The sequence below is a fragment of the Bos indicus x Bos taurus genome, chromosome 11, assembly GCF_003369695.1.
Source record: "Bos indicus x Bos taurus breed Angus x Brahman F1 hybrid chromosome 11, Bos_hybrid_MaternalHap_v2.0, whole genome shotgun sequence".
Taxonomy (NCBI): domain Eukaryota; kingdom Metazoa; phylum Chordata; class Mammalia; order Artiodactyla; family Bovidae; genus Bos; species Bos indicus x Bos taurus.
This window is the reverse complement of record NC_040086.1, coordinates 3,611,283-3,744,318: the sequence shown is the minus strand read 5'-3', so window position 1 is coordinate 3,744,318 and position 133,036 is coordinate 3,611,283. Positions and strand designations below refer to the sequence as shown.

The 133,036-nt window shown below is 51.4% G+C and overlaps 1 protein-coding gene across 16 annotated transcripts; it reads right to left on the bottom strand.

Moving 5' to 3' along the window:
* Positions 1 to 13,541: 13,541 nt before the first annotated feature.
* INPP4A (inositol polyphosphate-4-phosphatase type I A) lies at positions 13,542 to 132,674 on the bottom strand. Of its 16 annotated transcripts, none has more exons than XM_027554651.1 (26): positions 132,398 to 132,630; positions 67,390 to 67,460; positions 66,064 to 66,270; positions 65,479 to 65,523; positions 57,674 to 57,792; positions 55,462 to 55,578; positions 55,094 to 55,173; positions 53,412 to 53,523; positions 52,574 to 52,664; positions 51,971 to 52,118; positions 50,275 to 50,405; positions 47,949 to 48,053; positions 47,365 to 47,473; positions 45,415 to 45,432; positions 42,723 to 42,906; positions 42,128 to 42,346; positions 41,341 to 41,479; positions 37,780 to 37,812; positions 33,618 to 33,790; positions 32,632 to 32,755; positions 31,304 to 31,430; positions 30,909 to 31,049; positions 28,976 to 29,073; positions 28,772 to 28,884; positions 24,542 to 24,696; positions 13,542 to 16,039 (listed from the first exon to the last, which is right to left on the bottom strand). In XM_027554651.1, exons 3-26 carry the CDS (start codon positions 66,167 to 66,169, stop codon positions 15,907 to 15,909), a joined length of 2,820 nt encoding a protein of 939 aa, XP_027410452.1. In that variant the 5' UTR covers positions 66,170 to 66,270; positions 67,390 to 67,460; positions 132,398 to 132,630; the 3' UTR covers positions 13,542 to 15,906. The 16 variants fall into 16 exon arrangements, with proteins under 16 accessions (XP_027410452.1, XP_027410445.1, XP_027410447.1 ...); XM_027554644.1 differs by having other exon boundaries at positions 41,230 to 41,479; positions 132,398 to 132,627; XM_027554646.1 differs by having other exon boundaries at positions 41,230 to 41,479; positions 45,415 to 45,429; positions 132,398 to 132,627.
* Positions 132,675 to 133,036: the final 362 nt, after the last annotated feature.

Sequence of the window (133,036 nt, the reverse complement as noted above, 5' to 3'; positions counted from 1 at the left end):
AAAAGAAAGCTGGAGTAGCAGTACTCACATGAGACAAAATAGACTTTAAAATAAAGACTGTTACAAGAGCTAGGGGTTTCCCTGGTGGCTCAGACTCTGGTAAGGAGTTTGCCTGCAATGAGGAGACCTGGGTTCCATCCCTGGGACAAGAAGATTCCCTGGAGAAGGGCATGGCAGTCCACTCTAGTATTCTTGCCTGGAGAATTCCATAAACAGAGGAGCCTGGTGGGCTGCAGTCCATGGGGTCACAGAGTTGGACACAGCTGAGTGACTAACACACGAGAGATAACATTACGTAATGATCAGGGGATCAATCCAGCAAGAAGAAATAACAATTGTAAATATATACGTGCACTCAACATAGGAGCACCTCACTGTACTTTTCACCCTTTCGATTGTGGTCGTTCTACTAGATATGAAGTGGTATCTAACTGGGATTCTGACCACCATTTCCCAAATGGTTAATGATATTCACATGTTTTTGTGTGCTTATTGGCCATTTGTATGTCTTTGGGAAAATGTCTGTTCAAATCCTTTGCCCATTTTTCAAGTGAGTCTTTTTATTGTTGAGTTGTAAGAGGTTATTTTATACATTATGTATACAAGTTACTTAAAGACAAATGACTGGCCTTTGAAAAACACATGTTTTCTCCCAGTTTGTGGTTTATCTTGTTTAATGCTGTCTTTTGGAGCACAGTTGTTAATTTTGATGAATTCCAGTTTTTCTTTTTGGTGTATCTAAAGGAAGCCTCTGCCTATTCCAGGCTTGTGAAAATTTATTCCTGTTTTCATCTGAGTGCTTCATGGTTTTGGCTTACATATGGGTCTATGATGCATTTAAATAATACCTAGTACCTATATTTTAAATTTCTAGGTGTGGTAAAATGTACATGATGGAAAATTTACCATCTTAATCTTTTTAACAATTTTGTTTCTTTTTGGCTGTCCAGGGTCTTCGTTGCTGCTGGGCTTTTCTCTGGTGGCAAACACAGTCTGCTGTCTAGCCGTGGTACATGGCTTCTTGTTGCAGTGGTTTTTCTTGTGGAGCGCAGGCTTTAGGGTGCGTGGGCTTCGGTTGTTGCGGCTCCCAGGCTCTAGAGCACAGGGTCAGTAAGTGTGGCGCACTGGCTTAGGTTCCCGAGGCACGTGGGGTCTTCCCTGACCAGGGATCAAACTCAAGTCTTCTGCATTGGCACTCGGATTCCCCACCACTGAGCCACTAGGGAAGCCCTCAGGCATGTTTTAGATTGTAGTTTTTTACACACGTATCCAGTGAGAGAGGCCAGGATCAAGAGGCCTGGGAGCTGGGAGCCCTCAGCCACAGTTCTGGCTCTGCCGTCAAAAGCTCTGGGGCTCTAGCAAGTGCCTCCTGCTGCCTCAGTGGTGTCCAACTCTTGTGACTCCATGGACTGTAGCCCACCAGGCTCTTCTGTCCATGGGATTTCCCAGGCAAGAATACTGGAGTGGACTGCCATTTCCTTCTCCAAACCGTTTTTAAGGAAACAGTTCAGTAGTGTTAAGTAATTCACCTTGTTATGCAACCAGTCACCAGAACTCTTCTCATCTTGGAAAACAGAAACTCTTTACCAATTAAACAGTTCCCCATTTCCCTGTCCTCCAAGTCTGCTGATGTTGAGCACTGTTTTGTCATTTCAAGTGTTTGTTAGCTGTCTGTAGATCTTCTCTGGAGGAATGTCTATTAAGGTCTTTGCCTTTTATATAAAAAGTGTTGCTTGATTTTTTTTTTAAATTCTAGTTCTTTTCATTTTCTAGATATTAACTCCTTATCACATATATGATTTGAATATATTTTTCCCACTTGGTTTCACTCTGTTGGTTGTGTTCTTTTGATGTGTAGTTTTTTGATATAGACCAGTTTATCTGTTTAATACTTTTGTTGCCTGTGCCGAGAAATAATTCCAGTCCAAGAAAGCTCTTCCCCTAAGTTTTCTCCTAGGAGTTGTATCATCTTATGTTTAGGTCTCTGTTCCAGTTGAGCTGATATGTGTAAGGTCAGGGTCCAGTCTCAGCCTTTTGCACGTGGACGTCCAGTTTTCCAAACACCGTTGACAAGACTGTTGTTTCCTCTTTGAATGGTCTTCCTCCTTGTGGAAAGTTATTTGCCCATCAGCGCTAGGGTTTATTTCTGGGCTCTTTATTCCTTTGCACTATGTGTCTGTCCTTATGCCATTGCCACACTGATTTGATTATTGTAGTTTTCTGTTAAGTTGAAATCAGGAAGTACAAGGCCTCCAACTTTGTTATTTGTCAAGACTGTTTTGGCTGTTCAGAGTCCCTTGAGATTCCATGTGTATTTTAGAATGGACTTTTCTATTTCTTAATGAATTCCAATGGGATTTTGATGGGGAATATTTTGAATCTCTACACTTTGAATAGTATTGGTGTCTTAACAATACAGAGTTTTCCAATCCATTCATATAGGATGTCGTCTCATTTATTTCTGTCTTTAATTTCAGCAACATTTTGTAGTTTTTGAGTATACGACTTTTATGTCCTTGATTAGGTTTATTCCTAATTATTTTACTCTTTTTGATGCTATTGTAAGTGGAATTTAAAAAATTTTTCAGTTTTCATTAAACGATGGATTAACAGGTAATTTTTACTGTTAAATATATCAGAAAAGTCAATAAGATGTTGATTTCTTCACTAAGGTGTAGTTGATTCACAATGTTTTATAAGTTTCAAGTGTACAACACAGGGATCACAATTTTTATAGATTATAACCCATTAAAGTTTTTATAAAATATTGGCTCTGTTCTCGGTGCTGGACAGCATATCCTGTAGTGTATTTATTTTATGCATAGTAGTTTGTACTTTTTAATCCACTACCCGTCTTGCTCCTCCTCCTCCTGTCGCCCCAGGGATAACCACTCGTTTGTTCTCTATTATATCTGTAAGTCTGGTTGCTGTATTAATTCCTTTTATTTTTTAGATTCCACATATAAATTATACAGTATTTGTCTTTGTCTTATGTCATTAAGATTAATACCCTCCTGGTTCATCTACCTTGTTACAGATAGCAAAGTTTCATTGTTTTTTTATGGCTGAGTAGTATCATGTATATATCATGTCTTTATCTATCTGTTGATGAACACTTAGGTTGCTTCCATAGTTTGGCTATTGTAAATAATGCTGCTAAGAACATGTATCTTTTCAGATTAGTGTTTTCATTTTCTTTGGATATATACTCAGGAGTGGAATTGCTGAGTTATATGGTAGTTCTGCTTTTAGTCTTTAAAGCAGTCTCCATACTATTTTCCATTGTGACTGCACCAATTTACATTCCCACCAGCAGTGCACAGGAGCTCCCTTTTTTCACATCCTCACCAACATGTTACTTGTGTTCTTTCTGTAGATGCCAGTTCTATCTTAAGGTTTTGATTTGCCTTTCTCTGATGATTACTGATACTGAGCATACTTTTATGTGCCTGTTAGCCACCTGTATGTTGTCTTTGGAAAAACATCTATTCAGGTTTTCTGCCCATTTTTAAAGCAGGTTATTTGTTTGTTTGATGCTGAGTTGTAGGAGCTGTTTATATATTTTGGATATCAACCCCTGCTTGGTCATATCATTGTCAAGTATTTTCTCTTGTTCAGAAAGTTGTCTTTTCATTTTGTCGATACTTTCCTTTGCTCTGCAAAAGTTTAATTGGGTCCCATTTGTTTATTCTTGTATTTGTTTCCTTTGCTTTAAAAGGCAGATCTAGAAAAGTATTGCTAGTTTGTCAAAGAGTGTTCTATGTTCTAGGATTTCTTTTTTCTGTGGTTTCCGGTCTTACACTTAGGTCTTTAATCCATTTTGATTTTATTTTCGTATGCAGTGAGAGGAAGTGTGCCGATTTCGTTCTGTTGCATGAAGCTGTCTGGTGTTGCCTTGGCCCATTGTGGATCTTGCCTCCTCTGTCGTGGGCTGCGTGACCACGCGTGTGGGGTATTTCTGGCCTCTGCAGCTGCACTGTGCTGTGTATGTTTTGTGCCATCATGTTTCAATGACTGAATCTTTGTAGTATAGTGTGAAGTCAGGGAGTGTAACTCCAGCTCTGCTACTCTTTCTCAAGATTGGTTTGGCTATTTGGGGTTTTTTGTTTCCCTACGAAGTTTAGCATTAATTGTCCTGGTTCGTGAAAAATGTCATTGGTACTTGGATAAGGCATGCCCTGAGTGCGCGACTGCCTTGGGTAGTGTGGTCACTTGTGCAGTATTCTTCCAGTCCGTGAGCAGAGTGTACTGTTCCATCTGTTCGTGTCTTCAGGTCTTTCCTCACTGTCTCTCAGTTTTCTGAGTAATGGCCTCTTATCTCCTCAGTTGGATTTATTGCTAGGTATCTTACTCTTTTTGATGCAGTGGTAAATGGAATTCTTAAGTTCTCATTCTGAAAGTTCATTGTTAGTGTAGAGAAATATAGTTCTGTATGTTTTTGTCTTGCAGCTTTACTGAATTCATTGGTAAGCTCGAGTAGTTTTTTGGTGGTGTCTTTAGAATTTTCTATATATAGTGTCATGTCATCTGCAAACAGGGATAGTTTTACTTCTTCCTTTCCAATTTAATCTCTTTTTATTTTCTGTTTCTTGTCTGGTTGCTGTGGGTAAGACTTTGAATACTATTTTGAATAATAGTTGTGCATTTTTCTATTCCTGATCTTAGAGGAAATACTTTTAGCTTTTCACTGTCAAGTGTGATGTTAGCTATAAGCTTATGATATATGGCCTTTATTACACTGAGGTTATTCCCTCTGTAGCTACTTTGCAGAGAGTATGATGAATGGTGTTGAATTTTGTTAAAAGCTTTTTCTGCGTGCATTGAGATGATCATGCTTTTTTTGGTCTTTGGTCACGTAATTTTTATTTTTCAGTGCGTTAATGGCATATGCTACAGTGAATGATTTGCAGACAGTGGACCATCCTTGCCTCCCAGAGAGAAACTCCATATGATCATGGTGTGTGATCTTTTTAATGTGTTGTTGAATTCAGTTTGCTGTTTTGTTGAGGATTTTTACATCTGTTTTCATCAGTGATTTTGACCTATAATTTTCATTTTTGTGATATCTTTGTCTACCTTTGGTATCAGGGTGATGCTGCTGGCTAGAATGATTCTGGAAGCATTCATTCCTCTGCAATTTTTTGGAACAGTTTGAGAAAGATGGATGTTAACTCTCTTCTAAATGTGTAGTAGAATTCACCTGTGAAGCTTTTCTAAATGTTTAGTAGAATTCACCTGTGAAGCCATTTGGTCCTGAACTTTTGTTTTTGGGAGTTTTTATTACTGATTCAACTTAATTACTGGTAATTGGTCTATTCATACTTTTTATTTCTTCCTGGTTCAGTCTTGGGAGATTGTATATTTCTAGGAAATTTTCCATTTCTTTTAGGTTGTCCATTTTATCGGGGTATACTTGGTGGTATAGTCCTATGACCCTGTGTATTTCAGTGGTAAGTTGTAATGTCTTTTTTCTCTTATAATTTTATTGATTTGGGTCTTCTGTCTAGATGAATCTGGCTAAAGGCTTATCAATTTTGTCTTCAAAGAACCAGATCTTAATTTTATTGATAATTTTTTTTTTCTTAGTCTCAGTTTCATTTATTTCTTCTCTGATCTTTATGATTTCTTTCTATCAACTTTGGGTTTTGTTTTTTCTCTGGTTCCTTTAGGTGTAAGGATAGATTGCTTATTTCAGATTTGTCTTATTTCCTGAGATAAGCTGTTGCTATAAACTTGCCTCTTTAGAGCTCCTTTTGCAGTAGCCCGTAGATTTTGGATCACTGTGCATTTTGTTTGTTTTCCATTTATGTTTTGCTTTCCTCTCTGATTTCTTTAGTGAGCCATTGCTTATAGCAGCATATAGTTTTGCCTCTACGTGTCTGTGTTTTTTTGCAGTCTTCTTCTTGTAGTTGATTTCTAGTCTCATAGAATTGTGGTCAGAAAAGATGTTTAGGGGTTTTAATTTTCTTAAATTTGCCAAGGCTTGCTTTATTGCCTAGCATGTCATCTGTCCTGAAAAATGTTCCATGTTCTCTTGAAAAGAATGCATTCTCCTTCTCTTGGCTAGAATGTTCTAAATATATTAAGTCCATCTGGTTTAATGTCATTTAAGGCCAGTGTTTCCTTATTGATTTTCTTTCTGGATGATCTGTTGATGGAGTTGAGATATAAAAGTCCCGACTGTTACGTTACTGATGATGATTTGTACCTTTTTGTTAGATACTATCTTGGGTGAAAAGTGAAAACGTTAGTCATTCAGTTGTGTCCAACTCTTTGGGATTCCGTGGACTGTAGACCACTAGACTCCTGTCCATGAGATTCTCCAGGCAAGAATACTGGAGTAGTGGGTTGCCATTCCCTTCTCCAGGGGATCTTCCCAACCCAGGGATCGAACCTGGGTCTCCCGCATTGCAAGCAGATTCTTTACCATCCGAGCCACCAGGGAAGCCCCTCTTATCTTGGGTGCATATATAACAGTTGTTATATCTTCTTGGTCTCTTTGTCATTATAAATGTCCTTCTTTGTCTCTTGTTAGTCTTCATTTTAAAGGTTTGTGGGGGCCTGGCGTAAGTACTGCTACCCCATCTTTGTTTTGATTACCATTTGCATGAAATACCTTTTCCCATTTCCTTTCTGTCTGTGTGTGTCTATAGTCAGAAGTGTGTGTCTTATAGGCAATGTATATATATTAAGTCTTGTTTTTCTATTACTCAGCCACTCTTGTCCTTTGAAATTGGAGGATAATTGCTTTACCATGTTGGTTTCTCCTAGAGCAGTTAAGAATCAGCCGTAAGTATACATGTGTCCCCTCCTGTGAAACCGCCCTCCCACCCTCCACCCTACCTCACCGCTCCTGGTTGTCACAGAGCACCAGGTTGAGCTCCCTGTAGTATACAGCAACACCCCTTAGCTGTCTGTCTTACATACAGTCATAGGTTTCAGTGCTCCTCGGCCTGTCCCACCCTCTCCTTCCCCTGCTGTGTCCACAGGTCTGTGTCTGTCTCAATGTTCCTGTTCTGCAAATAGGCATGTCAGTACCATTCTTGTAGATTTCCATATATGTGTGTGTGTGTGTGTACAATAATGTGTTTCTTTCTTTCTTTCTTTACTTCACTCTGTATAGCAGGCTCTAGGGTTATACACCTCACTAGGACTGACTCAAATGTATTCATATTTATGGCTGAGTATTCCATTGTATATGTACACATCTTTATTCATATGTTGACAGACATCTAGGTTGCTCCCAGGTCCTGTTGTAAACAGCCCTGCAGTGCACATTGGGGTACATTTATCTTTTTGAATTATGATTTTCTCAGGGCATATGCCCAGTAGTGGGATTGCTGGGTCATATGGCAGTTTTAGTTCTAGTTTTTTTAAAAAAATAAAATTTATTGGAGGTTAATTACTTTACAATATTGTATTGGTTTTGCCATACATCAACATGAATTAGTTCTAGTTTTTAAAGAAATATCCATCACTGTCTTTTAATTGGAGCATTTAGCTCATTAGTTGTTTGGGGATTGTTTTCGTAGTTCTTTTTTGTTCCTCTTCCTTCTTTTGTTTTCTTCCCTTGTGATTTGACGACTGTCTTTAGAGTTATAATTCCTCTTTTTTTGTGTGTATGTACATTATTTTATATATGTTTCTAATCTCATAAATTCAAATGCATTGTAACTAACCCTACATTTTGTTCCTCTCCTCAACAACTACCAGTTTTCATATTTTAAATATTTATATAACCAGTAACTACTTATTGAGGACACAGATGGTTTTACTACTTTAACCTCCTACTAGCTTTGTACATGGTTAACACATTATTGACTAGAAACACATTAATATATCTTTTGTTACCCAAAGGTTACGGACTGACCAGAGACATTTCAACATTTACTTACATAACCAATCACCAGCCACAGGCATTAGTTTCTGCAGAATTTCCCTGGTCAGTAAGGTGTTAATTTACTGACTTTAGCAGCGAGCTTTTTCCTTTTGTGACTCTCATTTTTCTCCTCCTAGCCTTTTCTTTTTCACTTAGAGAAGTTCTTTTAACATTTCTTATAAAGCTGGTTTTGTGGTGCTTGAACTCTTTAAATAGCTTTTGCTTGTCTGTAAAACATTTGATCTCTCCATCAACCCAGAATGAAAGCTTTGCTGGGTGGATTATTATTAGTTTGTAGGCTTTTCCCTTCTATCACTTTAAATATATTGTGCCACTGCCTTTTGTCTTGCAGAATTTGGGGCCTGTCCACTGGGTGTGTGAGGCTGGTCCCAATAAGAGTATTTTTATAATTTATCGATTAACTATACAGTAGGTCACGTATAAGCAGCATCCAGATCAGTGGGATACTGTCTGACCCCTCAGTAATGCCTGACATTCTTCAGAGACCCTCTTGCTCACCCCCAGAGAAAACCACTGTCCTGGTGTTTGTCATGTATGCTGTTAAGCTTGCCTTCTCCCTTGAGCCTGTTGAATTTGATTCCTTATATTTAGCTATTATATAGAGAAAAGCAATAGTCTAGTAATGAAACAGGTAAGATTTCAATTGATCAAAAACATCTTTCCCTTCAGTAAACTTTTTTGAGTAGCTCCTGTGTGAGGCATTATACTTGCTGTTGAAACTCAAAGTAACATGCTGGACAAAGTAAAAGGTAAGTAACATGATGAACGTGACATGATGAATGAGATATGCATCATATAATAGGTATATATTCAAGACTGACTAGAGGAACTTTTTTTTTTTTAAGGGTCAGCTCATTTTGTGGATAGAAATTACCGTAAAAGAGGGCAATCTGTCTGAAATGGGCCTTGAAAAGAGGAATAAGAAAGCTGAGGGGAAGTGGTCTAGATCAGAATGAACTCAAGACGGGGACCAGGGCTGTGACTATGTGGATGGAAATTATGGGATGGGTTGAAGAGACAGGCTCTTAGTGGCTGATGGGAAGGGGAGGTCATTTATCCTAGGAGAGCTCAGCTAGTCTGGAGGACAGAATGTGAGTTTGGTGTTGACATGCTGTGTTTGGGACACCAACGAGACACTCAGGTGGAATGGCTGGCATGTGGTTGATATTCAGATGAGTCTGGGCAGAGTCTAGGATAGATCTGGAAATGTAAGGGTCATTAGCAAATTATTCGGTAACTGCTTACCAAATAATTGGTAATTTATTCTATATGAAAAACTAACAAGATTTTTCAGGAGGAGCATATGAAGTGTGACAGAAGAAACCGAGGGACCACCACAGTGCTGGTGACAGGTGGAGGACAACAGCCGATGGGAGTGAAGAGGGCTGGGCAGAGTAGAGAGGAGCAGGAGCGGGAACCACAGAGGCCCAGAGCGAGGGGAGCATTAGGGAGGTGGGGCGAAGTGCCACACCCTGCCTTCCTCTCTGACACAGGCAGGCTCCTCCTCACTGAGAGCGAGCACATTTCCTGTTCTCCTCAGCCTGGCTGGTGTGTGTGAAAGGGTGCAAGAGAGAGTGATGAAATGCAGACCTGCCTGGACTGGCCAAAAAGGCCCACTGGAAGCCCGGTGCAGGAAGCGGTCAGTGCCAAGTAATGCAGAAGCCCAGAGGGTGTCCGAGGTGGGCGCTTGGGAGTGTGGAATCTGTGTCAGAGCCTAGGTAGTGAGAGCGGTAATAAAAAGAAGACAAAGTTGTTACCCATTTGCCCAACCTCAGACTGGGGAGAGGATTCTCCCCTGAGTGGCACAGGCTAAGCTGTGGGCGCAGGAGGCACCCTGTGTGGCTCCCCTCACAGCGCCCTGCTGCAGTTCAGGACACAGCAAGGCCCCCACCTGCGCTCTCCACGGGACGTCACCATCTGACGCCCAGACACACTGTGGGCTGATTCTTGGGCCGACCCGTGGCTGTCAGCACCCGCAGTCGGTATAAGCCAAGCACTGGATGCTCTATTCTGGCCGGGGCTCTTTTGCTTCCAGGATCCTGTTGGGAGCATGGCGTGTGCTAAATACAAGTTTCCATCTCTCCAATCACTCCCCCCTCTAGTGCCTGTGCTGCTGGGTGCTCGGGGGAATTAAAGGCAAATCTTACCTCAAGGCAGATCTTACCTCTGAAGGACTGAATTTTCATTTTTGTTTTCCTTACTCAAATACTCAATTTGATCCACTGTAAATGTACTTACTTCCTGCTTTTGGAAAGGGCCTCTGAGAGGAGGTACATTTAAAAGTATATAGAGTCATCACCAGCTGTAGGGCAGCCCTGCCCTCCCTCTGGGCAGCCCCCGTGAGCAGTATGGGGCACGTCAAGCACCCTGAGCTGTGCTGTCTCCCGGAACTTTATGCTTCTGGACTAGGGTTCATATACTGCAGAGCAGTAACTGCATTAAAAAAACTTGAGGCTTGTAAGGGAAGACGTTTGGAGGAAGGAAGCATTGGTTCCCCTCCACATGGAGAGTTTCACGAGGGCTTCTTGCCAGAAGGTGCTGCCCCCAGAGGATGTCCAGACGTGAGGCCCGGCCCTTCCACTGGCGCAGCTGCTGGCGCTCGCCAGCCCAGAACAGAAGGCAGCGCTGGGAACTCTGCCGCCTGACAGGGGGGTCACCCTGTGCAGGAAGCGAGACCTCACGACTACAGCACAGGAGTGTGAGGCTGGGGGTGGACACTGCAGGGAGCTGTCAAAGATGGTTCCAACTCGCTGGTTGATGTTTCAGCAAAGCACATAGCATGTAAATTGGTGCAGCCACTACGGAAAGCAGTGCGGAGGTTCCTTAAACTGAAAATGGAGTTACCATATGAGGCAGCAATCCCACTCCTGGGCATGTATCTGGAGAAAACAAATTCAAAAAGATACACGCATCTCAGTGTTCACTGCAGCACTGTTTACAATAGGTTGCATGGAAGCAACCTAAATGTCCATCAGCAGATGAATGGATAAAGATGTGTGGGGGCGGTGCGTGTGTGTGTATATATACACACACACACAATGGAACACTACTCAGAATAGAAAAGAATGAAAGAATGCCATTTGCAGCAACACGGGTGGACCTAGAGAGGATCAAAGTCAGACAGGAACGTATGTCACCTATATATGGGCTCTAAGATACGGTACAAGTGAACTTAGAAATAGGAACTTCCCTGATGGTCCAGGGCTTCAGGCTCCATGCTCCCAAAGCAGGCGGCCCGGGGTTTGATCCCTGGTCAAGGAACTAGATTCTACATGCTGCAGTGCAGCCATAATTTTAAAAGCGTGCACAGAGAAACACTCTCTCAGACATATAAAACAGACCTGTGGCTACTGTAGGAGAGGTGGGGCGAGGGACAGAAGTTTGGGATTAACATATACACATTACTATATATAGTACAGTGAACTATATTCAGTAACTTGTGAAAACCTCTAGTGGAAAATATGAAAGAATAGATATACACAGATACAGGACTGAGTCACTGTGCTGTATACCAGAAAATAACGCAACATCGTAAATCAACTGTGTCAAAAAAGTTTTTTAAAAAAGGAGACAGGTTGGAACAGCCTTCAAGAAAGTAACAAAAGGGCGGGCCCTTTCAAAAGCACTGTTTCAACAGGACTGTTTATGTCCTCAGCAAAGTTACAAATGGGAACTCCCATCAGCCAGTTCCTCTTAGCTTCCTCAGATCAGAACCTCCATGGTCACTGCCCCTAGAACCAAGCAGCCCGGCTGAACCAAGTCACCCACTACAGGCTGGAATGGAAGCCTGGGGTGGCATTGAAGAGGGGCAGCAGGAAGTGCCTGGTGACTGTGGCCAGTGGCTTACAACTTCTACCTTCTCTTTAAAGAAGCAACGTTCGGGCTGGCTTAGAGGGAGTCATGCTGACTACAGCAGATGGAACTCACGCCTTGTGCCAGAAATCATCCCAGATGAACCGCTCTAAATGTAAAGCAAACCATCAAAGTTCTAGAAGTAAGAACAGGCGAATATTTTTTACATAACCTCAGTATCAGAGCAAAGGCAGGAACCATAAGTGGATTTCAACCGTGGGTGTGCAAGGAGACGAGCACACTGGCCTCCCGCAGTGAGAACACAGCATGGCAGCCTCTTCGTGGACGAGGATGGGGCCAGTGGTCACTTCACTGGGGAAGCCAGGACTCATTTCAGAATAAGCAGCAAAATGAAAAGACAGGTATGTACATCATCACACAGTATGTTTTCACTTCTCTAGATCCCTACCTGGACTTCCCCAGTACCTCAGCAGTGCAGGAGACGTAAGAGCTGGGGGTTCGATCCCCGGGTCAGGAAGATCCCCTGGAGGAGGGCACGGCAACCCATCCCATTATTGCCTGGAGAATCCTGTGGACAGAGGAGCCTGGCGGGGAATGGTTCATAGGGTCACAGAGTGTCAGACACAGCTGAAGCAACTTAGCACGCAGGCCCCTTACCATCAATGAAACCAAAAGACAATTGACAAATAGGTTTTTAAAAAAACTGCAAAATACGACAAGAATATAGTATTAAAAACAGTCACATGAAAAAGACCAACAGTCGAAGTTACAAAAGTAGAAGCATGAATATAGTATGAAAGCTGTTCAGTTTCAGAGTAATCAAAGAAATAGAAGTGGAACAAGGTGCCATCTCCAGCTCCGACGAGAAAGGGAAAGGCTGGTGTTCCAGGTGGTAGGTTAATTAATGTTCTGTGAGTACTGTGGTAATACTAAAAGTCCAAAAATTTCAGAACGGTTAAATTATTCTTTAGCTGTACATTTCTACTGCTAGGAATCTGTCCGAGGGAGATCCCAGGCAGGTGTGCCAAGCACAGGGTGCAACAGTGAGCAGCGAGACCACGGGGCAGCACTTTAGCGAGTCACAGACGGACTGCCAGCCGCCCACACTCGTGGACATGGGAGGATACGTGCAGAGCTAGCTGGCGCTCAGAAAGGCGTGGTGCCAGGCCCTTGCCTCTGCCCGCTGTGTCCACGCTGAGCACAGATCTCAGGAGACCTCCTGTCTCCTGCTGGAGGTGTAAAGGGTTTTGTGTCTCATACTTACTGTGCACACGTCCATCTTGTGGAGGGCACGGTGGCCTTGGCTTACATGGCCTCGGTTTCTGGGACAGGAGGGCAGAATAGCAGGGCCTTGAGCCCACGTCCTCTCATGAGCACACCCAGGCCACAACTGCCTGCCGAATAGCCATCAGTAAAAAGACCAGAACCTAAAACAGATGCTCCACAACCAAAGTCAAAGGAGGAGCCTCAACAAGGCAGGCAGAGAGGTACACTAGCAATACAATTAAACCATATCCCTGGTGGTCAGGCCACAGCTTACACACTGCAGAGGTTCCCCCGCCAAGTGAGCGCTGAGCCCCAGGTCAGGCTCCCCAGCCTGGGGCTCCAGCTTTGGGAAGAGGAGCCCCCAGAGCATCTGGCTTTGAAAGCCAGCAGGGCTTAGCTGGAACTCCACTCTCACAGGGTGCACACAAAATCTGACATGCAAACAGGGCTATAAACGAGAATTTTCATGTTTATAGACACTCAATGCAGTGCCCATCGGTGATGGTCCAGCCAGGTGCTGGCCCCAGAACCATCCTCAGGTAACAGAATGACTCAGGCCGGGTTTCATGTTGTCAGTTGTTTATTATTTGTCATTCTAAAGACTCGCACATTTATAGCATACATGGCTTTGAATGAGCTAAGAATATATAAAACAGTAACTATATGTTTATTAATACTGTCCAAAACAAATAAATAAAAGTACCTTAAAGCACTAAGGTTGGCAAATACAATTGTGTAGGGACAAAACTGTATTGTATAATGTTTGTACATGTTTTAAAGGAAACCAGAGGCAGCTGAGCTGCAGACGCTTTGACAGAACCCATCTGAGTTTTCAGTACGTCACAACATTTCTAAGTGGGGGCCTTATAGGGAACACTGGCTGGAACCCCTATTTTACAGAGACCTGGACCACTGCCTGTCTTCTGCCGCGGGAAACTCAAAGCTCCCGTGTGACCTGAGGAGCCGCGGCTATCGCGGTGAGCAGCATGGCCCCCCTCGGCGAGCATGCCCAGTGCCGCTGGGAGACCCACGGTCACACAGGAGCCAGGGAGTCACACTCAGGTGGAATACTGCAATCAGAGTATCTTCTATGTGATTAGCCAAGTCTTAGACTCTTCTGGTGATCGATAATATGTAGACAAAATTAGGAGAATATTCACAAAAAGGTGCCACATGCAAAACTGCAAACAGATGACACAGCATTTGCTCTATTCCCTTTTGATAAATGCAGGTAATGCTCTTCAGACCAAAAAAAAAAAAATCTGAAAGTTATATGAATAACATTAAAAATTCAAGGGAATTTTTTTAAAACGTAGTGATGTTAAAGTGAGTAAAGATGGAAATGTAGAGCTAACCAGACAATGAAATGGTGAAAGTGAAAGACTAAATCTGCCATCACAAAGTCGTCTTTGGACGGGGATGGACACGGCGGGAGAAGCTGACACCAGCGGTACAGTGGGCTTGCTGGGCAAGTTTCCCTGCCTCTGTGTGCCTCACTGACCCGCCCTCCACACCAGTTCACACTCACCAGTGGGCGTCGGCAGACAGCAGGCTCCGTGTGTGAACTGACCTGAGGAGGAGGGGGTCCGGGAGGTCACCTGGTTTCACCCGTACCTGATGCCCACCCTGCATCCCTGCACAGGGTGGTCTTGCCTGTGCTCTCCAGGCCCGAGTCTGTTACCTGTTGCCTGGTGGCATTTCTAAGGGAGCCCAAAGAATAACATTTAGAATTTCAGACACAGGAACTTCCTAAGGGTTCACAAATCTTTAGGATCAACATCATGAATATGTGCCACATGTATTTCTTTTACAGCCTTTTAAATAACATGTAAACATAATGATAAAAAAACAATTGATAAAACATAAACTAAGAAAAAAACTCTGCTCTGTGCAGATGACTCATCATCTTAGAATAGATGACCAAACATAATTTTCTATGAAATTCCTAAGTCTTATGGCCCATTAATCCCTTTCAAAATCTCATTTCAGGAGACAGTTCAACGTTCTCAACAGCCATCTTACATAATAGACGAGTAGAGGGTAGTAACAATTATTGCAAACCTAAAGACACTTTCATCAGACATTCAAACATGATTGCATTATCTTCTCGAAGGCCAAAAAAATTGAGAAACCCACCAGAGACCTACTTGTAAAATATTTAGGTGTCCACTGTCTCTATGCAAAATTCCCCATTGTTGACTGACAGGCATCAGACATACCACATGAGCGGTCCTGCGCTCTGGGGCCAGGGCTAGAGACAGCTGGCCTCACCACCTCCCCAGACACCTTGTTCCCTAAGGGACAGTGGTGACCCCACCGTGGGTGGCTTTGCAGATGCTGTCTTCTGACACATCTTACAGCCTTTCCTTCAACTGCTGGTTCCACCTGTGTAGGCACTGGCAGGCTGATGCATAGATGCACTTGCCCTGCCCACGTGAGACAGCAAGCTGCTTTTCCCAAAACTTCCCTTGAACAGTTCACATTTAGAGGTCTGCCCAGGATCCAATCATTTAAACTACTGTTTACTATTTTCCATGGGGATTTTTAAAAAGTAGGTTGTAAATCAATGTTCAAGTTGGAATTACTCAGTAGAAAAATAAGGTGAGCAGCTGCCTAAGTGTGCATTTTAAAAAGTTTCAGCATTTCAGATGCACCTGGCTTGGTTCATACAGGTAACTACGGATATCCGTGTGGTGACGGCTGAAGGCTACTTGAAGGGGCAGTTGTTACTATCCACGGCAGTGAGCCCGACAATACCTGCTATGGATTCCAACGCAAAAAAACACATGCTCCATAGACTCTTGAGTGAAATATTTTAAAAACACAAAAGTAAAAACCAATCCTTCAGGTCTTCTTGAAGAATTCATGTATAGACTAGAGGGCACCCACGTTTATTACGGAACAGCTAATGAGAGGAGACCGTGTGTTCATGTTTCAACTTTTCCGTAAGTCCCTTCAGGAGGCCTGTAATGCTTGGGGAAAGCCTTCAGCTGCAGGGAATTAAACGCATATTTGCGACTTCCAACATTCTTCATTGTATTTTCTCTTCGACAACCCTCACTAGGGAAAAAAACAAGCACAAGAAATGATAGCAGTAAAAAAGGAAAAAAGAAAAGACTTAAACTCAGATGAAATGATTATTTTCATAGCATTAAAAAAAAGTTGATTAGTTTAAATGGGTGCCGGACTCATTTACAACAGTACACGCAAGATGGCGGGTTTCTGAACAAGGTAGTTAAGAAGCAGAGAGATGGACATGGCCTGTCTGGGATGCAAGGTTGCCCTTCTGAAAGCATCACGTATCCAAGTGGAGGATGGCTTTTTTTTTTTAAGGTAATGGTTTCATGTATTTCACATCAGGTTTATCTGAGAAGTCGATCCTAACTAGTTCAAAGGGTCTGTCAGAAAATTCAGTGGGAACAGTGCTACTCTTGCTGAGAGACTTTATAAATAGCTGCATTTTCTCTGTGGGCAAAGACTGTTAACAGTCTCAAATTCAAATGCTGATTTTCCTTCCTTTAACGTGTAGCAAAACCATCTGGCTCAGAAGGTGGCTCTCACATGCTGCCACCACCTAGGAGGTGCATCCTGGGCACACAGCCATGCTGTGGGCCTGGGCAGTGGCTGTACAGCTCCCGGTGCTGGAGTGTCCTGAAGAAGTGACCCCACCAAGGTCACCTCTTTGAAGAGCTCCACTGAGCCCCTGCGGGGGCCCTTCCCTAGAGAATCTGCCACCAGTCTTTCCTGCTGCACTGATCACAGGTTGTCATGGCAACCCAGTGGGCAAAGCAGATGCTTCGACAGGCCTCATGTCCCCATTGGGACCTCAGGGGAGCTCTCGGGGGGATGTTCTGGTCAACAGCAGACCCAAAGGCAAAGGTGAGTCCAAACAGGAATGACTTCCTGTAGCACAGGAGGAGGAGTTGATAGTTTTATATTATCCTAAGACTAACAGTTAAATCAACTAGTTATCAAATTTAGTACAAAATCCCCTTATGAGATGCAAAATTTGCAGTTACCAAGAAACTGATTTTTTAAAAAAGTATTTCAAGTTGTATGAAGACCATTATGTCATGCATTTAAAAAAATATCAGTGGCGATTGCTCAAGCCTTTTAAGGTGAAAATGACAATCTCATTATCAAGAACATGTAAAATAATTTTGGTAAGACAGCAATTTTATTCAAAAGATAAATGCAGGTAGTTTAGAAAAATATCCACCTGTTTGTTACAAAGTAATTTAGTAGCTCAGATAAGCTTTGTCACAGAGCCTCCAAGCCTTCAGCCAGGTGTGTCTCATCTGTGCTGAGTGCCAGGGCCGTATGAGCAGGGAGCCCCCAGAGGAAGCAAAGATTATGTTGGTTTAACATCCAGTAATCAGATAAAAATATTCTATTGGAAGCAGAAGCTACAGAGGTGGTTCTTTAATCTTTGGAAACTCATCCGACTATTTCAGATATGGCTTCTCCATTTACAAAGAAATGTACACACTTTTTGGAAACCACCTATCACTGATAAACGTCAGACTGCTTTGAGGAACAAAGAATAATTTGTGAACTTCAACATTACCTTTTATTTACATGTTAAAGAGGCTAATTACTGGTTTAGCTGGCTGAATACACTTGAAATTACAGGCAAGATACACTTTAATTTGTAAGTCGTGTTTACTTTCCTGTTTGAATTTTGTGTGAATTTACAAAATCTGACTGATGAGGCTTATGCACACCAGCTCTATCACCCAGTATGCAGACAAGCTCGGCCAGGCGCCTGGCACTCAGGTGTGGAGGGGTGGCTCTGTGCAGTGGGAGCTGGCACTTCCGGCCCACCTCATCCTAAGGTAGAACCACTTAAAACCCATCACAATGGCTGCATAATTTTTAGGAATCCATAGTGCACGCTGAGAAGGTCTTGGATGGACTTTTAGAAAGACGGCTTTAATTATTTCAAAGCTTCATGATTTTTTAAGTATATTGACAAATTATTTTAAGAACATCTACTTTTCAAATAAAAAATTAGTATTGAAACCTCACATGGCAACTCATTTTAATGATGGCTCTGGTTTTTCTTTTCTGGAGGGCATCTTCCCCATTAGAATTGAGAATGTATCTGGACACGTGAGTGTCCTGGCGATCCTCAACACCTAGAGTCGCCTATGCTGAAGCCGTCTTGGAGCCAGAGTTAAGCTTAGAGTCAACCCAAACCATCAACAAGCGGGCCAGTGACCCCTTTCCTGAGCATATCTCCCCATCTTATATTATCCTGCCTGTTCCTCACTAAAGCAGAGATTTCACATATATATTTAGCCTAATGTCACAAAGCCTTCGTGACATTAAAAAACTCAGCCCCAAGGCACACTGGGCTTCCATCCTGACGTTCTAAACCACCACCACCACCCAGAGCCTCTGCTGATCTTGTGGTTCCTCTCTCCATCCAGCCTCATGACTGCAGAGTGAGAATGGACTGCCTTCTGACTGGCCCCTGAAGAGAAAGACCACGAATCTTAGCCTCTGGCCTTCCCTCTGTTTCTCTCTTATCTTAGCAGCCAAGTCTACAGCGGGCAGGAAAGCCTGGCAGGCAACACTCCATCCAGGGGCAGGCCATGGTGTCCATGAGGATCCTATGGGGGCCTTTAGGCCCCTGGCCGCAGCCCCCTTGGATAGGCAGTGGGCCCCACCTGGGAGGAGGAAGGCAGGCCACGTGTGGTCAGAAGGGCCCCCCTCATCCACACACGGCCTCTGCTGGCCTGGAGGTGAGCAGAGTGTCACTCCAGGGGCAGGGCTGGGAGCCAGGCACGTGACTGCAGGCGCCGCCTGCCCTCTTCCCAGTAAAGCAACAAAGTGGTCTCAGAGCGCGCCCCCTCCATGTGGAGGGGACAAGCGGTGGACACAGCTCTCTCCCGGGGTCACAGGCTGGCAGGACCTCGGCTGTGCCCAGGGCCATGCTGCTACAGTTCACCAGAGTGACCCTGTCCTGAAGGAGGGTGGGAGCTGTCGCGGGGCCGCTGCCGCATTCACTCTGGGACAGGCAGGGTGGAAGAGGGGCCTCTCGCCCCCGCGTGCGAGGAGGGCACCCTGTCACCCTAGAATGTAAAGCCTGTGTCTGCCGTCTGTTGTCCACTGCTTCTCCAATCACACCTGCCTCTGCTGTTCCCAGAACCCAGACTCAGATCTGAGGCCAAACCAGAGAAACCTCAGAGTAAGTCCTAGAAGTCTGGGGGAGGCAATGGAGAGGCCAGATTTTCTGGTGGACGGGTTATGTGTATGCCTATGGAAAGCTTCTGGAAAAGCCAGCTTCTCTGAATTCCCTCCAGTGTTTCTAGGGTGGTGAAGAGAAACCCACTTCCATAGAATGCAGTGTAGGGGGAAGCTGGCTGGAGGCCGAAACAGAAGCACAACATAACCTGAGCTGGAAAGCTGAGAAGCCACAGCCTATTTCTCACACGGGCTCGGTGGGGTTTCCCTCTCAGCCCCCTACTGCCTTCAGAGGTGTCTGGCCACCTTTTTCCACATGGGAAAGTTAAGGTTACACATTCTAGACACCACCATGTTAAAGAGTGATGAAGTCCTAACCAGGCCAGTGGTTAGGACTCAGCACTTTCACTCATGAGGCCCAGGTGTGATCCCTGTTCAGGGAACTAAGGTTCTGCAAGCCTCATGGTGCATCCCCCGTGCAAAATTTAAGAGTAATAAGAACAGAAACCAAAGTAGCCTTTTCTCTCACACCTCTATCTGGCACAACTGCCCAAAAGTTAGGTCTCATGTTTTGGTAAATTTTGATGTTGTTGTTATTAACCATGTTTGATTTGTAAGAGAGAAAAGATATCAGGACTTGAAACTGAAATTAAAAATACTAAAAATGAAGTTTTTTTTTTAATGAAAATAGCTACTTTAGGAAAAATAAATATAGCCAACTTTTAAATGAAAACTGCTACTTCAGGAAAAATAAATATATCTAACTTTAAAAGCCTTTTGTTACGATATGCATTAATTCCCAGAACAGTTCAGTGACCATTAAAGATGTAAAAGAGTAATTCTAAAGCCACGTGCAACATGTTATCTTTATGTGCCTGTATGTGCCTGATTTGATACAGTGAGCTACTGTTCTCACAGCTTTGGGTCATCCCAACTTGAAAGGAAGAGCATAAAAAGGAATGTGATGATTCTGCAAACTGTTTGCTACTGAAATTCTAGGGACCACGCTTTGAAATGAAAGCAGAAAGTACATGTCCTATTGAATAGGTATATCTAGATGAGCCAGTGAGAAAGCATCGATCCTTTTCATTTCTCTTCAGAAGGAACGGAAAGGTTAGCAGTACATTTAAAGAATAGTATCAAATATACAAATTCTCTTTTGACAGAATGCCTCTCTCTAGGAAACAGGGCACACGAGATATACAGGTAAAAGAGTTTTACATCAGAAGGTAAGAGGTTTGATACAAGTAATTTCACGCCAGCTAAACAAAGCAGTAACAGGGCTCTGCAAGAACATGTTACAAGCGCTGAAAACTACAGAATTGAAACGGACACGTCCTCCTGGTGAAATAATCTGGCAGGTGTTTACAGTTCAGAACAACAGAATGTCCAACTGTAAGGCATGAAATACTTCTTGGCGGGCCATGCTCTGACACATCCCTCCCGTCCTGTTAGGTACACGGTGGCTGGACAAGTACTGGCACTTTTGTTTTCTTGTGACTTACTAATTTTTCATCAAGATGCTCATTTGCAACGCAATTTGGCCACCAGGTACGCTATGCTCAGAAAGAGCCACACAATCAGTAAATTGGGGCTCAGAGCAAGTAAAGGGATGGAACAGAGGAGGCTGGGGTCTAGTCTTAAGTCTCGGACGGGCACCAGGCCGCTCAAGTTCTTCTGCGTGACTACCTCCCGAGTTCCAATGCTGTGAAAAGGAAGAGGGTTGGGAGAAAGGAAAAAGGGAAAATAAAGGAAAAAGAGACACATGCAATGGATTTTTTTTTTTCCCCAAAAGTATGGGGAAATAAAAAGAGGAGAACCGAAAAATAAGATTAAAAAAAAATGGAATGAAGCCACAATAAAAAGAAAAGATGATATGCAGAAACGGGTGTGAAAGGGATACCAAAACAAAACGAGCACAGTTACAAGAAAAAAGAGAGAAAGAGAAGTGAAAATAAGAAAAAAATACCATAATCTACTGAAAACACACACGTGTAGGCTGACTAGATGGTTTTCCATGTTCGCTCCCGGGGCTGCCAAGCACACGCCATGCTGCCCGGCCATGCTTGCACATGCGGCTGGACATGGACTCCAGAAAGCAGGCTGAACATGAAGAACCATTGGGGTGTTTGACCTTCTCACAGATGCCTGAATGGCAGGATGCAACTGATTCCGCCACGGCTGCCTCCTGATGAAGCACCCAGATGACACCCACTTCCCTCAGGTTGCCCTGGAGGCAGAGCCCACAAGGGACCCGCTGTGGCTTTCAGGCTGAGCAGCGGCAGAGCGCCTTGTTCTACCAGACACCATCTACCAAGAGCCCAGCTCACTGGAAACTTGGTGGGTCCCCCTTTGGAGCTACAGAAGCAGAGCTCGGAGGGGAGGTTCCTGAAGGAGCCCGGATGCCACGTGACTGTGGACACTTCAGGCTGTGAGCACTGGTGGTCACGTCCCCAGCCAGGGCAGTCTCAGGGGTCACTGGGCTACCTAGAAAGGCCGATTCTGGACTCCAGCCCCTGCGCTGGGGACAGCGGGGCACCACTAGTGAGCTGGAATTGGCTCCACCGGCAACAGCCAAGCAGGCACATCTCTTCCGAGCTCCCCAGGGTCGCTCGGCAGCCTGAAACAGGCCCCAGTGAGAGTGTTTACGCTGTAGAAATGGGAAGACCACACAGGTCACTTTAGGGGTAGTTGGTTTTGTTTTGGGAGAGAGCCGGTTATCGAACACTTAGCACAGCACTGGCCACTGCTCACCCTGGGCCTCCAGGACACGGACAGCCTGGGTGTCCTCTAGCCCAGCTCCACCCACCGCCCCCCCCACCCCCCGCTGCATGCTCTGCTCTTCCATCACGTAAGACGCAAGCGGGAAAGCACGGGGACCACCGAGGGGCACAGACACAGCTCCTGCCGCCTCCTTAGGGTGCCGGGCTGACCCCAGGTCCTGGCCATGCCACAGCCAGAAACACCAGCTATGGGCCCGCCACCTTGGACCTGCAGCCTGTGAAGAGACATGTCTCCCGACATGGGTAACCCAGAAAACAGGAGGAGGGGTCACCGTGACATGGAAACAGAGGCACGTGGCCTAAGCCTACAGGTCAGGCAGACGGGGTGGTGGCGAGCACGGCACCTGGGCCAGAGCCGTGAGGACCCCAGGGGCGGCAGAGGTGAGCTGTCTTCACCAACTTCTTAAACAAGTGTTAAGGTAACACACGCTGACCATGAAGATTTTATAAAATTTAGAAAAGCACAAAGAAGAAACAGGATGTTCATAACTGGAGGCAGGCGGGGGTTTCCAAGAAGCAGAGGCAGGCCACGCAGTGAGGCCTGCCCCTGGGAGGAGGACCCTCCCCTCGGAGCCTCAGGGTCCCTACCCTAACGCAGGGGGACGGCCGGCACCCCAGGCCCGGGCGATCAGACAGGGCCAGGGGTGACAGCGCGGAGGGCGGGCGGCTGCCTGGTCTGGGAGCGCTGTGAGTCTGCGAACGGCCCTACAGAGGTGTCAGCAGGGCAGACGTGAGTAGGGCAACCAGGGTGTTCGCTGCACCCCTGTCCAGAGTGCTGACACTGCACGTTATCAACAGTTCAACGACAGCAAGGTGGATAAATGACAGTGTGCTGCAAATGTAAGACTTCCAGTGAAAGTCAACGTCGCTCACTCGTGTCCAACTCTTTGTGACCCCATGGACAATACAGTCCAGGGAATTCTCCAGGCCGGCACACTGGAGTGGGTAGCCTGTCCCTTCTCCAGCGGATCTTCCTGACCCAGGAATCGAACCCGGGTCTCCTGCATTGCAAGCGGATTCTTTACAGACTGAGATATGAGGGAAGCCCCGGTAAGACCTCCATTTATTAACCCTCCAACATGCTCACAAGACAGTCAAGTGAGAAGGGCAGGCTTCTCCGCCAGGGCGGAATCACACCTGCAGCTGCACGTGTGTATGCGTGCATTCTCCGTGCTACGCAGGGACTGGCGAGGTAGCCAGTGTGCGGATCAACCTCGCTCACAGCCATGTGTATGTACGTAACTGGCTCTAGGCTATGTGTCAAGACGTTATTAGCACTGTTCCTCGTAACAGCAAGCACGCGGAGAGCTGCTCTGTAGGGTGCGGGGCGGGTATGAAACCACGGGAGTAGGGGCTCGTTTGTATTCTCCAGTTTTCCCTCAAGGACTACCACTCGCCCACGTGATGGAAGCTGTGAGAGTGCTCAGCGTGTCAGAAGCTGCCCCAGGCCATCTGTGCTGGGCGGGCAGTGCCACACAGCCCCTCGGCGGGCTGCCCACGTGCCCCCTGGCCTCCTGAGGCCCCTGTGCTCAGAGGCTGTCAGGATCAACTACTGTTTCCTCAAACATGTTCAAGAAACCAGCCTGCGTGGAGGCCTGGATGGAGTGGCATCAACTGTACTCCCGCCTCAGGCCTGGTCTCTGATGGACCAGACGCTCCGACAGTGACAGCTGAGCCCCTCCGTCTTTCTCGCTTCCTTGCTGCATCTCGGGGGCCTGCGTCTCACCGGAGTCATCCTTCCGACCAGCTCGCAGCTGACGGCACTGGGGACACCAAGGCAGGGGGCAAGAACTTCCTAAACGCGCGTCGGTAAGCGGCCCTGAGGTCACGGGGTGTGGGGGGCTCGGAAAGACCGAACAGGACAAAATGGTTGCCTTTTTACTAAATGCTCCTGTCAGGAGGCAGGCGCTCAGACCTCGCTCTTGCACATGACTGTGAGAAGGTCAAACGGCAGAGACACAGAAAGGATAAGAGAGTCGAACGCTCTGAAGAGTCTGGTGAGAGGACAAATGGGACGGAACACTCAGCAGAAGTGACTGGGAAACGAGCCTGGAACAGCATTGGCGGCTGCATGGAAGAAGACCGGAAAGCAGGTTTCTTATCCTTTCTTTAGGCATGTGAGGCGAGGGGCTCCCAGCAGGGCTGGGAACAAGGCATCGCTGACAGCGGACAGTCTTATCTTAGTCCCTGGGGTTCCCTCTGCAAATGAGCCTGCGGCCTCGGAGGCAGAACACAATTAAGGCTGGGGACGGCGGGCGGCTGCCAGGAAAGGCTCACTGGACGCTGGCTCAGGAAAGCAAACCCAGCCCCCGGCCGGGAGAAGAGGGGCCCTGCAGTCTGCAGACACCGCATCCTGTGACGGGGACAGCAGGGGCCTGGGGGACGCTCAGGACAGGGGGTGGCTGGGGACACTGGGCACCAGGCGGTGGCCACGCGGCCGCCTCGGAACATCCGCTTCCCTCCCGGAGTTCCGCTCCCTGACTGGAAGAACACTGTCCAGGTGGGACCGTGCCAGGGGTTTGACTTTGCAGACCTGGGGCAGTTTTCCAAAGTCAAGCCAGAGCACGGCGGCGGCGCGGCTGGGACTCACCTGCGCATGCACTCCAGGGCCTGCGTGAACACCTGCGGGGCCATGCCGTGCTCGTGCTGCAGGATCAGGCACTGCTCCAGCGTCACCGACATCGCCGTGCGGTCCTTGGCACTCTTGCAGCTGGTGAACCGGACCCCGTTGAGGCGGCGGCAGACCTGCCGACAGGAGAGCAGGGGCAGCTTGGAGCAAAACGAGGGCGCCCCTCACCTGGGGAGGCGGTGTGTGGCGACCTCTCCACACCCAGGCCCAGCCTCGGCTCCAAGGAGCTGGTCTCAAGACAGGCCACGGCCCGGGTGGCCCTGGGCTGGGGGTCTCCCCATAGAAGGCAGCTTCCTCCCAGAAGCCCTGCCGTCCATGCAGCCACCTGACCAGCTGCCCCCTTCCCAACTCTGCTGGGACTGGCCCTTTGCTGCTGACCCCTGACTCTCAGCGGTCAGCACAGCTCCCAGGATACCCAGCCCCACCAGGTTTCCAGGCCTTTCTGGAAGTCAGAGCACAGACCGCTAGTCTCTACGCGCCTCCTCATCCGCACAGGTGGGGACAGCACAGCAGACCCGCTTCCCTGCGGCCACCTTCTGCCCACAGACTCCCCCAGCAAGATGGAGGGCCTGCGCAGGCTGAGGCTGCAGCCCCTCCGGAGCAGGGGGCACCTCTGCTCCCTGTGGGAAGAGTGCCTAGAAGCACAAGCTCTGCCACCAGGCACAACCCCAGACACACAGCTCCAGGTCCAGAAAGCCCTAGAACAAAAGACTGTCGGGTAAGTTTGTGGCGGCCATACTTGGCAACATGCCCAGATCTGAGAGCATGTCAAACTACTTATAATTTTTATTTATCCCATTTTGTATAAATATTCATAGTTTGCTAAGTCACTTCAGTCTTGTCCAACTCTTTTCAACCCCATGGTCTGTAGCCCACCAGGCTCCTCTGTCCATGGGGTTTTCCACGCAAGAATACTGGAGTGGGCTGCCATGACCTCCTCAGGGGGATCTTCCCGACCCAGAGATCAAACCCACATCTCTTACAGCTCCTGCATTGGCAGGCAGGTTCTCACTAGTGCCGGCTGGAAAACTCCCTAATTCATACTTTGCAATAAGGCAACGTTTGTTCAGCAGGTTGATTCCAGACCCCAGACTGCTAATGAATGTGAAACCATCCACGTGCACATCACACCCAGATGACCCTGTCACACGCCTGTGCACACACTGTACACTATACACCCATCACCTTTCTGAAGCACGGAGCCCGATGAATTCTAAAATATCTGGCCACAGGAGCCTCAGATAAACACCTCCAGGCCTGTACAAGAGGCTGCACTGTGAGAACAAGATGAGCGTCTCGTGAGAGGCCACTCCTCTACCAGAAGCCACGTGCAGCGGGACCCAGGGTGTGCTGCTCTCAGAAAGACACCAGCGGTGCTGCGGGGACACGGCACCACGGCAGATGGCACCACGCCTGCTTCTCAGGCCAGGAGGCCTCAGGCGAGACCATGCAGCTACTAGCAGAGGTGCCACTGGCAGAGGGCAGAGTGCAGGCCCACAACACGCCTCAGTCCAGTCCAGTCCAGTCGCTCAGTCGTGTCCAACTCTGCGACCCCATGAACCGCAGCACACCAGGCCTCCCTGTCCATCACCGACTCCCGGAGTTCACCCAAACTCACGTCCATCGAGTCAGTGATGCCATCCAGCCATCTCATCCTCTGTCGTCCCCTTCTCCTCCTGCCCCCAATCCCTCCCAGCATCAGAGTCTTTTCAAATGAGTCAGCTCTTCACATCAGGTGGCCAAAGTACTGGAGTTTCAGCTTCAACATCAGTCCTTCCAATGAACACCCAGGACTGATCTCCTTTAGGATGGACTGGTTGGATCTCCTTGCAGTCCAAGGGACTCTCAAGAGTCTTCTCCAACACCACAGTTCAAAAACATCAATTCTTATGTACTCTGCTTTCTTTATATTCCAAACTCTCACATCCATACATGACCACTGGAAAAACCATAGCCTTGACTAGATAGATCTTTGTTGGCAAAGTAATGTCTCTGCTTTTTAATATGCTGTCTAGGTTGGTCATAACTTTCCTTCCAAGGAGTAAGCATCTTTTAATTTCATGGCTGCAATCACCATCTGCAGTGATTTTGGAGCCCCAAAAAATAATGTCAGCCACTGTTTCCACTGTTTCCCCATCTATTTGCCATGAAGTGATGGGACTGGATGCTATGATCTTAGTTTTCTGTGTAGAGAAGGACAAAACAGAAAAGACCCAAGCAAGTTTGGCCAAAACCATCAGGAGGAAGATGGCTGTCTTATGAGAGCAGACAAAAAATTAAAAAAAAAAAAAAAGACTCTAAGACTGAGCAGCCCCTGAGTTATGGAAACAGTGAATTAACCCAAATTCATAAAAATCGTAACTAATGAAGCGAGGTTGAACATGGACAAGATCACTGAATCCCACAGGCTGGAGAGCTCACGACTGAAACGTGGGGCACAAGCCAGAACTACAGACAGGTCAAACAGGATTACATCCCCAGGTGGGGGCTGAGCACCACAGGTCCTGGAGGGCGGCCAGAGTGGCCAGAGGCGCAGGTGCATCCTTGCCTGCGTCTGGCTGCAGGCTCCAGTCCTGGCTAGGCTAACAGCCAGTGTGGGGTGCTGGAGGGTCTCCCCATGCATGAAATGAGGGGGTTCAGTTCAGTTGCGTCCGACTCTGCGACCCCATTGGACTACAGCATGTCAGGCTCCCCTGTCCATCACCAACTCCAAAAGCATACTCAAACTCACATCTATAGAGTCAGTGATGCCATCCAACCATCTCATCCTCCGTCATCCCCTTCTCCTGTCTTCAATCAGGGTCTTTTAAAATGAGTCAGTTCTTCGTATCAGGTGGCCAAAGTACTGGAGTTTCAGCTTCAGCATCAGTCCTTCCAGTGAATATTCAGGACTGGTTTCCTTTAGGATGGACTGGTTGGATCTCCTTGCAGTCCAGGAACTCTCAAGAGTCTTCTCCAACACCACAGTTCAAAAGCATCAATTCTTTGGCGCTCAGCTTTCTTTATAGTCCAACTCTCACATCCATACATGACCACTGGAAAAACCATAGCCTTGACTAGACAGATCTTTGTTGGCAAAGTAATGTCTCTGCTTTTTAATATGCTGTCTAGGTTGGTCATAGCTTTTCTTCCAAGGAGCAAGCATCTTTTAATTTCATGGCTGCAGTTACCATCTGCAGTGATTTTGGAGCCCCCAAAAATAAAGTCTCTCACTGTTTCCATTGTTTCCCCATTTATCTGCCATGAAGTGATGGGACCAGATGCCATGACGTTAGTTTTCTGAATGTTGAGCTTTAAGCCAACTTTTTCACTCTCCTCTTTCACCTTCATCAAGAGGCTTTTTAGTTCCTCTTCACTTTCTGCCATAAAGGTGGTGTCATGTGCATATCTGAGGTTATTGATATTTCTCCTGGCAATCTTGATTCCAGCTTGTGCTTCTTCCAACCCAGCGTTTCTTATGATGTACTCTGCATAGAAGTTAAATAAGCAGGGTGACAATATACAGCCTTGATGTACTTCTTTCCTGATTTGGAAACAGCCTGTTGTTCCATGTCCAGTTCTAACTGTTGCTTCTTGACCTGCATACAGATTTCTCATGAGGGGGTTAGGCCTAATAATGTTTCCACTCTGTGCATGAGAACCAGTGTGGCCGCCCCAGGGGACACATCCCCTTGTCAAGGGTGAGTGAATGATGAGCTCTGAAATGGCCCTGGTACCCAGGGCTCAGACAGGGACTTGGAGCTCCACAAACAAATTCCTGAGAAAACATCTGACATATAAGGACTTCCCTTCAGGAGAAATGAGGAGATTGGAGCGGCAGTGTACCGGAAACACTGTTGAAAGAGAGGACACGGGTCCAGGCGGCCTCGCTGTGAACCTGTTTAAAGCCGCAGTGAGCCATGAAGTTAAGCACGTAGGGACTGTGCAGGCTATTGCCGGGGACGACCTGCTCATAAGCCTGGTTACCACACGCCCGGGGGAAGACTCTGAGTCATGCTCATCAGCCCTCAGGCAGCCCCAACGTAAGCAGTTCACGGCAACTCTCAGCATCTCCTGGGGCCGGGGCACACGTCCAGGGATTCTCCCGTGTTCTTGGGGAGAAATCTGTCCTCACTCCTGGTTGAGACTTTAATTTGTTGCTGCTGTTTTATTATTACTATTGTGAACACCTCCCCCCACCACAGCGTGTACCTCGGCGGCTTGCCACAGAATGTCGACGTTCTTGTTCTTCCTGGCGTGCACGTTCTGACCCAGGAACCGCAGCAGCTCTGGCAGGCATGTCTGGCTCCGGGATCGAGGTAGACCTGGAAGAGGGAAGGGGTCGTGGAGCTGGGCCGCCCCAGGGGACAAAAGACAGCGGGTGAAATCTGCTGTGAGTGAAAAAAAAAAACTTACAGTCCTCAGGCAGAACTTCCTTAAACTGCTCGAAGTAGGAATTTAACCGCACCAAGCTCTCCACGTTGATAACTTCTTGTAAAGATGTGTCGCCGAACCTTTGGAGTCACAAGGGGACACCATGAGTTTGCCAGCGTGACTTGCTTCTAGGACCAGGTGACCACATCACAGGCAACAGCGCCGATTCTCTCGGTCCTTACGTGTCTAAGCTTACGGTCATCTGTCCATGTTGGTGACAAGTCCAACATGTTTTGTCAGCACGAGGGATAACCTGGGACAGACATGCCTCAGAGGCAGCCAGGCCCTCAGGCAGCCCTGCCCTGGCCCCTGCTCCGCGAGGTGCTCCCATCCCCGAGGTGCCCAGAGCAGGACAGCAGCGGGGCTGTGGCTGGGGAGTCACGACAGTCCTGTCCTCGAGTCTGCCACTGAGGGACCATTCCCGACCGGCTGTTTCTGCTGGACAGTCCACCCTTCTCCACGCAGGCACCAGGCCCGCAGGGAGTGGGGAGGAAAGCCACCCATGAGGGAGCCGTGGGTGCTGTCAGACACGCAGCTCTGCAGTCCCAGGCCTGGACGCCCATCCCCTCCAGTACTTCCTGCCCAGGGACCTCCGTGCACATCTGCCTTGTCCCAGTCCTGGGTCATCTCATCCCGTGGGTCCACCACGGCCCGCCCACCCAGATGCCCACGATGGCCTTTCCTCCAGGCCCCGGCTCCCTTGGGGTCACCCTGGGACACGAGGGGGCTGTGCTGGTTTAGACCCTGCTCCCACCTCCCCCTGTGCATGCTATGTCCTCCCACCTGGCTTGGCCTCAACCCTTTGCAGAAACACCTCTTCTAGAAACAACTATCACTTCAGGAACAGTAACTGCAGACGCCAGCACGTTATCTCCTCCCTGCCAGGGGCCCCAACGCTGCCCACTCTTCCTGAGGTGGACGCCTCAGCGCTGCCCACACCTGCCAGGTCTCTGCTTCCTGGGCCGGTGTGCCCTCTGCCCCCAGCAGACCCTCCTTCTGGCTCCGGAATACCAGCCACTTGCCACCCACAGGGAGGCCTGGCTCTCGTACCCACCCTGCTGTGGACCACGTCTCAGCTCCCTTCGGGTCCTCCTGTCTGCACTGTCCTGGCCTGACCCAGCCTCTGGCCCGGACTCTTCTGAACAACCTCGTCACATCGGACCTCATGTCTTTCCAGCACATGGCCAGCAGGTAATCTCCTTCAAATGTGATCTGGCTCCTGACCTGTCCCACTAAAAGGTGTCTGACCGTGGAGGGAGGACCCCTTACCTGGGGGTCAGTGGACACTGACCACTGGGCTCAAGAGGCCCAAGAGGAATTATCGTCCTGGAGACCAGGCGTTCTTATCAGTAGGTGCTTTATGATAGCTCTTAATTCTAAACCATACCTATCGCAGGCATGTAATGATGGAACAGGAAGGTGTTCATGGATCAGTAGGTCAGCAGCAGCTACACACACAACCTCCCCCGCCATCACAGACGCACACGTGCCTGCACGCACGGGCACGCGCAACGCCTCCCCGCCAGGTGACCCTGAAGGAATTTTCAAGGCACAGGATTTAGGATCAAGGCGTGGCTCTCACCCCACCTGCCTTTGCTCAGGCTTCTTGGCCTGGGACTCCAGGTCTCTCCTCCACCTCCTTATATGAACAACTCCTACTTACTCTCCAACACCCACAAGTGCCTGGAAGCACTTCCAGGACGCGCTCTCATACCTCACAAGCGCCACCACTCCCTGCTACCAGCCCACCTCTAGCGGTCACAGACCACGTCTGGTTCATCTTTGTGTCCCAGCACCACCAAAGACAGGCCCAGGGTGAACGTGAAGACAGGGTGACAGGTCCACAGAGCCCTGAAGAGGACTGAGTACACGCTCTCTGCCAGCTCGAGCGCCCACGCCTGCACCCGGCCCGCACCTCTCGGCCAGCGTCTGCTGCTCGTTGATGCCCACGTTGAAGAGCACGGGCTGCACCCGCAGCAGCATCCCGCTCTGGATCTCCCGGGGCAGCGCATCAAACAGGGGGCCCGGCAGCGGGATCCGCACATTAAAGCCGTCCCTGCAACAGAGAGGAAGAGGGGCTGGGCCTGTGGCCGGGAGGCAGGAGGCGGGTGAGCAAGGAGAGGAAGGGCGGGCCAGGCTCGGTGACCTCCGAGCGGCTGGGCACCAGCCAGCCCGGGGCTGTGAAATGAGTGTCGCAGGCTGTGAGCAGCTGAGTGATACAGAAGAAAGCAAAAATGAAGAGCGTGTCACGTGTGATGAACACAAATGAAAATACTGCGCTGGTTCTGAGAATCAGAAAACTCTGCCTACCGATTTCCTGTGATGACGGGCAGCATGTCAGTGGACGCGTTAGAAGTGGCCTGAGTGACTTTGAAGGTCACGTTCCTCAAGTCCATGATCCCAAGGCTCATGTCCTCCAGCATGGCCAGCTCCTCCCCTGGAGGCCAGAAAGGGAGGGGGCTGTCAGGCAGAGGGGCCCTGCACTCAGGCCAGCCACGCAAGGCAGGCGACGGGCTCAGGGCGCTGAGACGCGGCGGGAGGGTAGGGGAGCTGGAGGAGGTTTCCTGAGTGCCTTCCAACTTCTCCGTGAGCACACCCCACTATGCGAGTCCCATGGCCACATTACGAAGGGCAGCTGGCACAACTCTGTATTCTTGGCCCTCTCCTGGTGAAGGAAGCAGGGACAGGGACGCCTATGTGGGGAACTTCAGGAACAAAAGCCATCTCTTTGGATGTTTTAATCTTTCCACATTCTTTAGATTTTCTATCTAAAGGATTTCTTTAGGTATTTCTTCAATGTCTTACAACTCCAAAGATAAACAGATACATTAATAAAAAAATTTACCTACTTTTACCACCTAAGAAGAAATAAACAGAAAATGAAGGTAAGGAGAAGAAATGCCTTTATAAGACAATTTGGAAATATCAGAATTTTTAAAGTGTTCCTATCTGTTGACCCACCAACTTTCCTTCCAAATGATTTAGTGGGTGCAAAAATGGGCCAAAAGTACACAAAAATATGCAAAGATGTTTTAACAGGAACAATTCTCAAACAGCCCAAGTGTTCCACAGGAAGCTATTCTTTAAAAATTGTCATCTATCCTCAACTAGAAAAACCTTCAAGATGTGTAACAAAGGCACCACAGGGGGCTGTGTGTGTGTGTGTGTGTGTGTGTGTGTGTGTGTGGTGTGTGTGTGTGGGGGGTGTGTGTGTGGGGGGGGTGTGTGTGTGTGTGTGGGGGGGGGGGGGGGGGGGCTGTGTGTGTGTGTGTGTGTGTGTGTGTGGTGTGTGTGTGTGGGGGGGTGTGTGTGTGTGTGTGTGTGTGTGTGTGTGTGTGTGTGTGTGGTGTGTGTGTGTGTGGTGTGTGTGTGTGGGGGGTGTGTGTGTGGGGGGGGTGTGTGTGTGTGTGTGTGGTGTGTGTGTGTGGGGGGGGGGCTGTGTGTGTGTGTGTGTGTGTGGTGTGTGTGTGTGGGGGGGGTGTGTGTGTGTGTGTACAACTATACAGGGCTGTTTTTAGTTCTCTGTTATACACTTGGGAGCTTTTTGGATACACTTTACTCAGCACGCACTACCCGCGCTTCAGAAAGCCACTGAGGGGCCAGGAGGGGCCCCACAGCAGGCCCCCGCCCCGGCTCACCGTAGGTGCTAAGCAGGCTCTCGAACTGCGCCAGCAGCCCGATGGTGTAGAGCTGCCGCAGGAAGCCGTCGTCGTGCAGGCAGTTCCTCAGCTTGATGATGAAGCCGCAGATGAGCGCCGTCAGCTGCGGGGACAAGACACCGCCTCGCCTCGCTCCTGGCCCAGCCGCGTCCTGCGCCCGCACCGCTCTGCCCGCAGCAGCCCCACGCCCTTGGGGCCTGGGGCCAGGAACGCGGAGGCCATGGGGGACAAAGGCTGCAGTGAAGGCGCTCCAGGCTTGCTGCTTCTAGAGGTCAGTCTAGTTTTGATTCAGCTCCTGACCCGACCTTGGGGTTACTCCTGGGCCAGAACCTTCTGGAAGCCCAGAACAATTTCCCCTAGATGCGGGAAAAGCCCTCTATGCCCACAGATCCAGTCCAGTGCTGAATGGAAACTGGGGTGCTCATGACGAGGCGCACAAGCAGAGAACAGGGCCCTCAAGAGTTTCCTGGGCAAGGGCTCTGGTCACACCCTGCCCTCGCAGGCATCCCAGGCCCCAAGGGGGACAGGAAGCACACAAACCCGCCCAGCTGCTGCCACTGTTCCCGCTACTGACTACATCACTGGCATCTGTAAACTAGGGTGCTCATTTAAGCTCTGCCTCCTCTGCAGGGAAATCACCAGAACAGAGTGGTGCCTGAGCAGGTGTAACACCTGCTGTTTTACAAACAGGTTGTGCGTCTTCTTTGCAGGGAGAAACAAAGGTGACCCCATGCCTGTGCGACCCCAGGCCCCTTGGGGCAGGTTTGGGGGAGCAGGGGCGGCGGCCCCTGAGCACCCATGAGCCTCCAGCTCCCCCTCCCCCGCCCTCCACACCCACATCCGGGCCGCAGGCCGCACGGGCAAAGCCACACGCAGGAGAGCACGGCCCTGCTGGCTTCCTCCAGGGTGCAAGAGGGCCAGGCCGGCAGGCCAGGCCCAGGTCTGGGCTCGCTCGTGGCACGTACCGTCTGGCAGAAGACCACGTCGCGGCGGTACTGCAGGCTCAGGAAGCTGGCGATGGTGGGCGCGCTGTCCTGCATGAGCAGGAAGACCATCGCTTTCTTGGCCTTGTCGCTCATCATGGCCACGCAGTCGGTGAGGGTCGTCAGCAGCGGGTACAGGGCCTCGCTCCACTCACCTGGCACGAGGGAGGGGCGCCTGAGAAGGCAGCGTGCGGGAGGCCCCAGCCCAGCCCTGCCGCCCTGTCCAGTCCGCCCCACTCCAGGAGGCCCGCAGCTGGCGCCCAGTGCAGCCTGTCTCTGCCCTTCTAGCCTGAGGCGTCTCCAGGGGGCCTGCCCGCCCACTCTCCCGACCCGCTGGGGACTCTGCACCAAACACTCCTGACTGTCCCCTCCCTGGACGATGGCAGAAAGGCTCCAAGAGCGCGTGGCGTCTGCTGAGGCCGGTCCCTCTCAGGGCCCCCGGGAGACCTGTCACCTGGCTTCTCTTGACCCAGGCAGCAGGGCAGGGAGCCCTGTGCTTCTGGAGCAAGGGCAGCCACCCGCACTGAGCCTCTGCTCAGCGGGCTCAGGCCCTCGGCCCGTGTCTGGGGACAGAGCCTTCCCCAAGGCAGCCCACATTCTCAGCCCCTGTGTCCCTGCCCCGATCCTCACCTTCCTGTCATCTATTCCTAGCGTACTGGGGTTTTTTTTCTTTTTCTTTTTTTGGAATATCAGGAAACTTTGACCCTGTACCAAAACAATTTTTAAAAAATAGATGCTCGGGGAAAATGAACAGAGTGAAAGGTATTTTTGGCCTTGGCTCTTTTTGTCTTTTCTATCTAGAAGACGTTCAACAGATAGGTGCTGGCTCATTACTGCTGGGGAAGCCCCCCCAGCATCCAGCGTGCGGCCCAGGCAGGGCGCCCTCCTGGGAAGGGGTGTGGGTCACTGGGTGCCCATGGCCATCATCCTACTCGGGACAGGCCTCATGAGCAGGGCAGCTACCAGGATGGTCAACTTTGTCTCAGATAAACAGCATCTAAACAAGAGAAAAGGGGGCACAGCTCTGCCCTGTGTGTGCATCACACTCTGTTGAGAAACAAATTTAGAGAAACGCCTAAAACCTACAAAAGGACTTCCCTGTATGGTCGACACAGATTTGCAAGTCTACACAGCAACTCAGAATTTGGAAACGATCTAAGTGTGCACGAGTCTACACAGCAGTTCAGAATTTGGAAACGATCTAAGTGTGCACGCAAGGCACACTGCACATGCGTGAGGATTTCCATCTGTCACGGAAACAGGCGGCTGAAATGCAGCAAGTCTACAGCAGGAAGGCCTCAGGAAGGAGACCACAGTGACGAGGAGCCCTGGATGGAGGAGTGGGAAGCGTGAGTCCCGGGCCCGGCTGCTGCCGAGCGGTGGTGGGGACGCTGGGGCAGGCCCCCACCACTGAGCCACGGGGCCTTCGCACCAAAATGGGACGGCTGCAGTAAATGACACCCACGTCTCTTCCTTCCTCTAAAATTCTCCAAGGCCATGCTTTTGTTTCTTTGAATAACTCTGTTGAATCCAGGTCAAGTATACTCAACCACTATCAAAAAAGGCCAATTTTAGCATTAAGTTTTAACAGTCAAGTCCTGTGGGGAGAGGCAGGTAGGCATTCAGACCATCCTTCACCTAAGAAGTAAATGCTCTGAGAGCAAATGCTGCCAACTTTGCTTGACTTTTCCACTTAATGTGAATATATATGTGTAATATGCAAATTTACGATCATTTTAACCTGAAAATGAGCAGAATATATAAGTGGTCTTATTTGACTGAACAAGCTGTCTGCATATAATTTTTTTACTTTGCCTTACTTATGTTTAAACAAAATTCATATAAGAATGGCTCAGTTTTGCTACATTAGAGGGGAAAAAACACTGGAAAAAACTGTAGTGTTGGAAGAATGGTTTAAAAAAAATAGAAAGCACTCAGAATTTGTCAAAGAGAAGAGGCGTAGCCCTGAACAGGAGACGAGCCTGACATCGCCCAGAGACAGGCTCAGCGTGTCTGGGTGGCTCCAGGGCTCGTGCAGAGTGTCGACCAGCCCTTAGTGAATACTTGTGAGACCTCACTTTTACCTGTTTTCTCATCTAATCCACAAAGAAGGGGTGACTAATACGGGTAAGGAAACAGCCTCACAGAGGCTGAGTCTTTTCCCAGACACACAGAAAAGAACTGCCGTCTGTCTACACGTCTGACTGTGTAAGTGCGCAGCGGCTGGGGACAAGACTGTGGGTCAACATGAAGACAGAGCAAAATTTAAAACTTCTAAACAAAATGAACTTCAGGGGCAATAATGAGATTTCCTCTGGAATTAACCAGATTTAAGGAATTAACCTGAATTAAGTATCTGGGATGTTAGGGCTGGTGAAGGGGTTTACTCGGCCTCCTTCATCGAGAAAGCCTGGCCATGAAAAAAAACCAGCAGTGACGAAGCAGCACCCTCTGTGGGACAAGCTCCTGTCTCCCTGCTCACCCGCAACACCCACTGAGGGGCCAGCCCAGGACCACGCGGCTTCAGACAGCTGTGCTTTTGTGTGTTCTCATTAACAGGGGCCGGAAGGGAGGAAGTAGGGAGATACGAGGATGTGCGTGTTCTAACTCGGACTCAACACAGCTCTGTGAGGAAAGCTGAGGGAACTCTTGGCAGGGAACCATCTGCGTTCATCTGACGTCAACTGTGGGCAGGCCACCTGAGTGTCAGGGAGGTGGTGGAGCTGACAGGAGACGAGGAGAGCGTACAAGCCAGGCTGTTTGCTGCCTGGGAAGCACAGGACCGCCCGTCAGCTCCGCAAACTGCAGGATGTGCAGAGCTGAGGGAGCCCGAGCTGCTCCAGGGCCACCACCACCTCCCCTGGTCTTAATTTCTGGGGACCGTCACTGCCACAGAGCCTGGGGAGACAGCGCAGTGTGAGGCACCAACCTGCCATGCAGGTGAGCTCAGCGGGGCTGCGAGTCTGGGGACCGGCTGGGGAGGGGGCGCCGAGGTAACTGCCCAAGCAGCTGCCAGGCCTTGGAGAGCCCAGGGGACTGGTGCTGAGACCTGCTCATGGCCAGACTAAACTTGGGGCAGGGCAGGGGGAGAGAAACAGGGGCTGAAGCAGGCTGGTGGGCCTGTTACAAGGTGCCCGATCGGACTGCCCGCTGAGGCACCAACAGCACCCGGGGCGCTGGGGGAACGGCCGTGAGCAGAGCTGAGTACCCGGTGCCCTGGGAGTGAGAGGGTGCTCTGAGCGCACGGGAACAGGGTGGTGAAGCTCATGGTCCTGGCTAGCTGCGCTTGGGTAGGCAGCATGTGTCTCGCCCTGTGCGCCTGCGCAGTCAGGGGCAGGGAAGCAAAACAAAACAAACATCGTATCTGGGGGTCTCATGCTCGCTCTGGGAGAACCACAAGCCACGTTCAGGAAACGCAATATGAACTAGAGCAGGGGTCGGCACGTTTTCTCTCTAAAGCACTACACTCCGTGTTTCAGGCTCTAAAGGCCCTGGGGTCTCTGTTGCCACTGCTGAATTCTGGAATTGCCCCCGGGCAGCCACGGAACTGTGTGAACGAACAGGTGTGACTCACTTCAGGACAATGGTATCTAGGTGAACGGGATTCCCTCAGAGCTGTGGCTGGCCGACCCCTGAACTAGAGTCATAAACACCGATTCCTCCATGCAGATGAAGCAGAAAGGACTCCATTTCTAGCACTAACTCCACCTGAGGCCCCAGCAGGGTCTGACGGGAAGTCTGAGGCCGCAGCCAGACTCAGAACAGAGGATGCTGCGAGATGCGAGGTCACAGCACCTGGGCAGCTACGCCTCATCTGCCTCCCTGCCTTCATGGGATGCTTGCAGAATCGGGTGGAATCACAGGAAGAATCATTTATAAACATGAACTTGTCTTAACCAGGCCCCCGACTCCAGGACCCCCAGAGACGGAGACACAAGCCGTCTGAACGGCTGCAGGATGCCACAGTGCCCAGCCCGCCTGGCCCCTCGGCATACCCAAGGGCAGCTGCTAGATCCCGCACAAGGAAGAAACCCCTCGAGGATCCTCCCAACTCTGGGAGCACACGGTAATCTGACAGTGGAGCTACACACACGACCTGGATATTAAAAAGAGGTCTGCGGAGCCTTGAACGGAAACCACGTACCTGGGCTGGACTCTTCAGGAGGGGGGCTGCAATCTGCACAGAAATGGAGGTGACATGGATGATTAAGGCACGCACACAGTTCAAACACCAACAACTCAACGCTTAGAGCAACTGCGGCAGCAGCTGGCAGTAAGCTGGCTCAACTGAGCGGAGAAGAGGCTAGGGGCCTGCCCGCCTCTTCCCGAGGGGTCCCATGGAGGTGGTGGGGCCGCTGGGAGCGCACCGCCCAACACACCAGCGTCAGCACTCATGTTGCTGACACTTCAACATGACACGCTCTTCCGGAAGAGCAGGTTAACGTGTCACAGTGCGATAACGCCCCCACGTCCATCGCATGGCATGTGCCGGAGCCCATGCTGACCCACGACATCTGGAAGCAGACGTGCAGTGAGAGACACTGACCAGTAAATAAGCGTCCAGTTCAGAGCCCACTGCCCTGATGGGCCGCGGAGCCTGGGCTAGAGGTCAACTGCTGAGATCCAAAAGGTTGGGGTCCGGTCAGAAAACCCATATACCAAACACGTCCACGCCAATCTTTACCACGTAAGCCAAATACAAAACCTTTATGATTGAGGGAGGGCTACTACTGGAACGCCCCCTTGGGTCCCTTAAAGATACCGTTTAACTTGATTTCACCCTCACTGAGTAGCATCGGGAAGTACTCACTTGAATTTCACTTTTCCCTTAAAAACTCTAAAATTTTCCTGGTTAACTGTGTGTGCCACTTATTAAGAAACAAGTTTGAAAGGGATTGTTTGGGGGTAAAAGCTTATTTTACGTCTGAACTTTTGGTTTCCAACAATGTTTTCAGATCCTTAAATAGGCAGTTTCAGATCCCCAAGAACAGACAGAGCCAGCTGGATGGAGACTTGACACCCTGGACTTTGCAGGAGGGCGGTGGCCAGGATCTTCCCTCTAATTGTATTTGGCCATGACTTCTTAAACTGGCCAGCAGGACAGAAAACAGACCAACGTTCAAGACCTGTGTGTGGTGAAGACTTCAGTGTCATCACCAGAGCTCAAACCTCCCGAGGCCATCTGCTTCCTAAGGAGGAAAGCCACCATGGGGTCTGTGACACAGAACATCTATCTGGTTAAAACCTGAAGTGCCTCAGACCTGGGAAGAATACCAACTCCTGCCTCCCCAGAACCTCTGAGATCCCGAATCTCCATGAGGAGAAGGGTCTAGAGGCCTGCTTCCATGATCCGCACTGATCCCAAGCAGCTGGGCTGGGACTACGCCTAAGAAGAGGTCAGGGGCTAAACCTGCTGGGCAAATTCATCTTCAGTAACAGGGAGAGGGAGGGATCTCCTCTGGTGGCCTTAGGGCACTGAGTCCCTTGAGATTTGTTGACCACAGTGGACTGCTCCACACACAGGCAGCATGTAATCTCAAGGGCACACGACCTGGGGTGTGACCCGTGGACCTCAGGTTAACAGAAAGCAGGTCCGAGGTTGGAATAACTCTCTGGGGACGAGGAGAGCAGGAGTGTGTGTGCATGGAATGTCGTGGAAGTCAGCAGATCCTGGCAGGTTGGGGGGCAGGGGTGAAGATGGGTCACTTGGGGAGACAACCAGGAGGAACAGGCCCATGAGCCCCTGTGGCTCCTGCCAGTGGGGACTGGCCAGTGGGTCCTGCTGAGCCCTGGCCCCAGGGGAACCCCGCCCACCAGGCAAGGTCGAGGCAGGGCAACTTCCTGATGAAAGATGAAAACCAAGGACCCAGCACGGGGTGGAGAACTGAATGAAAAGGGATAATAAAGTCTTTCCAAGAAGCAGGAGTTGTTGTTCACAGGTAATAAATAAACGTGTGAACCCAACCTGCTCGTTAGGCCGAAAGGACCACCCTGGGAACTTGGAAGGGCATCAGGAAGCATGACAGAGCCCAGCTCTGGCCCCTGAGGACAAGAGACAGAGTAAGACAAACGTCTCAGTCTGGTTCCCCTGATCCGCCGCTGCACACGGGGGTCTGAATGGCTTCCTGGCTATGCTTAGGATCACGGGCGGGTACTTTGGAGGCACATGGTTTCATATGTTTCTCTGAATGCTGATCAGCAGAGTCAGACTCTCAGACACTTCCTACTCCTGTGAGCACAACAGAGCTGATCTGTCGGGCACACACAGGTACCAGCCACGCCCTAGATATCATAAATAAATGCTCATTTAAATCACTTCAAAACTGCACTAAAATGTGTGTTTGAACATTACGAGATGTGCCTAGAAAAAGAGGACATTTAATAAGTTATGAGCATAACAGTATACCTCATTAAACAAACTACCTCCTGCATTTTTTTAAAACTCCTATCAATAACTTTTATCTCCAGAAATATGTTTAAATTGCAAGCAGGACAATATTAAAGAGACATGAGCAATGAACTTTCAAAAGATTGTTAAAAGCAACACAATTTACGGTAAAAAATGAGAACACGAACGACGACAAAACAGCTCCATGAACTAAACACAGGTCTGGGGAACTGAAAGTCAAACCCTCAGAGATGGAGTGTGGAGGACGCAGACACTGTGGAGACACACGCTCGTGAGAGGAGCGGCCTGGGGACAGACTGCAGGAGGGCTGGTGCGGAGGGCATCTGACACACCAAGCCACTCCAACAGGAGCCTGACTGTCTTGAAGGAACGCTGCCCAGTGTGGAAACAAGTCCTGCTGCAGGAGGCCCGTCAGCGCCTCGCCTCTACCGCGTGATGCTCCCAAAGGGGAGCGAGCAGGCGGCAGCGGCCGGTCTCAGCTGCCTGGCCCACGGCCCCACCAGCTCTTAGGAAAGGCCGGAGCTTTAGGGACCAAGCACCTCCGTATTCAGAAAGCACGGTACCCCCAGCTTTAGGAGCCAGCAGAATGGAGTGCCTGGTTAGGCTCCGTCTCCACAGACGGTGGGCTCTTTATGCAGCAGGCTGCTCCAGGCCACTGTCCTGCCATCCACGGAGAGACCCACCTGGAGGTGGCGCTGAACAGATAAACCCCGCTGGGCCCCCAGGTGTGGCAGAGGGGCGCACCCCGAGTTACCAGCACCGGCCAGGGCAGCAGGCTGCAGCTGTAAAAGGGCTCCCAGCCCACGACCACCAGCCTCTACAGACAAGTGCTGGCCTGCCAACAGCTTGCTCTTCCCTGCATGCTACGCCTGCTCCTTCACCCCTGATGCAACAGGCAATCTCACCAGAAAGGTGTCTACCATTCCGCCTCCTTCAGGTTCCCAGGTGGGTGGACAAACCACAGATGCTTAGGAACCCGACCCTCCAGACACAGCAGGGGGACCTGGGAGGGCTGAGGGCCAACAAGCCATGAAGACGCGGAGAGCCCCCGGCCCCCACCTGCTGCTCCGGGCACTGTGACACCCCCTTCTACTGAGAGGCCTCCCTGCAGTCTGCGTGGGGTCATGGAGTTAGAGACACATGGACAGACAGACAGTATGCGTGGGACCCGGGCTGCATACGCACGTGTGGGTGTGGTCGGGTGAGGGCAGCATGCAGCGGAGGGGCATGGCGAGGAGGGGGCATCGCAGAGGACGTCCTCCGGTCGGATCCAGTAGGCCTGGCTGCCCTGGTTACCTTTCCGGCTGGAGCCGCTGCCGGCGCCCAGGAGGCCATCTTCGCAGCCCTCGCCCTGCAGGCGCTCGCGCTGCAGCAGCTTGTCCACCCGCTGGATGATGCACTCCAGGCTCTTGTCCACATTCAGCCACACCTTCTCCTTCCAGAGCAAGGGCACGGGGTCAGTGCCTCGGGTGGGACAGAACACAAGCCAGACACCCCCCGACTTGGACCCCCACCTGGGCCCCATGCTCCCTAAAGCCCTCAATTTAGAAACAGCGAGATAATTCACAGCTCCTTATCACAGGTGCATTTGCTTTTCCAAAGACAAATCAATGTCCTGTTTTGTGAAGAGTCTGCCGGTTACTATCCCAGAGGCCAGGGCAGGCAGAAGAGACAGTCTCATCCCCTCCTCCGTCCACTGCAGACCTCACATGACCGTCACAGGAGACCAAGGTCTTCTGAGGGGGAGCTGCTGATGACTTGGGTTGGGGAGGGGGTGGCTCCAGAAACACAGGCAGAATTCAGGACACTGGGGTGGGGCTGCAGGAGCCCAGTGCCTCTGAAGAGCACACCCAACAAGCGACAGAGTTGGCTTTGTGATGTGTCACTACGAGAGGGACAGACCTGATCTTGGAGCCCACCTTTCGGGAAAGCATGATATGTCAGAGCACAGCTCCCAAGTCCTCAGTCTCTCAGTTCCAGGAAGATGCAGCCTGGCAGGGCCGATGGCCAGAGAGAGAGCAAGGCCTTGCGTTTTCAAGGCCAGCTCAGCTCGGGGGGTGGGGTGGGGGGAGTGCGGACTCACCCACTCCTCCTCGTGCCAATCCACCTGCAGAGAAGACCGGCTGTTCCTGCCCGACCACCGAGCCATGAGGGTATCCTGGTCGTTCCGCAGCATCACCTGCTCCTCCTCGGTCGAGGTGGGCGAGGCCTTGGAGGCGATGTAGTCAGGCCGGGCGGCATTCAGCCCGTGGATGGAGGTGGCCAGCAGCTTGCAGTCACACACAGTGACCAGCTGCCGGGTCTGCAGGGACACATGCACGCCCAGCCTCTGAGCACCCAACCCGTGCTGAGCAGGCCTTACCAAGGGGCGGAGGAAGCGTCCCAGCTTCAACAAGCCCCCCGGCACTCGCTGCAAAGTCAAGGGCATGGAGCCGTCACCGAGGATCCTGAGCCCCGGGCTCTGTCACTATCTTGCCCCCGCTCCAGCGCTATGGCCACAGGCCAGTCCCAGACCTCCGTTCCAGGCCATGTGGGAAACAGACCTGAAGGCAGACAGACCTTCGAGGTCATCCCAACGTCCCCACTCGTGTGGACAGCTCCCGGCACATGTGAGGTGTCCAGGGGTTTTCAGACACCCGAGGGACCCACCCCACCTGCAGCAGGGGAGTCCCTCCTACCTTGTCTGCCAAGATGGCAAGTGTTCTTTCCAGGCCAGTGGCAGACCTGTCCTTGGCCGCCCTCGAGAGCCGCTCGGCGTAGTAACTCACTTGGGTTTTGAGGGTGTTGATCTGGGCGATGATCTCCTTAGCCCTGATGATGTCCTGTGGTATGTAGATGATAGACTGGCAGCTGGATGACGTGCTAGGAAGGATTGGAACAGATTCAAAAGGGTTCTCCCAAGTTGACAAGGCTGGAGACACCCTCCCAACCCCAGCCCGCACCCAACGCAAGGTGAAGCGTCCTGTTCCTCAGGGGTGTTTTCCTAGGCTAGTCTAGTTGTTGACGGGCAAGAGTAAATTTCAGGAGATCCATCCTGTCTATATGGTAGAGGCTTGAAATGTTAAAATACAATTAAGTCTTTTATCTACATTCCCACGTATCTGTATCTCTACTGTGTTTATACACATGTGTACAGATACTGAGCCTGGTAGTCATCTGAACATCCACCCTCTTTCACCTAAGAACCTCTTCGTTCAGTTTCTAAGTGTTACCTAAATGGAGACTTGGGGTCTGCTGATACTGGAAGAGGTCACGTCACAGTACAAGGAGACTTCAGTGGGGGCTGGACTTTGCCAAAAGATTCCTGGTTTCTCATTTGGCCAATGAGGACTTCAAACTTCCTATGCATAGACGTACATCCTCCTTCGTGTGTTTACCTCAGCAAGTCCCCAGAAAACTGGGCTTCTGTCCTTTCTCTCCTGCTCTGGGACTCCCTTACTTAAAAAATCCTGTCCCAAGGGGTGAAAGGGGTGTGGAGAACGCGCCGAACCGGAGGCAAGGCCCTCAGTGACTTAGGAAACCGGTCCTCCCATCTCTTGCCAGGCGATGTGTGTGCCTCTTGGGATGCAACGCCAGAGACACAGCTCAGCCACTGCCCGGCACAAACACCAGCCTCTGGGGAACCAGCTCCATCTGGGGACCTTCTAGATGGGGACATAAACTGAATGTCTCTTCGCTAAAATGCCAAATCAACCCTATATTACAAACTTATTTTTCAGACCACCTGAGGAAGCGAGGGAAGCAGGGGGAAAACATACAAGGCACCCATCTTTCACAGAATGAGGGGCCTTGACTGACACCCTCAAAGAACTGCCCTTTGACTCTGGGGGAGGAGAGAGAAGGTGGAGGACCACACCCTCCTTCGTTGCCCCAGGAGAAGAGGGTCATGTGATCAGGGATGAGCCCTTTCCTTACTGGGCTCTTTCCAGGCTAACCCAAAGCCGGGTCACCAAGAAACGGCCCTGCCCTGCCCCCTGACAGACTACGGGGTCAGCATGCACACACGAAAACCACAGCACCCCAGAACAAACAACACCCCGAGCCCAGACATCACAGTGAGAAATGATGGAGGTGTCAGAAGCCCATGCAGCAGGCCGCAGTCAGGCCCGCACAGCATGAGGCGTGCACGCTGCTCTCCAAGCTGCAATCACTCTGCCCAATGAATAGCTGCCACTCAGCGGAGTCGAGTCTTAGGGCGGGAGTTTTCAAATCTCTTCTTCCCAGGCCCCAGCCAAGAGAACACACATAACATGAGGTGCACGTTCGTGTGTGTGTGTGGAATGGTGTGTCCATTTCAGCAAATACGAAGCCTCCAGCCAGCCGGAGAGGAATCACCTCCCCACTCCCCATGAGTCCTCACACCCAGGTCTTATCAGTAACTGGGGCTCACAGAGGGGCCACATGGCAGGAGTGAGAAAGGACACACCTCAAACAGTGGCTGTTCATGGACAACTGTGAACAGCAGTCGTGTGAGCACGAAGACTAAAAATGGGGCAGCTGCAGAGCCTCGGCTGGGGGACAGGGCCATGTCCCCGTGGCACCCTGGCCCTCCCGGCCAGGGCCCTGAGCTGCTCCAGCTCCATGACGGTAGCGGTTCCAAGGGCAGCGGGAGCCTCACGAGTCCTGGTGCAGAACCCCTGTCCTGGACCGGGGCCGCACTCCGTGTGAGTCTGGGGAGGCCTGGAGCAGCACCCGGGGACCCCAGTCAGCAGGCACCAGGATTCCATTCTTTGGTGGAGAAGTCATCTGATTATATTAACCCCTGGTTTGCCGTCCAGGAGTAAAACTGACCCTAGTAATTTGTTTTGCAAATCTCCATTAACCATTAAATATAAAAATGTACGCAGGGGACTTCCCTGCTGGTCTACGGTTAAGACACTGTGCTTCCATGGCAGGGGCAGGGATTCAGTGCCTGCTCAGGGAACTAAGACCCTATGTGCCATGAAGCATGGCCAAAGGAAAAAAAAGTAAGCTGGTTTCATTCCTGCGAGAGGTGAAGGGGAAATAAAAACAGAAGAGCCTTAGATGGCAGTAAAAGAAGCCAGGAAGGGACTCCCAAACACACCACGGTACTGGCTTGAAGCCTCAGCACCTGAGACCTGCCTGGCCTAGGTGCCTCCTCGTCATGGAGAGAGAGCTGGGTCTTTGCTCCGAGTGATGCAGCCAGACTGGGAGGGTTTGAAACAGCAGACTGGAGACGGGCTATTCATTATCACAGAACATTGCAGTTGGAAGGGAGTTCCATCTACGAGACTACAACTAGGAGCCTGCGGGGGCGTGGCGGGGGCAGCACCTCACAGAGGAGGGGACAGGCTTTCTCTGCACGAGAGCAAGACCCAAACGCACACTCTCCACAGACAGAGAACTCACCAACACTCCTCAAAACTGCTAAAGAGAAGAACCAAGACGAAATATTAGCAGTTTGTTAGCAAACGGCAAATGCAAAACAAAAAAACGTAAAAACCAAGTTCTCTTTCATCAAAATTCTGGAGATAACTTGAGGAAGCCCCGACTACAGGGAGGATTCAGCTTAGGAGCCCAAGGTGCTCCCTGGTCGAAGCAGCGTCTGCGCGTGTGCTTGAGCCCCAGGGAGAAGCCCATGTGGTGGGCTACACCTGGGCTGAGGAGAGCTCCCCTGGTGCAAACCATTCCTGCAGGCGGTTTTATGCCATTAGTAGGAAAATACATAAACATGTACATTATATATTTGAAAAATACTACAAAAAGCCTTTGGGGAATAAGAGTCCTGAAGTTCACATGCAGAATAACTGGTACCAACACCCCGACCTTCCTGGGACAGGGCCAGCCCCTTGACTGGCTTTCTCCTCCAGGGCCCCACGCCAGCTCGAGTCGCACGCTCACACCTCCACACGGCCCATGCAGTGCAGCGACACACATGCGGCTGGCCGTGCAGAGCGGCGGTGGCACAGGAAGCTGTCTTTGCCCTAATTCCCAGGGGACCACCAGGCTGGTGAATCCTCGGGTGGGTCTGGTGGCCTGGTTTGAGGAGCCCTTGGTGGGGCCAGATCCAGGTCAAGGGGGCTGCAGGAAGGTGGGCAGGATCCCAGAGATGCTGCCCAGTCTGAGGCCTACCTCCCACCCTCTGAACCCTGAGTCCCCGGGTGCTCTCTGCCCGCCTGCTCACGCCTCAGCCCACTGCACCTGTCCTTTCTCCCCGGCCCCTGCAGTCCAAGGTCAACCTGCTCAAGCCCTGTCCTGACACCCACCCAGACACAGAGCCAGGCTCTGGCCTGAGGCTGCGGCCAGCACTGTGTGTGTGCACTCAGTCACCAGGCCGCCACGACTGCTCCACAGGACCTCCTGAGGATCGTGGGCCTTGGTGTTGGGGCCCCTCAACTCCACATTCTGCACCAGCTGCTCTGCTGCAGCCCCAGCTTCTTCTTTCTCTGCGATGCCACCTTCTTCTCCTGGCCCTTCCAGGATCACTGCCCAGTCCTGCCTCCCCATCTTCTCCAGAACCTCGCTCCACCAGTATCCTCCACCATCTCCCCTCGTTTGCCATCCTCTCTCCTACCAGCCTGAGACAAGCTTGTCTTGGTCCCACTCCTCCTCCACCTCTAGGTCCGAGGAGCCCACGGCATCACCTGCACGTATCCCATCTACTTCCTACACCCGAGCCCTCCAGTCAAGGTTAAGTCTAGCCAGGCGATGTTCGGGAAGATCACCAATGCCTCCCGGTGTCGGACACGACAGGTCAGCTTATGCTCTCTCCCTGTCGCCCCTGCCCTGCAGCAGCCCCTGCACCCTCTCTCCAGCAGGCTCCCAGCACTGCTGTCGCCCTACCTGCTCAACCTGTCAGCTCTAGTCACCAGCTCGCCCTGCCCGCAGAGCTCCTCCCCGAGGCCCCGCCCCTTATCACGTGCCCCGCCCACCTCGCTGTTTCCCCGCTCTGATTGGTCACTCCCTGCAGCCCCTGGAGCCTCTCTGACCCTGGGAACACTGACCACCAATGTCCTCCAGGAAAGGAAACCGTCTTTCCCAGACCTCACACCCTGTGACCTTCGACCAAGGTTTCTAAAGGGCAGCGGAGCCCGCCAAGTCCGCCAGGGCCGGGGGAACCATTCTCCGGGCGGATTTTTCAATCGCCTGTTTTGCAGGGACAGGCCCTCGGGCACTCGTCACCGCCCAGCTTGGACGTGCACAAAGAGCGGCACAGGCGCCTCAGGCAGCTCCCCCACCCTGCAAAAGCAGCTCGGACGCTGGACGTTTCTGCGGTCCCCTTGCGACTTTTTTTCTTTTTTAAATCCAGGAAGCCCGAGACACCAGAACAAGGAGGACAGATACCCTCTGAGAACTTACTGTTTCTTGGTCTCTTCAAACTTGTGCAGCTTTTTGCGGAGCCCTCCCGACTTGAAGCCCTGGCAGTGTGCTGCTGGCGCCCCAATGGTGACGATGTCATAGTTCTGATCTGAATGACAGAAAGCTCTCCTCTGTTACTCTGGCTCAGGCCTGCGGACAAAGCTGGCTACGGGGATATGCACGAAGCTCTGGGGTCCCCCGCCAGCCCGGCTCCAAGCAGCCTATGGCAACACTAGCCCCACCATCCAGGGTGCCCGAGGGCCTCTGGAGCCCAGCACCCTCATCTTGGTTCAGAGGGGCCTGTGTGGGTCTCAGGGTGGGGCCACACAGCGACCCACGACACTCAGCCTGCACCCCTGCCTCAGAAGGATGACCCGTGGGCCGTTTTCTGCCCCAGACATGCAAGAGAAGCTGGAGGGAGGACAAACGAGAGGAAGGTGCTAGAGCTCCTCACAAAGGCCTTGGAGGTCCCTTTGCTGTGCTCTCAGCCCAACGCCACAGCAGACACATAGGACAGACGTGCGACAGCTCAGGGACCAAGGGCCAGTGGGGGAAAGAAGCGACATGATTCACGGGGCAGTTACCTGCTCCTCCATCATCCTGAACTCTCATCCTTTGTATGTGTAAGTTAGTGGGAACAAATTCTAGCTTTTTATCTGCTTTCAAACTGCTTGCTTTGAACGAGGGACCTAAGGATCAGAAGGGGAGAAGATAAAGATGGTCAGCCTGTATCCAGCGTGCAAGAAAGCCGCCCAGAGAAGGGACCCTGTGAGGACTCTGCCGTGGGTGAGCAGGCATGTGTCGGCAGAGGCCTCAGGGACTCCAAGCTGCTCACAAGCACGCTTCCTTCCCTGATGACAGGGGCTGTGAAATGCTGAGGGACAGCGGCTCCTGGCCAGAAGACTGGTCTGGGGTCCCAGGGGTGAGTGCAGGCCAGTGGAGCCACCCTTGGAAGCTGAGGAACGACACCAGGCCTGCCTACGCCAGCTCTCAGCCGAGAGGTCTGACTCAGGGATGGGACTGTGTGCAGCACGCTGTCAGCACCACTATAAAAAGCAGGTGGGCCCATGCCAGAAAGTGCGTGTTCCCACTGCAGAGCCTTCCAGCACCCAAGATCTAAGAAGCCGCGCAACAGCAGAGACACGTCTCCAATCTGGAAAGTGACGAGAAGGCCCACTCGCCACCCTAGGTCGCTCACGGTAAGCAGGCGCCACAGGGCACCTGGTTGGGCCCTGGAACACACATTCACACATCCTCACACACACCCTGGGTGGCTCAGGAGTTTGGACCGTGTTTCCTAACAAGATATTCACAATGTTACTTCTATAACTGGAATACTTAACTAAGTGAAGAATTACATGCCGAGAAAAGAAAGGAATTATAAATTACGGTGACAATGAGGAGAAATAAACATTTCATTTAGTGAAAAATGGCACGTTTATTTTGCCAGCACAGAAAATGAAGACTGGCCACCATCTGCTCCGCGCTTTGCCCAGGAAACCGTTCCCCAGCTCCTGATAGGGGTGCCCGCAGACCAGGAAACCGTTCCCCAGCTACTGATGGGGGTGCCCACGGACCAGCAAACCGTTCCCCAGCTCCTGATGGGGGTGCCCGCGGACCAGGAAACCGTTCCCCAGCTACTGATGGGGGTGCCCGCAGACCAGGAAACCGTTCCCCAGCTCCTGATGGGGGTGCCCGCGGACCAGCAACATCAGCTTCCTGGGAGCCCGTTAGAGATGCCAAACCCCAGATCTGCTGTTAACAAGATTCTCAGGGGACATAGATGCACAATGACATCTCATAAGCTCTGCTCCAGAAACACCCAGGTGTATAGGTTTCAGACTTGGCCAGGTAACAGGCAGCCAGCACCAGCAGGTCCCTATGTCCCTTTAGGAAAACACTGCCATTTCTCTTAGAAATACACTTAGATCTTTTCTTCAGACGCAAGCCAAACCCAGGGCACCGTCATCTTGCCATCATTCCTGTATCTGGCTTCTTCTCAGTCAAGTTCATGGACAGGTTTCTATGCTCTGTGTCAAAATCACATGAAGGGCTTATGACTTTCCTGAAAACCTGAAATTCTATTGTAAAAAGGGGAAGAAGGGAAGAATCTGGAGAATAAAGTAATAGAAAACCAAAGTCATTTCATTTGGAATCAAAAGGGAGTGAGTTTATCATCGTTTTCTAAATCTACCTGAACATGCTTTGAAAAGCAAGTGGCACCTTCTAATAAGAGGTGTCTGTATTTCATTTTCTCTTTTGAGCCTTAAAATGGAGAGCTTCACTCAGACAATTTGTATGTCAATATGTGTGTGTGTACACTCGTGTTTTTTTCTGACTCTGCAACCCCATGGACTGTAGCCCAGCAGGCTCCTCTGTCCATGGCATTTCCCAGGCAAGAATACAGGTTGCCATTTCCTTCTCCAGGGGATCCTCCTGACCCAGGGACCGAACCTGCGTCTCTTGCATCTCCTATACTGGCAGGCAGATTCTTTACCACAGGTGCCACCTGGGAAGCCCATATATCAGTATAAGGACCACCAAACAGTTAAACTAGGAAATCCAGAAAACCCTGCCTTGTTTGGTCTCAAGGCAAAAGGCCTACATCCTTTCGGGCACTGCGCTGACGCAGGACCAGGATGAAGCAGGAACATGAACCGACGGCCTGGGACCCTGTCTCTCCTCCATTTCATCCTGCAGTGGTTTGTTTTGGCAGAGGACACCGTGGACGGAACTTTCAATGCAATTCACACATTTGTCTTAATTAAGATCTGAAAACTCCATCTTTGAAAGAACCGACATCTACATGAGAATCTATTTTTAAACATCCATTAGAGCGTCTGTCAGTGGGCATATGTGAGCAACCCTGGATTCCAGGATTTTAGCTGGGAAATGAGAGTGGGCGCCCACCTTTGTACTGATGGAGGTCGGTCAGGTTCTCCTGGTAGGTGAGGATGATGGTCTGGTACTGTGTGACAATCTGGCGCCGGAGGCTCTCCCAGCATGGGGACAGCTCCCCCAGCTCCTCCAGTTCACATACTCTGCAAGCAAAACACACACGTCAGGCCATGGCGCCCACTCCCTCCTGGCAGAGGCTCAGGAGTCCTGAGCATCCGGGAGGCCAGATGGTCGTGGACGTGTCACTGACGCTCAGGGAAGGCCCTGTGGGTCTGAAGGGCCAGCAGCGGGGCAGCACGGCAGACGGCTCCACATGCGGCTGTAAGAAAGGTGGGCAACCGCTGACCGTGTGGAAACTGCACAGACAAGCTTTCCGTAGGAACCTAGTTCAGGGAAAACTCAGCGAAGGACTGGAGAGGGGAGTGGCTCTGCCGTGGCCCCTGTGACCATGCACGTTTCCAGGGGCCACAAGAGCTTGAGCTGCAGCCCACTGGAGTCTGACCCTCCCAGATCACAAGAGGACTAGAGCCTGAGGGCAACCCTCTCCCCTCTCCTCATCCCCACCAGGGTCTGTCACTGCCCCCTGGGTTCTGGGAAGCATGGGCCTTTCCGCCCTCCCAGAGCAGAGCTGCAGAACATAAAGCTGTCCAATGAGCCTGCAGCTGGGCTGCTCAGCAGTGGGGGTCCCACAGCTGCCAGGCCCTAGAGTCTCACTGGCATCCTTTCCAGGTCTGGGACAAGGACCCTGGGAAACCGGCAACTTCAGCCATGGCTCCCGTCACTGTCTGTATAAGTGATGAACTGTCCGGATGTGAAAGGTGTGAGGGTCAGGGGAGACGAGGACAAGAAAGGACGGACTTGGGACCTCCACAAAAATGAAAGCTGTTTAAGAACTGAAATATATGGGACTTCCCTGGTGGTCCAGTGGCTAAGAACCTGCGATTCTACTTCAGAGGCATGGGTTCAATCCCTGGCTGGGGAAGTAAGATCCTGCCTGCCACGCAGCATGGCCAAAGAGACAGAAATGATGTATAATCTCAGCTCGGCAGGAAATAATAGCTGCATAATCAGACTACTGAACACACACAATGGATTTTTTTAAAAGGATAACCATTTTAGGAAACTGGGAAGAAAGTATAAAAGACCTAAAGTCCTCATCATTTATGAGGACTTCCCTTTCCTACTCAGGAGTTAATCCCTGAAATTGATTGAGAGTGCTCTGTGCATATATACAGCAATACAGCAGAAAACACTGACGTGGCTGAAGTGGCTGTTTCTTGGGAAATAAACAAGCATCTCAGCATCTCAAGACTTGCATTTTTTGTAAAAAGCTTTTTGCACTCTTTCACTTTTTACACTATGCACTTTTTCCTCTGGGGGGCTAATTTTATAAATGTTTTTAGGAATCTACTAAATTATCTGAAGTTAAAAAGTCATACCATTTTATCATTATTAAATCAGCAAAAGGAATGCTGAAGCGGGGGGAACATGTGCTCGGTGCTGGCACAGCTGGCCTGTCAGGCAGGCGATCTTGTGACTTCCTCACACACAAACGGGGGACACAGTTGAGCAAACTGAGCCCAGGCTGAGGAGTAGGCAGGCGGCAGGGCTGGGTGTGCGACCAGGCCTGGCTGCGGTCCGTGCTCACCCGCCCGGTCTATGAGCTTTCCTGCGGGGAGGGGCGGCCGCCAGGAGCCCTGGGCCTCACCTGGCCGCGTCCTCCTCCAGCAGGAGCTTCACAAACTGCCGGGGCACGTGCAGGGACAGCACGCTCTCTGCCATCTGCTCCAGGATCCGCAGGTGGTTGCCCTCGGTGGTCGGGAAGCGGTACATGCGGCAGATGGCACCACCAAACACTGAGGCGGGAGAGAGACAGCTGCAGTGAGCAGGTGTGGGCCGCCGTGGCCCCCCCAGCCTACATGGTGCCCTCACCCCCAGGTCTCCTTGCTGTTTATCTCCAGGGAATCCGAACACTTAAACCCAAGCTCACCGAGTGACTGAGCCTCAGTGCTCCTGCCCCGAGACATGCAGTCCTGTCATCCCAGACCATGCCCCTGGCTTGGAGGTGCTAGGACTGGGTAGGGAGGCCACTGGTCATCGAGTCATCAAGACAGGGCAAAAGGAAGGAGAAGCCCCTCCCCTGGAGGGTCACCAGTTCCCAATACGCTGAACCAAAGAATGGCACGCTGGTGTGCAGGGAGGTGACCACTGGCGGACACATCCGTGACGATCGGAGCAGGTGGGGGAGGGGACCGCAGGCCCAGGTGGACGCTCACGAGTGGCAAGAGTACCCACGGAGGAAGCTGTTTACCCGATTTCAGTAAAGTGTCTTTTCGCAACGAAGCGTACTTGGATCGGATCCCCAAGGCCTCAGTCAAGCTCTCGTCAACAGGCAGAACCATCTAAAAACACATACACACAAGCATGACGAAACTGCCTCGGACTCCAGGGCGCATCATAGACATAAAAGCCTCCTTGAAACTCATATCCACAGTCAACTCTATGAGAAACACCCAGCCCCAGCCACAAACAAGAGAGGCCACCGCCTGGGACACTGAACGCCCTCCGCCCACAGTTTTCTAGAAATGCACTCTTCTGACCGAGTCACTTCCCTTTGTCTCTGAGTGTTTTGCTGTGTGGGATGAAAGGGCGGTGGTAGACAGGCCCGAGAGTATTTCCATAGCTAACGTTTCAGACTTGTTTTGGGTACAGTGAGAAATCTCTGAATTTTACAATGACTACTTGCCAGTGTTTGGGCTATAAGAGCTCTTGTTTGCGAGTGTCTGTGTGAGCAGCTGTGCATGAGGAGGGCAGGGAGAGGTGGGTGGGGGGCACAGGTGTGCGATGGGGCCCAGGCAGCCATGGGCAGGGAGTGTCTGGGAGAGGAAGACCTTAACCCACCCTCAGAGACAACCTGGGTCTCAGTCCACACCCGCAAGCCACCTCTCCCCTCCCGCCTGCAGCTCCCGCTATTGAGGAGCCAGCTGTGACCTGGAACAGAAGCTGGGGAGCCCCCTCTCTACCGGTTAAGTGCCTGAGGGCGCAGGCATGTCCAGTAGGGGCCCCACTGTCCCGTCCCCTGAACTCAGAGGCCACGTGCATTAGGAGGGCCCTCCAGTCCACCCAGAGGGAGAAGATGCTGTGCTCACCCTCCCGTTGACGGTGTCCAGAGACCGGGTCACTGGGGGCCGCTGATCCGACTTCTCCTCCATCTGCCAGCCCATCACGGTGATGTTGCCCACGCGGTCACTCTCTGCAGACCTGCAATCAGCAGTGCCCTTCGGCATTGGTGCTGTGACTGGGCTTCACCTTCTGCTAAATGCAAAGCTCAGCATCCCAGGTGCTCGAGGGGTCCTGGGGGAACCAGGATGGGGCTGGCTGGTCGGCCCAATAGCAGCTGCCACATGCGGGGGCTCTGAGGGCGGCAGGTGAGCAAAGGTGGGGCCGCAAGGGAAGGCCGTGTCTGGGAGGGGGCAACGCCCCACGGGGAAGCACGGACGTGCCAGTAAAGCGGGAGGGGCAGAGCCACCGCCCGCGTGGGAGGCCGGGGCCCCTCAGCCCTGGGCTGCCCCTCCCCTGAGAGTGACGGGGACACATCTCAGAGTCAGGACCCAGAGCATCTTCTTCTGGCACAGGACCCCTTGCTGCTCCATCTACTCCACCCTCAAGCTCTGATTAGCCTCAAGGCCTAGGTCTGGACCCCAGTTAGCAGAGGTCACACGGGAATTCCCAAAGCCTCTGAATCCTTCGTGATACAGCTGAGGCCCCTCTAGCCCCGGTCAGTTTCACCCCAAGACCCCTCAGGGTGACTGCCGGCTGCCTGGGCCCCTCCGATTCATCCCAGGAAGCTCTGATTCATAAAGCAATACTGTGAAGCCTTGGGTTTTTTATCTGAAGTGTGGGACTTAGCCAGGCTGTAAGTTTTTGCATGGTCACGTCCATCCACTGACCGTACCCTTTGTGATTCATTCTCACGGTTCTCGTGCCTGGGAAAGTCAACCCCAGTCACACTGTTCAGTGACCATCTCTAGCTCCTTTTAAAAAGGATGATGTCCAACCAGAATCAGCTCTGGCAATGGATGAACCTGAGTGTTTTCCTCTAACCATCCTTCCCCGAAGCGAACCCACCCATTCTCCCAAGACCCTTCTCTCGTCCTGAGTCAGGCTCTCCACACACACAGGATCACTGCAGGGCAAGCCCTCCCCAGCACCTCCAGTGCTGTCATCTCTGCATCTTCAGAATGTCATACTACTGGCCAAGAATTCATCTCCTACATCAAAACTGTCTTGGCTATTTCAGACTATTTTCCCAATTTTTACATTATTTTGGGGGGAAAAAGATGGAGCGACAGAAAGAAAGAACATTCCATCAGGGTGGGACCTGCCCCTAAACTGAATTTGGGAAGAACTGACATCTTGACCCCATCACAGTGGGGGCGGCCCCTCCCTCCCCTCATTCGTTCCTTCCACAAATATTTCCTGAGCAGCAGACACTGTTCTAAGTCTTGGGATACCTGCTGTCTGGGAGATCACATCCTACTAGGGGGGACAGATGACAGCCAAATACATTCGGTATAATTAGAGGTACACAAAGATTTTCCTTTAGGTCTGCATACTCCCATGAACACTGCACACTTCCGCTTCATGACACGCCCTCTGACAGGCTGAGGTTCTCTCTTTCTCCTCAATGACAACCACCTCCCCACAAGACTGGCTTCTGGGGACAGGGGTTGAGGGTAAGACACTCTCTCAATATAGGGTCGACCTTCCCCATCTGTCCCCAGACCTTGTGATTCCAGATCCTTGCAGACAGACAAAATTAAATACCAACCTTAGTGTTAAATACAACCTATGGTGCCTGTCCTGGAGCAGATCTTTGACGACAAAAGTTCCGGACCCCAGCAAGTACATCTGCGGGAGAGGGGAGACAGCATTAGTGCCCAGGCCGTGCCTCTCCTCCAGCTCTTGGGGCGGCAGTGGGTGGGCGGGGGGATACGGCTGGCTGGCTCTCTCAACACATCTGACTTCATCTCAGGAGCCCAGTGGGAGGCTCAGAAAGATGTTCCCAAAGACAAAAACACCTGGACATTAATTCGTAAGCCAGGAATAAAGTCAGTCTTATGTTCACCTCCCAGACAATTATGTAGCTTTAAAAAAAGAAGGGAAGAACATCCCACGAACAACAACATGGTACTTAACTGTTCCCTGAGATCTGTCCTTGACATCATACACGGACAGCTTGATCTGTGTCATCTGATTGATGAGAGAGTCTTGAAAGAAGGCAATGCTGCTTAGAAATATAGGATCATTGGTTCCCTACAATAGAAAAAAAAAAAAAAATCAGAATACAGAGTTGCATTTTCCTTAAGTGGTTGCTTTTGAAATACACCAACATTCTCAGAAGAAGAAACTAACTAACATCTTACCAGCTTGGATCAACAGGAATGCAAACAGGCTTTACAGGGATGCAGACAAGCCAAACTCTGCTTTCCAAGAAAGACAAAGCCTGTAGGCCCAGATACCACGAATAGATCACCACATGCTGGGCCCACGAGCTCACCCTAAGGGCTCCTCCCCCAGCAGGAAAGACTTTCTGTAACTACTCTTACCACTTCAGATGTATTTGGATCTGCTACTGTAGGCTATTCCTTTAAGCTGAGGCAGATGGAAAGATGAAAGAGGAAATGAATAGTCAGAATTGTTTATTTCTAGAATCCTGGGTTTGTAAGAATGGAGGTCCAGCTTTTTTAAGGTTGTCTTTTTCTGAGGATGAGCTGCGAGTCTCTAGATCATAGGTCGCCATTTCTTGGCAGCCCAGCCCTGACCTCAAACGCCATTATATTAAACTCGCTTCCTCAGGTGGTGGTTAGTGATCTTGGCCAAACTGTTAGCAGTTCTTGTCTGTACCGGCAGTTCCAGATCTGATGTCTTGCCACCTGCTGGACAGTCTCATCCCCACCCCACCCTGCAGTGACCTGCTGGGGCCACAGCCCCACCCAACCACTCCATCTGCTAGTTCAGACTCCCTCTGACTCTCCTTCCAAGGAGGCTCCAGATCCAGGCACCGGCTCTGCTGCCTTCTCTGTTGTTCTGAACCACCCAGGGACAATTCACCCCTGCAAGTTCCACCTGCAGAGCCTCCCTCTCACGCCCCCTTCTTCCCATTCCTCCCCGCTGCCAGTGAGGGCCCAGATCACTCCCCCAGGACCTGCCTTAAACACACCTGCAGACCAGCCGGCTACGGCGCGGCCAGACGCCCTGCACCCCTGTGGTGTCTCGTGCGCAGTGAGCGGGACAGGCCCCCGTCCCCACGCACTGTCCCGCTCGCTCTGCCCTCACACGGCCCACACTCCGCTCGTCTGCAGGGAGCCGTTCACTTCAGCCGCCTCACCCACAGCCTGGTAGACTCCCTGAGGCAGGGGCGGGGCTCAAGTCTCACTGTGTCATCCACAGCTCCCAGTGCTCTGTGGGTAGGCCGTGCTAGACAAATGCTAGAAACCAGAACTGTTGGCTTGAACTTGAAATAAATTTCCAAGGTAATGAGAGGGTCTATCAGGCAAAATGTAAAACTTGGAAAGAAGGAGAAATGCAGTCTGCTTGCTGGAGACTGCCAGGGAGGGCAACATTCACACAGAAACTCACATCACCAACAAAATCTTACAGGAGCTCACACCAGCCACCTCCTACACTTAGTTTCATAACTTATGTAATATGCTCAATTATCTAAAGAAATCCAGTAAAATTCCTGAGGTGACTGTATCATTTCATTTCATGTACAGAGTAAACACATAACATACAACTCAAAAAAGGATATAAAAATACAAACCAATAAAAAGTGTGGCTAGTACGAGGGTTGGTTGATAATTAACATTCTCTAAACTCTGATTAAAGACCACAAGTGTCCAAAAGTAGCAGCCAATTAGAGATGAGAAGGGAGTATGAGGTCTTACCTCTTAAAAAGCAATCTACCTTAGAGGATCACCGTTTAAAAACAGCCAGCCAATAGATAATCAACAACTGTAAAGGATATGGCAAATCAAGGGTTTCTCTGATGGCTCTGTGGTAACGAGCCCCCTGCCAATGCAGGGTACTTGGGTTCGACCCCTGGAGGAGGAAATGGCAACCCACTCCATATTCCTGCCTAGAGAATCCCATGGACAGAGGAGCCTGGCGAGCTACGGTCCATGGGGTCGCAGAGTCGGACATAACTGAGTGACTACAGACAACATGGCAAATAAAAGCACCACCCAGATGAGTAAGTGTGATGAAAGATACCAGTGTGCTGAACGTTCGTGCAAGAAGAAAACAATCCGCAGGAATAAACCTCAGCTACGGGTGCTCAGGGCACTGAGCAGACCTCCCACCAGGACCAGAAGCAGTCTTGGAGCCGCCGGGGGCAAGAAGCACCCACCTCGATGATCTCCGTCTGTGCATGCTTCGTCCAGAATGCCTGGGGTGGGGTGGTCACGCTCACTGCCACAAAGCTATTTGGTTTTCGATCAAGTGACGGAGTATGCAGCTCACTGCAGGCTACAAAATTAGAATAGAAATAAAATAAATAAAGTAGAAATGGTTCTTAAAAATCAGACTTCAGTTAGTTCTCGGTTCCAAACACACCCAAAGAAGGTAAAAGAAGTAAAACCCATACAACGGAATGAGATGATCACCCTTGACTACTGTTACAGGGAGGAGACTTTTTAAATTAGAAATGATCCCTTCTCATTCCTCCCAGCCTTCCTGGCCCCCAGGACAGCAATGCCATAACTGCCGATGGAAGGCTCTCTTCATCCACGGAATGGATGACACAGGAAAGGTCTGACCCGTGAAGTTTGACCTTAACAACTAATTGGAACTAAGCAGCCACAGAGTCTATGAAATCAAGACCCAGCTACACATGCCCACACCCCGGGCTGCTGCACTCCTAAGCTCACGGTGTCCCTGGGTCTGTGTGTGACGTATGTTGGAAGCTAATTAAAATTCTATTGCAAAATAAAGGTTTTTTTTTTTCTTTTTAAGAAAATCATGCTCATTCATTTTCCTTATAAGACTCATATCAAATTTGAGATTACTAAACATGTGGCTTTTTAGAACTAAAGACACTTCACGAACTGTTTCAGTTAGAAAACGTATTGCACTAAGCATTTTGAAATAGATTGTAAGACTCAGATAAAGTGAAAGTGAAGTCGCTCACTCGTGTCCAACTCTTAGCGACCCCATAGACTGTAGGCTACCAGGCTCCTCCATCCATGGGATTTTCCAGGCAAGAGTACTGGAGTGGGGTGCCATTTCCTTCTCCAGAGGATCTTCCTGACCCAGGGATTGAACCCGGGTCTCCCACATTGCAGGCAGACGCTTTACCGTCGGAGCCACCAGGGAAGCCTTAATCAATCATAGAAGGGATCCACAATAAAAAGGATCATACTTCTTTGAATCTAACATGCCATCTACTGTAAAATGCATTATCAAAGAAAAAAAGGCCCATCGCCATTAACCTATGGTATGCCATTAACTATAAGACACTTTCCGATTAAAAAGATACTAAAAGATGAGAAAGATATCCGCCTTGTGACTGACGAAATATACGGTAAATCAAAGTCCAACACTCATAACAAGAACTGGCTTTTCTGGAGAGGCAATGAACATGCCCCAGAGTGCTGAAGGCCTCTGCTTAATTCCCAGAGTTCTGAAACAATTGATTGTTTTTAATTTTTTATAGAATTTTAGAAGTTACTTTCCATTTAGTTATTACAAAACATTGGCTGTATTCCCCATGCTGTGCAGTACATCCTCGAGCCTATCTTACACCCAGCAGTCTGTACCTCTCAGCCCCCTCGCCCCTATATGCCCCTTCCTGGCCCTCTCCACCAGAAACCACCAGTTTGTTCTCCATATCTGTGAGTCTACTTTTCTGTTATATTCACTAGTTTGTTGTGTTTTTTAGATTCCATAGATAAGTGGTGTCCTACAGTGTTTATCTTTCTCTGACTGATTTCACTTAGCATAATGCCCTCCAAATCTATCCATGTTGCTGCAAAGGACAAAATTCCATCCATTGTTAATGGCTGAGTAATATTCCATTGTTTATATTTCTCTGTGTGTGTGTGTGTGTGTGTGTACTCACATCTATAATATGTACATATACACATATACAACAAATACACACACACGCCCTCCACGTCTTCATCCATTCATCTGTTGAAGGGCACTTAGGCTGTTTCAGCATCTTGGCAACTGAAATCATTGATCTGGACCGTTTTTTCACTGTCTTTATGGAGGAGAGGATTTTTAGAGGTCTTTACTCCTGTTCTCGTCATTCTCATTTTTTTTTCAAATATTACTGGTGATTTAAAATTCATAAATTGATTTTTACTTCTGCCAATTAATTTACTTCTGAAAACTGATCTCTTTGTAATATGTTCTCATACATTTTTATGGGTTTTCATTACTTATTGGATATAATAAGACACAAAGAGCCTAGGTTTTCATTCAATGAGCTTTGACAATCATACACACTCACAAAACAAGATGACTTTCTCCATCAGACAAGAAAGCTCCCGTCCCACTTCCCAGTCAATTCCCCTGCCTGCGAACCACTTTCTGATTTTTACCATTTTTGTCCATTCTTGAATTTCTTGAACATAAATGGAATGTTTTCAAGATTCATCTGTATTGTTTATATACTGATAATTAATTCTTTTTAAAAACTGATGAATCATATTCCATTGTATGAATATACCAAAATTTACTTACCAGTCACTGTATGTTAATAGACAGTTGGGTTGTTTGCAGTTTTGAACCGTTATAAATAAAGGTGCTATAGACATTCCTGGAGAAGGCGATAGCACCCCACTTGGAGAAGGCGATGGCACCCCACTCCAGTACTCTTGCCTGGAAAAGTCCCATGGACAGAGGAGCCTGGTAGGCTGCAGTCCATGGGGTCACAAAGAGTCGGACATGACTGAGCAACTTCACTTTCACTTTTCATTTTCATGCATTGGAGAAGGAAATGGCAACCCACTCCAGTGTTCTTGCCTGGAGAATCCCTGGGACCGGGGAGCCTGGTGGGCTGCCGTCTATGGGGTCGCACAGAGTCAGACACTACCTAGCAGCAGCAGCAGACATTCCTACTCACATCTTCTTGTGAACATGTTTTCTTTTGCATAAGCACTTAGGAGTGGAACTTCCAGGTTACAGTAGAGAAGGATATGCTTAGCTTTGTAAGAAGCTGACAGATTCCTAAAGTGGCTGCATCACTTTATAATCTCACTGCAATTTACCAGAGCTCCAGTTGCTCTGAATCCCACCATTTGGTGGGTTAGCCTTTATCTTGGTTGTTCCAAAGAACGTGTTTTCATTTGCACTTCTGCGATGACTAATGACGTTAAGCATCTTTTCACCATGTGTTTGTTCATTTTTCTAACTTCTTTTGTCAAGAGTCTGCTCAAGTCTTTTGTTCATTTTTAAATTGATTTTTTTACTGTCAATTTGTAAGCATTTTATCCTAGATCTGTCCTTTGTCAGGTATATGTGAATATTTTTCTCCAGTTTGTGGTTTATTTATTCATTTTCTCAAAGATTTCTAGAGTTTTTTATTTTAGATTTTTAATTTTAGACACTAGCAGGCAGAAAAACGTCCCTCCCCTCAAAAAGGGCCAAATTCTAATCCCAGGAACTTTTGAAAATATTATAATACAGGCAAAAGGACTTCATAGATGTAACTAAAGTCATGGAATCTTGACATGGAAAGATTACTGCAGATTATCTGGATGAGCTTAATCTAATCATATGAGCTCCTAAAAGTACAAAAGGAAGATGGAAGGGTGAGTTACAAAGGTGTGAATTAAAAAAAGACTAGGGAAGTTCCTAGCATGAAAGGCACTCAACCTGCCATTGCTGGCTGTGCAGAGAGAGGAAAGAGCCACAACCACAGAACGTGAGTGGCCTTTATAAGCAGAGAACAGGCCTCGACTGGTAGCTAGCAAAGAAATAGGGACCTCAGTCCTCAAACAACTTGAATGAATAAGGAGCCACCTTTAACCCTTGAGTCCCTAGGAAGGACTGGGGCCATGCTGATGCTTTGACTTTGGTGTTTATAAGATTGAGTAGAGACCTGGCTGAGCCCTTTGCTTTCTGACCTAAGGGAACTGTAAGATAATAAATTTGGCTTGTTTTAAGGTCTTATATTTCTTATATTGTGGTAATTTGTTACAGCAGCAATAGAAAACTAAAACATATCGTACTTCCTGCCAAGTGATCAATCTCTGCCTAACCTGAAGTTGTGGTTGTGAGCTCTCCAGTTTCTTTTCTTCCAGAAGCTTTAAGGTCTTGTTCTCTTTTTGAAACACAGTGTTATTATTTCTGTTTGGCTGTGCTGGGTCTCCGTTGCTGTGCGGACTTTTCTCCAGCGCTGTGGAGAGCGCGGGGGGCTACTCTTCAGTTGCGGTGCACGGGCGTCTCACTGAGGGGGCTTCCCTTGCTGCAGAGCGGGGGCTCCAGGCGTGTGGGCTTCCGCAGCTGCAGCTCCTGGCCTCCGAGCACAGGCTCAGTAGCTGTGGTGCATGCGCTTAGCTGCCCCGCCGTATGTGAGATCTTCCTAGACGAGCGACTGAACCCATGCCTCCTGCACTGGCAGGTGGATTCTTCACCACTGAGCCTCCAGGGAAGCCCCTGTTGTCTTTTTCAATTCTGTTCTACTTCTTCTATGATGTCTGCCTCCACATCAGAGATATGACTGTTCCGCTGTTCTCCGTCCTTTAAGCTACACCCCACAGAGACCCTGGTCTGGTCTCTCTCGGCCTGCCCTCTCATCATGTGAGGCTAGAACACCTGGGTCTCTCAAAGCCCAGTGATGGCAGGTAGACTGAGATACAGCAAGTGGCCCGAGGCTGGAAAGACTGATGTCAGCTTAAGGGCTGATGGGCCAACTGCCATGCTCAGAAAATACCTGCCTACAAGTGACGTTCTCTCCTGGCCTTGCCCGTATCCAACCTAAATCTCACCCAAGGTTTAATCCCTAGCTCAGTTCCATGACTTCCATGAAGCTTCCTCTCAGAGGCCCACAGTCACATCTCCTGCTTATCACTTACATAACTCCTCTGGCACATTTCCATAGACACCATTAATCCCTGATGTGTATGCGGTGTCTTTCCAACCAGAGCATCTGTGTCCCAGCTGAATAAATGCTACCGAGGTAAAACACATTTCAGGTGCCTATCATTTGAGCAATTCTATATCCTATGACTCCCTATATCTCTCCCAAGGAGAGAACCAACAAAACATGCGAAAGACCCAGGCACAAGTACATTCACTGTTGGTGTTTACGACGGCAGACTGAAAAGACCGAAGTGTCCAGCAACAGGAGGCTGGTTACAATAAGCACGGCACAGTTACACAGCAGACTCTACGCAGGCATCTGGAACGATGAGGTGGCAGACCCACGCAGACCAAAACGAAAGGACGCCAGTGATGCTCTGCTACGTGGAAACCACATTAAGAACACTAGGGCGATGAAACTTCCCTAGCGGTACATGGTTGGGACTCCGCCTTCCAACGCAGGGTCAGGGAGCGAAGATTCCCACGCGCCTCACGGCCAAAACACCAAAACACAGAAAACAGAAGGAATTAACAAATTAAAGACTTTCTAAAATGACTTTTAAAAAACAACAGGATGACAATTCTGTAAATAATTCCATCACCTCCACAACCAGAAATCATTAACAATTTCTGTATAGCACTGTGTGGGTGTAAAAAAATATCTGCAAAAGGATACATACCAAGATGCTGACTGTGGGTCTCTCTGATCGGGCTTTCTTTCCCTCTAACATTTTCTCTAATAAAGGTTTTTAAACGAGTGCTTTTCAGTTTTAAATTCTGTTTTTAAGATAAAATATTTGACCATTCAATTATCTGGCTCCTACTCCTCACCTTCTGTTTTGTGTGTGTATATAGTAAAATTCATTTAACATAAAACTCTCCCTCACCTTTTTAAGCTGTTTCTTCCTCCATATGTCTAATTAATATGACTATATTAGTGCCCTTGACTTGTCAGATTCAGAAATGTCCTGATTTCTAGATTTCTATTATAGGGTGAAGATTTTTATCTCCATTATATCAACTCTCATTCTCTCTCTATAGTCAGGTTAACTCAACGTTTTTGTTACATCCATGTCCTACATTATTAGAGCTGCTGCTGCTAAGTCACTTCAGTCGTGTCCAACTCTGTGCAACCCCATGGACCGCAGCCCAGCAGGCTCCCCCATCCCTGGGATTCTCCAGGCAAGAACACTGGAGTGGGTTGCCATTTCCTTCTCCAATGTATTAAAGTGAAAAGTGAAAGTGAAGTCGCTCAGTCGTGCCCGACTCCTAGCGACCCCATGGACTACAGCCCACCAGGCTCCTCCGTCCATGGGATTTTCCAGGCAAGAGTACTGGAGTGGGGTGCCATTGCCTTCTCCGATTAGAGCTAAGCAAATACTATTCATTAAAGGATTTCTGTGACTTCTCTCCTGTGTTGGGCTGTTTCCTGGATCTTCCTTTTCCTCGGTTTATTCCCTCTTTTGGATCGTTTTATTTACTCATTTCTGGCTGGGCTGGGTCTTCCTTGCTGTGCAGGCTTTTTCTCTGGGTGCGGCGAGTGGGGGCTGCTCTCTAGCTGTGGCGTGCGGGTTTCGCACTTGCAGCGGCTTCTCTTATTGCGGAGCTCGGGCTCTAGGGCACGCGGGCTTCAGCAGTCGTGATGCACAGGCTTAGTTACTCCACAACGCAGGCGTTCTTCCTGGACCAGCGATCGAACCTGTGTCCCCTGCATTGGCAGGAGGACTCTTAACCACAGGACTCCCAGGGAAGCCCAAGTTCTATTGTTTCTAATCTTTTTCTTTTTCATGTTGTGAGCCTTCCAGCAATCTCTTCTTTCATTTTGCTTTATATCACCTTCGAGGAATAATTTGTATGTAAAACACATCCGCTTTAAGTGTGGCACTCGGTTCTGATCAGCGCACACACTCCTAGACCCACCACTTCTGTCCAGACAGGGAGCACCTCCATCGCCCCAAAGGGCTCCCTGTGCTCCCTGCTCTCACCTCGCTCCCAGGTAAGCATTAACCTGTGCGCTCTCGCTACAGACTCGTCCTTCTGACTTTCACGAAAATGGAGTTACACAACACCCAGCCTCTTGTTACGGCTTCTTTCACTTTTCACACTTTTCACAGATTCTGAGACGCACCCAGGGGTGTGTCAGGGACTTGGGCCTTCTCTCAGCTGAGCAGCCATCCTCTGTACGCACATAACATAGTTAATCTTCCAGCTGATGGACGCTGTTTCCAGTGCTGGTTATTACAAATAAGACTGCGATCAGCACACGTGCGCCCGTCCTCGTCAGCACAGGCAAACGTACATTCGGTTCTAAAAAGGCGGTCTCAGGAGGCGGCGGGGCATGCTGGCCTAGGCAGGCTCCCCGACAGTAACAGGGTGGCCAGCTGACTGCTTTGGTTGGGTTCCAAAGGCCAGCATTTCTGCATCTCTGTGGAGGACTGAGTTTACTTTCACCAGAGAGAGCCTCCAGCCTTGAGGAGTAGCCAGGCAGAATTAGGATGGGAAGGAGGGTGGGGAGGGTGAGGTGGGCACGCCTCACTCAGCAGCCTTTCAGGGACAGGACAAGGAGAGGAATACCAGTGAGTGTTGGGCCCTGGAGAAGAAGCTCCTGAGGGTGAGCCCACAGTGAGCCATGCTGCCCGACTCCAGGCACGCTCTCACTGAGGCTCAAGAGCGAGGAGCACGAGGGCGTCAGTGCCTCTGCTCGTGGGGCAAGGATCTGAGCGCCAGAGAGCAACACCGCGGGGAGAGCAACGTGGCCCTGAGCCCCATGTCCTCACCCCTCCTGCCTCTCCCCAGCGAGGCTGACTTTGCATCTCTGGGGCCCCCTCCTGCCTCTCCCCAGAGAGGCTGACTTTGCATCTCTGGGGCCCCCTCCTGACTGCTTCCCACCACCAGCCTGGACGGAGCACACGTGAAGGAGACGGGCATCCCATGCCAGGCAGCTGAGGTCCCCTCCCACGCGCAGGAGGCTCCCACTGGCCTCTCGGCCTCCGCTTCTCAGAAGCACTTCCACAGCCGTGGTGGCAGTGCCAAGGTCTCTGGAAAAACTCCTGCCAGTTGCGGTGCTTTTGTCTCGGGTTTTAAGCTGCATGTATATTAACACAAAAAATTACAGACACCTACCTAAGCTGAATTCTAAAATGGGCTCATCTGGATCTTGTACGTTTCCTGGATAAAAGAGAAATGACAAAAAAATCAGCCTTAATCAACTTTTCCCTGCTTTCCGATTTGATGCAAAAAGCCCAGTCACCAGTGGCAACACAGTATCCATACATCAAACCAGCAAGCTCTACATTTTGAACTTACAGTGATGTACTGATACGTCAATTACTCCTCAATAAAATGGGATGGGGAGGGGGGGGGAACCCAACACTCTACCTTCTCCCAAACTGTTACATGAGATGATTTGAGATTCCTAAGAAGTTGCGGACCCCGAGACTAAACCCCTCCCCCTGGGCCTGCACATCCACAATGCAAAGGGCTTTCACTATGGTCTGGGCACCTGTCACACAGGCACTGTGGACACTCCCGCATTACCTACTGGCCAGTGCCCACGCAACCTGGAAAACCTCGGCGGGCAGGTTCCAGGGGATGCAAGTCCCAGGAAGAGGGCTGACTTTCCCTATTCCAGTTCAAATGGGGCTGCCCGGCCCCGCACCCCCTGGCACTGCCACCGCGAGGGCCCACAGGCAGCCTGCTGAGGCTCACCTGCCAGAGAGAGGCCCAGCATGTCGCCTGCCACATCGATGGTGGAAGCCCGCTGCATCGCACGGGCCCTGGCGCCATGGCGAGGGCTGTGCTCTCTTGCTGTCATGATGTCATTGGTGAGGATGACTTCCCGTTCCTGGGTCAGAGCACGCCTGAGTCCCCAGAAGCCCCGTCACCACGCCCTCGTCCCCTAAGGCGGCAGCTGTCCTGAGAAACAGGAACAAACACTGGTTTAAACAAACACACAAACTCAAAATACGGGGATGGGATGGTGACAGAGAGACACTGTGTCCTCATGAAGACAGCACGTGACCTACACGGGCAAGATTCGGTGAAGCCAGGGTCCCCGGCAGGTGAGGAGGGGAGAGTCTGACGATCCAGGTCCTGTCTAATCACCTCCCCCTCTCCTCTCACCCACAGGACTCCATAAAGAGAGCAGGGTCTCTTCCACAGAGAAGTACCACATTAAATGATGGCTCAACATAATCATAAACTATGGCTGGGGTCGGCTTTATTATGATTTCCCATTGACGAATCTCAGAGGAGCTTTAAAATGATAAATCAGCTCATTACCATCTCTCTCCCGAAGGATAAGAAGTGTGGGAAGAGAGAGGTCTGCCGCCCACTGGCCAAAACAGGACAGCAGAAGCTGGGGACCGAAGGCACGTCTCCAGCCTTGGTCTCTGCCCCTCAGGGCCACAGAAATCCCATGTATGTCACTCGGGCTTTCTTTCCCATAAGGCACGACCATCTGCACCTCAGTGGACGGTGCTGTGCTTCGGGCACGGGGTTTCTGGGCAAGGAGCCACCACAGGCTGAGCCGCCCAGATGCTCCGGCCAGCATGGAGCTCACGCGTTGCTCTAGGAAGCGGCGCACTCAGCGAGGAATGGGTTTCAGATTCTTCCAACCCTTTATGCCGCCATTCCTGCTGTCTCTAGCAGGAACCAACCTTCAGAAGCTCAAATAATTAGACCAGGCAATAAGGCTGGTTTACAATATCCCCTCAGAGAGTGGAAGAAGACAGCAGAGGAGGAAGTCAGGGAGACCTCCTGCCTCTCCACAAATACATCAATAGCTCATCAAAATATGGACCGGCTCCTACAGAGCAACTTCTAAACGACAGCAGAAGACTCCAGGCCTCAAAAAAGAAATCAAACCAAAATTGTAAAGCAATCATCAATTAAAACTAAATAAATATGATTTTTAAAAAATCCCCTCAAAGGTCCCCATATATCCAGACACCCCGTGTTCTCCAAGGGTGTCAACACCTTTGCATCTGAAGGGCCTGAGCTCCCGCTCCTGGGTTAATTCACCCAGCAACTTACTGGACATGTTTGTCCTTGGGCCAGTAGAGACACGTGGCATCTCTTCACAGAAGCACATCCAAGTCCATCATCTAGAAATAGAAAAGTATAAATTAACAAGCTGAGCAGACATGAAGTGCTCGGGAATGCTTATTACAACGTGTATGTTATTATTTTCATGCCTAAAAACGGGGGGAAGCCCAGCACTACTATACGCTCCTTTGTGCCCCATACACCAATCTAAACTTTTAACTCAAAAACAGATGTTTTGCTCAAACCCCCAAAGAATGAGAAACAGTGCTCATTCCTATCCCCGCTCCTGTGGTGATCAGGGGGAGGGCCTGCTGGGGAGCTGGGATGTGGCTCAGGGAAAGGAGCAGATAAGAGGCTGAGCCCAGGCTTCCTGCCACAAACGTCAGGCTCTGGGATGAGCTGGGCACCTCGGAGGCTCTGCTTTCTGGTGACTAAGACGAGGGGGGCTGGACCCACCTCTCAGGGCGACAGTGAGAAACTCACGTGTGAGGACAGCAGTGGGCACTGAAAACGCGGCTCCCAGCCCAGCGCGGCTGCCGGCCCTGCGAGCCTGCCCCAGAGCACAGCACTCGGCCCCGGCACAGCGCAGCACCACCAGGGCTGCTGGGCAGACCTCGGCGGCCAGTGTGAGCATCTGAAACTGCAAACCCCCTCCCCTGCAGGCTGTGTTCCTTCCCCTCCTCCCGCGGGGCACCCAGGGACCTTGGGCCTGGGCACGTCAGAGAAGGGCAGTGGCCTGGCTGGGGACACCCCACAGAGGTCACCAAGGGGGAGACTAGACAGTGCGCCGACATCAAAAGGCATCAAGTCAAAAATACGCTGTGACAATGAAACAGATGGAGAAAGAACCTGCAGCACTAAGACCTATATCTTACCATAACACTTACACAAACCGACCAAAAAAAAAAACTCACTAAAAATACAAGTGGCAAAAGGTATGAATTCATAAAAGAGGGATACTGACAGAAAATATTTTGGAAAAGTGACCAAACTCAATCATAATAATGAAAGAATGCCTAGAGTTATCTAAAGTAGGCTCCTTAAATAGGTTTTGCTTCTTCTCCTAATGAGAATATGCTTTGCTCACTGACCTAGGGGAAACTCGACAGAGTTCTCCTATACTACTGATAACATTCTGGAAAGGTCTGAATACTCTAGAAAGCAATCTGACATTATTTATCAAAATCTGTAAACAATACAAAATTCTCACCAAGGGTCCAGAGATGCCTATCGTTTGTACTGATAAATACAGGAAGCAATCTAAATGCCCAGCTACAGGTAAGTCCATTTCGGAACATCTGTGGGACACACCACTATCTGGCTGCTAAAATGATTATAATAAAGGCAACATACACACAAAAGTTCTTCAACCTCATTAGTCATCAGGAAAACACTAACCGTAACCATGAGATACCTCTGTGCACCCACCAGACAGCTAAACTGGAACAGACAGGCAGTACCAAGTGCTGACAAGGATGTGGAATAAGTGGGGCCCTGACACACTGCTGGTGGAGTGTAAGATGGTACAGCCGTACTGGGAAGCCCGCGGTATCTACCCACACTGAACACATATAACTCAGAGTGCAACTGCTCACAGAAATGCACACTTAGGTTCACCAAAAAGTGTGTAAAGAACACTGGAAGCAGTAACATTTATAATATTCAAAACCTAGAGGGACTTCCCCGGGGGTGCAGTGGTTCAGAATCCACCTGCCACTGCAGAGGATGAGGGTTCGATCCCCGGCCCGGGAAGATTCCACGTGCCTCGGGGCAACTAAGCCTGCGCACAGCTAGAATCCTCGTGACGCAATGAAGATCCCACGTGTCACAACTGAGACCTGACACAAATAAATTAATTAAAAGTAAAGAACATGGATGTTTCTATATTCAGAAAAAAAAAACAAAACAGAAACAATCCAAGGGTCCATCAACAGCAGAACAGACAAACAACACGAACGACCCTAAGGAACAACGTCAAGGGGGAAAGCCAGACCCTCGAGAGCACGCTCGAGGCAACGCCATCGCTGTGAAGTTCGAGCGCTGGGAGGGCGAGCGTGTGGTGTGGGAGGTCAGGACAGTGGCGTTAGTGTCTCTGAGGGGCAGACCTGGCTGGGGAGCGTGTGAGAGGCTGTGGGGGCGGGGGTGCCCTCTGGAGTGTTCCGTCTCCTGCTGGATGGTTCTTTGAGTGGATTTACTGTGGGAAAAATTCACTGTGCTGTTTGTGAATGGTCTTTACACCCAATAAAAAGGCTGATCCTTTTAATGACTGTAATAAAAACAGCAGCATGGAAAAGTGTTCATGTCAGCTCTGCACCTTGTGTGTTTTTAATGGGATGTTCTACCTGTGCTCTGGCTAAAGACATTTAAAAAGAGGGGCCCAGACGCCCAGAGCTGTCAGGGACCACATCTTAACGATGGCCATGTCTGGGGGCGTGCCAGAAGCATTTTCTTTCTCAGCTTACTGCCACCCTCCTGAATCACTGAGAACCGCACCTCGCACTGACCAGAGGCAGGGGGGCACCCAGAAATCCCCTTACTTGCCCGGCTGCCTGCGCAGCGCGCTACCCGCGTCATCCCCTTCATCGTCGGGACAGGGGAGACAGGCCACCCGCACCACACCTGTACCCCGACGGCCCGCCTCCCCAGGAAAGTTCCTCAACCAGCCCAGCCCCGCCTCTTGCAGGGTGCCCAGCCACCCACCCTCCCACCCCATCCCCTGGAGGGTGGCGGATACCAGAGGCCCTGTGAGACTCTGGGGATAGCCTAAAGAGGAACATCTCCAGGCTAATTTTACACTTGACAGAGTGAACAGATCAGAGAAGCTTTTAGGTCAAAAGGATCTCAGAAGCCGCTTCATGGTTTTGGGGAGGCATCTAATTAAGACCAGCAATTTAAGTCGAGACCCAGAACACGAATCTAATTTGCACAGCTGAACTCGACTTCCCTTATTAGTCTCATTAATTTAAGTTAATTCACCTAGGATTCTGATATTCCCAAGGTCCCTGGTTTCCTCCTAGCCCCATTTGAAGACCGGTGCTCATTAGCAAGAAAAAATGACATTTAAAGAGGACAGCAAGGGCGGGGAATTGTCTAGAAGGACATGAATTTTTAGGAAAGAAGCAAGAACTTCTGAAACTATCTGCCTTGGCTCCTCACTGTGAGAGATGTGTAACCTCCTCCATCCAACGTCCCTTCCACTGCTGGGGGCAGGGAGACGTGGCCAAGGACGGGGAGGACCCATGGCTCACACAGCTTTGCTTCTGAAGGAGCTGGTCTTGGGAAGGCCTCCCTGCCCCCCTTCCATAGAACAAGGCCTGGGAAGGGTCTGGAGGCCCCTCTGGCTCAGGAATCTCTGCTGAGATTCCTGTCAGAACACTGGGAAGGGGAGGGTCTTCTCAAAATCATCTTAAAAATGTAGGAGTTGCATGGATTCAGTCAGAGAAACCCAGGCAGGGTGACTTCCTCAAGGTCACATGGAGGGTAAAGGGTGAATGACCAGCCTCAACTCAAAGCAAGAAGCCCCGAGGCCACCTGGGGCCATCCTCTCCCATCCCAACCCTCTGCACTCTATGGCTGGCACCATGGCAGCGAAGCTCCCTGGTGCCGCGCTCTCCAAGAGCAAAGGTCACGGAAGGCCTGAGGAGGAGGCTGGCTCAGGAATCAGAAAGAGGAGGTGCTCTCTCTCACATCCCCATCCAGGATGGCCAGTCACTGATGGATGAGGCATCACATAGCTCACAGGCAGGAAAATTACTGCTTATAACCCAAGAAGGGACAGCTGCCCCTTCCATATGAAGCCTCCCCTGCAGCCAACAGCCTGTCCGCAGCAGAGCAGGACCCTGTGGGCCCCTCCCGGGTGAAAGCCCTTCCCGTGTCCCCTGTCTCTTGGTTGTAGGAAAATAGGCTTCATTCAGCTTCCATGACCCTCCCTGAGTTCCAAAGGACAGATTCAAAAATTGCTCATCAGAGAGGGGACACAAAAAACAGGGCAGAGCAGTCAGGAAGCAACAGTGCAGCCTTGGGGCAGGTCCTGACCCCCTCAAGGAACATCTGTAACAAAATGTTTGCGTTCTTCTGTAGAAACTAGGGCCCCCACCCGAGGGGAGGACTTCAGGCTGAGCACCAGATTCCTGGAGCACTGCACCAACATCTCACCATCAGCCAATCAGAAGAAAATCTGCACACAGTGGAAGATGATGAACAACCTCCTCCCCACCCCAACGACTCTCGCTTTAAAGACGATCACAGTCAAGCAGAAACTTTGCAGTTAGGGCTTCCCTGGTGGCTCAGCTGGTAAAGAATCCGCCTGCAATGTGGGAGACCTGGGTTTGGTCCCTGGGTTGGGAAGATCCCCTGAAGAAGGAAAAGGCTACCCACTCCAGTATTCTGGCCTGGAGAATTCTGTATATAGTCCATGTACTATAGGACTGTATAGTCCATGAGATCGCAAAGAGTCGGACATGTCTGAGCGACTTTCACTTCACTTTCACTATGAACATGAGTTTGCCATCTCTCCCCAGGTTCCTAGCCTGCTAAATAAAGCAGCCTTTCCATTCCTACTGGCACTTGTCTCTCAAGTACTGGCTTTCGGGCGTCAAGCAGCTGAACCTGGTGACGCTTCCTCACAGAGGCTCCCTAATCCACCAGCCAGTCTGCACATCGGGATGATCCACTTCCTGTGTGATGGTGGGATGACCAGCTGGGCACCTGTGTCCTGCGAAGGCCAGACCTCAAGTCATTGCTTCCTCCATATCCTCCTGGGTGCGGAGTTCAAGCCTAAACACAGACCAGGGGTCTAACAAGCACCTACTAAGAAAACATCAAGGCCCATGACAACCTCACCTACCCGGCAGGTCCCTCCAGCCCCTTCGCAGGGGCAGAGAAAGCCGAGTGACCCATGCAGAAGGGACACGCACCAGCTCAGATGCAGATGGTGAAGTGGTCACGGGATCCTCACATCCCTGGACTCCCGGCTGCACACAGGAGCCTGGTGGGCAGCTCTACACACAGGGAAGGTGGAGTCACTGGATGGAAGGAACTAGGCCCCCGGGACTGCGGAGCAGGAGCAGAGCTGCCCCCGCCCCACCCTGAGCCTCACCCGAGGACGAACCCTTAACACACAGGCAGTCTCCTGCACTGCAGGCAGTTTCTTTACCTACTGAGCCAGCTGGGAAGCAAAGCCAAATATACCTCCTTCCCACAAAAGGCCAGGAACGCTGCCTGAGGCAAAGGCTCAGGGAGTATCTGGGCAGGTAAGGCCGGAGGGCCCAGGGACAGAGACCAGAGCGGAGGGCTCCAAGCAGGCACACAGGCAAGCCTGAGGCTCGGCACCCTGTGCTCTGGCCTCGACTCCACCAGTCCCAGACACTCTGGTCCACAGGGCCCTCAACACTGGCCCTTCCAGGACCTGGAAGCTTGGGCCAACCAGCAGAGGCCCAGAGCTGGGCCGTGCACCCAGGCACCTGCTCGCTTACTGCTGCTTCAGACCGCTGCTCCTGCGAGAATGACAGAGCTCCTCCCAGCCTCAGTTTCACCATCTGTAAAGTAGGAGTAACAGCACCGAGGGATGCCCCGAGGAGCAGCACCTGTGTAAAGAAACCCATGACAGCCCACAGAGCCTCCACCTGATGCGTGCATTCCTCCCCCAGGCCTTTCCTAATCTTCCACACGTCTGCCCTGCACTCGCCCTGGGGCCTCTACGAGCCAAAAAGGCCTTCCCTCCAGCTGAGTCTCAACTCCCAGCCTCCCTGGGTTCTCCAGCCACAACTCTGCCTCCAGGTCCATGACACTCTGCTGTGCTTCAGCTCAGAATGATCATAGTTTCGAACAATATCACACAAATTCAGGCCTAACAGCTGCTGTTGGGAAGGAATTGGTGAACAGAGGTCCATTCTTGGAGGTGGTGGGGCTTGGCAGGGGAGGCCAGGCTCTGCTGTCAGACCTGGTCAGCCACTGGGAGCCATGGCACCTCCACGAGCCACCTTCCTGTAAGATGAGGATATGCCTGCTAGCAGGAGGAATCCACGCCCCTGTCCCCTATCAGAGGGGAGGGTGGAAGGAGACCCCACCCCAGCCCTAGGACTGGACAGCCTGGGATCCTATTCAAGGGATCTGTGGGGTCCCTCTGTGCCGGAGAAAGCCTGTAGGGAGGCCGCCTCCTCCTTCCCCTTCGGAGAAGGGACCCAGATCTCTCCTACTTTCTGCTCCAGCCCCTGTGCCGAGTGGGGGAGGTGGGAGAGGGTAGGCTCAGGCTTTGGACTGGGACCCTAAGAACAAGGCCGAGCACATGAGTGAGTTTCAAAACAGCAGTTTGGGGTTGCTGGTACTTAAACGCTGGAAAGTGATGTGTCTCAGAAAAGCAAGCACAGGGAAACAAGAGATGTGCTGCAGTTGGTGTACATTCTCACCTGCAGACCCAAACAAGCCGACCCAGGGCCCATGGGGCTTGCGCTCACTCAGCAGGGAACAGTCCATCTGTCCCCTCCTGCGTCCGCCCATTTGCCCAAGGCCTGCTCGCTGACAATGACACTGAACAGACAGCGTGGCAGTAAATTCACCCGATTTAATCAATGAACCTGCCTTGTTCGTTCAATGAACACGGTGGCTGACAGGATTCAGTGCCGTAACCTAGATTCAAATGCACATCTCTGGACTCCAGTGGGAAGACTGAGGCTCTGGGTGGGCTGTGGATATTCCTCTAAATCAGGGGTCCCCAGCATCAGGGGTCTGATGCCTGATGATCTGTGGTGGAGCTGATGTAGTAACAACAGAAATAAGGTGCACAGTAAATGGAGCACACTTGAATCATCACAGAACCATCCCCCACCCCACACCGTTCCACAGAAAGAGTGTCTTCCATGGGCCGATCCCTAGTGCCTGCCGCTCTGAAGGACTGGGTGTGTGGGTGTGTGTGGGTGTGGGGGGGAGTGCCCTGAGCAGGACAAGCCCAGGCCCTTCAAGTCCCTGCTCCCCACCCCGCATCACCTGGCCCCTCAATCCTCCCACCCCGGTCAGCATGGCTCCATCCTTCCAGCAGCTCCAGCCAAGACACAGATCAGTGTGGGCGCCTGGCTGCCTCTTTCTCTCAAGCCTACACCCCACCCATCAGTGACTCGTGCCAGCAGCACCCTCCTCAGAGGTCCAGACGTCAGCCCACCTCAGCACGTCTGGCCCCTGCAGCCCTTCTGTCCCCACGAGCACTGTGGCCCCTCCCACCCTCTGGCTGTGGCCTGTGGCCTCCTGGCTCTAGACGTCCTGGTCAGCTGTCCTCTGTGAGGCAGCTCTTTCTTGGGTAACAGGGCAGCTCCCTCACCTCCTGTGAGTCCTCCCTAAAAACCAGCTCCTGCAGGGAGCCTCAGGGACAGCCCGCTTTAAGAGTGCAGCTCAGCCCCAGTGACTCACCTGCAAACCACAAACCTCCAAGGGACTTTCTGCAGGAACTTATCTGCAACTAAGTTGCTGTGAATAAAGGGCTGACGAGCGCTCACGCTGAGCACCGCAGGCCTGGGTGCTCACACATCTAGATGGGAGAGGACACACGGTTTCACAATAAGCCCATGGCACATGGGGGCACCTCAGGGGCCAGGTCTCGGGGACCCAGAGATGAAGAGGAGGCGCCCTCAGAAAACGTACCACAGAGAACACGAGTGGTGGACAATCTGAGGGCCACGCTGGTGGGACGTCTCCCAAGACCTTCCCTGGCTGGTTCCCCCAGTTCCAGCAGGGGCACCCCGGGTGCTGAATGCAGGGATGAGCTGACCCCGTGTCCTTCACGTCACTCCCCTCACCCCCACGCCCCAGGCTCCATCTGCCGCCCGATTTTACATCAGCTCCCCAGGACACTGTGGACAAAGCGCGGCTCTGAGCACACAGGCCATCATGAGAGCCGCGGTCAGTCTGGGGACTCTCCCACAAGGTCCCGACTGCAACCAGCCTCACAGCCTGCTCCTCTGTCATCTGGGCCACTCGAAGCCCTCACATAATTAAATGAAAGTCTGTCTCTGTGCTGGACTCTCGGCAAGACCACAGAAATCCCCAAATACATGTGTTTGGGATGGAAGAAACCATCCAGTATTTATTGATTCCCACTGTCTGTGAAGACATGCGTCTCCCAAAGGATCAGAGAGGAGAGGACCAGGGCTTCCCTGGGACCCGGGGCTCAGCTTGTCTGCAGCCAATGAAGGAAAGTGTCATCACAGACCCAAGGCCCCACCCCCAGGCACTCACTCAAAGGTGGGTTCTAGACGTAGCCGGCAGGGAACTCTGGCTCCCAGCGCTGGACTGTCCTGTTCTCTGCCTGAGACACTTTCTCTTCTTTTTCCACCCAAACCCAAGGCTGCAGGGCCTGGCCTGTGCCTGTCTCTGCCTCCCCCCGCCCAGAACTGGCCACCTGGAGGCTGGGGCTGACTCCCTCCAGCCACCGCGGCGGAAGCCCCTCCCCACCCCCTCCCCACCCCGACCCTGTTCCTGTGCTCCTCCCTTGTGGGAGAGGTCTGTGCTCTCAGTGAAGAGAGCGGCCAACACGGGTGTGGCCGCAGCTGCTCAGGGCTCCTGGGGCCAGAGTGCACAGAGCGGGTGCCCTCCCAGGGCGGTGGCCCACACCCCAGCTGCAGCAGCACCCTCTGCTCGCTGACCCGTCCTAGGGGGCTCAGTGACAGGGCTCCTAGCCCGGCCAGAAAACTACACTTGACAGACAGGACCTTGTGCTGCAAGCTGGAGAATCCCATGCTGGTGGATCTAAGCAGAAAAGTTGCATCTTCATAAAGGTCTGGGCTGACTTACAAAACCTGGGCAGGAAAATGGCTGAGCCGGCCCGCGGAGCCCACGTTGGCAGCAGGGACAGCTCTGCTCGGCGCTCTCCTCCCCACCTTTCCCCTCCACGCTGTCCGCCCCTGCTGCCGACGGCCCTGCGCACATGGTGTGGCCGACAGTCCCCACTTGTTTTTAATTCATCGTTAATTGGAGGATAACTGCTTTACAATATTGTGTTGGTTTTTGCCATACGTCAACTTGAATCAGCCACAGGTATACACATGTCCCCCCTCCCTCTGACAGCCCCCACTTTCAACACTCTGGCTGCAGCCACCAAAGAGGTCAAACGCAAGGATCCTCCCCGAGCCCCCACCCCAGCTCTCTCCCAGGGCAGGTGCCCCCTGGCTGGAGGGGACACACTGTAGCACAGGTGCTGCCCTGACACCTGAGCCTGTGGGGCGAGTGCCCACCCAGAGGCGGGAGGTGGGGCCGGACCAAATGGTCTCAAGTCACAGCCGAACAGAGAGCCCCTACGGCAAGTGCTTCTTAACCTTCAAAGAGAAAAGTCAAAGAACTCGCAGTGGTCGTTGCCTTTCACATTATTTTAAATGGACAACATAAATATGAATTAGGTATAAACGCTTTTCTTGGAACTCTTAAACTAAAGCTAAAAGGGATCTACAAATTAACAACAAACAGAACCCCAGCACAAATGAACTCAAGTGCAGCTTAATTTAACATGATAGGTGCGGCTTCTATACAGAAGCCATCACCCAGACGTGACCTTAAGTGACTCCAGAAGGACTATCCTGCCATACCTTCCACCCCATCCTTGCCTGGCCTGAGGCCTGGAAGCCTGCAATGGCTACTGAGATTTTCCCAGCAGCTGGCCGGTCACAGGAACGGCGGCCCGCAGCCACGGTCCCCCAAAAGGAAGCTGTCAAGCTGGGCAGAGGGCGGGGATGGGGCCACGCTCCCTGGACTGTGAGTGGGGACCCAGGGACGGCAGAGCACCCCAACACACTGTTTCGCTCTCTTACATGAGATCAAGAAAGCTGCAGAGAAAAGTGCAACACGCGGCTTGGGGGCTTCTGTGTAAGAACGGGTGCCCAGCACCACCCTTGGGACCCCGTAGTGGGCGCAAGCACTGTGGCCGTGGAACAGGGCGGCCGACCGTCTGTCCCACTTGCCACTCCCGAGTTAGGCTCTCCCTAGACTTGCTATCTGCTGCCTGATTCTCACAAAAGGCCAAGCTTCTCTTAACATTTTCAATACGTGCGAGGAGTTCCAGAGAGGAGATGACCACAACCTGCCAGCCCAGAGTGCACCCCGCCCCCCACCGGCTGCTCACCGCCTCACCTGGTCTCCATGGAAAGAAAACCTTCTCAGGTAGAAAACGCCTGCCCAGGTGGCCATGCTCGCTGCCTGGCAGCGTATGACAGACAGGACCCAGGCTCACGGGGCCAGAGGGCTTGTCCAAGGTCATGAGCTACAGAGGGAAGTCAAGACCAGAAGGTGGGTCTTTCTAGTCCAGTCTCTCTCCCAAAACCAACACAGGGCACCAGGACCAGTAATTTAAGCGACAAACGCTAATAAAAGGCATAAGCTTGTCCACTTGCAGAGGTGCTCGATCTTTAAGCTCTTTCACAAGTTATCATTTTTGTCTTACAATGTTTATTTGGAACATTATTTTCTTTACTCCATCCCTTTTCAGGACCTCCTCTGAAGGAAATAGTTCATATTCAAGACATGCTAAACAGAATTTCCTTCTCTGTCACCAGCCACATTCTTTACAAGTGTCTTCTCTGGGTAACCAGTCCTGAGCCCGTGTCCGGCTTTTGGTCAGCACCACAGACACGAGCGATGGAATGGGTCTTCTTAGAGGACGCAAGAGAGAACTCTGGGATGAGAACAGTGTCTTTTATTGGGGGGGGGGGCATAATTTCATGTTTGCGCTCCTTTTCCTAAGCGGAGATTAAGCTTCTTGACAAAAATAACCTATTTTTGTCAAAATATTTCAAAATAAATTACTTTAAAAACCACAAAGTGAGCAGGATGAACGGACAAAACAAGCCAACAATACTGATACTGAAATTTAAAAAATATATATATGTGTGTGTGTGTATACATACATATACGTACATATACATAAAATGTTGCACATTTCTGATGGTGGAGACCGGGTTTGTAGAATACCATAAAGTCATGTTACATTTCAGTGGGAAAGAAGGATGAAAAATACACTGACCCCAAGTCAGCAAGTCATCACTCCGGACCTATTTTGGTGCTGACACATTAACGTAATTAGCAGGGGGTCCTCTGCTCTTTGCTTGACTACTGTGGTTTCCTCCTCTGCACTGCCTCCAACAGGTTTGATTCGTTCACTATAGAATGTCCCGCTTTAGTCAGTGAAGAATGTGCCGAGGAGCTTGGGAAATAGTCACTGAGCTGTCCCCAGCTCACACTGGTGGTACACACTCCACAATTCAAGAATAATACACATTCCTCCCCCTCCTTACAAAATGCCCACAACGTCCTTCAAGTTTTTCCAAGGAACATGAACCAGCGTGTCACTCAGGCAGTGGCCTGACACAGGGAAGTAGCAGACCCTACGTGGAGACACACAGGTCTTGACCAGCGTTAACCCACCCAGGGACACTACTGTCTCGAAGACCTGCCTGTATTTTTCACAAACCTAATGCCAAGTGCACTCCCAGCAGAGAACCCGGACGCCCCCACCAGGCCCGACCCAGTGGAGCCGCACCTGCTGGTGAGTGAGCAAGCAGAAGCCAGGCTTTGGTTCCATTCACTAGAAGACAAGTTGTTAGTGCAGGACTTCAGCTTCCCAAACTCCATTCTAGTGGAGCTTTCGGAAAACATAGGCAGGTCCAGCTCCCAGAGCTGACCCATCAGAAGGCCTCAGGCTCTCCCCAGGTTCTGGGGTTTCTGCGCTGGCCTCAGTCCACACAGCGCTTCTGATCTGCCACACGCACGGGCAGCCCACCATGGGCTCCTGCTGGGCCCCGCACTCCAGCACCTTCTGCAGGACGCTGTGCGGGCCTGACGAGGCACGGCAGGTCCACGCCACTGTCATCCACGTTACCTTCTGGAGGACCACGGCCAAAGCGGGCCTGACCGTAACTGGAAAGTTCCATGTGCTTCAGATGACATGGGCAGGGTGGGTTCAGTTCATTGCTTATTTTTTCAGTTTATTTTTATAATCACTAGGAGAGTTTGTTTTCTAAGCCAGAAGCGTCAAAGTTGGCCTTCTATTCATGAGAGAATATAAAACTTTCTGAGCAGGAACATTATTCCATAAAGGGCTAGAAATGCGAAGCATCACCACAGATCAATGAAATGCCGGGAAGACAGTTATTTCTGGAACAAGGCAGTGAGCCAGGAGACTGGGATGGCCGGCCAGCCCCAGGCCTTCCAGTGGGCAGCACCCAACCAGGCCAAGCTCACTTTCTGCGCCAACAAACCCAAATGGGAGGGAGACGTCCCGGGCGACACGCTGTGGGATGCCCCGCAGAGCACTCGTCCTGCGAGCTTTACCACGTGTGGGTCTGGTGGGGGTGTACCGGCTGCTCCTCCAGCTGCTACCATGGACACTACCCGGTGGAGAACACAGCAAACTTCGACAGGACTTCAGGGCCCCGGGTTCACACAGGGAATACAGGGCAGGCTCCTCTGTGCCAGGTGACCTCTCCAGCTTCAGCTGCTCGGCTGTGTTACTCGGCTGTGATGCAACTGAGACAGGGACTCGCTCTGTGGCTGACAGGCAGGGAGGCGGGCATGGCCCACAGGAGAGTCCTTTCTTGCCCACACTTCACCTGGGCACCTGGGCCAGGAGGAGGAGGCTTGGCCAACAGAGAGGTGAGCAGCCCCCACTCCCCCACCAGGGCTGACCTCCCCGTCTCCCTTTGCCCATCCTTCCCTCCCAGAGCTGAGGGGGAGACTGGCGTGTGGGGAGAGGGCCCATGGCTCCCCTACCAACTGTGTTTCCCTTCACAGGCCGCCCCTCAAAGATGGCCTGGAACCCCCATCCTGACCAGGGCAAAGAGGAGCCTCACTGAGGCCTTCCAGGGGCCTGTCCCACGGCAGTCTGGCCATGGCTCTGAGTGCAAAGCCAACAGTGGCAGGGACGATGAGAACCCAAGAAGGTGATTCAGAAAGAGCTGAGGGCAGTGACCGGAGCCCCAGTTGTTTCTCAGGGTGGCGCTCAAAGCTGCCCCAACCGAGTGCAGGTTGGGGGAGCCCCAGCAGGCAGGTCAGGCGCCATCCACACCCAGTTCATGCTCAAGAGCACACCAGCCAGCCGTGCCACCACACCCCAACCTCCAGTGAGGGCAGCCCGACAGGGGCAGACCGGGGCCGGGGCAGACAGCAGCTCTGCGCTCCACTGGCAGGCCTGGCCCGGCGGCCATTGACCGCCTCCGCCACCCCGCCCCCCGCCACACCCACCCCGAGTGACCCTGGAGCCTGCAGCCTGGAACAGCAGCTGTTCGCTCATGTGTCCAGCAGGCACTCTGAGGAGATGCCAGGTGAGTCAGAGGTGCCCCTGCTTACAAGCACCCGGAGACGTAACAAAGGAGTAAGACGTTCAGACAACACCGAGACAGAGGGAAATGCAGGCCCCGGGCTGTGGGGTGGTGAGGAAGGGAGATGGTCCAGATGCAGCGTGGACAGCGCTGACTGCAAAGGCCCAGGCTCGCTCACGGACCACCACTCCAGGGGGACAGGGAAGCCTTGTGCTGCCGGGAACGGATCGCCCGGGCTGCAGGGCCAGGACGGGGTCAGTGCGAGGGAGTCCCTGACACCAGGCCCCGGCGCTGGGATCCAGACCGCAGGCGCTGCAGAGCTCTCCTGCGTACTCCTGAGCTCTCGTCTTGGGCTTCTGAAAACAAACCCTTCGCTCCCTCGGTACAAACCATCTCAGGCCTCGTAAGGCTGGGCCAAGGTGAGGACCAGCACATAAAGGACAGCTCTCTGTCCCAGCAGGTCTCCGGGGGTCCAAAGGCCATTTTGTCATCAGGACAACGGGAGTCAGGACAGGCTCCCCAGCTCTGAGGGAAGCGCGATTCAATTCTGCAAATACAAAGTGAAACCCAACACGGCAACAACCACAGAAGGAACTAAAACCACTTAGTAACTGAAGAGGCCAAGCAATTTCTGGTCTGTTAGCACATACCTTACACTAGAGCCATTTTCGCTTTTGAGAGGCCCCCTCCACGACCACACCCTAGGCCAAGAGGGATGTGACCCCTCAAGGAAGTTACCAGAACCATCTTTCCTTTCTTTCATTGTCCCCTTGTTCCAGAAAGATCCCTAGGGTGGTTGTGCTTTTTGTTTAGAAAAAGAATGCTAACAAGAATAGCTGTATTAAAAAAAAAAAACAGTCCAGATATAACCTTTAGGGTTATTTCTTTGTCTCTGAAATTCACAGTTGAGTTCTATGGTGCAGAGAATGCATTGAGGACAAAGGCCTCCATAAGGTGTCTCCCTGGCACACACTTCGTGTAAAATTACCATCGCCAAGAGCAGCGACAGAGAAAACTAATTAAAATCTCTACTTGTGCTTTCACTTTTTTTTTTTAAACATTCTTGGGAGTTGGATACTAGAGATCAGGGAAAATGTGCCTTCAAAATTCATGCTTTAGATTTGTTCCCATGTCCCACTAGAAGAAATGTGCAGAAAAACTAAAAGCCGAAAGCTGGCCTAGAGCAAGGTACCTCCTCCCAGACACCTAGGCCCTGACCCCTGGGGAGCAGTCAGGACCCTGGCAGAGAGCCGGAAACCTCCAGCGCATGGAACGTCCTGCTCCCTTGGCTGACTCGGCCAGACCCACACAGGCACCACCCAGCACCCCAGGACCATCGTCCCACCCACTCACCGGGGTGAGCAGAGCAGCTCGGGAAGGGGCCGGATGCACACCCATCGGGCAGGGACTGACCCGAAAGGGAGCAGGTGCCAGTGCGTCCATCTGAAGTCTGGGGTCCCTCAGACACCCTGACACGCTGCTCACAGCAGTGGTGCGGCTGCCAGAACCGTGCCACGGAACACCGCGCGGAGCATCAGACGCTCACCAGCCACACGCAAGACAGAAACTCAGGGAAACACAAGTGACCCAGAGTCAGGGTCTTGGCTGCTCTGGGTTTTAACTCAGCCATCAGGCCTCAGGCAATTCACTAACTCTGGGTAGCTGTGTGCCCTTCCTGCTGGGTGAGGCCCCGGCCTCCCCACTGCTTCTTCCCCAATCTACTACCCTACCCACTAGGCTGCCCCACACTGCGTAACTGCGTGTGCTCTGCCTGTCACGTGCTCCTCACAAAGCCTTCCCCAGCTCCGGGGAAGTGAAGACTCCTGCCTTGGCGAGGATGCCACGGGGCAGAGAAGAGCGGCATCTTCCCACCACCCCGAGGACAAGAAGCAAGTCTGGGCCACACAGCGGGACTCCAGCCCCTCTCTGGCCCCCTCGCAGAGACAGCACGGGTCACAGCACCCCCTGAACAGTAGGCCCTCGGGGTTGGGCGGGGGCTGGGGGGGATGACTTCTGTCATGACTGCACTGTAGCACTGGCTCAGAGGTTTTTCTTTAAGTAAGTGTTTTAACTTAAATTTCCCACACGTAACATCTTGAATTAGTTAAATATTCAAGTGTATAGAAACGAATTTATTCAGATTCAAGGCTGGCATCCAGGGGCAGACAGGCCCCTGGAGGAGACACAGGGCCTGGAGCCAGGCACCTGAGCCCCAGCCGCCACCCGTTGCTGGCCTGTGGGCAGCTCCTCTCAGAGCCCCGGTCCTCTGTCATCAGCTGGGGACACAACCTCACCTTAGAGACCTGCTGCAGAGCCCAGTGAAGGAAGAGTGTGTGCTGTGAGAAGGCATTCTGCCATGTGTGGGACCTTCCCTTTGAAAACCACTTAAGTAAGACAAACGTAAGACAGCTTGAACAGAATCTACCCCCACTGCCTACCTTGGCTGAAAAGCAGAGAGAAAGACCCTCCAAGATGATGAAATTCAGGAAAGACAAATCAGTGGACAAAGACATTTTCTCCACTATTAGGAAGCAGGTGGTAATGAGAGCTGTGTGAACCAGGTCTCTGGTTCTTCCTCCTTTGAACTGGGAGCTTTTATTGTGGGTATCATGCCCAGTCTCCATCCATGTATATTGAGAGAAGGTAACTTGTCATTTCCCTTCATGGATCACAGTCTTGTCATGGCAAAGGGGCTTACATAAATAAGTGAAGCTATGAGCCATGCTGTGCATAGAGAAAGCAAGGGAATTCAAGAAAAACATATACTTTTGCTTCACTGACTATGCTACAGCCTTTGACTATATGGATCACAATGAAATGTTGATAATTCTTAACAAGACAGGAATATCAGACCACCTTATCTGTCTCCTGAGACACCTGTATGAAAGCCAAGAAACAACAGTTTCAAGAGTACATGGAATGACAGACTGGTTCAAAATTAGGAAACGAGTCCGACGAGGCTGCATATTGTCACCCTACTTATTTATCTTATGTGAAATGCCGGGCTGAATGAATCACAAGCTGGAATCAAGACTGCTGGGAGAAATGCCAACCATCTCAGATATGCAGATGATACCACTCTAATGCAGAAAGTGAAGAGGAACTAAAGAGCCTCTTGATGAGGGTAAAAGGAAAGGGTGAAAATGCTGGCTTAAAACTCAACATTCAAAAAACGAAGATTACGGCATCCAGTCCCATCACGTCATGGCAGACAGAAGGGGAAAAAGTAGAAGCAGTCACCGATTTTATCTTCTTGGGCTCCCAAATCACTGTGGACGGTAACTGCAGCCATGAAATTAAAAGACTCTTGCTCCTTGGAAGGAAATCTAAGACAAACCTAGATAGCATATTAAAAAGCAGAGACATCACTTTGCTGACAAATCTGCATTGTCGGAGCGTTGATTTTTCCAGTAACCACATACGAATGTGAAAGATGGACCATAAAGATGGCTGAGCACCAGAGAACTGATGCTTTTGAATTGTGGTGCTAGAGAAAACTTTTGAGAGTCCCTTTGGACTGCAAGGAGATCAAATCAATCAATCCTAAAGGAAATCAATCCTGAATATTCATTGGAAGGACCAATGTTAAAGCTGAAGCTTCAATACTTTGGCACCTGATGTCAAGAGTCGACTCACTGGAAAAGACCCTGACTCTGGGGAAGATTGAAGGCAAAAGGAGAAGAGGGTGGCAGAGCATAAGATGGCTGGAGAGCATCACTGACTCAATGGACGAGTTTAAGAAAATTCTGGGAGATGGTGAAAGGCAGGGAAGCCTGGCGTGCTACAGTCCATGGGGTAACAAAGAGTTGGACACACTTAGCGACTGAACAACAATAACTTGTCATTTCGTCCATCAGATGTTAAGCAATAAACAACCATATCTCTATTAAAAAAGAAAGAAAAGAAACAGGAAAAGAAAGTGTGTGTACAGGCTTCGTAGATCACAAGTTAAATTTAAGTGACCCTACACCTTGCTGAGAGTCAAATGAGCTACAAGGGCAAAAATGCACTGAAAAGGTAGGAGTTAAGATTGAAATCTTTAAATGACACCTTCTTTCTGGAGGGTGACACAGCCTGGGTTGTGGGCAGTGGGGGGGCTTCCCCAGGAATTAGATCTGGGCCTGCCAGCGACGCCTCCTGTGGCTCCCCCGGCAGACGTGGCAAGATTCTGCTGGGCGTCAGGTCCAAGCTCACTCAAGCCACAGCCTGAGGGGGCGGTCTGACACCCTCCACCTGATCACTAAAGGTCATGAGTCTTGCCAAGAAAGATACTCCTCCTCTACAAAGAAGGATCTGTCCCTCTTGTCCTTGAGAAGTTGCAGCTCTCTCTGTGGGGACGGGGCATATATGGCAATGTTCTGTACTTTCTGCTATGAAGCCAAAACTGCCCCAAAAAATGAAATTAATTTTTTTAAAAAGATCTTCTGACACTAACTCCAGCAGAGTTTTTAATTTCCCTGCCCTAGATGGCCTAGAAAAAAAAAGAGGGAGAAATAATCATGAGAAAACGTACACACGAATTAGCAGTTAAGCCTTTTAAGGCATAAATTCTAGAGTTCCGTATTCATCCGATTTTCTTGGAGCAACATTCTGAAAAGCCCCGAAATTTCAAATAAATATAGCACTCTGCAGATCTTAAACAAGGCTGGCTGAGAGGATTAAATGATGTACCCAAAGAAAGGTTCACAAAGAGAAACCGCGAAGCAGCTCTAAAAATACTGTGTGCCACAGTTTCAGAAAAACGGGATCAAAACGCAAGGCGAACCCGGCATTTCTGGGATAACTGCTGCCAGCCGACCTTGTTCTGGGTGCATTACCGTGCCCACCACTCAGTCACGCAGATGGCTTCTGCCCCCAGGCTGGTCATTACACAGATCTGAAGGAGGTCGGAGAGAAGACTGTGTCCAAAGCAGCCCCTTTACTCGTAATTATGTTGCACGTCTGTATTTCTGAGTGGGACTACTTTCCCAGCTGGTCAGTGGGCCAATCTGTCAATAACACGGTGGGGATCAACAGAGAACCCTGAGACCCCACACTAGCCACGCATCAGTCTGCCCGGTGGCTGTAACACGGTATCACAGAAGGGGGGACAGACACAGCACACACGTTTTCCCGCAGCTCTGGAGGCTGGACGCCCAAGATCAGGCTGCTGGCAGGCTCTCCTGAAGCCCCTCCCCTTGGTGTGCGCGCGGCATCTTCTCCGTGTCCTCACATGGACTGTTCTCTGTGCACCTCCCCGGCATCTCATCTTCTTCTTATAAGGTGTGTGTGCGTGCTTAGTCATGTCCAACTCTCACAACCCCATGGACTGTAGCCTGCCAGGCTCCGCTGTCCAGGGAATTTTCCAGGCAAGACAACTGGAGTGGGATGCTATTTCCTCCCTAGTCCAAATCCAACTGGACTAGGGCCTATTCTTATGACCTCATTTAAACTTAATTAACTCTTTAGAGATGCTATCTCCAGATACCAGAAATGGCCTTCTCCCTGTCCTCCTTCAGCTCTCCTTAATGGCCAGCCTGGTGGCAGAAGCCTGAGTGGCTGTGGGTCTGGCGTGCACAGCGATGCACCTGAACAGGGTCGCCCAGCAGCAGCTCTTTCAGAAATGCCAGACTTGCCTTCCAAACCTCAGGAGCTAGGGACTTAACATGTGAATCTGGTAGGGGCGTGGGGAGAGACACACACCTCAGTCTGTGACAACATGCTTGCACACCAGATGCTACTTGGCATTCTCTAATACACTGCACAAGCCCAGCAGCTATGCTGGTGGGTGCTGCCAGGAAGAGTCAAGGACCGGACCTGGTAAAGCGACCCCTCTCCCCCTTTCTGCTCACAAAGGGTGCAGCCTTGACACTGAGCAGAGGCCCTGAATCCCCTCTCTCTCCTCCCCAAGTCAGACCTCTGGGGAGCGGGGAGCCGTGGTTAAGTACTTCCCAGTCATTATCTGAGTGTCCAAGGTGACCTTGCTAACACTTCAACCCACTGTCAGAGATGGAAAAGTGATCAATACTAGGTCACAAGGTCACACCAACCCCAGGTCATAAACTCCAGGCCCCAAGCACCTCCCTCACTCCAGGGCTGCTCCTTTTATCTTTACAGCCTCCTGGTCAGGTGTGTACCTGTTCCGAACACATTTAAAATACACCTTTGACCAAAAGACCCAGGATAAATGGGAGACAGAGGAGAGCTCTATCCAGAGAAAGCTAATAAAATTTCTTTCCATGTAGAATTAAAGAAACACAGGCAAGCTCTAATATTTAGTTTATACCCTTCTAATAAACACCAGTGGAAAGTGGCAAGGGCCTAGGCGTCTCTGCCTTTTTCATTCCTCCTTCCTCATTTCCTGCTTTTCTTCACATTACGTGAATATTCTCCAGAGTAACCTTTAATTCCTCTACCCGCCTAATTCCAGTGAGATATGGAAACACTGTTTCTATACCGTTCTATTTCTTTTTCTTTCTGTTCAATTATTGTTATACATATTATTCTTATATATATTACAATCCCCTAAAGAGATTGCTATCATTTCTTTATATAATTTCATGTTTTCAAAGAAGTGAGAGAAGGGAAGCAAGTACATATTTACAGAGTTTGTTACATTCACCTTATTATTCACTATTTCTGGTTCTCTTCCTATTGTCCTGTGGAAATTCCTTACACCAATACAGTTTTGCTCACACCTGCTTCCTTTATGCTGTCAAACACATTACTTTTTTAGATGTCCTAGGCCCAAGAACAAAGTAATATACATTTTACTTTAAAAAGATGTTTTTAAAAATCAGTTAAGAAAGGAGAGATACATGCATTTACGTTGTCTCATATAATTATATAATTCCGCACTCTCTGTCTTCCTCATATGGATTTGAATCATCAGCTGTGGTCATTTGCTTTCAGCCCAAAGGAGTTCCTTTTATTTTCTGTAAGGTGAGTCTGCTGACCACAAATTCTCTGGGGGGTTTTCTGGCTTATTTTTTCATTGAAAATATCTTTATTTCACCTTCATTTCTGAGAGACATTTTTCTGGATATAAGATCCTTGGTTGGCTTTTTTTTTTTTTTTTCTTTCAGGACTTTGAATATGCCATCCACAACTCTGCCCCTGGTCTCCACTGTTTCCAATAACAGAAGTCTGTTAATCTTACTGAGATTCTCAGTACAACTGAGTCATTCTTCTCCTGCTGCTTTTTGAGATTTTTTTCTTTGTCTTTCCAACATTTTTTTTTTTTTTTTTTTTTACTATGAAGTGCCTGGGTGTGGATTTCTTTGTGTTCATGCTGCTTGGGAGAGTTCATTATGTTTCTTGGATGTGGAGGTTGTTTTTTCATCTAATTTGGGAAGTTTTCAACAAGATTTCTTCTCATATTTTTTTCTGTTCCTCTCTCTCCTCTTGCAAAACTTGTATTACGTGTACTTTCTTGAGCTTCATGGTGCCCCACATTTCTTGAGGTTCTGTGCATTTTCTTCACTTTTTTCTACCATTTGAACTGCATAATCTCCATCACTCTATCTTCAAGTTCACTTCTTCTACTTTCTTCTAGTTGACATCTACTGTTTTGGTCCTCTGGTGAATTCTTCATCCTGGTTATTTTACATTTCAACTCCAGAATTTCCATTTAGTTCATTTTATTGTTTTTTTTTTTTTTTTGTATTCTTTAATTGATCAAACACTGTCATCAGACCTTTCTTTACTTCTTTAAGTGTGATTTCCCTTGGTGGTGGTTTAGTTGCTAAGTCGCATCCAGCTCTTGTGACCCCAAAGACTAGGCCATCAGGCTCCTGTGTCCATGGGACTTCCCAGGCAAGAATACTGGAGTGGGTTGCCATTTTCTTCTCCAGGGGATCTTCCCGACCCAGGGATCGAACCTGGTTCTCCTGCGTTTCAGGGGGATTCTGTTATATTTACAACAGCTGCTTTAAAGTCTTTGTCTGTTAAACCCAACATCTGGGCCTTCTTTCTGGTAATTTCTGACGCTTTAAAAAACAAAATCACACTTACTTATTCCTTTGCAAGTTATCCTTTTCTCTTAAAAATTAGACCTTGTAGGCAATATATAGCCGCAGTTCTGAATACTGATCTTCTCCCTGCAGGGCTTGTTTCTGAGTGCTTATTTTTCCAGTGACTCAGCTGAACTATTAATAGTTTAGTCGAATCTATCCCCTCATGACTCCCTGCTATCCCCAGCCTCTGATGCTGTTCCTCAGGGAACATGGCCTTGGGTGTGCACAGTCTCCCTGGGATGACAATGGTTTTATAGGGCTTTCTTTTTCTCTTCCCTGATCTCTCTGTGAAGCTCCCTGCCTCTGAGGTTACTATACCCAGCTATAAGGATCCATGAATTGCTGGCTGATTATTATTTTTGACAATATTCTGGGGCATCAATTGCTGTGAAGCCTGATCAGTTAAATGCAGGCCTTTCTGCAGGGATAATTCTTGATGTCAGTGTTTGAGGCTTGTTCTCACCTCAGGAGGGCTCTTTTTGGCTATCTCTCTCTGGTCTTTGCTCAAGTTCTGGCTGTTGCTAACATGGAGTTACTGGCCTCTTGTTTCTACTGATGACCAAGATCTCCTTGTCTTGTTCCTGACAGCATGCTTACATCTGAACTTCCCGTATTCTGTTATACATAAATCCAGTACCTTTGGGGAGAGTGTCAAAGCTTTCTGTCCTTACAGCTAACCTCTCTTCCTCAGCAAGTCTCTGAGTCCCTGCTCTAGGGCTGGGGTCAAGGGCAGTGGCTCATCTCTCTGAGTGACCCACACATTATGAATGGAGTGCTGGGTGGGGGCAGCAGCTTTTGACGTTGTTTTTTTTTTGGCAGCAGCGCACAGCATGCAGGATCTTCCAGACCAGGGATCGAACCTGCACACCCTGCAACAGCCCTGGGGCTGCCATCTCGTCTGCGGTGTGGGGAAGAGGATGAACCCCACTAAACACGTCTATGACTGGGCTCAAAGGCCCTCCCACCTGGGGCACAAGGGCTGCTTGCTTCCATCTGAAACGCACCCAGCTCGCTGCTCCTTTTCCGGCTACATCTACTTGTGATGCTGGCTCTGCTCTCTTCACCTACAGTCAGGCTGAGCAGCTTCCAGTGGTCTTGTCAACCGAAACCTGCTGCTTCTCCCTCACTAGGGGGCTTGGAAACCAAACTGTCCAGATGAGACCGTGTGTGTGTGTGTGTGTGTGTGTGTGTGTGTGTGTGTGTGTGAACATTCAGATGAGAGCATCCCCTGGGTGGGGCCTTGGGGGCCCCACGGCACCCGTCTACCTTCTGCTGCCCAGGCCCCACCCAGCACTGGGTCTGTGGCTGGGGGTCATGAAACGCTCCTGTGTCAGGGAACCGGTTGTGAAAACAAGAGGCCTTACCTCAAATGCAAGAACAACCAGCCCTGCCATGTTACTACAGCCATGTATGAAAAACCTCTGGAAGTGCACAAAGATCACCTCCCATTCCCTTGTGGAAATACCATTTGTGATGAACTAGGTCTCAGCTGCACTTAGCTATGGATGGAACTCACTGTTCCTGCTACTGTCTACGTGATCCAGTTTAGGCTTTGATTTTTTTCTCCATCACATAAGGAAATGCAACTCTGTTTTTCACCACCATAGTTTTTTTTTTTTTTTTTTTTTTTTAGTTAATAAGTTGGCATAAAAATGCTTCTCTTCTTTGGAAAGTGTTTTATTTTGTTCTAAGTAAGAGTACACAGTACTATAAAACAATAATTTTGGAAAACAAACCCTCCATGAGCTGTTCTGACACCCAAGGTACCAAATATTTCACGTCAATGTGTTTTCAGCCATTGCAAGCACAGTCTTCCTACTCACCACTTTGCCGGTGCCCCCAGCAGGGGCAGGAGGTGAAGCACCCTGGGTTCCCACCTCACTGATGAGGAGGCACTGGTGTCAGGGTTAATATTGATTCCAGGGCAAGGAGATGTGGAGTCCCAGTTTCAAATGCAATGAGAGAAGGCAGGCATCTCCATGAGGATGATAAAGAAGTCAGGACTGGACTGATCCCAAGTGCCTCTGGAAGCACCTCATGTCAGACCACTGAGGTGTCCAACTCCCTTCCCTGAAACCCAAGCTCTTCCTCCATATGTAACCGTGACACCGCAGCAGAGAGGGGGGCCTGCGTGAGGGCCAACTGAGAGGACTACCATGGGGTCCCAGCCCGCCCATGCGGGCTCCACTCTCCAGAGCAGGCACCATTCCTGACTTCAAAACTTGTTCCCTGACACAGGAGGGTTTCGTGAGCCCCCAGCCACAGACCCAAATACAACATTCAGACAAAACGCTCCTCTCTTTTTAGAGATTCCCATGTGATAAGCAGTCCAGTCTGACAAAGGGAGCCGGCCGAATAACCCAGCCCCTCAAGAGGACGTCCTCCCCTCCCTGGGACCACCGGCACCGCCCCGGCTTCCCTCTTGCTTCCCCCCAAGTCTTCTCCATCTCAGCATCGGCATCCCCATCCTCCTGCCACGGTTCATGCCAGAAGCAAGGCGCCTTCCTCGCTTCATCTCTCAGTCCCTCCCGCCTCAACTCCAGCCCAGATCTGGACACTTCTCACCGTCACCACACCCCCTGCAGGGTCACACGAGTTCTGGGTAAGTTCCATCATCCTGGGCCTTGCTAGACTGTCCACATCACCCCACAGGCACGTGGATCCCACAGAGACGTTAATTCAGTGCAGAAGGAGTGGAAAAGGCAGACAGAACTTGGTGGCTGTGTGGAGTGATGATGGAAAAGCCTGACACAAAACACCATGTCATCCAAAGACAAAACTCAAATAGTTCAAGATGCCCCCACACCATCTCCCTCCCAGAAACAAGTCACACCCAGAGCTGGGGTGGGGAGCACATTCGTAGGCACTCTCTCAGCCTCAGCAAGGGGAGAAGCAGGGTTCACTCTGCCAGGCAGAGAGCATAGGGGTTAAAGCCCCCTCAGGAGGAGACTGTCAGAGGAGTTCCAGCACACCACACAGAAGCCCCAGAGAAAAGACCCTAAGCCACCTGTACTGATGGTGGTGCCTGGGCAACCCTGAGTCCATCCATCACTCAGCACGAGGGCAGCTCCCGTGCCAACAGGCAGGACAAGATGGCAGGCCGGGCCACGTCCTCAGGGTGCGCCTGCATCCTTCTGCACCTCGACGCCTTCAGCCACTGAGTCAGCCAGGAGATGATGGCCAAATCCCTCGCCTCCTCTCTTGAGGCTAAATCCAGCATTTCTAAGTCAACGAGTCACCCGCTGCAGACTCCCAGCACCTGCTGAAACCTGAGCTCACATTCCCTTCAAAACTGACTTCTCCTGCATCCTCTCCCTTTGAGGCCCACCATTCTCAGGAGCTCAGACATTTCTGGCACGGCTTCGGAACCATCAAGCACGCTGTGCACTCACTGGGTTCTGACCGCTCTCCTTTCAAGATTTCTCTGCCTTCGTAACCCTCTTCTCTCTACTCCCACTGCCAGCCCACACAGGGCTAAGGCAACAAGCTGTGATCTGGCCTCCCAGGGGGGTTGAGAGCAAAGATGGCAGGACTTACACACGCATGCACACACTCACTCAAAGGGTCCAGGGTCTTTAGGTCGGGGAGGAAGGCTTCCATTTGGCCCCCATACCTGTAGCCGCCACAGTACAATTCCCACAACACTTCCCCACCCACCCACTCCGCCTGCAGGACCAGCTCCAACCCCATCTCTTGATCGTCTGCCTGGACGCCAGCCTCAAGCTGAGGCGCTCCCTCTACGGAGCTCGGCAGTACTTCTGTCCACACAAACTTCTCTCCCATCAGGTTCTCTTCTCAAATTTAGATTTTATTCCTCTGACCAAGAGCCCCTACAGGACTCAGGGAGCAGGAAGCATTCATTCAAGATCTGCTTACTGCCTCTCAATCATGAAAGGGTAAGAGTGGATGACTTCAGAGTCATAGTGAGAGAGTGCACATAAAATCATTACCACTACAGAGACAGCTCCAGAAACAGGATGCAGAATGAGGTGCACGTCAGGTTAACAACTGTGGAACGGGGTCTGAGGAGCCCTAGAAGGGGCAGGGCCAGTAATTGATATTTTCAGTTATTTCTTGATAGTATCACAACTTATGTGTTTTGCATTCATTGCTCAGTTGAGGACACAGACACTGAAATAACAATAATTTAACCACTTGGTGCCCAGGTCTTGGTTTCTAATTCAATTCTCCAATAAAAGGAGTGAGAGGTCTTTGGAGAAGTGGCCAATTCTAGGACTGGGCAGGAAAGGTACAAGGTGAGCCCAGGGCATCTTGCAGTGCCAAAAAAATAAACAAAGAACAGACATGCTCAAAAGAAAAAATTTAAAAACCCATAATAATGGGGGCACGTCAAAGGGACATAGGAGCCAACCGAAAGAGCTCCTGTGGCCAAAGCTGGGACAATCTGAACAACCAAATAACACAGTACTGAATTATAACTCCAGGTAGAAAAATAGGTATCTAAGAGTCCACTCTGATAAAAATAAGTGACTGAATAAATGGAGAAGAGACAAATCTCATTCCAAACAATTTATGTAAACAACCCTGTCACCTCAAAGAGGTGGAGCCTAACTCCCACCCCTTACCTGCGGGCTGCACGTGACTGCCTTCCAAACAGAACACTGTAGGGAAGGTGGGAGTGAAACTTTACACTTTACCTGACAGACAGCACCTCAGATCAAGTCATGCTGGAAGAACGGACCCTGCTAGGATGCGACCAGAATGCACTTCATCTCTGCGGTCTTCCTCCCCCAAATTGATAATCTCAGTACAGTCATGAGAAAAACACGAGACAAACCCAAAATGAAGGGCATTCTACAAATGCGGAACATTACTACATAAAACCATCAAGGTCATCACAAATAAGGAAGGAACGCTAGAGAAAGACTCACCACCAAGAGGACCCTAAGGAAATAAGACAAATAAGTATAATCAAGTGTCCTAGGACAGAAAAAGGACATTTGTTTAAAAAAGGAAAAGAAAGAGAAAAAAAATCAAGAGGAAAAAAATAGGCAAGTCTAAAGGTATGGCCCTAAGTTAATAATAATGGATCGGTGCTGGTTCACTAGTTGTGACTAAAGGACCGCAATGTAGGGCAACAGGTTAACACGGGCGGAGGGGAGGGGGCACAGGCTGGGGGAGGGAGTAGGGATGCAAGGGAACTCGCTGTACTGTCTTTGTAAATCTCAAACTATTCTAAAAGTTTAAAAATTACCTTAGCTACGAATTAATTAGCCTTTCCGTTTTTTTTTTTTTTTAAAGCACAAAGATGGTGAGCTACACTCTACATGCTTTCTCTCCCCAGAGGACTCAGCTTCCAGGCCCTCCATGCCTACTTCCTGCCACTGGCTGAGGTCACTGGCGCAGACTCCTGGCAGGACAGCGCCCTCCAGGCAGAGTCCATCAAAGGCAGAGCAATCAGGCATCTGAGAAGAGCTGCCCTGCCCTTCATGCCACCCAGCCTTCTAAGACCTGACTCCTAGTCCCAGACTCTGACAGAACTCGTTTGCAGGAACCCCATGATCTAAGAGCTCTGTGACCTGGGCCAGCTTCACCCACCCGCACGGCAGGACCTCTGAACAACTCCCGGAACCCTGCCTGCCCACCAGCGTCTGGACTCCCCTCCTCTGGCGGCTCTGAGGATCTCCACACTGCTTCAGGCCTTGGAAGCACCACTGCCTTGCGGGGGAGAGATGAGCAGGCTGATGAGAAAGGCAGGAAGATGACCGGGGGCAAGGAAAGGAGGAGATAAGACGAAAACACGGAGAACAGCCTGGACACAGAGGAAGGGGTGTCACACCTCCCGGACTTTTAGGAACCCAGGAGATTCACGCTGCTTCCCAAACATCACAGGGACACATAAGACTCTTAACCATCTTATACGAGCGCCCACAACATATGTGCTCTTCCATTAAACTCAGACTAACTTACTAGTGGGATTCTAGGAAACAACACAAACCATCAACATAATTACAGTACCCCAAGAACAGACCCAGAGGAAAAAAAGAGGAAAGGCCAGAAATTGAGCCTTCCATTAGAGGAGGCAACGAGGAAGAGGAACTGCCTGGTCAGGGACCCTGGGAACCAGCCGTGGTCCATGGAGCGAGACTACAGCACACCCCTCACTGAAGGCTGAGATGGAAAACTTCTCAGAAGTCCTCTTTCTAACTTAACTTTCTTATCAAGATGCCTCCTCCCCTTGTTTTAGTAAGTAATAACCATTTTGATAGAACTGAAAATTTTATGAAGAGAAATATTTCGTGGAGGTGGCTAGCAAACAGCATGTTGAAGTACTTTAGACAAGGTATCAGATTTCCATTTTCTCAGTTACAGATTCACCTCGTGTGTGTATGCTGAGTTGTGTTTGACTCTGCGACCCCATGGACTGTGGCCCACCAGGCTCCTCTGTCCATGGGATTTCCCAGGCAAGAATCCTGGAGCGGGACGCCATACTCTTTGCCAGGGGATCTTCCCGACCCAGGGATCAAACCTACGTCTTCGGCACTGGCAGGAGGATTTTGACCACTTCCGGTATCTTCCCAGAACCACCTGGGAAGCCCACAGATTTACCTCAGGAAAAGAGTATTCGACTCTTAACAAAAAAAACTCTGGATTAACTATTCAAAGGAAGATGAATGAAGCAGTTGCCAAACTTCTCACTTAAAAGTCAAAATACATGGGAGGGATAAATTTGGATTGACAAGAACACACTGCTATATAGAAAACCAACAAGGACCTACTCCTGTGCAGCTCAAGGAACTTTATTCAGTACCTGTAACGGCCTACACGGGAAAAGACTCTGAAGGAGTCACACATGTCTGTGTCTAACTGTTCCACTTCGCTACACCTGAAACTAACACAGCCTTGTAAATCGACTATACTGCAATAAAAATACTTTAAAATAAAACAAAATACTGCCAAGTCAGTAAAACGCTGATAACCCTGAAATCAACAAAAGGAAGGACCCCACAGTTGGGTTCCCACCCCCGGAAGAGCCTCAGCAGTGGTCCCTAAGCGATGGCTGGCCCCAAGTGCAGGACAACCAGACACACTCTGCCTGCCCAGCAGCCGGCTCACCCCGGGACCGCCCGGGGGTTTCCAAGGAATCCGACTAGTACTCGGCCAAGGACAGCAGCACAGAAATTTGAAAATTTGCCACCACGGTTCCCTCACTGAAAGTCTGAAAGTGAAGGGGAAACCCCACCCATAATCACACCTTAACTAAAGTCAGAATTTTTATTTGCATATTTTACACCGATGAGATCAGCGGGTACAGAAGTGTAATATCCTGCTTTTTCACTTGACTGTTAAATTGTAAACACAGTTCATGCTGTTGCCGAGCTGGATGACTATCATATTTTCAAGACTGCAGCAACTCTTCACACACGTTTTTAAAAATTTGACCTAACTATGTCTAATAGACAAGATAACATGTGGCAGTTTTCTTCAGCTCCCAACTAGGCACAGACCGACTGGCAGAGCACCTGACACTGTGGTCAGCAGGGGCCGGATGGTCTCCAACAGCAGGAAGGCGAGACGCTTCGTGGGATGAGGTCACATCCATTCAGGCCTGGCCGTCCACCCACAAGACAGGTGTGCAGCTGCTGGACTCACTCAGCCACTGGCGGGGTGGGGGTGGGGGCGGTAGGATGTTTGCAGAAAGGACGCCCACCCCAGCATTAGCGTCACTGTATCGTATCCTGTAACACACACTGCAAGATTTAGCAGCAGACTAAATGCCTGCCGGGAAAACAATAAACCATGGTTCGTCATGTGGGGGGATACTACGCAGACATTCGAAATGGAAATCACTGGGCTCCTGAGCGATGTTAACGACAAGGTGTCTGGAGCAGAGACCATGGGGATGCCCCAGGGCAGAGATCGCCTGACCGCATGGAACCAAGTCTGCAGCTCAGGTGGACACAGAGCAGCCTGCGCTCTGCGCTGGGAACCAGGCCTGCCCACCCACCGCGGCACACAGCCACACCAGGCAAAGGGGCAAGATGGGCACAATCCTCAGGCCCCGGCCTCACAGCTGGCCCCATCCTGGCCTTGACCATTCCTGAACCACCTGTACAGCAGAGAGCAACAAGCCTAAATTTAAAAAAAAAGCCGCTTCCGACCATAAGCACCCCAAGCCTGAAACTGAGAATTAACTGCTTCCTACCCCCCACACAAAAAATATGCAAAGACTGGATCACAAAATACAAAGAGTTGAGCAGACAGAAATAATAAAATGCAAACTGAGGCTGATGGCAACCTCAGGTGAATGGGTATAGTTTCAACAGTGGGGGATGCACTGGGATCACCTCGCCACAGAGGGCTGAAGTCCCAGGATATCACGCAGGGGTGATGCAATACCACACACAGGCTTGCCTCTGATGTTGGAATTCCCCAGGCAGCCAAGGGCAAGAGTAGCATTCCAGGGAGCGTGTGTGCTCAGCTGCTCAGTCGCGTCTGACTCTTTGCGACCCCATGGACTGTAGCCTGCCAGGCTCCTCGGTCCACGGGATTCTACAGGCAAGAACATTGAAGCGGGTCGCCATGCCCTCCTCCAGGGGATCTTCCCAACTCAGGGATCGAACCCAGGTATCTTGCATTGCAGGCAGATTCTTTACCATCTCAGCCACCAGGGAAGCCCAACACCAGAAAGTTTCAAGGCCCTGGAGGTGAAACCATCATTAAGCTGAGTGAGCATTCACTGTATTACTCTTCCTGTGGTTTTTCATATGAAGTATCACCTCACTAAGTATTTTTACTATAATAAAAATAAATTACATCAAAAAATCACCATCTGTATTACAGTTTAACTCTTTCTTTTCAAAAAGCAAAGTAAGCGTAAGAAAAATATTTCTTACCAGTTAGATCAGAGGCCACCTATCACTTTTCATTGCATCCCTGGATGTCAAGCACGCCTTCCCACTGTCAGCACGGGCTGACATCCATCCCCCAAGACAGGCCCCCTGGAAGACAACCCCATTCAGGCAGGGTGACAAGCTGGGGTCGCGGGCGCTCACAGCTGCCCATAGCTGCCCCCGTCTATCTCCCAGGAGGGCTGGTCACCCTGTCTAGAGGGGCCCACTTCTCATGTTTTGCTGCACACCAGCCTGCCCTTCTTGTAGGGTCCTAACCCCTGAACCAAGTGTGACCAACTCCTGACATCCATCAAGGCTCTCCCATGACTTGTGCTAATGAGCTAAACCACACCTGTCCAAGATGGTCAATGGAACAACTTAACCTGCGGTCCCTGGTGGGGACTTCACCCAGGAGTCCCCCTGGTGGGGACTTCACCCAGACCTCCGAAGTCTTAGCCCTAAAACCTGCTCACGCAGTAGCTGCAGGTATAAAGACAGAGAGGAAAGGAATCCCTCACATCACCTGCTACACCACCTCCTTTAACACTGCATCTGCCTGTTTAAACTTTTCAAGTTTTGAAAGTTTAGGACATTTAAACACAATGTTGAGCTATTAACCCAGGAAAGGACATCACAACCTAACTAAACCGCAACAGAGTCATGCTAAGGGAAAAGCAGCAGAAAGTACCGATGACGAGACCTTTCGCCACAGAACAGAGAGCCCAGCCCGGAGGAGGAGGAGGTGGGGGAGAGGTGCACCCTCGAGAGCAGACACCCAACAAGACACTCGAGTCCAGCCAAGCGCCGGCCTGCAGCCCGGGGCGGTTCCCTTGTCTTCCTGGGGCTCTATGAGGCCCCGTGAGCCCGGGAACCGTCAAATGCTAAGTTTGCCCCGCACACAAGCCTGCCACGTCACTTGGAGATACAACAAAGCCTCCCCATAAGTCTGTTCATGAGGCTCAGTGTAGTAAGACCATCTCACACCGAGAACTGCGGCATTAAATCACATGGCGCACTGTGTCACTGGATCTTCATACCTGAACCCACGTCCACAAGTAGAGCACATGCCAGACACGCATGATGTGGGGAGCGGGTGTCTGCCAAGGGCCCCCAGTGCAGCTTCGGCCTCACTGGCAGGTGAGGATGGGGCTCAGAGCACACCTCTCCTTGTTCCCGTGGCTGGGGGCCCCCAGGCCCTGCCCACCACTCACCCTCCATTGTCCAGAGCAAGGGAGCTGAGCTGGGGAGACAGTCAGGGGCTTCCAGGGGCCGCAGCCAGCCAGGAGGGCTGGCTGAGGCCCTGCGACACCTGAGACTGCTGGTCACTCTAGGGGCTGCATGAGAGGTCCGTCCGTCAGCCAGAAGTGAGCGTTCAAGTCTGCACAGGCACAGGAGCTGGCTGCCGCTGGGGCCGTCTACCCTCCAGTGCACGGAAACCCCACAAAGGCCCAGGACACCTGAGAGGGAGATCCCCGGGTGAGCCGGCCCAGACACCCCAAAACTGACAGTGCAGGGGAGCTCAGCCAGTGACGATGTTCCTCACGGGCCAAACCATGACCCGAGAGCCCCACTCAGCCACGGGACACATGGCAGGACCCCCAGGGAAACCTGGGTAAGTCCCTGCACCTCTCTCTGAGCTGCCCTTCCCTGTCCCTGCAATTGGAAATGAGTAAAACTACCTCCTCGGGTGCTGGGGAGTCAGACACTACTCCTTGAAAACAACTGGCATGTGGGCCCACCTCTGGGGTGAGACAGCAAGACAGCCACAACCCGCCCCCCGGGGGCTCCACCAGGGGGCCTGCAGAAATGGGAACAGGCTTTTCTGCTGGGGCAGAGGCTGGGCAGTCAGCCAAGGGGCTGCCCAGTCGCCAGAGGACCACACGGCAGTCAGGGGCGGGGAGGACGGCTCCTCAGCCAGACCCCCTGGGGGCAGCCCCCAACCGCACTGGGTTGTCTGGGGACAATGCCTAAGGCCTTGGGAAACCCCACATGGGGGCAGTTTCAGACACAGATCCAGCCGGAGGAAGACTTTGAAGAAGGGCCCCGGCCTACGGTCAGGCTCAAGGGCTCCAAAGAGCATCTCATGGGAACAGCACAAGCCAAGCGGCCGACCAGAAACCAAGGAGGCTGGGCTGGACAGAGAGGAGGACAAGTCTGTTATTCTCCGCCCCCAAAGTCCACTTGCAATGGTTATGTGTTTCAGAGAAGCTGGTCTTTGCCGTTTTACACATCAGTCAAGGTAAGCCAACTGGAACCGTAGCCTCACACACTGTCTGTCCACATGGTGTCCTGCCGATCAGCCACAATGCCCGGTCACAGACACCGTGGCTGACTGGACTCCTGACATACCTGAGAAGATCCTAATCCATAAACAGCAGGGTCACAGCTTTGGTCCCCGTGGTTGGGACAAGCTGGCTCAGACCAGGGATCCCCGGCCCAATCAAACCATTCACTGATCCCCAAGGCTCCATAAACTAGGCTCTGGCATGTAATCATTATGGCGAAACATCGGAGCTCCTGGATTTTACAACATTTTGCTCAACTCACTGTGGGGGGAGCCTTGGGGCGCACACAGGGGCTCCTGGCAAAAGCACAGCAGGTGCTGTTCCCCTCCCCTCCCATGAGAACCGCTGCCAGTTACAGCAGGGACAGGAAGCCCTCCCCATGGTCCTTGAATCAGAGCTGCTATCAATTAACAATAAAAGAAGTAGCTCAGTTTAGGGAAGGTGTTAAAAATAAGCCAGTATCTTGAGTGGGGGGTGGGACAGAACCAAGGACTCCAGGACAGCGTGAACTAAGGTCCAGGGACAGGCAGCATCAGCATCGCCCCGACCAGCCTATCACAGCGCGCTGAGGGCGGAGCCTGGAACAGGCCCTCCAGATGACTGGGAGGAGCTGAAGCTGAGGAAACCATATCCAGCCTGCCTTAGAAAGAGGCGGAAGCGTCACGCAACTGCTTCCAATTAACTCCTAGTGCTCTGTGAAAAATCAGGCCTCCCTCTCCAGTAAACTGAAAATTGGCTCCCTGGCAGAAAGACAGGGTGTGGGCCTCGTCCACACGCAGTGACTGCAGGACTGCACACAGCGGCCAGGCAGAAGCGCAGCCGCCACCGGGCCCCCTCAGCAGTCCCGGCCCCGCCTCCCCGACGGCTCCCCTGGCCCGCTCGCTCTTCACAGCCGCTGGGGACCACCCAAAAAACCCAAGAGAGGGACTTTCCTCGTGGTTCAGTGGTGACGAATCCATCCGCCAATGCAGGAGACACAGGTTCAACCCGTAGTCCTGGAAGATCCAACATGCCGAGGGGCAAACAGCCCGTGTGCCACAGCAACTGCAGCCCACGAGCCTCGCGCTTCTGCTCCGCAACAAGAGAAGTCAGCTCCATGAGAAGCCCAGACATCACAGCCAGAGAAAGCCCACACATGCTCACAGCAGGAAACCAAGTGCAGCCAAAGATAAATGTTATAAAAAGCCAAAAGAGGTGGGTGTGTGTACACGTGTGTGACAGCTGTCCACAACTCACCCACGATGGCGGTCTGCCCACCACCGCCTGGACTCTCACTGCAGCCCAGGCCGGGGGAAGCCACCGGGCAGCTGGCCTGTGAAAGTATCCTCGGCTGCTTAGACCCCGGGCCCACCCAAGCTCCTGAACAAATGACCGGGTCCTCTGGGCAGGGGGATGAAGGGCAGACACTGCAGAAGCTCCCCCGACATGGAGGAGGCCCAGATCCTGAGTGGGCGGTGCCGTCAGCAGTCCGGTGTGCGGGTTCAGGTTGGCCTGGGTCTGCCCTCTAAGGTGGGAGGAAGGACCCTGTGACACTGTGACTTAAACACAGCGTGGCTGACACAGAAAAAGGAAACACCCACAAATTAAAAGGTACGGCCTATTTTAGCTTTAAACACACATCCCTCTCACAGACAGCAACATCCAAAATAGCACACCTTATTTTAGGAAGATTAAAGGCAGCTCTTAAATGGGCCACAAAATAGCCCCCGAGTCTGGAATCAGGATTGGGTAATAAGAGAGGGTGAGGAGCAGCAGGGCATGGACGCCGCCTGCCCACCTCCAGGCAGCCCACTCCCAGGACCAGTGGACTGAGGCCCAGGGTCAGAGGGGCCCCCAGCCTCTCCCCTCCTCCAGCTGTGGCCCGAGCAGGACGGGCACTGGGCGAGACAGGAGGGAGCAGTGGGTGTGGGGGAGCCCTGCTGGGCAGACACCCCTCCCCAGGAGGGCGGGGGCTGCCCCGGCCGGCCTCTCACACAGGGAGGGCCATTCCCACAAGACCCCGTGACGTCCCTGGGCTCCGGTGCAGCCAGAGCCCCCTGACATGGAGGCAGAGGTGAGTCCTCACCCGCGGGGCTGTGCCCTGGGTCCAGCGGGTGCCAGCACCTCAGACAGAGAGAGGCCACAGCAACAGCGGGGCCTGAAGCGGTTACCTGCTGAGAACTGGGCCACTGTGGGGCTCCCACACCCAGAAGGGATCCTGCCTCACAGGCCCACAGCCACACCACCGGTGTTCCAGTCCCGGCTCTGCCTCTCGGCGGTCAGGGGCGGTCAGGGGCGACTGGTTTAACCTGCTGTTCCTCAGTTTCCCCTCTGACCCGGGGTAAGCAGCATCTCTGCCTCCGGCTGTCGCAAGGACAACTGTGATCCCAGACAAAGCACGGCCAGCACTGCTGCAAGCCTGGCCCACGCCCTCAGGCCTGGGGACTCCTAGCCCTTAAGAAGCAAGGTGCTGGGAGCACTCAGGACGAGCAGCTGGATCCAGGACGACGGAGGGGCTCGGTGTACAGAGAAGAGGAATGCCTGCAGCAGGAAGCGAGGCCTCGAGAAAGGGCAGCATTTCTGTTCAGAGCCCGCATTAACAACCTGGCCTGGAGAGGGATGGCCCCCAGTCCCATGAGAACCTGCAGACGGCAGGAGGTGGGGAGGCCAGGCGACTGTGACTATGCCCGTAACTGGGCACCATGGAGTGACCTCGGCAACTGGGAGCTCAGACGCAGTGGACCCCACTTCCCTGTGAACAGAGGAGATCCCAGGGAAGCCCACCTCCAGGAAGCCCAGCCTCCCCAGGGTTCCTGCTGCAGCAGCCTCTCCTCCCCCACATATACTCGGAGTGGGGCCACCCTGACTCCAGGGTCGGGGACTGGACACCTGGCAGGGCTTGGTGGTGATGAAGGAAGAGGCTCATCCCCAGGGCACGGGTCCCACCACAGCTGCAGAGGGCTCCCGCTCTGGGGCGCTCCACTCAGCAGGGAGCCGGGCACAGCGCCGCGAGCCCACCAGGCCAGGCCACAGGGCACTGCGAGCAGGCAGTCGGCACTGGCGCCTGTCCCAGCAAGACCTGACCCGAGCCTCGCTGCTACCCGTCTAACCAGGCCCTGAAGAAGCAAAAGGCAAGCTCTAGGAACTATCGAAACTCAAATGTTAAAAAAAAAGCTTCTCCACTATGAATCCTCATTGTCCTGTGTGCCCATTCTAATTAACTTCTCTACAAAGTTCTGAGATTAAAAATGTTTCAAGTGGCAAGTGTGACTCATTACATTAAAGGAGAGAAACGTGGGCAAAATCTCATTGCAAAGAAGGCTGGTCACCACCAAACTATTTAGGGTTGATTTTAGTAAGATTCTGCCTTCAAACCTTGACTGCTTGTGGGTGGATCAAACATTTGCTGGATTAGCCTTGGGAAACAATGAGAAGACAGTGCATTTGAGGGAGAAAACAATGCACTTGCGGGGCGGGGTGGGGGGGGGATCCCCCATCACCACCCTGGGTGCAGGGGAAGTGGGGAGGAGGGGTGAAACAGGAGGGAAGGGGGCAGGGCACAACCTCTGAAAGAACGACACAGCCGAGGGCACAACATAAACGGGACAGAACCAAATGGGTCCAAGAACTCGGACAAGTCAGCTTGACGAGATCTTGATGCTTAGTACAAGCTCATCTCTGCAAGCTAAACGACACACCCAGAGGCGCCATGACAGTTTCAAGGCCAACCATCAGAGACCAAAAAGTGCGCGGTGGCCCGACCCCTGGAAAACTCTGCCCCTCCCCCACAACAGTTGGAATAATCCTCTCCCTCACTAGCCTATGAAATTACCCAGCCCCTAAACGCTAACCACACCACATAGGCTGCACTCACCCTCTGCAACAGCCCATATTCTGGCTGTGGAGTGCGTTTCTCTCTGAATAAATCCACTTCTTACCTATCACTTTGTCTCTCACTGAATTGTTTCTGCGATGAGACATCAAGAACCTGAATTTCATTTGGTCCTGAAACCAGGTCTGTGATCTCAGTTGGAAGACTGTGGGTTTTGGCTGGGTTTGTGTCCTGGCTGTGTCGGTTCAGGTTCTAAGCAAGGTTCTGGCCGGGTCTGAGTCCTGGCCTCATGGGCTCAAGTCCCAAACTGGGCTGTGGCTAGGTTCGAGTCCCAGTCTTGAGGTTAGGCTGCTGAGTTCCTGCCCCACAGCCAAGGGCAGGCCAGCAGGACCATTTTTGATCACGTAATATAATATTGAAGCTTAAAGTACAAAACAATATATCTGTAAAAGTTCAACATGCTGCTAAATTTTACACGTAATCTTAGGCAGATTAAACTCATTTTGTACTAAGTTTTGACTCCTTCCGTGTTATCCGTGATTTAGCTCCGTCCAAGGCCAGTCTCACTCTCCCATCTCATCTATCATCCTGGATCATAGATATGAATTTATATACCTGGTCTTGGGAGTTCGAACCATAGGGTTTTAGCAGACTCCCTGTAACCTGGAAATCTGAGGGACAAACTCCCTGGCTTAAATCCCTTCCTCCGCATTCTCAGCACAAATAGGAAGCAGTCCAAGGTCCTTCACCCCAGAGGTGGGGCCTGCTGACCTACCTACCTTCCCCAAGGTTCTGAGAACCACACCTACAGACTGCTTCTCTGAGGCTCTCAAATACCCTCCTGGTCTTTGCTCAGGCTGTCCTCTCTGATGCCCTTCTGTTCTTGTCCTGCAGGCAATTCATGCTTCTGCTTCAAGACACGTTTAAACAGCAATTCCTCTGTGAAGTTTCTCAAGGCCAGAAATAAACATTCTCTGCTCTTAATGATACAGTTCTCTGTATACCACAAAGAAAACATCTTTCAGTTCAGTTCAGTTGCTCAGTCGTGTCCGACTCTGCAACCCCATGAATCGCAGCACGCCAGGCCTCCCTGTCCATCACCAACTCCCGGAGTTCACTCAGACTCACGTCCATCAAGTCAGTGATGCCATCCAGCCATCTCATCCTATGTCATCCCCTTCTCCTCCTGCCCCCAATCCCTCCCAGCATCAGAGTCTTTTCCAATGAGTCAACTCTTCGCATGAGGTGGCCAAAGTACTAGAGTTTCAGCTTTAGCATCATTCCTTCCAAAGAAATCCCAGGGCTGATCTCCTTCAGAATGGACTGGTTGGATCTCCTTGCAGTCCAAGGGACTCTCAAGAGTCTTCTCCAACACCACAGTTCAAAAGCATCAATTCTTTGGTGCTCAGCCTTCTTCACAGTCCAACTCTCACATCCATACATGACCACAGGAAAAACCATAGCCTTGACTAGACGGACCTTTGTTGGCAAAGTAATGTCTCTGCTTTTCAATATGCTATCTAGGTTGGTCATAACTTTTCTTCCAAGGAAACATCTTTAATACATTGCAAATCCCTGTTTTCCCCCAGCTCCTTAAGGAAAGGGACTGCGTCATCTTCAACTCTAACCCTTCCATACTGAGCACAAAACCAATCCGTTGAAGAAGCCCCAAACTAGCTTTCCTTAAATGACCACATGACAGAAAAGCTTACACAGTGCCCCAGGATAAATTCAGCACAGAAGAAAAATTACTTGGAAATGCTTTTTATGAGCAAAAGACTATGAAATAATGAAACTGGTTTCCCTGCACTTCACTTAGGATGATACTAATGGCACTGGGGCTGCAAACTGTTGGGGAGATGGCAGTCTGGCTGACATGGGCTCTGCAGCTCCCCGGGGCCTTGCAGTGCACAAGAGGGCCAGGCCCGGAGTCACTCACCAGCCAGGAGACCCTCAGCAGGCCACTGATCCACCCTGGCCCCCAAGGTGACCTCTGTGTAGTGCAGGGCTAGGCCGGACCAGTCTGGGCTCCCTGCACCTGGGGCTCTTCAGAGGCACTTAGATCTCTGTGGCATTTCCAGGTTACACAGAGCACCGCACCGCACCACGCCACACGCCTCCAACCCCAGCCCCCTTGGAATACACTCTTCTGTTCAGGCAACCTGCTTTAAAAATACAAAATGTGCCACAGACCTCACCTACCCCCAGAAGGCTGGAGGCAGCCCCACCTCTGCACGTGGACACCCAGCATCAGGCTGACCTGGAGTCTAACAGGGTGATATCAGATACCATGAATACGAAGAGGGAAATAATAGGAGACCAAAATGAAAACCACAAGTGATTCATTTCCCTGTGTACATGGCTTTCTAAACAAGCCCGTTAACTGGATGCATGCTTCTCAGACATACATCTCGATGGGGCAGATGGTACCCCCGGGATGATGCGCAGAAATGTCAGGCCTCCAGAGAGGGGAGCGGGAAGACCAGAGAGGACCATGGTTTTCTCTCCACACCCCGGTGATGTCTGAGTGAGGCCACAGGTAGAAATGCCCTGACAGGGTGTAACTGTGCCATGTATGTAACAGCCTTAGGAACCGAGGCTCCAGGTGCCACCACCTGTGATGGCCACACCCTGACCCTTCCTCTCCGGACACACTTCAGAGTGCTGTCAGGAGGCGCTGGGTTCAAGCCCAGCCAGGACCCCACACCCTCCTTCCTCACCAAGGCCAGCCGCGGACCCGCGCACACTGCGGCTGTGAATTCAGAGACCCTCCTCTGTGGCTGTGGTTCTCCAGCCACTTCCTACTGAGTCGAGAAGCAGTCATAGCCAGGGCTGTGGCTTTACCAGTGAGACCCTGCAGGGAGAGGGGACAGGGAAGCCCTCTGCCACCAGCCCTTTCATACCAGTCAGCCACTCTTGTCACGGAACCCCTGGCGCTCGACACATCACTCACCCACCTTAGCAGCCTCTGAGAGGTGGGGGTTGGTGCAGCTACGCGGGGATTCAAACCAGAACAGTCCAGTTCGGAACCTCTGGGGCCCAGCCCTCTCTGGCCCAGCTGAAACCCAGAGTCATGCAGTGGAAAAGGTGACAGACCCCTGTGCTGCCCCCACCCGTGTTGCTGGCGGGTAGCCCTGGGCGCAGGCAAGGCAGTGGAGAGCAGGCCTCCTTGAGAGCCCCAGGTGAGTGTAATGTGGCGGGGGCTGGGGGGGGGGGGCTCGCATCACTGCTCTGCTTCCCCCCTAGTCCCCACCTCCACCCCAACAGGTCCTTTTCCTGGGAATCCCCACGTCTGTGCTGTCACATCAGCTCCTCCTCTGCCATCTCACTGCAGGTCCCGGTGGTGGTGTCTCCCGGGCCCTCGGGGAGCTCTGTGTCCATCTCAGCTGAATTATGTACACTTGTGAACCGGTGAGGCTTCAATCCTGAACCATCCACCTGTGGCATTCCACTGAAGTCTCACTGGGGTCAGGACTGAGACCATCAAAAGACGAACACCACAGGTTTGAGGTGGAGACATGGGAGCAGCCAGCCTCTCCCCACAGAACTGACTCTGGTTTGGTTTTATTCTCCTTCCATCCTTACCCTTCCCTCGTGGCACCTTTAAATTTTCTGTTTTCTTTACTGAGACATCCAAATTGAGGTATCTAAGGCTCTCACCTAAGCCATGAAATTAAAAGACAGTTGCTCCTTGGAAGAAAAGCTATGACAGCATATAAAAAGCAGAGACATTATTTTGCCAACAAAGGTCCATCTAGTCAAGGCTATGGTTTTTCCAGTGGTCATGTATGGATGTGAGAGTTGGACTCTAAAGCAAGCTGAGTGCTGAAGAACTGATGCTTTTGAACTGTGGTGTTGGAGAAGACTCTTGAGAGTCCCTTGGACTGCAAGGAGATCCAACCAGTCCATCCTAAAGGAGATCAGTCCTGAATATTCATTGGAAGGACTGATGCTGAAGCTGAAACTCCAATACTTCAGCCACCTGAGGCAAAGAATTGACTCATTTGAAAAGACCCTGATGCTGGGGAAAATTGAAGGCGGGAGGAAAAGGGGGACGACAGAGGATGAGATGGCTGGATGGCATCACCAACTTGATAGACATGAGTTTGAGTAAGCTCCGGGAGTTGGTGATGGACAGGGAAGCCTGGCATGCTGCAGTCCATGGGGTCGCAAAGAGTCGGACACGACTGAGCAACTGAACTGAACTGAATGAAGGTTCTCACCTCCTTTCTGTCCAATCTCAAAATTGTACTATTTATTTCATTTACTTAGAGTTATCACCTGTTAAATTAGTTCATGGCCTCACTGGATTAGAAAGTAAACAAAGTACTACCAGTGATGATGAATTTTAAGCTCAGTTCTAGAATCCTACCAAGGTGAAAAACTTACAGGCAGTTCAACTAACAGGTTGCTTCCCTAAAGCCCATTTATAAGTTAATTGGAACCTAGAGAGTATTTCTTTTCCTATAAAATCACCATTAAAATGAGATTTAAGTTTCCAAGCTAATAAGCAAATGCTTACTTAACACATTTGTTCTTTTGCTGATTTAAAATAGGAAAAACGTTATAATCATACAAGAAAATCAAATGTAAGTTTACCTGTAGGGAGTCTATGCAAAAATTCTGTTACTCAAGGAAGAGAAGTTTTACAACTAGCACATAGCAGGGAGTCCACGAAGCTGAGAAGAGCCTTTCTGCTCACTGCCAAGGCGGGGACACTGGGTCTCCCTCCACCCCCGACCCCTGCGGGCGGTCAGCAGCACAGGGTAGGCTAGCACAGGACAGGGCAAGGAGAAAGGAGACGGGAGATCCAGGCCACAGGGTGGGGGTCGGCAAGCGGACGAGGTGTGCGTGTGTGCCGGGGCGGGGGCGGTGTACAGCACAGGCACCGGGTGTCCCTGGGGATACACACAAGGAAGGGCTGTGGGGCTGTGAGACAGGATCAAAGAGAGACGGGAAAGGGAGATAAAGCCGTGAGTCCCCAGAGAGGACGCAGAGGACACTGTCACCTGCTGGGCTCCTGTGGCCCTGTGAGTTTGGTGGCTGGCCCATCCCTGGGCCTGGCCCACCTGGTGCAGCTCTGTAAGCGAGCGGCTGTGTGGCGAGAGGGCCCGTGGACCCCACTCTGCCACTGACCGCTGGGTGGCCTCACTTCTCTGCACCCCGATTCTGCCACCTGCCCAATGGGAGGACAGATACGCATGACTCAGGGTGTGTGAAAGGCAGCCGTGCACACGCAGGCAGAGCACAGCAGCGGGCACTCGGCCAGGCCCCAGGAACACGGGCGGCTCATGGAATCAGTGACGGGTGTGACGTGCATCAGCCCTCCTGAGCCAAGAGGCCTGGGCACACAGGAGTGCCCAGTAAGGTCAGTGTAAGAAACCTAACAACACAAGGTCCCTTCCTGCAGAGCTGGGGGAGCAGGACTCATGGGAGAGGCGTGGACTCAGCGAGGAGGGCAGGGGCTTGCCTGAGCCTGGAGCCAGGGAATCAGAGGGAGCCCGGGACCAAGCACCCGTCCACGCAAGGGCTGGAGAGGCCAGGTCCACACCAGGGGGAACCACAGGCCCAAGGGAGTGGGGGTCAGTGTAAATAGGCGGCAGGAAGCAGGCCTGTCCCCTGGGGAAGAGCATAACCAGGCCTGGCCAGTTATTAAAACCAGAGCCTGAGAGCCAGGGACTCAGGGACTGTACAGGGACCCAGGGACTGTACAGGGACCCAGGCCCAGCCACTGAGGGGCTTCGGGGACCTACAAGGAGTAACTGAGGAGCTCTGGGACCCATGACCAGCCACCAACTGGGGTGAGAAATGGAAGATGAGCTGAAGATACAGAACAGATTCAGGAACACAGACCCTCATGAATTTTCATCACATTACTTATGAAAATATAAATAAATACATGTGAGATGCATTCCTGCTGCTGCTGCTGCTAAGTCGCTTCAGTCGTGTCCGACTCTGTACGACCCCATAGACGGCAGCCCATCAGGCTCCCCCGTCCCTGGGATTCTCCAGGCAAGAACACTGGAGTGGGTTGCCATTTCCTTCTCCAATGCAGGAAAGTGAAAAGTGAAAGTGAAGGCGCTTAGTCGTGTCCGACTCTTCGCGACCCCATAGACAGCAGTCCACCAGGCTCCTCCGTCCATGGGATTTTCCAGGCAAGAGTACTGGAGTGGGGTGCATCTCTGAGATGCATTCCTACTCCTCTTCATTTCAGTCCACAACTTAGAAATGACGGTTCACATGTCTGGCCCCTGGCTCCCCTCCTCCACAGCAGGAGGGCTGTGTGCTGCCTGCCCTTCTCTCCCTTCCCCAACCCAACTTCCTGGCTCAGGCAGGCATTCGATAAATGTGTGTCGTATCAGTGAGTCAATTATTTGCACACTTCTCAGTGCAGTTTGTCTTGGGCATTAACACAGTCCATCCTTCATGTCTCCTGACCTTGCTCATGTGATTTCTCCTTGTGGGGACCAGGAACTCACACTGAATGAGAAACCCATACAATGACCCTTGCTGAGCCATTTCACCCAGGAGACATCATCTAACTCACGGGCTGTTCTGTCTTCAATGTACAGATGAGGAGAATGAGGCTGCCCAGGGCCATCTGGCCACAGCGAATCCAGGCATCACCACACGTGCCCCCAGCTAGGTGCACCACGGGCCCTGATCCAAAGCTCTTTCTTTTCCAAACCAATGTAACGGCACAGGAAGAGTACAGGACTTATCTAGTCGCTGCGTGCATCTCAGTGTCTAAATGGCCCTCCTGCAGCTTCACAGGTTCAGGAGAAGGAAGAACCATGGCCGCCCAACAGCCTCAGCAGGCCAAGCCTGCGCTTCCTCATTCCATCTGCTGTCTTGGGCAGTGCCAGCCTCAGCAGGTTGCTGTGGGATGTGGGAGGTCAAATAATGCCTCCCCAACCCCCCAAAAGATGCCCCCGTTCTAGTCCCTGCAGCCTGTGAGTGCTATTTACACGGCACGGACTCCAGGCACGATTAAGCTGAGGACCCTGAGGGAGGAAACCATCCTGGATTATGTGGTGGGCCCTAAAGCCAGTGTAAACGTCCTGAGAAGACAGACATGAAGGGAGATTTCAGAAGAAGAGAGCCACGTGACACAGGCAGAGGGAGGCCGAGTCACAGAGCCCGGCCCTAGATGCGGGGCGGGCCTGCGAGCCGAGGGAGTCAGCAGCTGCTGTGGACGAGGCAAGAACTGGGTCATCTCAGCCACCGCGGCCCTGCCGACCCCGCGGTCTTGACCCTGTGATGCTAATGTGGACTCCTAGCCTCTGGAGTTGTGAGAGGATGAAGTTCTGTTGCTTTCAGCCACCAAGTTGGTAGGAATTTGTGACAGCAACCCTAGGACACTGACGTAGGGGATGACATGAGAAACGTGAGTGAGGCCACCTGGACACTGCGGGCACGCGGCAGGAAGTCAAGAACCTCCGTCAGTGAAGGGGTTCCTGCCACCGCCCGGGACCACCAGCCAGTCCTGTGAACTGTGCACACAGGCTCACGCTGCACAGTCCTGCCGATACTCAAAAACCACCTTCACATATGCTGGCTCTCTTGATTCTGTTTCAAAGGGAGTTTCCAAGGCTGCCCCAATTCTTGGCGCGTCCTACATAAATATAAAATTTTGCCACAGACGTCCGCCTTAAACACTCAGTGCCATGCCTCTGCTGACCTCACAGAGGAGGACCCCAACCGCCAGAGCCATGAGCGGCCAGCAGGCCCCTTACCTTCCACAAGCGCAGCGGGAGCACCTCCCTCAGCCATGAGCCCTGCAGCTGCCAAAGCAGCGGCGCAGTGGGTCCCTGGTGTGGGACCTGCAACCCCCGCCCTGCGAGCCTGGAAGAAGGGCCAGCGGGGCTGCAGAGGGCGAGTGTTAACACCAGGCCCCCTCTCCCCTGCTCTCCATCTCTGCAGCCTGGCTCCGTGGCCGCCCCACTCCCGGTTTTCCTTCTTGGGGGCGGGGTAGGTCCCAGTTTGGAAATGCACGATGTACAATCCCACTTCCCTGGCGTTGGTGGCTGCTCTCTGGGCTCTGAGTGGACGAGGCTGGATCCCGGATGTTTCTGCCCTCCCCGCCCCCTTTCAGGAGTCCCCCACCTTGACTCCAGCCTGCGAGGGATGTGAAGACCATCCCTCCCACAGGCCGAGCAGCCCGCCACAGCCAGGGCAGAGCCTCCAAACCTCAAAAGTGTTCTAAAGAAAAAATGAACAGAAAGAGGAACCCCACTGGCTTCCCAAGCGCCACCGTCCCAGCCCCTGAGCTGTCTTGTCTGCACCCCTCTTCTCTGACCTCCTCTACAGGTACAAGGGCTGGGCTCCCGACCAGCCACCACCAGGCCAGAAAAGGGACAGTGGCCTTGGGACTGAGCCAGCAGAAGGAGGGACCCCCTCAGCGCTCCTTGGCCTGGGGAGCCCCTGGGTGCCTGCGTCTAACATCAGCTCACCCTCACTCCCAGGGGAGGCCTTGCAGCTTGGCCCTCCTCTGGATCCTGTGGGGGCTAGTATGCAGGCTTCCAGACACACTCCTGGGACAACTCTGAGGGGGGTTATCCCCACCTCTTTCTCCCTGGAGCATCCCTGGGCCACTTCACACAGGAGGGAACGTGAGCAGGCACTCAGGTGCCAGTAGCCTCCACCACCCCACCTCCTGGGACTGAAGGGGGGCCTTGCAGATGCCCCCGCCTGTACGCCGCAGCTCAGTGATGTCACCACATAACCGCTACGGTGCAAACCACCAGGGCCGGCTTGCAGACTGAGAAGCCGACGACGGCCATCCAACACGACTCCAAAACACCCATGTGTACAGTGCCTACGCCCAGGTCATTCCCTTCCCTCCCAGACACACAGCATGAAGGCGGGAGCGGCTGAAACCCTGGGAGGGCCCAGCCAGGGCCAGCCTCAGGCAGACATTACAGCTGGAAACCGGCTCACTCCCCAGGCACGGTGTGGTCCCGGCTATCAGAAAAAACCCTCAGACCCTTCTGAAGCTCCTGGTGCTCGGCCCCGTGGTGAGCCAGGCAGAGGAGAGCCCTTCAGAACCACTATTCTAGAAGCTGGGTCCAGGTGGCCTTGATGAGCCTCATTCAGGGTGCTGCGGGTTAGTCTGAAAGGTCTGGATGTAACTAGAGGGCAGTATTTTAAAGAAGCCTGTCTTACAGATGATGATATCTGACAAAGGAAAGGTTATAGGCCAAGTGAGAACCGCAGGGAATGGGCAGGAGCATGCAAACATCATCTAAGCCCCTGCTCTCCCTGCAGCCAGCGTACTTCGTCCACGCTTCAGGGCAGGACAGCGCACTCAACGCGCGTGCCAAGCACGGGCTGGCAAAAGCCCCCCACCATCAAGGGAGCTCTGCTTAAAGAATCCACAGTACAGCCTGGCAGGGGGACCCCATGCAGCTGGGCCAAACAAAGAGAAGCTATGTCCCCGTGAGCGGAGGGCACCAGGGTACAGTCAGGGGAGGCGGGGAGGGCCAGGGGCAAGGGCGGGCAGCAGCGGCGCAGGACAAGGGTAACCGTGAGCGTGTCTACACGCAAGACACACACACCCGTGCTGACTCGTACACGGGACACCTGACACACCCGTGCTGACTCGTACACGGGACACCTGGGGAAGGAGACATGAGAAGCCCGTGGTGCTGGCTTCTCCAGGGAGGGCTCTGGGTGGCTGGAGAGGGAACAGGAGGCTGACTTTATCATATACCCCACCATACCTTATCATCTATGAACCACCGAAGTGAACAGCTGCTGTGAAACAGAACATGAAATGTTGTCTTCAAATTTGACAAATCAAGCCAAGAACAGGGAGGCTCTGAAGACTCCCACCAAGTGAGTTTGGACCATAAAGAGGGCTGAGCTGCGAAGAATTGATACTTTTAACTGTGGTGCTGGAGAAGACCCTTTGAGAGTCCCCTGGACAGCAAGGATCAAATCAGTCAACCCTGAAGGAAATCAACCCTGCATATTCACTGGAAGGCCTGATGCTGAAGCTGCAATAAATTTGGCCACCTGATGCAAAGTGCTGACTCACTGGAAAAGACTCTGATGCTGGGAAAGATCACAGGCAGAAGGAGAAGGGGGTGATAAGAGGATGAGACGGCTGGGTGGCATCACTGACTCAACGGACAGGAGTCTGAGCGAGCTCCAGGAGATGGTGAAGAACAGGGAGGCCTGGCGTGCTGCAGTCCCTGGGGCCACAGAGTCGGACACGACTGAGCCGCCACCACCAAGCGACACTAGCCCAGGACGGGGCTTGATGGAGCCCCACTCTGGGCGGCGCCACCCGGCGGGTGAGGGGACGGAGCCCCACTCCGCGCGACGCCACCCGGCGGTGAAGGGACAGAGCCCCACTCCGCGCGGCGCCACCCCTCTGCGCGGCGCCACCCAGCGGGTGAGGGGACGGAGGGCCGCACTGTCCCTGGCACGGCACCCACCCCCTGCTCGCTCTGCCTTCACTTCCCTTCCTCCAACTGGGCGCCTTCAGCGTGCCTTCCTCCCTGACCACATCACGACAACGTACGGAAGGGGGACACAAATGCTTCGGGTCCCAGAGCCCAGGATCTTACAGCACGCCTTGGCAGACGCAAGCCAACACCTCCGCAGCCTCTGGTCCACAGGTTCAACCACGTTTCCTGGCGGCTCTGGGCCCCTGGTGCGGAGACCTCAGAAGGCTGAAGCCACCACTCAGCTGTTCCACCGCAGAGAGGGGACTCTGAGACAGCTGATCCACTTCTAGGAACACACATCTCTGGGTTCACACCCCAGTGCTTTCTCTTCCTCATGGCCCAGTCTTCACAGGCAGTTTATCACATTCTTCTCCAGGGCTGGTTTCATTTCCATCATTTCAGGGACATGGCTTCAGTGCCACCACCGCAGGCTCAGAGGGACACCCTGCCTGTGGCTGGGCACTTTGGCCACCAAGCATCAGGCCACGCGGGGCTCAGGGAGCAGAGGTGCCCACGCCTGCTGGCCCAGCCCTGAGCGGAGACCAGGCCGCCAGCCTTGGCCCACGAAAGTGGTTAGCACACAGGGGTGGTCATAACAACCGCTGCAGTCTAAGAAAGGGCCTCCTCAGACCATTTAGAAGACTATGCTTTCATCATTTAAAACAATAACAATGATTCAACCAACCAACCATCAGTAAGATACAAGCAAAACAGAATTTTAAAGTCTGAAGAAACTCCAGTGTGGGATGAACGCAGTCTCAAATCTTGGGTTGGCCTCGCCTCCCGGGCCTCCTTCCTGGTGTGTTACCCCCACCCTGCCCACACGTCTCCCTGAACCCCGCAGCTCGAGCCCTCACCACATCCCTGACATCTAACTCATCGCTCCATGAAGCCCTTTGATGCCCCTGAGGCCCAGGAGAGGAGGCGGCCCCTGTCCTGTGCGCCCCACCCTCCCAGCTTCTCTGAATCTTCTAGTCCCCAGGAGTCTAGCCTGCACACATGGAAACAGAATTCCTCTTTCAGGTTGATTAAATTTAGGAAGAAAACATCCAGGGTAACCAAGCCCTGAGGCGTGGCTCCTTCCCCCCAGAGGTGCAGAAGCAGCCCGGGTTCGTCAGTGGGTGAGGGGCCAGGCGCGCAGCACACATCAGGTGCAGGGGACAAGCTGAGGGGCTCGGCCTCACCTTGCGGACTCACTGGGGCGACCACGGGCTCTGCTCTCACCTCCCTTTCCTAAGTTAGACTGAACCCCAACGTGACCTCCGGAAAACGGCTGTCTTCCCACAACAGCCTGAGGCTTTCCTTTCCCTTCTGACAATGAGGTAGTGACTTTCCCTTTCATTCATTCAACAAACATCAATTATACACTGATCGTGTGCCAGGCACTGTACGACACTTCTGGGGATACAAAGAAAGCTGAGCTGCTGGCCCTGCCCTGAAGAACAGTGATGTCTCAGGACACCCCAGATCCATTACGGTCACTGGGCATGTCCCCTGAGAACAATCGTCACACTGGTGAATGCCACACGGAACACAGCAGCCCCACACAAGGCAGTAAAGCAGAAGTGAACCTCTCAACAATTCCTCCAGACCTTTAAGGAGCTACTGTTGAGGAGCTACACACCGAGAAGGGAGAGTGGAGCAGGGCAGGGCATCCAGCCACCCAGCACCCCCACGCAGCCCCTCAGGGTTCCTACGGTAGACAATCGTGCTCTGACGCTGCTTCTCCTCTTCACTGCCCAGCACTCACTCCCTTCCTCCTAATGAGAGGTGCCTGCTGTTACTAGAGTGAACAGACCACCTGCCCTCTCTCAACCGGAGGGGCAGGGGTGCGCAGGAGACCCACGCCAGGCAATCCGAGTGCCTAGTCCCCCAGCCTCAGGGGTGAAGGCTGAGCCAGGCCCACAGGTCAGCGGACTCCTGCCCCTGCCCCGCCCATCCTGTCCCACGTGAGTGCCGTCCCAAAGGGCGCAGCCCCGCCTGCATCCCTGACTGAGGACCACCCCCCGAGCCCCCTGGAGGCGCCCTTCACACCAGGGCGTCTCTGGGCCAGCGGTGGCGCCATCTTGAACTCAGATGTTCCCGAGCGCCCGCTATGTCCCTGGCAAGGCTGCCCAGGCCAGGGGCCTCACAAGCTGTGCCAGCCGCCACCTCCCATAGGCAGCAGCGCTGTTGAGGACTCCAGGTCGCTCCAGCTTCCCCTCCCCCACCGCCCACTCTATAACAGTGCCTGCCCCTTTAAGAGTGCGAGCTGAAACCTGGAAATCAGAACCACCTCCCCCGGGGCCAGGCCACACTTTCCGTTCACCCTGCAATACTCAGCACTCAGCGTGTCCCAGCAGTCTTTCTTTCCTCTGAAACACAGGTGCAGCATCTGGTTACCAGGGCGCCTGTGGAATGGGAAGGCAAGTCCCAAATGGCACGGGGTGGACACTCCCATGCCCAGGAGGAAAGGTGGTTCTGAGAAGTTCGATGGGCATCTGAATATTTACTCTCAAACATGAAAAAAAGAATTACGTTTTCACTGAGAAAGAACCGGACGGCAAAACAATCTGGAAGATCAGCACCAGCTCACACAGCGACGATGCTGGGGTGCGAGGAAAGATGGTGAGCTCACCCCCGGCCTGCAGAGCCACTCAGGGAGAGAAGGCAGGGAAGGGCTGTGGGGGAGGCCAAAGCCCTTCCCGTTTCAAAATGGGAAGTGAAGACATTTTCAAAGGCAAGGAAAAGCTGTTATTACCCATGAGCAGATTCTCATCATGAGTTTCAGAAACGCAAAAGGAAGTTCCTGATTTCAGAGGCATGAACTTAGGGAATGTTTCTGGTAAAGATCCTTGAACACGTGCACGTCCAGACTCCGAGCTCCCAGGGGTTCCAGTCAGCCAGAAAGCAACGCGTGGCCCCCAGGAGCGCAGCTTCCGGGGACTACAGCCTCCCTGGTGGGCGGTGGTGAGGGTGAGGCCTGGGTACACACGTGCGTGTATAAAGAGTGTATACACATGCGTGCAAGTGGCAGACCTAAGTGCAGGTGTGAGTGGCGTGTGCAAGCATGACTGTGAGCACGCAGGAGGTGAGAGGAACACGCTGCAGGGGGGGTTGGGCTGGGTGGAGGGAAGGTAACAGGAGCAGCAGCTCTGGCCAACTACACCCAGACATGCAGCGAAGGCTCATGCCCAGCGGTCTGTGGCACAAGGAGGGCCCCAGGCCCCCCTATTCTGGGGTCTGCCATCCGACCAGCCTTGACTGTAGGCGCTGCTAGTGCAGTCCATGCCTCCCAGGTGGCTGAGTGGTACAGAACCCACCTGCCAATGCAGGAGACACAAGAGATGGAGGGTCAACCCCTGGGTCGGGAAGATCCCCTGGAGGAGGGCATGGCAACCCACTCCAGTGTTCTTGCCTGGACAATCCCACGGACAGAGGAGCCTGGCGGGCTACAGTCCACGGGGTCACAAAGAGTCAGACACAACTGAAGCAACTAAATAAGAACATATATCCTTCTTGAAACGCAAACACCTGTAAAAGCAGAACACAGTCAATTTCACTGACACTGAGAGTAAAGTGATTCTCAGATCCCTTCACTGGACAAACAGCAGGGCCTTGAGATCACCCTTCTGAAAGGAAAAGCAGGATGAGGAGGGAGGAGGCAGGAAAGATACCAACAGACCCAGGTGTCTCTCAACTCTGCTGGTAAGGCCGGCCCTCCCACGCTCAGAGGAAGACGGCTCTGGTGGGAGAAGCAGTCTACCCCACCTGGGCCCCCACTCCAGGCCTCTTCCCACCCAGGGCATCTCGCCCACTGGCCCTTGTCGGATCCCACACCCTGCCTGAAGTCCCCCCACCCAGGCAGCCCTCGCCTCTGGACACAGCCAGGGCTCCAGAAACCCCGAGGGCCTAGTGGGGAAAGCACATCCAGCCTGCAGCCTCGGCACCTGGTGCCCCGAGAACTCAGATGAGACCTCTGCCATTTCTGTCCTTTAAATGAGGGATTAAGGCCCAAAGGATCCGGGACCCATTTCAGGCTCGAGTGTTAAGACCCACGTGAAAGAGAGGAAGGTCTCAGGCCCTTGAGTTTAGTTACAATAGCTGCCCACACCTCCTTTCCCCACAGAAATTTCCCCAACATGTTGCCAACACTTTCCCAACAAGCACATAAACTTATCTTTCAAAGCAGATAACAACTTGCAGGAAAGACACAGCAAGTTGCCTCCAATGTCCATTCTTCCTTTCCTCCTTAGTTAACAGGCCCAGGACCCTGAACTTCGGTTGGCATGGGGCCGCCTGCCTCCCTGACTGTGGCCATGGGTTCAGCTCTTGCCAACACGACACAAGGAGAGCTTGATGAGGAGTCCTCAGGAAGTTCAGTTTCCTGCAGCCTACAAGACCCCAGAGCTGGGTGCCCCTCTGGCTGCCTTCCTGGACAAGAGGCTGGGCCAGGGGACAGGAGGTCACACGATCTGACTGCCCACCTCCAGACATCAGTACAAGGAGAGAAATAAACATTGCCTTTGACTAAGCCCCTCTTCCTCCAGATCTGCCGTTACACACAGCTAGACGTTAATCTTAACAATTTTACCATTTCCCACTTAAATCCAACAGTGGACAATGTCACCATCCTGGAGTGCTAAGAGCTGGGAACAAGGAAGGATACTATTTCAGATTTAAGTTGATTAACAGTCCCATTTTCCCAGAAAAAGAACTTTAGACAAAGCATTCTCAAATTTACCCTGGGCTCCAGGCTAGGGTGAGTACATTCTCACAAGAACTTATAAGCAGAAGAAGATTCATTTTGTTTGAATTACTTCATAGAACAGTTTCTTCCCAACATAATCAACATTTATAATCCTAAAAAAGCTAACAAACTCTATTTCCAAGCCTGCTTGAGTAGCAAGTTTAAAAAGCTTTAATATACCGAATTCCTGTTTACTGCCCCAAACATTTAATAGCGTGGCTTGCATGTTCCTCACAGACAAATCTAGGTTATGAGGTAAAAATAGCCCTTGTTTTTATTCATTAGAGTTCGTCCATTAAATTAGGTTCGCAGTCTAAGCCATGGGCTGCTGTTGCCGTGACAAACACTGGCGCGACTAACAGTTTATGATACAGCCAACCTACGGGTCTGTAACAGCGGTCAGATCCTGTCGTGCCCAGTTCCAAGGAAGGACATAGCAATTACATCCCAGGAATCTGATCACAGCTCATCTAATCCTGTTTGATATGAACCGTATCAACGATAGTCGAGAACCCTCTTTGCCATGGAAGGGGCTGAGGCTGTGCTGGCTGCTCTGAGAACGAACTTGCACACCAGACAGTGTGGCCTGAGCCCCAGGAGCCTCGGGGCTGGGGCGCAATCAGGCTCCCGGCTCCATCGGCAAGTCCCCAGTGAAAAAGGCCTACGTGGTCCCAGGTTATTAACTGTTGCTGCTGCTGCTGAGTCGCTTCAGTCGTGTCCGAATCTGTGCGACCCCATAGACGGCAACCCACCAGGCTCCGCCGTCCCTGGGATTTTCCAGGCAAGAGTAACTGGAGTGGGTTGCCATTTCCTTCTCCAATGCAGGAAAGTGAAAAGTGAAAGTGAAGTCGCTCAGTAGTGTCCGACTCTTAGCGACCCCATGGACTGCAGCCTCCCAGGCTCCTCTGTCCATGGGATTTTCCAGGCAAAAGTACTGGAGTCGGGTGCCATTGCCTTCTCCTTAGAAACTGATGGGAATCAATTTTAAAACCTGGGTCTTCTTAACCAAGATGGCAGTGCTGCTATCACGGAGCATCCCTCTCTCTGAGCCAGTGACCCAACCCTGCAGAAGGCCCCTTGCTGCTCCCAACCCATCTGCTGGCTTTGCTTCTGTCTTTGACCAACAAGGTGAATACCTAGTTCAGTAAAGATATTTGACTAATTAAAGAATGATTAAACAATCAAGTCGACTCAAAATGCAAAGATCTTCCTCCTTCTGCTGGGGTTATTCAAAATACCATACAGTTCAAAGGCACCTGTAATGACAATCACAAAACACACGTCCTAGTAGACTATTTCCAAGACTATTAATGCTTTCAAGTAAGATGGATTCCTGTCCTCGTGGGCTCTGCAGGGTTTAAGGAAGACACAAATGAAGAATGTGATGGCTTTCACCAGCGGGGGCAGCCCTGAGCTAGGAGGACTCCTCTGGAAGGGACAGTCCTCGTTCAGTTGTATCCACCTGAAGCTCCTCCTTTTCAATCAGCCTGTGCTCTGACTGGGAGAAGGCAATAGCACCCCACTCCAGTACTCTTACCTGGAGAATCCCATGGACGGAGGAGCCTGGTAGGCTGCAGTCCATGGGGTCGCTAAGAGTCAGACACGACTGAGCAACTTCACTTTCACTTTTCACTTTCGTGCATTGGAGAAGGAAATGGCAACCCACTCCAGTGTTCTTGCCTGGAGAATCCCAGGGACGGGGGAGCCTGGTGGGCTGCCGTCTGTGGGGCTGCACAGAGTCGGACACGACTGAAGCGACTTAGCAGCAGCAGCAGCAGTGCTCTGACTGGTAACGTTAAATCCATGTACCCTTTGAGTTAAAGGTCAAGAATGTCTACTAAGAAATAAAACAGCCCTAAAACAGAGTAAAAGGAGGTCGGAGAAGTCAGGGAAGGATGTTACCTTGTCGGAGAGAATCCAGAGATGCATGAGACAATAACTGTCCATAAATTATCAGAGAAAAGGAAACTGTTGGGGAGTAGAGTGGTCTCCAAAGAGAATGACAAGGATCTGGGCTTTAGCACAGAGTGCAGTTGTCCTGGGGGACTTTCTGCAAAGAGCCTCAGAGTTGAGGTGTGGAGACAGGGCGCAGGGGGAGGAGCCAGGGAAGGTGCCAGACGCTCCACAGGGGCCAGGAGGAGTTTGGTCTGCACGGTGCACAGGGAGCTTCCACCTCCACTAACACGCCAGGTGTCCTCCCGCGTCTCTGCCATGGAGCTTCTCCATTCTAGAAAGCTGCTGCTGAATCACTGCAGAGAGGTGGGAAAGCGAAAGAGCACAAGGCAGGAGGTGGACTTCCAAGGCCACAGACTCAAGAAGCGCTTCCCTAAATAGACTGTGTGTACAAGCATGTCTGAGCCCCAGGCCAACCGAATCAGGCACACTGAAGACTTCGCCCATGCTGCCCTCGGGCACCATCACAGTCCACAACCATGCAGGACTGGGGCCAAGGGGCAGAAATGCTGGGAGTGACCTTCACTATATGCACAAGGAAGGAGGGGATAAGATTCAGGCCCAGCCTCACCAAGTCACCTGCAAACTGAGGGCAAAACTCAACTGCCCGCTCAGGGCCGTGAGGCTCCTGAGCACAAGGGCTTTGGGTCCCACATCTCTAGGATTATAAGAAGCAGCCTTCACTCAACCTCCATGACCTTCCCTGAGTTCCAATGGGCAGATTCAAGCAGTTATTAGGGAGGAGCAGGGATGCAAGACCAGGGAGAAACAGGCCAGAGGAGCTTTGGGGCAAGGTCCTGGTTCCTCATCAAAGGATATACACAACCATACCTTGGAGCTGTTTCGTAAATACTGAACTCCCTTCCAGGTGGAAAAAATTAACAATTAATGACGGTATGCAGCCCACAAGCATGCAGACCCAGACCAGCTGGACCTGAAGGTTGACGATGCTAACTCCTACTTACCTCACCACCAACCCATTAGAATAATGTCCACAAGCTGATCACACCCTCTTCAAACAATTATGATAAAACTTCTCACTATTGGCCCCAAGTTGGGACACAGGGTTCTGGGGGCATTAGCCCGCTATGGCCCCCTTTGCCTGGCAAGGTAGTAAAGCTATCCTTTTCTACTTCACCCAAAACTCTGTCTTCGAGATTCTAATCAGCACCAGTGCACAGAGAAGCTGAACTTTCCGCGTGACGCCTCCACCCCAGGTGGGTGTTGACCAGCTCGGTGTTTCCCCAAGGCCAACCAGCTCAGCCACCTCTCCTCCTCCAAACCAGAGTAATGACAATGTTTGGAAGAGTCTGGGGCATCTTGATACTTCCTGGCACACAGCCCCATTCTAACTGGACTCTGTCAAAGATTCCATTTTATAGGTCATTTGATTATCACCCAATTATGCAATGTGATCACTGTTTAACATGTGCTTATGCAGAACAAAGTCAAAGCAATCAGTAAGCAATGTGAAAATATTTAACACTCCACTGCACACAATCACAAGTTTCTATGTGCTTTAGGAAAAAAAAGTGTCAGCAGAAGACAGCTGGGTCAGTGACCACCTGACCAAAGCTCTATGAGTCCAGACCCCTCCCCCACTTCCCTCTTCCTCCTCCTGCCCACATCCTTCTCCTCTGACCTTTGCTGGCAGTCCCCTGCCTCTCAAAACCTCCTTCTTCTGCAGCATTTCCCCTCAGAGGTGCCCTGAACAGGACTCATAGATGCGACACACTCCACCCTTTTGAATACACGTTTTAGAACAGGGACACAGTAGGAAGAGGGGTTATCAAGACTGTAAAGATGCTGGGCCTCCTGCGGGAAGGTACCTTCCCTGGATGGGCGCTGGCCCAGAGCTGCAGCGCACAGACCTCTGCTGCCTGTACTATTCAATCCACACCCCAGCCCATCCCCATCCGCCAGGCGCCTTCCCCATTTGACACGTGAGAGTTGACTCAGGTTCTTGTCCAGCACTTTCTCTTCCCACATCCCAACTTGCCCCACTCAAAAACCAGACACAGACAGCCCGAAGACATGGCTGCAGAGGCTGTGACACAAACCAGATTCACCCTTGTGAAATAACACACGACTCTGTCGACGGCAGCCACGGTGACTTAGGCGTTGTCCCGTCACGGTCAAGCCACAAAGGTGAGGGGGTGTCACAGGCAGTGTGCGGCTGGCCTCAAAACAAGGCAGACACTAAAACCTGTCCACATCTATCTCCACCTCCATTTCCATTCCATCCCTCCCTCGGTAGGCCGCTGTATGCTGATCGCCCTGTTAGAAGGATGGGTCAGGCATCCAGAGTCAAATCTTGGACCTCTGACAAGCTGACACGCTCCCTGCCACTGCCTCCGCACACCCCACCCCACTCTGGCCTCCGCGTGGCCCTGCTGATGATCCCCAGCATCGTTAGGAGGGTCAAACACCACAAAAAATTAACCAGAGTAAGACCAGGAAGCTTAGGCCCTTGCCCTGCTGTCCTTGGGCGGCCAGCTCCACGACCCCAGCCCACACCACGGGAAGGCCCCTCTCAGTTCAGATTGGTGGCTTTCCAGCCATTGTGAGCCATGGACCCCCGAGGCACCCTCCCCAGGAAAAGACCCCATGTTTGTACACATCCAGAGGAGCCCTCTCCTTTCTGTGCTTGACACTTGGATTTATTTAAAAACAAACAAGAAACCACAGGAAAAAACAATCATGATACCCACTCACACATCATATGCAAATAACTAGGTATTTTATTTAAAAAAAAAAAAAAAATGCTTCCCCTCCCTGTAGGAAATCTATTTGGATATTCTGTATTCTATTTTAAAAAACGTTTACCTGGTCACAACCTCAGGCTGACTTCACCAACAACTGCCGTCTGCAAACATGTTTTAGCCCTCCCAGCCCTTCTGCCCCTCGGCCGCTCTTCCTTCCTCAGCCATTAGCACCAAAGCTGTGGCACTTAATCTGAGACAGCTCCCATACATCATGTTTACATATTAGGATGGACCCTGAAAGCCCTGCAAAGTCAAGAAAATCCAGAAGTAACTCAGCTCTTGAGCTCCAGGAGAAACCTGGAATCCCATGGGGAAGGTGGCTGTTCTACTCACCCAAACGTGCAGCGGGGCTGTGCCTGCCCAAGGGGATGACAATGCTGATCACATGCGGGGTGCCAGGGAGAGGACCTGCTGCCATTCAGAGGGCCTGTCCCTGCAGGCCAGTTCCTCCGACATTCCCCAAGCCCCTACTAATGGCAGGGGTCCATTTCTCCCTAATTGAGTGAGAAGTAGCAGAGAGTGCACACCCCACACACCTGAACACACTCCAGGACCTGCTTGGGGAAGTGAGTCAGCAGGGCCGGTCCCCACGCCCTCGGGGGCTGGTGTTAGCAACACCGTCCTGGAGGAAGGTCGGGGTCTCGCTCAGAGAGGTTGGAGAGGCTGCGGGCAGGAGCTGGGCACTCAGCCAGGTCCATACACTGGGGCAGGGGGCCAAGGCAGGCAAGGCTCCTTAGACACTTCGCACGCCCCTCGGCTGACACCACGGGCTGATCTCCCAACTTTTCTCTGCTGCCCGCCTTTTTTGGGAACTTTCCTCTCTGGATTCTGGAAACAGCAGCCCCATTTCCAGTTGAGTGGGAGGTGGCCTTGATTAATCTAAGAGAGCAATTCTCATCCTTTTCTTGAAGGAGAATCACCTAGTGGGCTAGTTTAAAAACAGACCGCAGGGCCCTCCCAGAGTTTCTGATTTGGTTGGCTGGTTGGGGCGTGAGACTATGTCAGACAAGTCTCGGATGATGTTGAGGCTGCTGGTCTGGAGACCAGGCTCAGAGAAGCACGGCTAGATCAGTCAGCCCGCAGCCTCGTGTTCTGGGTCTGGGATGGCCGTGTGATCCTCACCACTCCCACTGGCCAGAGCAGGGCTGGGGACTGGCTGGCATGCCTCCTTCACACAGTCCCGCTGGCCCTAAGGATCATCCCAACCACTGGGAGACTGACCCTGGGATGTGGAATCTAGGTCCTCGATGAAACTGCTGCTAGAGAGGGCTCCGGTTGAGACACTCAATGTCCTTACTGTTTACCTGGCAGCCGACAGCACCCCAACCAACACAGCCCATAATCCACAACCCCAGGGAGACTCCTGAACTGGGCGTCCACATCTCCCAGGAGGGCCCGCTCTCCAGAAACACTGGCCCGTCCACATGCATTTCCTTCACATTCCCAGGATCTGCACACCAAGGTCATCCTTCTTGAAAGCTCTAATTAATGGGCTAGAGAATGCACCGCTGAAATGCAAGCAACCCAGGACAGGGAAGGAAAGGAGGCCCACATTTGAGAGTGAGGGAGCTTTACCAGAGGCTGCTGTAACAGCCACTCAAGGGCACTGGTGAGGCGCAGAGCAGCGGACAGGGCAGAGAGAGGCTTTCGGGAGACCCCAGCATCCTGCCTGCAAGTGGGACAAGTCGGGCCATGCAGGGTCTCAGGGTCTGGACAATGACCAGGTGTCTGAGGGAAAGGCTCTGAGAGGTTTCAGGAAGGGAGCTGGGGGGAGCTGATCTCTTGGCGCCTCCAGCAGTCCCCTCCCTTCCTCCTGGGGGCCAGAGGACACCCATCTGTTTTCCTGACCCCATTCCAGAAAATGGACACCTCATCTTTATCCCCATAGCATGCCTGCCCATGCCAGATACTGCCTGCTTCTGACACCTTCACCAGGTAACCCCAACCGAGCAGACTCCACATGGAAGGGCCCGCGGTGTCTCAGCTGCCCCAGGTGACGGACAGCGGGCAGACACGAGGGCCCAGCTGGGCTGGCTGGCAGGCATGCGACAGGGCACAGGCAAGGTCGAAAGAGAGGAGACGAGCACCCAGGAGCCCTGGGCTCTTATTTCCCACCTGGGTTATGTCAAAAGGGACGGGTAAGAGATTAAACCCAACGAGAAGAGGCTGCTCTGATTTCCAGTTCCATGTGGGCTCCAGCACATGCTCACCATATAACCCTGTCCTAAGCTTCAGTCCCTGGGAGCTCTGCCGGCGTCAGGCGCCGCTCCACACACCCGACGGGTCCTAACTCGTTCACCCCCGCGACAAGCCTCTAGGGTTGCCACTGCCTTCAGCCCAGTTTTACAGATGAGAAAACCAGGCACAGAAAGATGATGCTCCTTCCCCAAAGTCACACAGCCAACTGGAGGGTCCAAACTTTAGTACGTTCCACAGTACAGTACGATAAACAACCTAATAAGGAAAAATGGGCAAAGGATGTGAACAGGCAATCCACAAAAGATATGAACAGGTAAATCCACAAAGGATGGGAAAAAAAAGTCGCTCAGTCGTGTCTGACTCTTTGTAACCCCATGGACTGTAGCCCACCAGGCCCCTCTGTCCATGGAATTCTCCAGGCAAGAATACTGGAGTGGATTGCCATTCCCTTCTTCAGGGGATCTTCCCAACCCAGCAATCGAACCCAGGTCTCCAGCATTGCAGGCAGATACTTTACCGTCTGAGCCACCAGGGAAGCCCACAAAGGATATGACCAGGTAACTCACAGCTAAAATAAAAACTAGAAAGAAAAGGTTTTCAATACTTTTGGTAATTTGGGAAATGTAATTTAAAAAGTAACATTCTTAATCCACTAGTTTGGCAAAAATTAACAATATTCGTACTCTTCAGTTCAGTGCTGGCTGAATTAAAGGGGAAAAGGCAATTTCACACATTATCTGTGCTCTGATGAAAAGAGAGATAAAGCCCCTTGGAAATGGGATGGGGCGAGGACGGCAATTTGGCAAAGTTATGTATTTAATATTATGCATTAACCCAGAAACAAAAAGATCTTAATGACCTGGGTAACCACAATGGTGTTATCACTTACCCAGACCCAGACATCCTGGAACGTGAAGTCAAGTGAGCCTTAGGAACCACCACTACAAACAAAGCTAGTGGAGGTGATGGAATTCCAGCTGAACTATTTCAAATACTAGAAGATGATGCTGTGAAAGTGCTGCACTCAATATGTCAGCAAATTTGGAAAACTCAGCAGTGGTCACAGGACTGTAAAAGGTCAGTTTTCATTCCAATCCCAAAGAAAGGCAATGTCATAGAATGTTCAAACTACCACACAATTGCACTCATCTCACATGCTAGCAAAGTAATGCTCAAAATTCTCCAAGCGAGAGAATTCCAGAAAAACATCTCCTGCTTTATTGACTATGCCAAAGCCTTTGACTGTGTGGGTCACAACAAATTGTGGAAAATTATTAAAGAGATGGGAATACCAGACCACCTTACCTGCCTCCTGAAAAACCTGTATGCAGGTCAAGAAGCAACAGGTTAAACCGGACATGGAACAACAGACTGGTTCCAAGTTGGGAAAAGAGTACAACAAGACTGTATATTGCCACCCTGCTTATTTAACTTACCTACAGAGTAAATCATGCAAAATGCCAGGCTGGATGAAGCACAAGCTGAAATCAAGACTGCAGGGAGAAATATCAATAACCTCAGATACGCAGATGATACCACTCTAATGGCAGAAAGCAAACAGGCACTAAAGAGCCTCTTGATGAAGGTGAAAGAGAGTGAAAAAGGTGGCTTAAAACCCAACACTCAAAAAACAACAATCATGGCATCCAATCCCATCACTTCTTGACAAGTAGATGGAGAAACAATGGAAACAGTGACAGACTGTTTTCTTGGACTCCAAAATCACTGCAGATGGTGACTGCAGCCATGAAACTAAAAGACTCCTGCTCCTTGGAAGAAAAGTTATGACCAACCTAGACTGCATATTAAAAAGCAGAGACATTACCAACAAATATCCATATAGTCAGAGTCATGGTTTTTCCAATAGTCACGTATGCATGTGAGAGCTGAACCATAAAGAAAGTTGACCGTTGAAGAACTGGTGCTTTTGAACTGTAGTGTTGGACAAGACTCCTGAGAGTTCCTTGGACTGCAAGGAGATCCAACCAGTCCATCCTAAAGGAGATCAGTCCTGAATATTCATTGGAAGGACTGATGCTGAAGCTCCAATACTCTGGCCACCTGATGGGGAAAACGGACTTCTTAGAAAAGACCCTGATGCTAGAAAAGATTGAAGGCAGGAGGAGAAGGGGACAACAGAGGATGAGATGGTTGGATGGCATCACCAACTCAATGGACATGAGTTTGAGCGAGCTCTGAGAGTTGGTGATGGACAGGGAAGCCTGGCGTGCTGCAGTCCATGGGGTCACAGAGAGTTGGACACAACTGAGTGACTGAACTGAACCCAGAAAATCTACTTCTGGAAATCTAGAAGACTGAAACATCTGTGTTGACAATGATGTGGTTCACAGATTCCACACTATTTTTAGAGCAGAAAAATGGAAACAACCTAAATGTAGATCAAAAAAGATAGATAAATTATGGTACACTCACACTCTGGAATACAGACCAAACTTTTCATGTCAGTACATACAGGTCTCCAGGACACCGCATTAAAGCAAATCAGAGACAATTTTGTATAATGGGTCTCCATTTATATTTCCAGTGAGAACACCCGTCCACTGAGGAGGCCTAGAAGCAGCAAGGAGCACACCTGGCACCCAGATCTGGGTTTTCAATTCCATTCTCCACGAAAAGGAACTTGAACTCTTAGGGGAAATGGCTGAATTCAGGACTAGAAAGTACAAGGCAGTTTGGGGCCAGAAAGTAAAAAAGTTCCCAAAGAACGAGGAGGACATGTCAAAAGGACCTAGGAGCCAGCTGGAAGGGGCTCCTGCAGGCCAAGTCTGGGACAATTTAAGCAGAAAAATAAACAGGGGACTTGTTGGGTGGTCCAGTGGTTAAGAATAAGCCTCCCAATGCAGGGGACACAGGTTCAATCCCCGGTCAGGGAATTGAGACCCCACGTGCCGGGGGGCATCTAAGCCTGCATGCCACAACTACTGAGCCCACACACCACAACCAGAGGAGCACCTGTGCATGAGGCAGCCAGAAAACGCCCAGCAGCTGCCAGGAAGAGCCAGCACAGCCAGAATTTTTTAAAAAATGAATAATGAGAGTAACTATGTTGCATAAAGCAGGTATTTGTGAGTGCAGAGACGTAAATTAGAGTAAATGAGGGAGAAAGTAAAGATCTTCCTTTTAGTACAACTCCCACTAATAAGCATGGAAAGAAACAATGAATTAGAAAGTCACCATCTGTCAACTATCAAAACTGATCTGGTAAGACTCATCAATGGATTCTAAAGCAGCACATTTACATAGTCGCAAGCGATCTTACTATGATATACATGTTAACAACAAAGGGAAAATGGTAACTTTCAGTGAGGAAAACAGGCAGACACCCTCTTAATCAGGTGATGAAAGTTAGGACTAGAGAATGGGACTCTTAGAGCGTCTGCCTCCCACCAGCTAAGATGCCTACAATATCACCCCTGTGCCGCATCAGCCAAAAGTGCATAAAGTGAATCTAAGCAGGAGGAAACCGCATGCAAACCCAAACTGAGGGACATTATCCAAAACACAGGTAACTGTCTCCAAAACTGTCAAAGTCAGGAAATTCAAAGAAAGACTCAGGAACTGCTCTGGATTAAAGGAGACTAAAAAGGCAGTACAGTTTAACACAACACATAATCTTGCATTTCCTTTTGCGCTAAAGTGGCTACTGGCAAGATCTTGAAAAAGATCTGTAGATGATTAGTGCTGCGTCGACATTTAATTTCCTGATTTTTAATCTTCATACTGTTGTTCTGTAAGAAAATGTCCTTACTATTATAAAACACACAATAAATAAAAGCGTATCAAGTCTACAACTTAACATTAAACGTTTCAGAAAAGAGGGTGTGCATCGTGCTAAGTCACTTCAGTAGTGTCCAGCTTTTTGTGACCCCATGGACTATAGCCAACCAAGCTCCATTGTCCATGGGATTCTCCAGGCAAGAATACTGGAGTGGGTTTCCATGCCCTCCTTCAGGGGATCTTCCTGACCCAGGGATTGAACCCCTGTCTCCTGCATTACAGACAGATTCTTTACCACTAGCGCCACCTGGGAAGTCCTGAGAGAGGAGTGATCCCACACAAACATGAGAGAGGATAAAGCAAATGTCAACATTTGGAGAATCTGGGTAAAGGGTATTTGGGAACTCTGGATTATTCTTACAAGTTTTCAGCGAATCTGAAGTAATACATTAAAAGATTTTAAGAGACCAACGTGTGCATATGCACAGAAACACAGGTAAATTCCTGGGGATTAAGTTCACGATGGTATTTTTCTTAAAAGTACAGAGAGACAAAATGAAGCCAGCCTGCCCCAGTCTTAGTACTGGTCTCCCCAGAAAAGGCTCTCCTCACAAAGCTTCTGCTCCAGGACACTGGAAAAAGCTGTGTTGAAGGATCTCTCAAGACTAGGACTAGCTCCTTAACCAAGTTCCACAGAAGTAGCAAAGACGTAATCAAGCCTTCTTCTCTGCAAACGCGTGCTGCTTTTCCCTGGTGAAAGCCAAAGGCTCCTGATGCTGTGAGCAGCTGATGATGCCACAGGACCCTTCCTGGAATGCATAATCTCTAAAGGAGTTTTCCATCAGAAACCAGGATAAAATAGTCTTGGTCCCTTGTCTCCGCCTCTGCTTTCACTGAATTCTTGACATGTTACGCCATGGGTTGGGGGTGGGAGGGTCAGTCTGTCCCACGGGCTTTTTAGTTCCATTCCTCGGGTGCGTTTGTAGATTTGCTGGCTGAGGAGAATGCTCCCAGGCAGGCAACTGCCTAAAGGGATCTGAAGGGTCAGTGGTTCTATCAGATACAACCGGTCTGTCGAGTGCTTTACAGCGTACAACCACCTCTCATGGACATTATTTGATTTCATCCTTTCCCTAAATTGATTTTTTTTTAATTACTAATGGCTTAAAGTCTAACAGCAATACAACAAAATATCCAGTTTCCAAAAACGATAGGATATAATGTCTACTCTTGAGTCTAGACAGGAGGCAGTACTTGCACCGGAGCAAACTAACACTCTGAGATGGCCTAAGCCTAATGAAAAAGCTAAATAAAGTAGCTAACAGAATAAATACAAATGATTCTACCACTGAGCTCAGTGGAAATACAGCCTTCCTTTCTATGAATTTTTCCAGCATTTATTTCTTTAAGCCCTGTCTTCAGGGCAAACTCTCCCTAAAACTGTAACTTTGGCTTGTTTATGAGACACCACAGAGAACAAGGCCTCGTGGACTCCAGTCACATGCGATGACCCCTGGGGCAGCACCTCGGCCTCCTGACACCAAACCTCTGCACAGCTACACTGACCTTCCCACACGGGCACCATCATTTCAACTTTATTCCAAGAAACCAGTGAATCGACTCTTCCAGAAATAAGCATTTCCACAAAGAACCCTCCCAAACAAAGGTCCTAGCCTAAATCCAAAGGCAAAAATTCCTGATAAAGAAAGTCTGTCTTCAAAGAAAAATTAGGCTTCGTTCTAGGACAACCTATAGCTAGCCTATGTGCACTTACCAATGCCAACAGCATTTAGATTCCAAAACAAACTCAGCACAGTAGGTTTTGTTCTCACCTTCCAGAGATGAGAAAATTGGAAAACAGAGGTAGCAACTGGCAGATGCAGGACTGGCATACAAGACAGCTCGTTCCATCGCCAGCCCTACTGCCCACAATCCATACCATCCACCGTGCACAGAGATGAATCAGGCAGAATCTCACTGCAACATTCAAACTGCCACCCCACCCCCTGCTCCCTCGGTTTAGATGCCCAAATGGGCAGGTGGCGAACCAAATTCCACTCTTAAGCAGTCTCCCAACACAAAACCTATTCAGTGGCAAAGCAAGAAGACAAGATGGACTTTACTACTGCCTACACTTTTTTCTTACCCAGAGGATTATTTTCATGACCTGTCATTATGGATGAACTCGGGGCAGGAGGAATACATGATTATGTAATGTCAGAGGGCAGGCGACAAGGGGAGAGAGAGCGGAGCCCATCAGACCCCATCACAGCTCCCTTAGCCCACAAAGGAGTAAATTACCGTTGACGTTTTGAGTGTTTCAATCTCCTATGGCCTACACATTCAGGACTGGCTTTTCAAGAGCCGGTCACAGAAACCCTGCAGGTCTTTCGGGCCTCAATTCATTGACTAGCAAAGCCATAAAGAAAGAAAATATCAAAAGCAAAGATGTCAGAAATGTTGTTGGGGGCTGTGGACCGGCAGAAAAGGTCAGAGTTTGGAAGGATGGGACCAGATTTCCTACATCGAGAGGCATGTTTATTTTAAGCCGGTTCTGTTTACACCCGAAACACCGCGAGGCCTCGGCGTCTGGAGTCACTAAGATTCAGTCCTGGAGATGCACCAAGCAGGCGCCGCGACCTGCCTGGCCTCGGGGGCGCCGCGTCCCCGCATCCCGGCTCCCCTCAACCCCTGGCGGCCCGAGGTGTCGTACGGCTGGGGGTCGCTGGGGTCGGATTGTTCTCCAAAGACGCCACCGCCCGGGAACCGCTAGGCTGTACTATTTCCATGACAACCGCGGGCGCCGTACGCGTCCGGCGCGCCCGGCGTCGAGGTGTGCGCCGCGCCCCAACTCCGCCCGGGGAGCATCCCGGTCTCCGGCGGCTCGCAGCCGCCGCGATACTCCCGGCCCGGCCACCTACCTGGCGCGTCCGGGCCCGCGGCGCCCGCGCCCTGCCTCCCGGCCGTCCTCGGTGCAGCCGGGGCGCGCGCCCGACCCGCAGCAGCAGCGCCGCCTCTGGGTCACGAAGTCCTGGGCTGCGGTCTGGCTCCAGGTATCGGTCCCTCTGTCCCGGCCCGCGGCGCCCACCCCAGCCGCGAACCCGCAACCCGCGCTGCAGCTCCTAGCCCGCCGCCGCCGCCGCTGCCGCTGCCGCCGCCGCTGCTCCGGAGGCCACGCCGGCCCCGCCCCCTCGCCACGCATGCGCGCTTCCCCAGCTCCCGGCAGGCCCGCCCTCACCCGGCGGGTCCTCCTCCGCGGCGTTTCGTGTAGGTTCCTTCAAAACTCGCTGTCCGCTATGACGAAATCGCCTGCAAGGAGTTCTTGAACTTCTGCCCTTTAATTGGACGATGGCGTTTTCGCCCTCAAGTATACTGAGGATTGGAGGTCCTGACGCATTCCCGAGGAAGAAGGCCCCGGAGAGAGCCGCGACCCCGGGAGCCGCGCTGGCCCTTTGGGGAGAGCGCTTCCCGGGGTCCTTCGGCCACGTCTAGGAAACAACATTCAACCTAGAAATAAGCAAAAATTAAAATCATACTTTGATGATACAGATAAGCAAAAA

What these genes read in the sequence shown, in the direction of transcription:
- INPP4A (XM_027554640.1), bottom strand. Translation starts at nt 66,169, where the DNA reads ATGACAGCAAGAGAGCACAGCCCTCGCCATGGCGCCAGGGCCCGTGCG. An exon ending in CACAGACGGAGATCATCGAG is followed by an intron (nt 55,579 to 57,673) that starts GTGGGTGCTTCT and finishes TTTCTATTGTAG; the next exon opens with GGAACCAATGATCCTATATT. An exon ending in TCAGGATGATGGAGGAGCAG is followed by an intron (nt 47,474 to 47,948) that starts GTAACTGCCCCG and finishes TCTGTCATTCAG; the next exon opens with ATCAGAACTATGACATCGTC.